We start from the raw sequence: 144,179 nt of genomic DNA, 5'->3' as shown, positions 1-144,179 counted from the left end.
CTAAAGACAAGGGGAAAAGGAAAGCTACAGACAAGAAGGCTTGGGTGGAAAAGAAGCATGGGGTTTTAGACTAGAACATTGCTTAGCTTTAGATTTATTAGATTCTTAATTTTTATTTAAAGTTAATTTATTTCAGCCTTATTTAAATTCCATTAACAATGCAATTTTATTTCATTAATGAAATTTCAGCTTTCAATTAAATTGTTACTTTAAATTTATTTTATTGAAGCAATGAAAAACCGAAAAAAATTAATTTTCGGAAATTTTTCAAGTACGGAAGTCGAAAATTTCCCGAAAAACACCGAAATTCGCCCAGATTTTATGACTGAATTGGCGTCAGTAATTGCATATTAGCGCCAGCTATTGAGGTCTGGCGCCAGGCGCCAATTCCATCGTCTGGCGCTAATGGTTTTTGGCTGGCGCCAGACTCTGTTCTGTGACGCCAGTTGATTTTCCGACTTTTGTTGACTTTTTGTTGATTCTGAAACGCAGAGATGTCGAAAAATAAAGTGGCCGCACCCGTAATGGGTTGCCTACGTATCCTTTCTTAAGGAATCAGGCCGAACGTAGCTCTCTTGAGTGTCCTACTCAAGTAATTATGGGTAGTATTTTTTAAGTTGGTCAAGATTGGTCATGTTTGAGAATTCATTGCCATCCATGTCAGTTAATTTTGCTGCACCACCTGACAAGATTGTTTTGACAATGTAGGGGCCAGACCAATTAGGTCTAAACTTTCCCCTTGGATCTAAAACATTTTTCCTTAACGCTTTTAATACCAAATCTCCTAATTTGATATTTCTTGTCTTGACCTTCTTATTAAAATGTCTAGTCATACGAGTTTGATAGCACTGAGTGTGATGTAGAGCTTCTAGTCGTTTTTTGTCGAGTAGGATCTGTTTTGGGGTTTTCTGATGTCCTGCGGGAGAGTTACAATTCCGAGACTGGAACCGGACGCCTGTACCTGCAAAATAACGGAGACTCCTGGGAGCTCCGCCTCCAACAGTCAAGTTAGTACCTGATTAAGGAGTAATTAATGCTGAAATTAAAGTGATTAGGTCTCTCTAGGTGAGAGTGATTAACGTAGGTAATCTGCTTTGTTAGCGAGATCAGCCGGTTATTACTGTGTGTAATTAATGTGTTTTTTCCGTAATGTTTCTGTTCTTTTTTTCCCTAATGAGGGTTAAGGGAGGTATTTATAACCTTGGAAAACGTGCCCATCCTAGGTTTAGGTAAACCTAGGGCCGATTGGGTTTCCCTCGGAAGTTGGGCCTGGGTGGCCGGTTTCTCCATTAGGCATGGAGTATGCCACATGTCTTGACATAACAGGTCCAAGGTAGACGAATAAGCGCGTGCCACGTGGGAAGCCCTCACTGTTCCAACTGGGGGACACTTGGCAGGACCTGATTGGTCCACGTGGCGGATTCCGATTGGTGGGAGCAAAATCCCCTAATCATTTGCCCCTCAAAGGGGCACATGATTGGTCACGTGTTACCTGTGACAGTTGTCGCACTGTAACGGGCGACAGCCTGCTACAGGTGTCAGTCGGCGAAAGGACGAGAGATTTTCCCGCCCAAATTTTGAATTCTGAAAGTGACCCTTCGCCTTCTCACTTCGCCTATATAAGGGAGAGTTGTCTTGAGTCATTTTCACACTTTGAGAACTTTTTGAGAACATTCGGACCCCTGAACTTGCTCTGACATTTTGGACCTTTTCAGCCTACCGCCTGTTCTGACAAGCCGACTGCACAGGATTTTCAGAACTTCATCAACCGTCACTCGTTCAGGTAACTCAGTTATCTTACTCTTAATTTTCTTTTTATTTTCTGAAATGGCACCACGGAAGCACACGACACGACCTAGGTTAGTGATCAGCCGGTCACCGGGGACAGCTGAATCTAGGACTAGGAGTGCCGCCTGCCCTTTTCCGGACCCATCTTTGCCCTTTATACAAAGTCCGACTGTATCTGTGTCTATGCAGAGCAGGATGGCCAGAACGAAAAAGACAGCTAGGATCTCAAATTCAGACGGCTCCTCCCACAGGGTGCCGCTTAGTGAAACATCTGACCAGGCGCCAGATGTGGAAGTGAAACAAGGCAGCCTGGATGCCGGCAATTCTGTGGGGGGAGTCATAGTGACCCCTTCCCATTTAACAGTTAACAAATCTGCTCCTTTTCAAAGAGAGGAGGCGGGCCCCTCCGGGAAAGGGGAGGAGTCGTCCTCTTCGGACTCGTCGGAGGACGATTCCGAGTCAAGCTCTTCTGGCCATGCTTCTTTGGGTACAGAAGAGAAAAACAGCCGCCTGCAAGAGGCGAGACTTTCTCACGCAGTTGAGAAGGGGGACAATTGGGCGGAGCCATCCGCCTCTTACCGAGAGCTAAATACCCCCTATTACTGCACGATACCTCGGGGCCGAATCACAGCCATGCAAGAGAAAGTGGAGAGCTTTATTGCAAACCACACCATGGGCCCCGACAGTCTAGTGTTTGTGCCGGATCAAGAAGACACAGTCGTCTGGCCGGCTGGTTCCAGTTATGATAGCGCCTGCTTTGGCTGCTACGAGGCGGCCATCAAGGCAGGGCTGCGCTTCCCATTACATCCGGCTGTTCAGCGGATTTTGGATGGGTATGAGTTGGGGTTATGGCAGTTAGCCCCAAACTCCTTGGTCAACGTACTCGGCTATGTGGCCGGGTGCGAACTGCACGGGGTGGAGCCGAGCTTCGAGGCTTTCGCCCATATGAACTATCTCAGCCGGACCCCTAAGACAGGCGGTACCGGCTGGTATCAATTAACAAGCCACAGGGGCTACCTCATGACGAGAGGTAAAGCAAACAAGTGGAAGGACTGGCGGAGCACCTTCCTCATCATTGAGAGTTCAGACATTGAGCTGAACAAGCGCTTCAATAGGTGGAACAGGAATCCGCCTTTTCTTGCAGGCGGCCGTAGCATGCCGCCTGTTCCCCCCAAGGTTAAGAAAGAGATCCTTGATAAAGGACTCTTTAAAGTAGAGTCGAGGGTCGACTCTACTTCAGGGGTACGAGAGCAAGTACCCCTGCACTGCGTCCCGAGCTTCAAGTGGCTCTACGACGAGTAATTTTTGGCCGCCTGTGGCCTCAGCAGTCGGTGCTCAAGAGGTAGTCGGCCTGTCGAATACTCTGTTGTTCCATACATTTCTTGTTATGACTTTTATTAACTTTGTTGTTTGTTTTTGCAGCTGACACCATGAGCAAAATCACCGCCTCCAAGACTGCGGCGGCCATGTTTCGGGCCTCCATCATGCAACAAGCTTCAACCGACTCCCCCAAGAAGGGGGCACCCTTGGTGAGCTCCGAACCTTTCACCCTCTTTTTGGAGTGTTTATGCATATACTGACTTTTTTTCTTCTTTTTTAGACGGGTGCTCCAAGAGCTTCATCTTCTCAACAGCCGGACCCCAAGGCCCGGAAGACGACTGTTGGGAGCTCTCCTGGTTCTGCCAGGAAACAGGTGGCGGCTGAGAAACAGCCGGCCACTTCCTCTAAAACTCCAACTGGGCCGCCTAGAGGTATGAAGTTGTCCTTGTAAATTTTAGACTTGCTCCCTTTTTTACTAGGTCTAATCCGTTTGTTTATGCATGATGCAGCCGGCCCTCAGGAGCCTGACTTGGTAGAGATGGCCAAGTCTATGATCAGGGCAGTTCCTCCAGCTGAAAGGGAGGCGGTCAGGGGTGTCGGCACCCTTGACCTTGACGGGATTGCAGGGGTCCTTGCTGAGGTATACTTAGCATATTTTTGAGTATTTGAGTTTCTGGACGCCTGTTTTATTTTTTGTTTGGAAACTGACGCCTGTTTCTTTGTACTTAGGCCCTGCTCCGAGTGAACGGCCTTCGCAAGCCGCTTGATCGGAAGAACAAATAGGTAAAGGCTGCAAAAGCTATGGCCGCCTCTGACTGTGATAAGGCAATGTTTCAAATTGCCCAAAATGAAGTTCTGACCATTGATATTCTTTATTATCAGGCGCAGGCTACCACCGCTGTTCGGGCTCAGTTAGAGGCGGCCTAGAAGAAGAATGACGAGCTGGAGGCGACCATCACAAATCTTAAGGCCGAGCTGAAACCTCTTCGCCTAAAAATGTACTCTTACGAAGCCATGGAGAAATCCTTGGCCAGCGTAAAAGAACGCCTGGTGAGCCAAGAGAAGAGTCTTACCCAAGAGCTTTCGGAAAAGGCCGAGCAAGAGAAGAAAGAGCTGGTCCGGGAGATGATGGAAGACTCCGCTCAAATCCAGCGCATGACCTGGGGCCGCCTCTTCCCCAGTGCCGACTTTGCCTCTTGGGAAAGAACGTACCGCCAGTGTTCTGATACTTATAATCAAGAGATCCTGGCGGCTGCTGAGGAAGAGGCGTTGGAAGAAGCGTTGGAGGAGGAGGAGCCGGTAGTGGCGCTTGTGCCGCTTGGGGGTAAGGCATCAAAAAAGGATGCAGCTGAAGCCGAGTCCAGCAAGAAGAGTGCTGACCAGGCGGCAACTGCTAATATTGAAGATCTGCCCCCTTCTTAAGCTTTATGTATTCTTTCCACGGCCTGCGTGCCGTTTGCTTTGTATTTACCCGGCCAGGGGGCCGGGGCTTTGAATATTTTGCTGGTTTTTAATGACCGGCTTATTTTTAATGAATTTTTGCTTTGCCTCAAATTTGTCTAAGTATTCCATATTCTAATATCCAATTGTTCACTAGACCGACTGTTTTGCATGGCTGATAGTTGCAGACAGGTACGGTAGTTAGTCACGCCGCCTATGCCCCTGGACGACTGGTTGTCTGTTTCCAGGATAGACGATCAGTCGGCCATTTATCCAATCGGTATTCGAACTATTTTAAAGACTGGATCCTTTTTAAGCAGGCGGTCCTGTCATTTGTAAATTTAACCTAGGAAAGTGGTCTGACCAAGTAAACATGAGTGTTACCTAGTCTCCAAGGAACTGAGTAGTAGAGATAACAAGCGGCGGATACCGGTTGTTTCCCTTTATTCGCTAATGTTGGCTTTTAACTCATAATTTGTTAACCTAGCAGGAGTAGTGGTTGAGAGCCCCTGTTTGTTAAAAACAGGCGGACGACTCATACCTTTTAGGCTCCATACTAAGTTTGAGGGAGTGACTATAAGTTAACATAGGAGTTACTTAGTCTCCGTCACACTCTAGATTGAGTAGTAGAGGTACCAGGCGGCGGAGGCCGGATGATCCCCTTGATTCGCCAATGTTTGTTGGCTATTAACTCAATAGGTTACCTAGTAGGAATAGTGGTTTGAGTGCCCCTGTTTGCCAAAAAACAGGCGGTCTACTCAAACCTTTTAGGTTCCATACCAAATTTGAGGGAGTGACTATGAGTTAACGTTGGAGTTACTCAGTCGCCGTCACTCTTGATTGAGTAGTAGAGGTACCAGGCGGCGGAGGCCGGCTAGACCCCTTGATTCGCCAATGTTTGTTGGCTATTAACTCAAGAGGTACCCCCTGCATTTATCCCAAGTAATACAGGCGGTCATCTGACTCAGATGTCAACTACTACCACTGGTTTGGTTAGTGATAGAGTTATCCTTGTCTCAAAAACGGCTACGTGGTTGCCCTTGGGGACAGTTGTATAGGTGCCGTGTAATTAGTTTATAGAGCAATGTTCCACCCAAAAGGGAGCTGATCTCTGCGACGAATTTCATCCGGAGGGATGCCGCCGGACGCCTGCTATGATGTTGGGACAGGTCGTATTAGTTTTGTAGATTTGATCAGTTGGCTTGGCGCCTGGTCTGATCATTCGGCCTGTGGCCTTGGTAAGTTCTTGGTGAACGTAGGTGCTAAGTAAAAGGAGGGTAGCCGCCTGTTAGGCACAGGGTCGGCCAGGCCCTAATCTTTTTAGCTAAGTATTAGGGGGGTGGCTATGTGTTTGGAACCAGTCGGCCATCTTCTTATGGAGAGTAGCCGACTATATGTCCAGACGACATGCCCCTATTTGCGAGTAAAATACTCAATGGAGAGTAGCCGACTGTAAAGGTACAGACGACATGCCCCTCTGAAGATAGAGTGAAAAACTCAATGGAGAGTAGCCGACTGTAAAGGTACAGACGGCATGCCCCTCTGAAAATAGAGTAAAATACTCAATGGAGAGTAGCCAACTGTAAAGGTACAGACGACATGCCCCTCTTATGTAATAAAAATTAAACATGGAGAGTAGCCGACTATTTGTTAGTAGGCGTGCCCCTCTTAGTACAAAATTGAATAGTTAGTGCACTTTTATTAAGTAGCTCTTGACTATTTACATCATTCAAAAGAAATATTTCTTAAGATTATCTACATTCCAAGTTCGGGGCAACGGTTGTCCGTCTGGTGTTTCCAGACGGTAGGTGCCGTCCCTCACTTCCTCATAGATTCGGTAGGGTCCTTCCCAGTTGGGAGTTAGTTTGCCAGACTCATTAGCCCTACCAACTGCTTCCATTTTTCTAAGTACAAAGTCCCCTACTTTGAGTGGACGCCTGTGTACTTTTTTGTTGTATGATCTAGTCATTCTCAGGCGATAGATTTCATGGCGCAAGACAGCATTGCCCCTCTTTTCAGGAAGTGAGTCTAATGCCAGGCGCATGGCTTCTCAGTTTGCCTCTTCGTCATATAGCATTACTCGAAGAGTCGGCTCGTAGTGTTCTATTGGAAGAACAGCTTCCGCACCATAAGTTAGGAGGAATGGAGTTTCTCCAGTCGCCCCTTTTTCAGTCGTCCTAATGGCCCAGAGAACATGTGGTAGTTCATCCGCCCATAGGCCGCCTGCTCGTTCAATATTTTTCTTGAGACCGTCTGAGATGATTTTATTAAAGGCTTCTACCTGGCCGTTTGCTTGTGGACGGCCGACAGATGCAAAGTAGTTTGCAATTCCTTGGTCACCCAACCAGCTTTTGAGAACAAGCGTCTCAAATTGGGGACCATTATCAAAAACCATAGACATGGGAACCCCGAACCGAGTGATGACATTTTTCCAAATGAATGAAATTACATCTTTTGTCTTGATTCCCTTTACCGCCTCCGCCTCTACCCATTTAGTGAAGTAGTCAACGGCAACAAGTATGTACCTCCTGCCACCTGTAGCAGGCGTATATGGACCCAGAATGTCCATGCCCCACTTTAGCAAACGGTAGTGGGCTGTGAATGGTAGTGAGGTCAGTAGCCGGACGGTGAATTAGTTTGCCAAACCTTTGGCACTTGTCACATTTTTTCACCATCTCCATTGCATCTGCTTCCAAAGTAGGCCAAAAGTAGCCCTGCCGCCTTGCCCTTTGAGCAAGCGTCCTACCGCCTATATGAGAAGCACAGTAACCAGAGTGAAGATCATCTAGTATCTCTCGTCCCTTTTCTGGAGTAACACACTTTAAGAAGGGTTGAAGGTACCCCCTCTTGTGAAGTTCTCCCTTTATCATTTCAAAACAGGTGGCTCGTTTTTTCAGTGCTGCCGCCTGTTGAGTATCATCCGGCAGTGTACCGTTTGTCAGATATGCCCTGATTGAATCCATCCAGGTTGAGCTTCTGTCTAGGATTCCAATAGGGTTTTCCTCGATGCTTCTCTTCTCCATTACTTCCCAAAAAACAGTTCGAGGAGTATCAGAGGAGGCAGATGATGCTAATTTTGACAGTGCATCCGCCTGGTTGTTTTCTGATCTCGGCACTTGGATCAGATGGAAATCCTCAAGGGAGCCGACTGCTTGTCGGACCGCCTGTAAATACTTGATCATGGCCGGATGGGTTGCTTCGTATTCGCCATTGTACTGACTCACTATCAATTGTGAATCGGAACAGGCGTCTATTTTTCTTGCCCCTGTCGCCTTGCACATGCGGATCCCGGCTAGTAAAGCTTCATTGTTTGAAGCTTGAAAACTGAAGAGTAGAGCATACTCGTACCTGTCGCCCTCTGGCGACTGACATATGACGCCTGCTCCACAACCATTTGAAGTAGAGCTTCCGTCCACATATACCTTCCATACTTGGTCTGGAACTTGAGAGTCAGGAGGACGAGTCATCTCTACAATAAAATCAGCAAAGGCTTGCCCCTTCACTGCTTTTCTAGGCTCGAATGTAACTTCGAGGCTCTGTATTTCTATGGCCCATTTGATCATTCGGCCTGACGACTCCATGATGGTAAGTGGCCGCTTGATAGGTTAGTCTGTATACACGACGACTGTATGTGCCAAAAAGTAGGGCTTCAATTTTTTAACAGCCATGAAGAGTGCAAGACCAAATTTCTCCACTAGGGGATACCGTAACTCGGCATTTTTCAGTACGTGACTGACAAAGTAGACCGGGAGCTGACAGCCGTCCCTTTCAGCAAGGAGAACAGCGCTTAACGCATGATCAGAGACGGCCAGGTACATGTAGAGAACCTCTTTGGGCAAAGGGCTGACCAGCCTCGGCAAGGAATGCAAGTGAACTTTTAATTTCTGGAAGGCGGCCTCAGCATCCGGCCCCCATTCAAACCTTGCCTTTTTCTTAATTGCCTGGAAAAAGTATAGGCATTTGTCGCCTGATCGGCTTAGAAATCTTCCCAAGGCCGCCAGACAACCTGTTAACTTCTGAACCTCTCAGATGGTACGAGGCGACTGCATGTCAATGACCGCCTGCACCTTCTCAGGGTTCGCCTCTATTCCTCTCTGATTGATAAGGAATCCGAGAAATTTCCCAGACTCAACTCCAAATACACATTTCTTGGGATTGAGCATGACATGGTGCCGCCTGAGTGTGGCGAAAGTTTCTCGAAGGTCCGATAGATGATCTTTCTGAAGTTTAGTCTTGACAATCATATCATCAATGTATGCCTCGACGTTTCTCCCAATCTGATCAAAGAACACAGTGTTTATCATTCGTTGGAAGGTAGCCGGGGCATTCTTAAGACCAAACGGCATGACCGTGTAACAGTATAACCCCTGATCAGTGACGAAGGCCGTCTTCTCCTGATCTTTCTTCCATAAAGGAATTTGATGGAAACCAGAATAGGCGTCCATAAAACTCATCAAGGCATGGCCGACTGTTGAGTCGACCAGGTTATCAATTTTAGGCAGAGGGTAATTGTCTTTGGGGCACGCCTTGTTTAAGTCTTTGTAGTCTACACACATTTGCCAGGTGCCATTCGGCTTTTTAACAAGCACCACATTTGCAACCCAGTCTGGGAAGTAACATTGCCGAATGAACCCTGCATCAAGTAATTTTTTAACTTCGGCGGCTGCCGCCTGACTTCTTTCTTCGCCATGGTTCCGCTTCTTTTGCCGTACCGGCTTATTTTCGGATCCACGGCCAGTTTATGTACCGCCAGATCAGGACTAATGCCTGGCATTTCATGGACTTCGAATGCAAAGATGTCCTTGTTTTCTTTCAATAGTTTGTGAAAGTTGTCACCAAGGTTTCTTAGAGCAGTCGTCCTAACTTTGACTGTTCGGTCAGGACGTGAGTCGTCTAAGATCAGGTCCGCATGCTCACCAGCCGGCTGAGGGCGGAACTCATCCGGCCGCTCCTCTGCCAATGATTGCTATTTTCTTGCTTTTCTTGCGGCCCCTGTCTGGGATGCCTTTCTCTTTTTGCCGCCTGCTTCTTGAACAGGCGCACTCTCCTTGTCAAGGTCTGTTTTTTTCACCGCTTGACCCAGTAGCCATAACAGTGGGCTTGACATCCGAGAGATAGCACTCTCGGGCCATCCTCTGATCTCCCCTTAGGGAGCCGACTGTTCCAGAATCATGTTGTAGGCCGAGAGTTCCTCTACTACCAGGAACCGGACTACCATGTGTCGTCCTTCCCCTTTTTCGCCCAGGCGGATGGGTAAATCTACTCGTCCCAGTGGGTGGACGACTCCTCCTCCAAACCCTACTAAAGGGTGGGAGGCCGGATGTATGCAATCAGTCTGATATTTTAGTTTCGACAGACATTTTCTACTGATGAGATCTGAGGAGCTTCCGGTATCTATGAGGATTCGGCCAACTCTCTGGTTGGCCACTTTACATTCAATAACGAGAGGGTCGTCATGCGGCCCCCTTACCCCTCCTAGATCTTCTTCAGTGATGACAATCTCAGGAAATGAATATTTGGACGACCGTTCTTGGTGAACGGAATTTACATCTAACCGCCTGATATTGTCTTTGTTGCCCCTAATAGTGGGGCCGCCTCCTGAGAAGCCGCCTGCAATGGTGTAGACGACTGCATCATCTGTATCAGAGCTGTCGGCCTGCTGATGCTTTTTGGTCGACTGCTTTTTTGAGGTAGTGTTCCCCGTAGATTTCTTGACATAAGTGTCAAGATCACCTTGCTCAGTCAGGCGGTCTAGATACCGCATGAGACTGATGCATTCATTGGTGTGATGACCAACATCATCATGATAAGCACATAATTTATCTTGGTTCCGGTTGTTTGCAGAACCTTTCATGGGGACCGGCTTCTCAATTGAGATCCGTCCCTTGATTTCTTTTAGGATAAACTGGTTATCCTTGTTAAACGCATACTTTGGGGAGTATGGTTTGAATTCTTTTGTCTTTTTCTGGGCCGGTTGTTTAGAGGAATCAGCCGCCCAGACCTCTTTTCTTTTCTCATCTTTGTTAGACGACTGTTTCTGTCGTCCTTCTCTTTTGTCGAACCTTTTCCCATCCGACTGTTTTATCGTACAAAGATCAGTCGCCTGTATATAGGCTTCTGCTTCAATCAAGGCCTCTTGAAGAGTCGCCACCCTTTTTCGAACCAAATCAAATTTGAAGGTAGACCCGTCTTTGAGACCTCTGAAAAAGTCAGTATAAGCTACCTCATCCGGTAACCCTTGAATCTGTATTCTCATCAGGTTAAATCGCCTGATGTAAGAACGAAGCCCCTCCTTCTCGCCCTGCTGAATTGTTCCCAAATCAAGGGTCGTTTTCTTCGCAGGGATGTTCATGGCGAAGTTGGAGGAAAATAAGTAAGCAAGCGTCCTGAAGCTATTTACACAACCAGTCGGCAGGTTGCCGAACCATTGTTGTGCGATTCCTTTGAGAGTCGCTGGGAAACACTTGCACCAAGTGGGATCATCCAACCCTTGAAGGTACATCAGGTTGGTGAATGCCATCAGATGGTCTTCTGGGTTAGTAGTGCCGTCATAGGCGCCTACTAGTACATTTTTCACTTTGGCCGGCTGAGCGGCTTCAGTAATTTCCTTGGAGAAGGCCGACGGCTGTTCACCAAGTCTAAGCAACCGTAGCTGCCAGTCCATAGGTTGGACGTTTTTTGCTGCAGGTCCACCAAACGGAGGTGGCTGCAAAAAATACTGTTGTTGCGGCACAAATGGTAAGTTTGGTACCGCCTGATCACTATGAAAGCCGGACTGACGAGAGGTGCCGCCTGACTGACTCTCATGGTACGACTGAGTATGCCTCATCGAGGCATTTCGCAAACTGTCTTGAAAGTTTGAAGTAGAGGCCGACTCTGACAATCGATCACTCTTCTTCTGCTCTAGCAGTAGCCGAGCATCTGTGAATGTTTGCTTCGACCCGTCCGCCTGAATATGACGAACAGGTTTCCTATTTCCTGTAGGATAACGGAATTTTGTGAAATCAAGGGCAGGTGGCTCCCGCTTCCTAGATTTAGGATGAGGAGTCGCCTCTCGCCCTTGAACTGGCTTCCTCTTCAGTGAAGTGGAGGGTTTCTTGGCCGACTGCTCCTTGACTGGAGCAGGCGGCTTCTTGTTGATCAACTCTTGAATCTCTCCCTTGAAGTCCCTCATGAAGGTCATGAGTTCGTTCCTTGTGATGGGAGCAGACCCATCAGTCGGCTGTTGCCGAACAGGCGGTGCGCCTGCTGGCTCGCTTCCTGTTTGAAGATGCTCCCGTTCCCTCCTTTCGGTATGACGGGTACGTCGGGCCCTTAGGGTCCCGTCTGAAGCTGTATGAGCTTCAACTTCAAATTCACTTTCGGTATCATGGTCCGACTGAACTTGAGGGTCGTCTAGGGGACGCCTCTCTTCAGGAGTTGGTACAGACTTGGATGCCATCTCAGAAGTACTCTCCCCACAGACGGCGCCAAATGTTTCGGGGTTTTCTGATGTCCTGCGGGAGAGTTACAATTCCGAGACTGGAACCGGACGCCTGTACCTGCAAAATAACGGAGACTCCTGGGAGCTCCGCCTCCAACGTCAAGTTAGTACCTGATTAAGGAGTAATTAATGCTGAAATTAAAGTGATTAGGTCTTTCTAGGTGAGAGTGATTAACGTAGGTAATCTGCTTTGTTAGCGAGATCAGCCGGTTATTACTGTGTGTAATTAATGTGTTTTTTCCGTAATGTTTCTGTTCTTTTTTTCCCTAATGAGGATTAAGGGAGGTATTTATAACCTTGGAAAACGTGCCCATCCTAGGTTTAGGTAAACCTAGGGCCGATTGGGTTTCCCTCGGAAGTTGGGCATGGGTGGCCGGTTTCTCCATTAGGCATGGAGTATGCCACATGTCTTGACATAACAGGTCCAAGGTAGACGAATAAGCGCGTGCCACGTGGGAAGCCCTGACTGTTCCAACTGGGGGACACTTGGCAGGACCTGATTGGTCCACGTGGCGCATTCCGATTGGTGGGAGCAAAATCCCCTAATCAGGATCAATTCTTCATATCGTGCCCTAGTCCATTCGACTTCATCGAGTTTACTCTCTAGAGCAATATGTAGAGATGGTATTTCTAGTTTGACAGGTTGTACGACATCCATTCCATATACCAAAGAAAATGGTGTATTTCCTGTTGACGTACGGATTGACGTGTGATAACCCCACAATGCAAAGTGAAGTTTGTCAGGCCAATCCTTATAATTTTCTGTCATCTTCTCGATGATAGTCTTTAAATTCTTATTAGCTGCCTCGACTGCTCCGTTTGCTTGAGGTCTATAAGGGGACGAATGATGATGTTGGACACCATATTTATGTAACAATTCTTCACATTCGGCTTGAAAGTGAGTTCCATTGTCACTTATCATTTCATGTGGGACTCCATATCGACAAATGATATTTCTCTCGATAAAAAGTGCTACATGTTTTGCGGTGAGTTTAGCATATGATTGTGCTTCAACCCACTTCGTAAAGTAATCAATTGCTACTAGAACAAATTCATGGCCTCCTGTCCCTGGAGGAGCGATCTTGCCAATTATGTCAATTCCCCATGTAGAGAATGGCCATGGTGATGTGTAGGTGTAGAGCAAAGATGGAAGAACGTGTTGTAAATTGGCGTAAATTTGACACTTAGGGCATCTTTTCACATATTGATGGCAGTCCCTATTCATGATAGTCCAATAATACCCTTCTCGCATTATTTTCAGGACTAACATTTTGCCATTTATATGAGTTCCACATATTCCTTCGTGGACCATTCTCATTATTCTTTGTGCATCCACCTTCCCTACACATAGGAGGGCTCGACCTTTAGGTACCCTTTTATGTAGCTCGTTGTCTATGAGTACATATTGAGAAGCCAAAAGTCTCAAGGCTCGTTTTGCTCTTTTGTCAGCATGAGGAGGGTATTCTCCATTGGTGACATAGTTGAGAATGTCTGTGTACCATGGTTCTTCTTCTTGTTCTTTATCTTCGTCTTGGACTGGGTCGTCGTCTTCTATAGCCTGTATATATGCCGGTTTGTGCCTTTTTTTTTATAGTTAGAGGCATTTGCTCGATATCCGTGGGAATCCTAACCATTGAGGCTAATATTGCCAAGGCATCAGCAAATTGATTTTCTTCTCTAGGTAGATATGTGTATTCCACCTTCTCTAACTGATCGGTAAGAGTTTCCAGATAAGTTTGGTAAGGGGCTAGGCTTTCGCTCCTTACCTTCCACCTTTTAGATATTTGATTGATGATTAGAGAGGAATCTCCGAATATTCTTAAATTCTTTACTCCCAATGCCAGAGATGTTTCAAGGCCTACCACACATGCTTCATATTCAGCAGCATTGTTGGTAACATCGAAATCAAGCTTTATTGAGATTGGGACATGTTCTTCTTTAGGTGATACTAATAGCACTCCGACACCACATCCCTTTTGGTTTGAGGCTCCGTCGAAATACAAGGTCCAAGTATCATCTTCGGTGACCATCAAATCTTCATCTGGAAATTCATTGTCCTGTATTGGTGTCGAGTCTTCTATTGGAAAATCTGCCAGAAAGTCTGACACCACAGATCCTTTAATAGCTTTTTGTGGCATAAACCGCACATCGAACTGGGCTAAGTTGACTATCCATCTTGAAATACGCCCATTGAGTGTTGATTTCTCGAACAAGTATTTGAGTGGATCCAATCGAGATACTACGAAAACGGTATGCACCAACATGTAATGTCTCAACTTAGTCGTGGCCCACACCAAAGCGAGGCACAATTTCTCGAGTGGTGTATAGCGTGTTTCGTATTCGAGCATCTTCTTACTTAAGTAATAGATTGCATTCTCTTTGTTTTCTACCTCTTGTGCTAGCATGGCTCCCATTGTCTCTTTGGTAACCGTCAGATATAACCTAAGAGGTATTCCGGGAAGTGCTGGCGCTAATACGGGAGGATTTGCGAGATAGGCTTTGATCCGGTCAAAGGCTTCTTGACATTCGTCATCCCATATTACTGGTACATTCTTCTTGAGCTTCTTGAAGATTGGTTCGCATATCGTTGTTAGTTTTGATATGAACCTACTTATGTATTGCAACCGGCCAATGAATCCTCGAATCTGTTTCTCAGTCTTGGGCGGTGGCATTGACATGATTGCTTTAATCTTGGTTGGATCTATCTCTATTCCTCTAGAGCTTATGACGTACCCCAAGAGCTTGCCTAAGGTGACTCCAAAAGCACATTTTGATGGACTCAACCTCATATTGTATTTTCTTAGCCTTTCGAAAAATTTCCTTAAGGCTACTTGATGGCCTGGACGGTCCTTTGATTTCACAATCATGTCGTCGACATATACTTCAACTTCTTTGTGCATCATATCATGGAGCAAGGCAGTTGCTGCACGTTGGTAGGTAGCACCTGCGTTTTTCAACCCAAATGGCATTATCGTGTAACAGTAAGTGCCCCATGGTGTGATAAAAGTTGTCTTCTCCATCTCTTCTTCCGCCATGAGAATCTGATTGTACCCTGCGTATCCGTCCATGAATGAGAGAAGCGCGTGATTTGCTGTGTTGTCTACCAGAATTTCGATGTGTGGCAAAGGGAAGTCGTCCTTTGGACTTGCCTTATTTAGATCTCGATAGTCGACACACATCCTTACCCTTTTGTCTTTCTTTGGAACTGGGACGACGTTGGCGACCCATTCGGGGTCTTTGGATACCTTGATGAAACCTGCAGTTATTTGTTTTTGAACTTCTTCTTTTATTTTAAGTGCTACGTCGGGTTTCATTCGACGCAAATTTTGTTTTACAGGTTTCATTCCTGGAATTAATGGTATAGTGTGTTGAGCTATTTCTCTGTTAATGCCTGGCATATCTTCATATGACCAAGCAAATACATCGATAAATTCTTTAAGCAAGTTAATTAAATCGGTTCTTTCTTGTTTATTCAATGTTAGTCCGATTTTAACTTCTCTTTTATGAGTTGAATCATTTGAGATGTCAACTGTTTCAGTCTCTTCAATTACTGGTGTTTTCTTTTCAAGTGTTTCCATTGCTTTAATAAATTCTTTATCTTTTTCATCGTTAGCTAAGAAATGTTCGTCATCTTGGGTTAAGGAAGAACACGAGAAGTAAGGAGAAAGAATATTATTATACTCTGAGATCATTACATCAAAGAGTGATATGTCCTCAGGGACTAGATCACTAACTATCCTAGGAGAAGAAATAGGAAAGGGAGGCGTTATAGCTAAAGACTTAGAAGATTCTATGGGGAAAGACTCTGACTCAGACTCTGACTCTGACTCTGACGATTCTTCAAACATTGGTCCTTGTCTTGTCGTGATTGATATCTTCCTCCCACTCGGAGTGGTCACCTTGATAGTCTTGCGCCACCCTTGCAGTGATCCTTCGACCGGAGTAATTAGCTTTGAAGGGTCGAAGTTTTCGCTTTGTAGGACCGTTTGAATGAGTGAGGAGTTATCTTCCTCATAAACTGGCTAATTCTTTTCTCGCCCAAACAGTAATCCCATGACGTTAAAGTCAAAGCATGGAGGTGCTTTTTCCTTATGGACGGGAGTTGGGATTTCGTCAATGAAGTAGCAATCCAAGAAAATCTCGAATCCTGGTTGTCGTATGCCATTTACAACAAATGGTTCGGGAAATTCATGGCATGGATAGTCCTCTCCTTCTTTTATAAACTGACCATTAAGCGTAAGGGGGTACTGTAGGGAATAGTTTCAAGCCTTTAAAATCCCACTAGCTTGAACCCCACTGTGATCATACACTAAAGTACGGTGGCGTCCAAAAGGGAAGAAGATAGAGCAAAAGAGTCGCCAACAAGTTTTTAAGGAACTTGTAAACCATCACGAGGTGATGGTTACACCCCTTAACGATCCAAGAGATCGTCAACTCCATAAGGTCATGAACCAAATAAGGGTTCGGGGATGAAGGTACAAATCCAACCTAAAAGAGATTGAACCTGCCCTAATAATAGGCCTCTACTTTATTCTGCTCGTATTCATGTGCGCTTTCTGACTAACATACAATCAATAGATTTAACCCTAAACCTGTTTAATCTATGTTGGTTGAATTTAATGCACAAATAAACTATTATTGGCGATCACTTGAATTATAATCACAATTAACCTAACAAGATTATTAATTATCTTATTAAGCGTGATTGCAAATACCAATTCCCTTTAACCTGCATAAAAGGTGATCAAGCAATAACACTATATAATAATATGCATATCAAGCAACATGATAAATAATCATCATCAATCATAATCATAAATGTTAGAAAGAACATAGGAAGCATCATATTCTTAATCATGCTTAATATTAGAAACACCCTAGACATGATACTAGGAATCATAATAATATAAACATGATGTCTACATCATAAAATCAATTAATCAATAAAGTACTTACTTGGATGCCTCGTACCTCTTTCTAATTACAAAATACACACATTAGTAACTTCAAGGAAAATAATAATCAAAGCAATTAAATTAAATAATTGAAATAGAGATTTGGGACCAAACCCTCAGAAATTAAAACCTTTCACGTCTAGGGCGAAGGCAACTTCGAATATGGCTAGGTGTATCAAGATCTTGTGAATGCGGAATTTTGTATGAAAAAGCAAGAAAGAAAGAATGCTAAAAGATTAATGTTATTGAGAATTGATGAAAGAAAGATGATGAGTGAAGAGAATTGGATGAATGATAATTGGTGAATGATGAAGACTTAAGAATAAGGAGAATTGGTGAACGTTGGTAGATGATGAATGATAATTGATGAAAAAAAACGGAGTTTTCGATACGATATTTATAGAGAAAATCATCCAAAAAAGATAATTTATCAAAACAGAGCCTGAAGATCGCAAAACCACCTTGGCGCCAGCCCTGGCTCATTGGCGCCAGGACCAGTGGCTAGCACCAGGCGCCAATGGCTGGCGTCTGGCGCCAATCCTGGTTCCAGGCGCCAAGGCCTGGGGTTGGACGCCAAACCGGCTTTTAACGCGTTTTCGAAATTCTGATAATTTTACCGTATTGGAAGATAAAATAATATAATTTCAGTCGAAAATGCTATTTGATCTAATTAGAACTCTAAAGAATCCTAATTGAATTAAGAATGATAAAACCTTCTAGAATGAACTAGAAGACCGAAACCATTCCTAATTACATTAGGAATGATAAATCATATTAGGCCCTCCCCTAGATCATTGGGCCGTACTTAAAACTCAAACCGGGCCCAGTTTAGTAAATTGGCCATAAATTCCTCAATACTCATCGGAATTGGGCTTATAATATATCGTTGGAAAGGTCTTTGCAAGCCCCATCCAACTACACCACTATTGGACCCATATCATGGACCAACCAAACTGGATCGGCTGTTTTCCTTAAAATAAAGTTTTCAAAAATAGAGAGAAGAGAAGAGAAAAGAAATAAAACTTTCCGCAACACTAGACCTTTCCACACTTTCGTTTCATTCGATTATGATTTGACGTGAAAGACACTCATCACTAGTTTTGGTTTTGGGGAGACACAAATGGGTGTCTACAGGTACTAATCCATTGGAATTGCTTTCTTTTGAATACGAGCGTCCCTACGTGCTTTCAATTTGTCCTGGGCTCGCTTGAGATCTTTCTGAGTCGGTTCGAAACCAAGTCCGAAAGTATCTAACTTAGGGAGGCCAGGTGACTCTATCGATTTTGCTATCCCCTTCTTCTTTCCTAAGGTCATCCCAGGGAAGTGTCCTTGTTTCTTTAGCATAGTGTTGATAATCATGTTGGAATGGGGGTCGTGGCAAAGAGATGTCCTTTCATCCTCTTGGATTAAGGAGACTTCTTCGTTAAAGCCCCATAGATCTTCATCATCTTCATCGTGCTCCACGTTGATGATTGGATTCTCTATTGATTTGATCCTCATTGGCGAAGCATCAATGGTGATGGGGATTCCTCCAACTATGGATTTCACTTGTTGGTGGAGAGATGAAGGGACAACCTTTAGGTCATGGAGCTAAGGGCGTCCTAACAACAGATTTAATGAGGCTTTGATGTCTACCACTTGAAAAGCAGTAGCATGTTCTATTGCTCCTGCCGTCACATTTAGGGTTATTTTGCCAAGAGCTTGACGTCGAGTATTATCGTAAGCTCTTATTCCTTGTGTGGACGGAGTTAAATCCTCATCCTTTATGCTGAGCATCCTCGCAGTCCTAAGTGGACAGACATTAATAGCCGATCCATTGTCTACAAGAGTCATGGGAACATTCATTCTTTTGCAGACTACCGTGAGGTTTAACGCCTTGTAGTGTTTGTCACCTTCCGGGGGTAAGTCTTTATCGGAGAAGGTGATTAGATTAATCGGACTAGGGAGGTCACTCGTGAGGAAGTTAGCTAGTCCCTCAAGAGTGGTGTCAGAATCTATCCCGATTTTGTCCAAGGCATTCATCACAGCTAACCTATGCTCTCGAGATGTTGTCAGAAGCTTCCATACGTTCATCTAAACTTTTGTCTTCTTGAATTGTTTAACGATGTCATTGTCTTCGATGATAGGTATGGGAACTTGTTGTACAGTAGGCATAGGTTGTGTTGAAACGGGAGGTTGTATTCTCCCGGATCTTGTCTATTGATGAATCTTCTTCAGCCCAAATGTCGTCTGTGGTGTATGATACAAAAGGTGAAGGTCCTAATATGTCTTTTAGATAGACATCTTCTTCATCACTGTTCCATACTCCATTAACATTTATGTCCTCTTCTTGTTGAACTTGGACTAATTCTTTTCTATCAATCATTTTCTGCACCAAATCCTTGAACTTGAAGCAGTTTTCTAGGGTGTGTCCTCCTGACTGATGGTATTGACAGTAATATCTATCTGTCCTTTTTAATGATTCAAATGGTCTCGGTTCGAGAGGTTTGACCTTGCCACTCTCGAAGAGCATTTTAAACATTTGTGCATACGGGATCCCAATTGGAGTATAAACTTTATTGCTCTTCTTGGGTCTTTCGGTGACTTGTAAGGGAAAGTATTTTGCCTCATAAGTCGTTTTTACTGGTGTGAATTCTCTCTTAGGTTCTTCATCATATTCCTTGTGAAGTTCATTCAAAATTTTGAGAGTTTCATGTAACAGTTGCGATGTCTCCCTCAGATACAGTGGGAGTATTCGTATCTCTACCTCATTTGTTGGAAGATTATCTTTGACATCGAAAAAGGTCTCTTCTTCTTCCTCTTCGACGTTGGTTGCTTTGACAGGTTTAATGAGAGATGAGGGGTCAACTTCGCTTTCTTCATCGGAGATAGCCAATGTGTGAGCTAGAGGTGCATTGTCAATACTCGGTTTCTTACTGGCAGGGGGCAACGACAGCTTGTTACTTTCAATTAGGTCTTGGATAGCTTCCTTAAGCTTCCAACATCTTTCAGTAGAATGGCCCCTACCTTGATGATATTTGCAATGTGCATTGGGGTTCCAATTAGGCGACCTCTTCTCGACTGGTGGATCTCCAAATGGTCCAATGGGAGTTATAAGACCTTTTGCATTTAGCCGATCAAACGCGGTGTCATAACTCATGCCAATAGGAGTGAAGTTTCTCCTAAACGGTTTCTTTTGTCCTTGATTATTCATGGCGAGGACTTCTCCTAGATTAAAGGCGCTAACATTATTTGAGTGGGCGATTTTGGAAGAAAAAGGATTGTCGTTCCTTTCTAGCCACTATTGGAGTTATTGTTGGCAGCTTTAGATTTAGCCAATTCATCTTCAATATTAATCCCAATATCATAAACAACCTTAAAGGTATGAAGGTTATTTTGATATTTAAGATGTTTTGAATATTTTTCTTGGAGATTTTTAATGAACAATCTCACGGACTCTTTTTCACTTGGTACCTCAATCATTTTAGCTGAGGTTTCTCTCCACTTGTTAAAGAAAGATGTGAAGCCTTCATTCTCCTTCTGTTTGAGGATTTCAAGTTAGTACCTGATTAAGGAGTAATTAATGCTGAAATTAAAGTGATTAGGTCTCTCTAGGTGAGAGTGATTAACGTAGGTAATCTGCTTTGTTAGCGAGATCAGCCGGTTATTACTGTGTGTAATTAATGTGTTTTTTTCCGTAATGTTTCTGTTCTTTTTTTCCCTAATGAGGGTTAAGGGAGGTATTTATAACCTTGGAAAACGTGCCCATCCTAGGTTTAGGTAAACCTAGGGCCGATTGGGTTTCCCTCGGAAGTTGGGCCTGGGTGGCCGGTTTCTCCATTAGGCATGGAGTATGCCACATGTCTTGACATAACAGGTCCAAGGTAGACGAATAAGCGCGTGCCACGTGGGAAGCCCTCACTGTTCCAACTGGGGGACACTTGGCAGGACCTGATTGGTCCACGTGGCGGATTCCGATTGGTGGGAGCAAAATCCCCTAATCATTTGCCCCTCAAAGGGGCACATGATTGGTCACGTGTTACCTGTGACAGTTGTCGCACTGTAACGGGCGACAGCCTGCTACAGGTGTCAGTCGGCGAAAGGACGAGAGATTTTCCCGCCCAAATTTTGAATTCTGAAAGTGACCCTTCGCCTTCTCACTTCGCCTATATAAGGGAGAGTTGTCTTGAGTCATTTTCACACTTTGAGAACTTTTTGAGAACATTCGGACCCCTGAACTTGCTCTGACATTTTGGACCTTTTCAGCCTACCGCCTGTTCTGACAAGCCGACTGCACAGGATTTTCAGAACTTCATCAACCGTCACTCGTTCAGGTAACTCAGTTATCTTACTCTTAATTTTCTTTTTATTTTCTGAAATGGCACCACGGAAGCACACGACACGACCTAGGTTAGTGATCAGCCGGTCACCGGGGACAGCTGAATCTAGGACTAGGAGTGCCGCCTGCCCTTTTCCGGACCCATCTTTGCCCTTTATACAAAGTCCGACTGTATCTGTGTCTATGCAGAGCAGGATGGCCAGAACGAAAAAGACAGCTAGGATCTCAAATTCAGACGGCTCCTCCCACAGGGTGCCGCTTAGTGAAACATCTGACCAGGCGCCAGATGTGGAAGTGAAACAAGGCAGCCTGGATGCCGGCAATTCTGTGGGGGGAGTCATAGTGACCCCTTCCCATTTAACAGTTAACAAATCTGCTCCTTTTCAAAGAGAGGAGGCGGGCCCCTCCGGGAAAGGGGAGGAGTCGTCCTCTTCGGACTCGTCGGAGGACGATTCCGAGTCAAGCTCTTCTGGCCATGCTTCTTTGGGTACAGAAGAGAAAAACAGCCGCCTGCAAGAGGCGAGACTTTCTCACGCAGTTGAGAAGGGGGACAATTGGGCGGAGCCATCCGCCTCTTACCGAGAGCTAAATACCCCCTATTACTGCACGATACCTCGGGGCCGAATCACAGCCATGCAAGAGAAAGTGGAGAGCTTTATTGCAAACCACACCATGGGCCCCGACAGTCTAGTGTTTGTGCCGGATCAAGAAGACACAGTCGTCTGGCCGGCTGGTTCCAGTTATGATAGCGCCTGCTTTGGCTGCTACGAGGCGGCCATCAAGGCAGGGCTGCGCTTCCCATTACATCCGGCTGTTCAGCGGATTTTGGATGGGTATGAGTTGGGGTTATGGCAGTTAGCCCCAAACTCCTTGGTCAACGTACTCGGCTATGTGGCCGGGTGCGAACTGCACGGGGTGGAGCCGAGCTTCGAGGCTTTCGCCCATATGAACTATCTCAGCCGGACCCCTAAGACAGGCGGTACCGGCTGGTATCAATTAACAAGCCACAGGGGCTACCTCATGACGAGAGGTAAAGCAAACAAGTGGAAGGACTGGCGGAGCACCTTCCTCATCATTGAGAGTTCAGACATTGAGCTGAACAAGCGCTTCAATAGGTGGAACAGGAATCCGCCTTTTCTTGCAGGCGGCCGTAGCATGCCGCCTGTTCCCCCCAAGGTTAAGAAAGAGATCCTTGATAAAGGACTCTTTAAAGTAGAGTCGAGGGTCGACTCTACTTCAGGGGTACGAGAGCAAGTACCCCTGCACTGCGTCCCGAGCTTCAAGTGGCTCTACGACGAGTAATTTTTGGCCGCCTGTGGCCTCAGCAGTCGGTGCTCAAGAGGTAGTCGGCCTGTCGAATACTCTGTTGTTCCATACATTTCTTGTTATGACTTTTATTAACTTTGTTGTTTGTTTTTGCAGCTGACACCATGAGCAAAATCACCGCCTCCAAGACTGCGGCGGCCATGTTTCGGGCCTCCATCATGCAACAAGCTTCAACCGACTCCCCCAAGAAGGGGGCACCCTTGGTGAGCTCCGAACCTTTCACCCTCTTTTTGGAGTGTTTATGCATATACTGACTTTTTTTCTTCTTTTTTAGACGGGTGCTCCAAGAGCTTCATCTTCTCAACAGCCGGACCCCAAGGCCCGGAAGACGACTGTTGGGAGCTCTCCTGGTTCTGCCAGGAAACAGGTGGCGGCTGAGAAACAGCCGGCCACTTCCTCTAAAACTCCAACTGGGCCGCCTAGAGGTATGAAGTTGTCCTTGTAAATTTTAGACTTGCTCCCTTTTTTACTAGGTCTAATCCGTTTGTTTATGCATGATGCAGCCGGCCCTCAGGAGCCTGACTTGGTAGAGATGGCCAAGTCTATGATCAGGGCAGTTCCTCCAGCTGAAAGGGAGGCGGTCAGGGGTGTCGGCACCCTTGACCTTGACGGGATTGCAGGGGTCCTTGCTGAGGTATACTTAGCATATTTTTGAGTATTTGAGTTTCTGGACGCCTGTTTTATTTTTTGTTTGGAAACTGACGCCTGTTTCTTTGTACTTAGGCCCTGCTCCGAGTGAACGGCCTTCGCAAGCCGCTTGATCGGAAGAACAAATAGGTAAAGGCTGCAAAAGCTATGGCCGCCTCTGACTGTGATAAGGCAATGTTTCAAATTGCCCAAAATGAAGTTCTGACCATTGATATTCTTTATTATCAGGCGCAGGCTACCACCGCTGTTCGGGCTCAGTTAGAGGCGGCCTAGAAGAAGAATGACGAGCTGGAGGCGACCATCACAAATCTTAAGGCCGAGCTGAAACCTCTTCGCCTAAAAATGTACTCTTACGAAGCCATGGAGAAATCCTTGGCCAGCGTAAAAGAACGCCTGGTGAGCCAAGAGAAGAGTCTTACCCAAGAGCTTTCGGAAAAGGCCGAGCAAGAGAAGAAAGAGCTGGTCCGGGAGATGATGGAAGACTCCGCTCAAATCCAGCGCATGACCTGGGGCCGCCTCTTCCCCAGTGCCGACTTTGCCTCTTGGGAAAGAACGTACCGCCAGTGTTCTGATACTTATAATCAAGAGATCCTGGCGGCTGCTGAGGAAGAGGCGTTGGAAGAAGCGTTGGAGGAGGAGGAGCCGGTAGTGGCGCTTGTGCCGCTTGGGGGTAAGGCATCAAAAAAGGATGCAGCTGAAGCCGAGTCCAGCAAGAAGAGTGCTGACCAGGCGGCAACTGCTAATATTGAAGATCTGCCCCCTTCTTAAGCTTTATGTATTCTTTCCACGGCCTGCGTGCCGTTTGCTTTGTATTTACCCGGCCAGGGGGCCGGGGCTTTGAATATTTTGCTGGTTTTTAATGACCGGCTTATTTTTAATGAATTTTTGCTTTGCCTCAAATTTGTCTAAGTATTCCATATTCTAATATCCAATTGTTCACTAGACCGACTGTTTTGCATGGCTGATAGTTGCAGACAGGTACGGTAGTTAGTCACGCCGCCTATGCCCCTGGACGACTGGTTGTCTGTTTCCAGGATAGACGATCAGTCGGCCATTTATCCAATCGGTATTCGAACTATTTTAAAGACTGGATCCTTTTTAAGCAGGCGGTCCTGTCATTTGTAAATTTAACCTAGGAAAGTGGTCTGACCAAGTAAACATGAGTGTTACCTAGTCTCCAAGGAACTGAGTAGTAGAGATAACAAGCGGCGGGTACCGGTTGTTTCCCTTTATTCGCTAATGTTGGCTTTTAACTCATAATTTGTTAACCTAGCAGGAGTAGTGGTTGAGAGCCCCTGTTTGTTAAAAACAGGCGGACGACTCATACCTTTTAGGCTCCATACTAAGTTTGAGGGAGTGACTATAAGTTAACATAGGAGTTACTTAGTCTCCGTCACACTCTAGATTGAGTAGTAGAGGTACCAGGCGGCGGAGGCCGGATGATCCCCTTGATTCGCCAATGTTTGTTGGCTATTAACTCAATAGGTTACCTAGTAGGAATAGTGGTTTGAGTGCCCCTGTTTGCCAAAAAACAGGCGGTCTACTCAAACCTTTTAGGTTCCATACCAAATTTGAGGGAGTGACTATGAGTTAACGTTGGAGTTACTCAGTCGCCGTCACTCTTGATTGAGTAGTAGAGGTACCAGGCGGCGGAGGCCGGCTAGACCCCTTGATTCGCCAATGTTTGTTGGCTATTAACTCAAGAGGTACCCCCTGCATTTATCCCAAGTAATACAGGCGGTCATCTGACTCAGATGTCAACTACTACCACTGGTTTGGTTAGTGATAGAGTTATCCTTGTCTCAAAAACGGCTACGTGGTTGCCCTTGGGGACAGTTGTATAGGTGCCGTGTAATTAGTTTATAGAGCAATGTTCCACCCAAAAGGGAGCTGATCTCTGCGACGAATTTCATCCGGAGGGATGCCGCCGGACGCCTGCTATGATGTTGGGACAGGTCGTATTAGTTTTGTAGATTTGATCAGTTGGCTTGGCGCCTGGTCTGATCATTCGGCCTGTGGCCTTGGTAAGTTCTTGGTGAACGTAGGTGCTAAGTAAAAGGAGGGTAGCCGCCTGTTAGGCACAGGGTCGGCCAGGCCCTAATCTTTTTAGCTAAGTATTAGGGGGGTGGCTATGTGTTTGGAACCAGTCGGCCATCTTCTTATGGAGAGTAGCCGACTATATGTCCAGACGACATGCCCCTATTTGCGAGTAAAATACTCAATGGAGAGTAGCCGACTGTAAAGGTACAGACGACATGCCCCTCTGAAGATAGAGTGAAAAACTCAATGGAGAGTAGCCGACTGTAAAGGTACAGACGGCATGCCCCTCTGAAAATAGAGTAAAATACTCAATGGAGAGTAGCCAACTGTAAAGGTACAGACGACATGCCCCTCTTATGTAATAAAAATTAAACATGGAGAGTAGCCGACTATTTGTTAGTAGGCGTGCCCCTCTTAGTACAAAATTGAATAGTTAGTGCACTTTTATTAAGTAGCTCTTGACTATTTACATCATTCAAAAGAAATATTTCTTAAGATTATCTACATTCCAAGTTCGGGGCAACGGTTGTCCGTCTGGTGTTTCCAGACGGTAGGTGCCGTCCCTCACTTCCTCATAGATTCGGTAGGGTCCTTCCCAGTTGGGAGTTAGTTTGCCAGACTCATTAGCCCTACCAACTGCTTCCATTTTTCTAAGTACAAAGTCCCCTACTTTGAGTGGACGCCTGTGTACTTTTTTGTTGTATGATCTAGTCATTCTCAGGCGATAGATTTCATGGCGCAAGACAGCATTGCCCCTCTTTTCAGGAAGTGAGTCTAATGCCAGGCGCATGGCTTCTCAGTTTGCCTCTTCGTCATATAGCATTACTCGAAGAGTCGGCTCGTAGTGTTCTATTGGAAGAACAGCTTCCGCACCATAAGTTAGGAGGAATGGAGTTTCTCCAGTCGCCCCTTTTTCAGTCGTCCTAATGGCCCAGAGAACATGTGGTAGTTCATCCGCCCATAGGCCGCCTGCTCGTTCAATATTTTTCTTGAGACCGTCTGAGATGATTTTATTAAAGGCTTCTACCTGGCCGTTTGCTTGTGGACGGCCGACAGATGCAAAGTAGTTTGCAATTCCTTGGTCACCCAACCAGCTTTTGAGAACAGGCGTCTCAAATTGGGGACCATTATCAAAAACCATAGACATGGGAACCCCGAACCGAGTGATGACATTTTTCCAAATGAATGAAATTACATCTTTTGTCTTGATTCCCTTTACCGCCTCCGCCTCTACCCATTTAGTGAAGTAGTCAACGGCAACAAGTATGTACCTCCTGCCACCTGTAGCAGGCGTATATGGACCCAGAATGTCCATGCCCCACTTTAGCAAACGGTAGTGGGCTGTGAATGGTAGTGAGGTCAGTAGCCGGACGGTGAATTAGTTTGCCAAACCTTTGGCACTTGTCACATTTTTTCACCATCTCCATTGCATCTGCTTCCAAAGTAGGCCAAAAGTAGCCCTGCCGCCTTGCCCTTTGAGCAAGCGTCCTACCGCCTATATGAGAAGCACAGTAACCAGAGTGAAGATCATCTAGTATCTCTCGTCCCTTTTCTGGAGTAACACACTTTAAGAAGGGTTGAAGGTACCCCCTCTTGTGAAGTTCTCCCTTTATCATTTCAAAACAGGTGGCTCGTTTTTTCAGTGCTGCCGCCTGTTGAGTATCATCCGGCAGTGTACCGTTTGTCAGATATGCCCTGATTGAATCCATCCAGGTTGAGCTTCTGTCTAGGATTCCAATAGGGTTTTCCTCGATGCTTCTCTTCTCCATTACTTCCCAAAAAACAGTTCGAGGAGTATCAGAGGAGGCAGATGATGCTAATTTTGACAGTGCATCCGCCTGGTTGTTTTCTGATCTCGGCACTTGGATCAGATGGAAATCCTCAAGGGAGCCGACTGCTTGTCGGACCGCCTGTAAATACTTGATCATGGCCGGATGGGTTGCTTCGTATTCGCCATTGTACTGACTCACTATCAATTGTGAATCGGAACAGGCGTCTATTTTTCTTGCCCCTGTCGCCTTGCACATGCGGATCCCGGCTAGTAAAGCTTCATTGTTTGAAGCTTGAAAACTGAAGAGTAGAGCATACTCGTACCTGTCGCCCTCTGGCGACTGACATATGACGCCTGCTCCACAACCATTTGAAGTAGAGCTTCCGTCCACATATACCTTCCATACTTGGTCTGGAACTTGAGAGTCAGGAGGACGAGTCATCTCTACAATAAAATCAGCAAAGGCTTGCCCCTTCACTGCTTTTCTAGGCTCGAATGTAACTTCGAGGCTCTGTATTTCTATGGCCCATTTGATCATTCGGCCTGACGACTCCATGATGGTAAGTGGCCGCTTGATAGGTTAGTCTGTATACACGACGACTGTATGTGCCAAAAAGTAGGGCTTCAATTTTTTAACAGCCATGAAGAGTGCAAGACCAAATTTCTCCACTAGGGGATACCGTAACTCGGCATTTTTCAGTACGTGACTGACAAAGTAGACCGGGAGCTGACAGCCGTCCCTTTCAGCAAGGAGAACAGCGCTTAACGCATGATCAGAGACGGCCAGGTACATGTAGAGAACCTCTTTGGGCAAAGGGCTGACCAGCCTCGGCAAGGAATGCAAGTGAACTTTTAATTTCTGGAAGGCGGCCTCAGCATCCGGCCCCCATTCAAACCTTGCCTTTTTCTTAATTGCCTGGAAAAAGTATAGGCATTTGTCGCCTGATCGGCTTAGAAATCTTCCCAAGGCCGCCAGACAACCTGTTAACTTCTGAACCTCTCAGATGGTACGAGGCGACTGCATGTCAATGACCGCTTGCACCTTCTCAGGGTTCGCCTCTATTCCTCTCTGATTGATAAGGAATCCGAGAAATTTCCCAGACTCAACTCCAAATACACATTTCTTGGGATTGAGCATGACATGGTGCCGCCTGAGTGTGGCGAAAGTTTCTCGAAGGTCCGATAGATGATCTTTCTGAAGTTTAGTCTTGACAATCATATCATCAATGTATGCCTCGACGTTTCTCCCAATCTGATCAAAGAACACAGTGTTTATCATTCGTTGGAAGGTAGCCGGGGCATTCTTAAGACCAAACGGCATGACCGTGTAACAGTATAACCCCTGATCAGTGACGAAGGCCGTCTTCTCCTGATCTTTCTTCCATAAAGGAATTTGATGGAAACCAGAATAGGCGTCCATAAAACTCATCAAGGCATGGCCGACTGTTGAGTCGACCAGGTTATCAATTTTAGGCAGAGGGTAATTGTCTTTGGGGCACGCCTTGTTTAAGTCTTTGTAGTCTACACACATTTGCCAGGTGCCATTCGGCTTTTTAACAAGCACCACATTTGCAACCCAGTCTGGGAAGTAACATTGCCGAATGAACCCTGCATCAAGTAATTTTTTAACTTCGGCGGCTGCCGCCTGACTTCTTTCTTCGCCATGGTTCCGCTTCTTTTGCCGTACCGGCTTATTTTCGGATCCACGGCCAGTTTATGTACCGCCAGATCAGGACTAATGCCTGGCATTTCATGGACTTCGAATGCAAAGATGTCCTTGTTTTCTTTCAATAGTTTGTGAAAGTTGTCACCAAGGTTTCTTAGAGCAGTCGTCCTAACTTTGACTGTTCGGTCAGGACGTGAGTCGTCTAAGATCAGGTCCGCATGCTCACCAGCCGGCTGAGGGCGGAACTCATCCGGCCGCTCCTCTGCCAATGATTGCTATTTTCTTGCTTTTCTTGCGGCCCCTGTCTGGGATGCCTTTCTCTTTTTGCCGCCTGCTTCTTGAACAGGCGCACTCTCCTTGTCAAGGTCTGTTTTTTTCACCGCTTGACCCAGTAGCCATAACAGTGGGCTTGACATCCGAGAGATAGCACTCTCGGGCCATCCTCTGATCTCCCCTTAGGGAGCCGACTGTTCCAGAATCATGTTGTAGGCCGAGAGTTCCTCTACTACCAGGAACCGGACTACCATGTGTCGTCCTTCCCCTTTTTCGCCCAGGCGGATGGGTAAATCTACTCGTCCCAGTGGGTGGACGACTCCTCCTCCAAACCCTACTAAAGGGTGGGAGGCCGGATGTATGCAATCAGTCTGATATTTTAGTTTCGACAGACATTTTCTACTGATGAGATCTGAGGAGCTTCCGGTATCTATGAGGATTCGGCCAACTCTCTGGTTGGCCACTTTACATTCAATAACGAGAGGGTCGTCATGCGGCCCCCTTACCCCTCCTAGATCTTCTTCAGTGATGACAATCTCAGGAAATGAATATTTGGACGACCGTTCTTGGTGAACGGAATTTACATCTAACCGCCTGATATTGTCTTTGTTGCCCCTAATAGTGGGGCCGCCTCCTGAGAAGCCGCCTGCAATGGTGTAGACGACTGCATCATCTGTATCAGAGCTGTCGGCCTGCTGATGCTTTTTGGTCGACTGCTTTTTTGAGGTAGTGTTCCCCGTAGATTTCTTGACATAAGTGTCAAGATCACCTTGCTCAGTCAGGCGGTCTAGATACCGCATGAGACTGATGCAGTCATTGGTGTGATGACCAACATCATCATGATAAGCACATAATTTATCTTGGTTCCGGTTGTTTGCAGAACCTTTCATGGGGACCGGCTTCTCAATTGAGATCCGTCCCTTGATTTCTTTTAGGATAAACTGGTTATCCTTGTTAAACGCATACTTTGGGGAGTATGGTTTGAATTCTTTTGTCTTTTTCTGGGCCGGTTGTTTAGAGGAATCAGCCGCCCAGACCTCTTTTCTTTTCTCATCTTTGTTAGACGACTGTTTCTGTCGTCCTTCTCTTTTGTCGAACCTTTTCCCATCCGACTGTTTTATCGTACAAAGATCAGTCGCCTGTATATAGGCTTCTGCTTCAATCAAGGCCTCTTGAAGAGTCGCCACCCTTTTTCGAACCAAATCAAATTTGAAGGTAGACCCGTCTTTGAGACCTCTGAAAAAGTCAGTATAAGCTACCTCATCCGGTAACCCTTGAATCTGTATTCTCATCAGGTTAAATCGCCTGATGTAAGAACGAAGCCCCTCCTTCTCGCCCTGCTGAATTGTTCCCAAATCAAGGGTCGTTTTCTTCGCAGGGATGTTCATGGCGAAGTTGGAGGAAAATAAGTAAGCAAGCGTCCTGAAGCTATTTACACAACCAGTCGGCAGGTTGCCGAACCATTGTTGTGCGATTCCTTTGAGAGTCGCTGGGAAACACTTGCACCAAGTGGGATCATCCAACCCTTGAAGGTACATCAGGTTGGTGAATGCCATCAGATGGTCTTCTGGGTTAGTAGTGCCGTCATAGGCGCCTACTAGTACATTTTTCACTTTGGCCGGCTGAGCGGCTTCAGTAATTTCCTTGGAGAAGGCCGACGGCTGTTCACCAAGTCTAAGCAACCGTAGCTGCCAGTCCATAGGTTGGACGTTTTTTGCTGCAGGTCCACCAAACGGAGGTGGCTGCAAAAAATACTGTTGTTGCGGCACAAATGGTAAGTTTGGTACCGCCTGATCACTATGAAAGCCGGACTGACGAGAGGTGCCGCCTGACTGACTCTCATGGTACGACTGAGTATGCCTCATCGAGGCATTTCGCAAACTGTCTTGAAAGTTTGAAGTAGAGGCCGACTCTGACAATCGATCACTCTTCTTCTGCTCTAGCAGTAGCCGAGCATCTGTGAATGTTTGCTTCGACCCGTCCGCCTGAATATGACGAACAGGTTTCCTATTTCCTGTAGGATAACGGAATTTTGTGAAATCAAGGGCAGGTGGCTCCCGCTTCCTAGATTTAGGATGAGGAGTCGCCTCTCGCCCTTGAACTGGCTTCCTCTTCAGTGAAGTGGAGGGTTTCTTGGCCGACTGCTCCTTGACTGGAGCAGGCGGCTTCTTGTTGATCAACTCTTGAATCTCTCCCTTGAAGTCCCTCATGAAGGTCATGAGTTCGTTCCTTGTGATGGGAGCAGACCCATCAGTCGGCTGTTGCCGAACAGGCGGTGCGCCTGCTGGCTCGCTTCCTGTTTGAAGATGCTCCCGTTCCCTCCTTTCGGTATGACGGGTACGTCGGGCCCTTAGGGTCCCGTCTGAAGCTGTATGAGCTTCAACTTCAAATTCACTTTCGGTATCATGGTCCGACTGAACTTGAGGGTCGTCTAGGGGACGCCTCTCTTCAGGAGTTGGTACAGACTTGGATGCCATCTCAGAAGTACTCTCCCCACAGACGGCGCCAAATGTTTCGGGGTTTTCTGATGTCCTGCGGGAGAGTTACAATTCCGAGACTGGAACCGGACGCCTGTACCTGCAAAATAACGGAGACTCCTGGGAGCTCCGCCTCCAACGTCAAGTTAGTACCTGATTAAGGAGTAATTAATGCTGAAATTAAAGTGATTAGGTCTTTCTAGGTGAGAGTGATTAACGTAGGTAATCTGCTTTGTTAGCGAGATCAGCCGGTTATTACTGTGTGTAATTAATGTGTTTTTTCCGTAATGTTTCTGTTCTTTTTTTCCCTAATGAGGATTAAGGGAGGTATTTATAACCTTGGAAAACGTGCCCATCCTAGGTTTAGGTAAACCTAGGGCCGATTGGGTTTCCCTCGGAAGTTGGGCATGGGTGGCCGGTTTCTCCATTAGGCATGGAGTATGCCACATGTCTTGACATAACAGGTCCAAGGTAGACGAATAAGCGCGTGCCACGTGGGAAGCCCTGACTGTTCCAACTGGGGGACACTTGGCAGGACCTGATTGGTCCACGTGGCGCATTCCGATTGGTGGGAGCAAAATCCCCTAATCAGGATCAATTCTTCATATCGTGCCCTAGTCCATTCGACTTCATCGAGTTTACTCTCTAGAGCAATATGTAGAGATGGTATTTCTAGTTTGACAGGTTGTACGACATCCATTCCATATACCAAAGAAAATGGTGTATTTCCTGTTGACGTACGGATTGACGTGCGATAACCCCACAATGCAAAGTGAAGTTTGTCAGGCCAATCCTTATAATTTTCTGTCATCTTCTCGATGATAGTCTTTAAATTCTTATTAGCTGCCTCGACTGCTCCGTTTGCTTGAGGTCTATAAGGGGACGAATGATGATGTTGGACACCATATTTATGTAACAATTCTTCACATTCGGCTTGAAAGTGAGTTCCATTGTCACTTATCATTTCATGTGGGACTCCATATCGACAAATGATATTTCTCTCGATAAAAAGTGCTACATGTTTTGCGGTGAGTTTAGCATATGATTGTGCTTCAACCCACTTCGTAAAGTAATCAATTGCTACTAGAACAAATTCATGGCCTCCTGTCCCTGGAGGAGCGATCTTGCCAATTATGTCAATTCCCCATGTAGAGAATGGCCATGGTGATGTGTAGGTGTAGAGCAAAGATGGAAGAACGTGTTGTAAATTGGCGTAAATTTGACACTTAGGGCATCTTTTCACATATTGATGGCAGTCCCTATTCATGATAGTCCAATAATACCCTTCTCGCATTATTTTCAGGACTAACATTTTGCCATTTATATGAGTTCCACATATTCCTTCGTGGACCATTCTCATTATTCTTTGTGCATCCACCTTCCCTACACATAGGAGGGCTCGACCTTTAGGTACCCTTTTATGTAGCTCGTTGTCTATGAGTACATATTGAGAAGCCAAAAGTCTCAAGGCTCGTTTTGCTCTTTTGTCAGCATGAGGAGGGTATTCTCCATTGGTGACATAGTTGAGAATGTCTGTGTACCATGGTTCTTCTTCTTGTTCTTTATCTTCGTCTTGGACTGGGTCGTCGTCTTCTATAGCCTGTATATATGCCGGTTTGTGCCTTTTTTTTTATAGTTAGAGGCATTTGCTCGATATCCGTGGGAATCCTAACCATTGAGGCTAATATTGCCAAGGCATCAGCAAATTGATTTTCTTCTCTAGGTAGATATGTGTATTCCACCTTCTCTAACTGATCGGTAAGAGTTTCCAGATAAGTTTGGTAAGGGGCTAGGCTTTCGCTCCTTACCTTCCACCTTTTAGATATTTGATTGATGATTAGAGAGGAATCTCCGAATATTCTTAAATTCTTTACTCCCAATGCCAGAGATGTTTCAAGGCCTACCACACATGCTTCATATTCAGCAGCATTGTTGGTAACATCGAAATCAAGCTTTATTGAGATTGGGACATGTTCTTCTTTAGGTGATACTAATAGCACTCCGACACCACATCCCTTTTGGTTTGAGGCTCCGTCGAAATACAAGGTCCAAGTATCATCTTCGGTGACCATCAAATCTTCATCTGGAAATTCATTGTCCTGTATTGGTGTCGAGTCTTCTATTGGAAAATCTGCCAGAAAGTCTGACACCACAGATCCTTTAATAGCTTTTTGTGGCATAAACCGCACATCGAACTGGGCTAAGTTGACTATCCATCTTGAAATACGCCCATTGAGTGTTGATTTCTCGAACAAGTATTTGAGTGGATCCAATCGAGATACTACGAAAACGGTATGCACCAACATGTAATGTCTCAACTTAGTCGTGGCCCACACCAAAGCGAGGCACAATTTCTCGAGTGGTGTATAGCGTGTTTCGTATTCGAGCATCTTCTTACTTAAGTAATAGATTGCATTCTCTTTGTTTTCTACCTCTTGTGCTAGCATGGCTCCCATTGTCTCTTTGGTAACCGTCAGATATAACCTAAGAGGTATTCCGGGAAGTGCTGGCGCTAATACGGGAGGATTTGCGAGATAGGCTTTGATCCGGTCAAAGGCTTCTTGACATTCGTCATCCCATATTACTGGTACATTCTTCTTGAGCTTCTTGAAGATTGGTTCGCATATCGTTGTTAGTTTTGATATGAACCTACTTATGTATTGCAACCGGCCAATGAATCCTCGAATCTGTTTCTCAGTCTTGGGAGGTGGCATTGACATGATTGCTTTAATCTTGGTTGGATCTATCTCTATTCCTCTAGAGCTTATGACGTACCCCAAGAGCTTGCCTAAGGTGACTCCAAAAGCACATTTTGATGGACTCAACCTCATATTGTATTTTCTTAGCCTTTCGAAAAATTTCCTTAAGGCTACTTGATGGCCTGGACGGTCCTTTGATTTCACAATCATGTCGTCGACATATACTTCAACTTCTTTGTGCATCATATCATGGAGCAAGGCAGTTGCTGCACGTTGGTAGGTAGCACCTGCGTTTTTCAACCCAAATGGCATTATCGTGTAACAGTAAGTGCCCCATGGTGTGATAAAAGTTGTCTTCTCCATCTCTTCTTCCGCCATGAGAATCTGATTGTACCCTGCGTATCCGTCCATGAATGAGAGAAGCGCGTGATTTGCTGTGTTGTCTACCAGAATTTCGATGTGTGGCAAAGGGAAGTCGTCCTTTGGACTTGCCTTATTTAGATCTCGATAGTCGACACACATCCTTACCCTTTTGTCTTTCTTTGGAACTGGGACGACGTTGGCGACCCATTCGGGGTCTTTGGATACCTTGATGAAACCTGCAGTTATTTGTTTTTGAACTTCTTCTTTTATTTTAAGTGCTACGTCGGGTTTCATTCGACGCAAATTTTGTTTTACAGGTTTCATTCCTGGAATTAATGGTATAGTGTGTTGAGCTATTTCTCTGTTAATGCCTGGCATATCTTCATATGACCAAGCAAATACATCGATAAATTCTTTAAGCAAGTTAATTAAATCGGTTCTTTCTTGTTTATTCAATGTTAGTCCGATTTTAACTTCTCTTTTATGAGTTGAATCATTTGAGATGTCAACTGTTTCAGTCTCTTCAATTACTGGTGTTTTCTTTTCAAGTGTTTCCATTGCTTTAATAAATTCTTTATCTTTTTCATCGTTAGCTAAGAAATGTTCGTCATCTTGGGTTAAGGAAGAACACGAGAAGTAAGGAGAAAGAATATTATTATACTCTGAGATCATTACATCAAAGAGTGATATGTCCTCAGGGACTAGATCACTAACTATCCTAGGAGAAGAAATAGGAAAGGGAGGCGTTATAGCTAAAGACTTAGAAGATTCTATGGGGAAAGACTCTGACTCAGACTCTGACTCTGACTCTGACGATTCTTCAAACATTGGTCCTTGTCTTGTCGTGATTGATATCTTCCTCCCACTCGGAGTGGTCACCTTGATAGTCTTGCGCCACCCTTGCAGTGATCCTTCGACCGGAGTAATTAGCTTTGAAGGGTCGAAGTTTTCGCTTTGTAGGACCGTTTGAATGAGTGAGGAGTTATCTTCCTCATAAACTGGCTAATTCTTTTCTCGCCCAAACAGTAATCCCATGACGTTAAAGTCAAAGCATGGAGGTGCTTTTTCCTTATGGACGGGAGTTGGGATTTCGTCAATGAAGTAGCAATCCAAGAAAATCTCGAATCCTGGTTGTCGTATGCCATTTACAACAAATGGTTCGGGAAATTCATGGCATGGATAGTCCTCTCCTTCTTTTATAAACTGACCATTAAGCGTAAGGGGGTACTGTAGGGAATAGTTTCAAGCCTTTAAAATCCCACTAGCTTGAACCCCACTGTGATCATACACTAAAGTACGGTGGCGTCCAAAAGGGAAGAAGATAGAGCAAAAGAGTCGCCAACAAGTTTTTAAGGAACTTGTAAACCATCACGAGGTGATGGTTACACCCCTTAACGATCCAAGAGATCGTCAACTCCATAAGGTCATGAACCAAATAAGGGTTCGGGGATGAAGGTACAAATCCAACCTAAAAGAGATTGAACCTGCCCTAATAATAGGCCTCTACTTTATTCTGCTCGTATTCATGTGCGCTTTCTGACTAACATACAATCAATAGATTTAACCCTAAACCTGTTTAATCTATGTTGGTTGAATTTAATGCACAAATAAACTATTATTGGCGATCACTTGAATTATAATCACAATTAACCTAACAAGATTATTAATTATCTTATTAAGCGTGATTGCAAATACCAATTCCCTTTAACCTGCATAAAAGGTGATCAAGCAATAACACTATATAATAATATGCATATCAAGCAACATGATAAATAATCATCATCAATCATAATCATAAATGTTAGAAAGAACATAGGAAGCATCATATTCTTAATCATGCTTAATATTAGAAACACCCTAGACATGATACTAGGAATCATAATAATATAAACATGATGTCTACATCATAAAATCAATTAATCAATAAAGTACTTACTTGGATGCCTCGTACCTCTTTCTAATTACAAAATACACACATTAGTAACTTCAAGGAAAATAATAATCAAAGCAATTAAATTAAATAATTGAAATAGAGATTTGGGACCAAACCCTCAGAAATTAAAACCTTTCACGTCTAGGGCGAAGGCAACTTCGAATATGGCTAGGTGTATCAAGATCTTGTGAATGCGGAATTTTGTATGAAAAAGCAAGAAAGAAAGAATGCTAAAAGATTAATGTTATTGAGAATTGATGAAAGAAAGATGATGAGTGAAGAGAATTGGATGAATGATAATTGGTGAATGATGAAGACTTAAGAATAAGGAGAATTGGTGAACGTTGGTAGATGATGAATGATAATTGATGAAAAAAACGGAGTTTTCGATACGATATTTATAGAGAAAATCATCCAAAAAAGATAATTTATCAAAACAGAGCCTGAAGATCGCAAAACCACCTTGGCGCCAGCCCTGGCTCATTGGCGCCAGGACCAGTGGCTAGCACCAGGCGCCAATGGCTGGCGTCTGGCGCCAATCCTGGTTCCAGGCGCCAAGGCCTGGGGTTGGACGCCAAACCGGCTTTTAACGCGTTTTCGAAATTCTGATAATTTTACCGTATTGGAAGATAAAATAATATAATTTCAGTCGAAAATGCTATTTGATCTAATTAGAACTCTAAAGAATCCTAATTGAATTAAGAATGATAAAACCTTCTAGAATGAACTAGAAGACCGAAACCATTCCTAATTACATTAGGAATGATAAATCATATTAGGCCCTCCCCTAGATCATTGGGCCGTACTTAAAACTCAAACCGGGCCCAGTTTAGTAAATTGGCCATAAATTCCTCAATACTCATCGGAATTGGGCTTATAATATATCGTTGGAAAGGTCTTTGCAAGCCCCATCCAACTACACCACTATTGGACCCATATCATGGACCAACCAAACTGGATCGGCTGTTTTCCTTAAAATAAAGTTTTCAAAAATAGAGAGAAGAGAAGAGAAAAGAAATAAAACTTTCCGCAACACTAGACCTTTCCACACTTTCGTTTCATTCGATTATGATTTGACGTGAAAGACACTCATCACTAGTTTTGGTTTTGGGGAGACACAAATGGGTGTCTACAGGTACTAATCCATTGGAATTGCTTTCTTTTGAATACGAGCGTCCCTACGTGCTTTCAATTTGTCCTGGGCTCGCTTGAGATCTTTCTGAGTCGGTTCGAAACCAAGTCCGAAAGTATCTAACTTAGGGAGGCCAGGTGACTCTATCGATTTTGCTATCCCCTTCTTCTTTCCTAAGGTCATCCCAGGGAAGTGTCCTTGTTTCTTTAGCATAGTGTTGATAATCATATTGGAATGGGGGTCGTGGCAAAGAGATGTCCTTTCATCCTCTTGGATTAAGGAGACTTCTTCGTTAAAGCCCCATAGATCTTCATCATCTTCATCGTGCTCCACGTTGATGATTGGATTCTCTATTGATTTGATCCTCATTGGCGAAGCATCAATGGTGATGGGGATTCCTCCAACTATGGATTTCACTTGTTGGTGGAGAGATGAAGGGACAACCTTTAGGTCATGGAGCTAAGGGCGTCCTAACAACAGATTTAATGAGGCTTTGATGTCTACCACTTGAAAAGCAGTAGCATGTTCTATTGCTCCTGCCGTCACATTTAGGGTTATTTTGCCAAGAGCTTGACGTCGAGTATTATCGTAAGCTCTTATTCCTTGTGTGGACGGAGTTAAATCCTCATCCTTTATGCTGAGCATCCTCGCAGTCCTAAGTGGACAGACATTAATAGCCGATCCATTGTCTACAAGAGTCATGGGAACATTCATTCTTTTGCAGACTACCGTGAGGTTTAACGCCTTGTAGTGTTTGTCACCTTCCGGGGGTAAGTCTTTATCGGAGAAGGTGATTAGATTAATCGGACTAGGGAGGTCACTCGTGAGGAAGTTAGCTAGTCCCTCAAGAGTGGTGTCAGAATCTATCCCGATTTTGTCCAAGGCATTCATCACAGCTAACCTATGCTCTCGAGATGTTGTCAGAAGCTTCCATACGTTCATCTAAACTTTTGTCTTCTTGAATTGTTTAACGATGTCATTGTCTTCGATGATAGGTATGGGAACTTGTTGTACAGTAGGCATAGGTTGTGTTGAAACGGGAGGTTGTATTCTCCCGGATCTTGTCTATTGATGAATCTTCTTCAGCCCAAATGTCGTCTGTGGTGTATGATACAAAAGGTGAAGGTCCTAATATGTCTTTTAGATAGACATCTTCTTCATCACTGTTCCATACTCCATTAACATTTATGTCCTCTTCTTGTTGAACTTGGACTAATTCTTTTCTATCAATCATTTTCTGCACCAAATCCTTGAACTTGAAGCAGTTTTCTAGGGTGTGTCCTCCTGACTGATGGTATTGACAGTAATATCTATCTGTCCTTTTTAATGATTCAAATGGTCTCGGTTCGAGAGGTTTGACCTTGCCACTCTCGAAGAGCATTTTAAACATTTGTGCATACGGGATCCCAATTGGAGTATAAACTTTATTGCTCTTCTTGGGTCTTTCGGTGACTTGTAAGGGAAAGTATTTTGCCTCATAAGTCGTTTTTACTGGTGTGAATTCTCTCTTAGGTTCTTCATCATATTCCTTGTGAAGTTCATTCAAAATTTTGAGAGTTTCATGTAACAGTTGCGATGTCTCCCTCAGATACAGTGGGAGTATTCGTATCTCTACCTCATTTGTTGGAAGATTATCTTTGACATCGAAAAAGGTCTCTTCTTCTTCCTCTTCGACGTTGGTTGCTTTGACAGGTTTAATGAGAGATGAGGGGTCAACTTCGCTTTCTTCATCGGAGATAGCCAATGTGTGAGCTAGAGGTGCATTGTCAATACTCGGTTTCTTACTGGCAGGGGGCAACGACAGCTTGTTACTTTCAATTAGGTCTTGGATAGCTTCCTTAAGCTTCCAACATCTTTCAGTAGAATGGCCCCTACCTTGATGATATTTGCAATGTGCATTGGGGTTCCAATTAGGCGACCTCTTCTCGACTGGTGGATCTCCAAATGGTCCAATGGGAGTTATAAGACCTTTTGCATTTAGCCGATCAAACGCGGTGTCATAACTCATGCCAATAGGAGTGAAGTTTCTCCTAAACGGTTTCTTTTGTCCTTGATTATTCATGGCGAGGACTTCTCCTAGATTAAAGGCGCTAACATTATTTGAGTGGGCGATTTTGGAAGAAAAAGGATTGTCGTTCCTTTCTAGCCACTATTGGAGTTATTGTTGGCAGCTTTAGATTTAGCCAATTCATCTTCAATATTAATCCCAATATCATAAACAACCTTAAAGGTATGAAGGTTATTTTGATATTTAAGATGTTTTGAATATTTTTCTTGGAGATTTTTAATGAACAATCTCACGGACTCTTTTTCACTTGGTACCTCAATCATTTTAGCTGAGGTTTCTCTCCACTTGTTAAAGAAAGATGTGAAGCCTTCATTCTCCTTCTGTTTGAGGATTTCAAGTTCTCTATGGTCAGTTTCGACTTGAACATTGCACTTGTACCTATCGACGAAAGCGTTTTCTATGGATTCCTAGGTAGAGGTCTTTTCTTTTTCAAGAGAAAAGAACCATTGTTGGCAAACGGTCTCGAGAGATAGCGAGAACAGAGAAGGGAAAATTTTCTTATCGATACCCTTGATACTAATTATTGTTTCAAATGCCCTTAGATGGAAGTAGGGGTTGTCGATTGCCCTAAACTTTGGGATGTCGTTGGCACTGAACTTCTGCGGAAGAAGATCCTTATCCACCGAGACCCCTTGGGATGTGAGTTCTTGAAACTTGTAGTCGCTGGACAACTTTCTTAGGCTTTCTTGCATGAGGTCCATTTGTTGTTGCTTTGCGGGATCCTCGATCTTAAGTGCGAGAAGCTTTAGTGTCTAAGTTACAGTAGCCAGTTGGTTCTTGAGATCGTTAACTTCTTCCTGAGTTGCCATTATAACTCTTGCTTTCCTCTTGCGAGCTATAGGTTTGTTGAAAAGTTGGACTTGTACGAAGAGGTTATCTTTGATTAATCGTCCTTCCTTTCTTGACCACACGCTGTAAATTAAGCCAGTTTGCGTTTTAATTACTTGACTCGAATCAGTTTGACTTTATGGCTTTTATTTAAAAAAGTATACATATTTTTAGGGAGCAATAATGTACATGTGTTTAGGGAACTTAAGTACTATTATTTATTGGAGGATTAATATCCGACTTACCCCCCTAAAAAAATGACGAAAAATGACGCGCGCACACAAGACTCCCTTAATCATGGTCAAGACATGTGTATTGGTGTGTGTATTGATTGTAAGTGACATGCTTGGACTCTTGTGTAAGACCATGGGACTTAGTGCCTAAACTCGAATATTAATTCAATTAAGCATTATTGCCAGCAAAATTAACCGAATTAAACAGGAAACTGATTAATTAGACATTAGGTGATGACTCGACAAATAATCTGAACTGTCGGCCAAGCGACAGGACTGGCGTCACAATATGGTGGTTGGCGCCAGACTTTTTAGTAAATGTCTGGCGCTACACACCATACAGTGGCGCTACAGCCCAGATTTTGGCACCAATATTGGAGCCTCGGTCTGGGACTGTTTTCGATATTATTAGTAAACTGGGGTATGCCTAAAGTCGTACTAGGTCAAATCCGATTAAAAGAAGAAAAAAAAACTTTAATGACTCGAATTAATTAATTAATTAATTAGGCAAAGTTCTTTAAGTCATTAATTATAATCTCAACACAAATCAACAAACGGTTAGGAGGAGCATAGAATATATATGCACAACAAATAATGCACAATTAGGCAAGTAGGCACAATATGATGCAATGAGTTCGCAACCTAACCATGGCTCTAGTTCTCTAAAGTTCGGGATATGGTTTAGTCAAATAGGGTCCATGGTTAATTGTCCAGATGCACCGCGTAGAAGCCTAACTGTGAAGGGTTAACGCGTGTGGATAGAACACCCCGAGTTTTTTTTTTTTAGAAAAAACTCGCTTCCATGGTTTGGTGAATTCAACCTCTCAGATGTACCCTTTGTTGCCAGGAGCGTTCAATCGGGTAGATAGAGCATGAATTCGCAGAGGGTTATGTCCATATGTAGAACACATATGGGTTTCAGAAAAGTGAGAAAAAATTCAATCAGGAAGTAGGATCGAGCAAACAATACGAAAAACCGGTCGAAATTAGAACGCATATTTCTGGCTCGGTATTGGGGGAAATTGGCGCCAGCAAACAGAGACTGGAGCCAACTTTTAACTGTAGCGCCTGGCGCTAATACTGGCGTCTGGCGCTACGGCTAAAAGTTTGGCGCCAAGCTCTGGCCCCTGACGCTACTTCCCACATGCCTCAGCAGCTTTTTGTGCTCAATAAAATCATCCAGTTTCGCGCGGTGTTATTTCAGTCCTAGTTGTGAAAGACATTTCTCAAATTTCCTACGTGTAAAAATCCTATGTTTTTTACTCATTACGGATGGTCTTTCCAATGAGAACCTTTTTATGCATATGGCAATAATGTTAATCAAAATTACGCACATGAAATACTTAGAACTTTTCGAGTTTCATCCACTCATTCTAAATCATTGCCGAAACAAATTCAGGAATTAAAATAGAAATCCTCCCCAGCAGAGTCGCCAAAAATTGTAGGAAATAATTTCAAGCCCTTAAAAATCCCACTAGCTTGAACCCCACTGTGATCATACACTAAAGTACGGTGGCGTCCAAAAGGGAAGAAGATAGAGCAAAAGAGTCGCTAACAAGTTTTTAAGGAACTTGTAAACCGTCCATAGGATGAAGGTTACACCCCTTAACGATCCAAGAGATCGCCAACTCCATAAGGTCGTGAACAAAATAAGGGTCCGGGGATGATGGTACAAATCAAACCTAAAAGAGATTGAACATGTCCTAATAATAGGCCTCTACTTTATTCTGATCGTATTTATGTGCGCTTTCTGACTAACATACAATCAATAGGATTAACCCTAAACCTGTTTAATCTATGTTGGTTGAATTTAATGCACAAGTAAACTATTATCGGCGATCACTTGAATTATAATCACAATTAACCTAACAAGATTATTAATTATCTTATTAAGCGTGGTTGCAAGTACCAATTCCCTTTAAACATGCAATAAAAGGTGATCAAGCAATAATATGCATAATATATACCAAGCAACATAATAAATAATCAACATCATTAATAATAATATCAATCATAATCATAATAATCATAAATATTAGGGAGAATATAGGAAGCATCATACTTTTAATCATACTTAATATTAAAGATACCCTAGACATGATACTAGGAATCAAAATAACAATCTAAGCATGATATCTACATCATAAATCAATTAAAGTACTTACTTGGATGCCTCGTACCTCTTTCTAATAACAAAATACACGCATTAGTAATTTCAAGGAAAATAATAATCAAAACAATTAAATTAAATAATTTAAATAGAGATTTGGGACCAAACCCTTAGAAATTAAAACCTTTCACGTCTAGGGCGAAGGCAACTTCGAATATGGCTAGGTGTATCAAGATCTTGTGAATGCGTAATTTTGTATTAAAAAGTAAAGTATTAAAGAAAGAATGAATGAATGATGTAGATGATGAATGAAGAGAGTTGATGAATAATTGATGAATAATTTTGTGAATGAAGAGAGTTGATTATTGGTAATTGATAGATGTAGATGATAGTTGAATTAATGAATGGTAATTGGTCATGAAAACGGAGTTTTAAATACGATATTTATAGAGAAAATCAGCCAAAAAAGATAATTTATCAAAACATAGTCTGAAGACCACAAAATCACCTTGGCGCCAGCCCTGGCTCATTGGCGCCAGGACCAGTGGCTAGCGTCTGGCGCCAATCCTGGTTCCAGGCACCAAGGCCTGGGGTTGGACGCCAAATTGGATTTCAACGCGTTTTCGAAAATCTGATAAATTTCCCGTACTGGAAGATAAAATAATATAATTTCAGTCGAAAATGCTATTTGATCTAATTAAAACTCTGAAGAATCCTAATTGAATTAAGAATGATAAAACCTTCTAGAATGTTCTAGAAGACTAAAACCATTCCTAATTACATTAGGCCCTCCCCTAGATCATTGGGCCGTACTTAAAACTCAAACCGGGCCCAGTTTAGTAAATTGGCCATAACTTCCTCAATATTCATCGGAATTGGGCTTATAATATATCGTTGGAAAGGTCTTTGCAAGCCCCATCCAACTACACCACTATTGGACCCATATCATGGACCAACCAAACTGTATTGGCTGTTTTCTTAAAATAAAGTTTTCAAAAACAGAGAGAAGAGAAAAGAATTAAAACTTTCCGCAACACCAGACCTTTCCACACTTTCGTTTCATTCTATTATGATTCGACGCGAAAGGTACTCATCACCGGGTTTGGTTTTGGGGAGACACAAATGGGTGTCTACACCCTCCTACCCGATTCCCGTTGAATCACCCAGCAAGTATCCCCTCCTATGACATTAACCCAGTTAAGGCTACCTAGATAGGGTAGGTCCATAAGAGTTGGGCCGGCTACCTTACCATCTTCGTTAGGGACAAAGCTAAGGTGTTTGACCGCTATATGTGTAACTAGGCCACCAAAGTAAATGGGTACCCTAGACCTACCCGCCTCGGCCGCATTGGCCACCCGTTGGAAGTGGGTGGCCATTTTGTAGATTATATTGAGCTTTTCACTCCTAGGGACCATGTATGACCCTAGTAATTCAAGCTCATCCCGCCTGACATTGGCAAGTTCATGCCTACCAAAAATGGTAAGGCCAACAAACCGTAGTTGACACGGGATGTTGTATCCAATTTTAATTCCAATGGTTCCGTACAAATTGTATTTAAACCTTTCCTAAAACACGAATTAAAACTAAACTAATCAGACCCTAGGAAAAACACGCGCCCGATCGGGCGAAGGGCCGCCCGATCGGGCCCGCCTTTTTGCTAGCACACTCTTCTCAGCAGCACCGCCCGATCGTGCTAAGCCTCGCACGATCGGGCGCGCCTTGGGCCACACATCCTTGGCTTGCTGCGCATCTTGCCCGATCGAGCTAAGCTTGCCCGATCGGGCCCTTGTGGCTCCTCGAGGCTTTGGACTTCCGATTGGGCTCGACTCCTCGGCCCAATCCGGATCTCCTCTTCGGGTCTTGAATACTCGGTCCAAACCTCGGTATTCCAAATACCGAGCCCTTAATCACCGGCTCGATGGCTCTAGCCGGCCTTGGGCTTCAACGACGGTCGTGCTCCTCCAATGCTCGTAGTTGCTTCATAAAAATCCCGGGAAAATGCTCCAAAGGTGCAATTCCCTACAAAACTCAACCAAAACTACGAAAACACTAGAAAACACATATTAGTAATAGAAGTGGCTCTAAAGAGCCAAAAACACTACTAATTATGACCAAGGGACGGGGGTAAAATACAATATAAAATGGACACATCAGATGGTATTTAGTAAAGGAGGGAAAATGGATCCCTCCCTCCCCCTCCCCTTCCCCCAACGTATTATCCAAACAAGGAAGTTTGTCTCCCTCCCTTCCTTTCCTTCCATTTTTTGTTATCCAAACATAGCCTTAAAAACTTGTCTGGAAAGTGAAATATACTCCTATTTTCTAAACAGATTTTTTTATTAATTTGGATTTATATCACTTTTAATCACATAATCGATCAAACAAACGAGGACATGACAAATCCTTTAACTCCATACGTTTCTTTCTCTCTTTTTTGTTTGCTATTGGTGTAGGGTAATTGAATACAACATTTTACTAGGTCATGAGTACTTCCTCTTTTTTTTTGCATTATTTGAATCCTTGATATCTTCAACACTGATATGTAAAAATTATAAACATGATGTAAAATAGTATAAATTGATATGAATTTAATAAGATTTTATATGACTATATTTTTGTTTAGTTATAAATCATTTAAGCTAGTCAAAGTAAAAGTGTATCTCATATAATTATGATGAGTCATTTGTTTATAAAACTTTTATATTATCATACAAGTAATTAAGACAATGACATGTTATGTTGTGACTATAAAATTAAGATTTTTTCCAACTTAAATATTTGAACTCTTTCAAATTTCAAATGCATAAATGGGTGTTTACAAGGTTATTTTACGAGTGACAGCTTGAATGAGTTGTAAAAAAAAAACCATACTTTATTAAGTCTGTTTGGATTCTGAGTGAAGCATGATTTGAGTCAGCAATCAAGTGCTAAGTTGGAGTCAGCAAAGGAAAGCATAGTTATCTGAATTACGGTAGCAACCAAATAGCAACAGCGTCGTGTCGCTGCATATGCATGGCATGGGACCATCGTATGTTTTTGACAAATATCTATGTCATCGTCACTCACTCGAACCTTCATCATACACATCACTCTCCCTTGAGTAACTTTAGACATTTAAGTTGTTTATTTAGAAGACGCATTTTCAACACTTTCACGTTTTATGTCAAGTCAGAGATATACACCACCCATTCCCATTCATTCCTCTCGCAAAGTTGTAATCCTGTAATTAATTTCTTAGATAAATTTAATAAACACAAAATAACTTGGTTGTGTATTTATCCACTAGGATATCAACCTATTACTTCTTCTATTCTTAAATAATTACCCTATTTTTAGACGTTATTTTCTTTAAATAAAAATCGACTTTTTCTTAAGAGATTGACTTAAGACTTTCATCCCCTAGCCAAAATCTCTTACCCCCCTCCTAAAACTCCAACATTCTATAATTTTCCTCCCCTTACATAACCTCAAACACTACAAATTCACAAATGTTACCAAGTCTTTTTATCACTCAAAACTCTCACCATAATTTAAGTGTAACAACAGCTATGATTAAGAACCAGGTAAAAGCTTCAGCAGGAGTAGTTAAGTTGAAGGTGGAGAAGAACACTTCAATCATGCCTACACTACTTAAAATGGGCTTCCCCTCACCAGGCCGGCGTTGTTGTTGTTGTTGCTGTGGTAATGCTCTTCTCAAAATTACTAGCAGGAGCAATACTATCAATCATCATCAACCCCATTTAACTAATATGAGTTCAGAGAAAGGAGTTATTAATGAGGAAGGTGGGCAGAATAAGCGGTTTGTGAAGATGATGAGGGAAGCTTGGCCATACTTGGAAGTACATAGGGGTTCTACGTTTGTTGTTGTCGTCTCTGCCTTCATTGTTAGTTCCCCAAATCTCCTCCACTCTATCCTCCAGGTTTCTCTCTTTGTCTTCCCTTTAGTTTATGCTTTGTTATTATTGTGGTTATAATTTGTCCAGTTTTTAATTGTACTATTTGGACTTTAAAACTATTTATGCATTTCTCTCTAAACATCTTTAGTACTTAATTGTTTTATTCTTATTATAATCTTCTTGATTTAAAATTTCGATTATTATATGTGATTTATACGTAAAGAAAATATAATTATATGAAATCATGTTTATTCATCTAGATTTGTACTAGTTTTCACGAGAGTGAATTTATGGACCATGTCATAACGAATAGGATGAAATATTATCATCAGTACATTCAAAATAGACACACTGGTGCAACTTTGAAAATTCGCAGGTTGTAATCTTGTATGATAGATTTAGGGTTTGTTCTGATTGATTGAACTGAAATGACTAAACTAAACTAAACTAAACTGAATTTATTGGAGCCGAACTGAACTTAATTGAACTGAATATTTGTTGAAACCCATTGTATCCCACTTGTGAGTGTCCCACATTGGAGAAAGAGGAGAGGCGGTTCCACTTTATAAGGTAGAGGAATTACTCCTACTATTGCCAATTGGTTTTAGTATGGAAGCTCCAAAGCCTTGTTTGTGGACCAAACTCTCCTCCTCCTTGTTCGGGTTGCCCAGACCCGTTTCATATTGTTTCGAAATTTAACAATATTTTATGAGAGAAGGAAATTAAAAAATGAACTGAACTTAACTTATTGAACTGAAAATAATCTGAAGAGAACATACCCTTTTTCATATGCTCACATTTTTAGAATGCTTTTCGGATTGGTAGTGTTTCGGGGTTTTCTGATGTCCTGCGGGAGAGTTACAATTCCGAGACTGGAACCGGACGCCTGTACCTGCAAAATAACGGAGACTCCTGAGAGCTCCGCCTCCAACGGTCAAGTTAGTACCTGATTAAGGAGTAATTAATACAGAAATTAAAGTAATAAGGTCTCTCTAGGTGAGAGTATTTAATGTAGGTAATCTGCTTTGCTAGCGAGATCAGCCGGTTATTAGTGTGTTCCGTAATGTATTCGGTCCCTCGATTAATGAGGATTAATCGAGTATTTATAGCCTTGGGAAGCGTGCAACTCTCTAGGTTTAAGGTAAACCTAGGGCCGATCGGGCTTCTAGACTGAAATGGGCCTTGATGGCCGGTTGTCCCATTTGGCATGGGTGGACACGTGGCGTGTCTTAAGTGGTCCATGGAGGACGCGTGGCGGAACCTGGTTGGTCCACTTGTCAAACGGTGCTTGGTGGATAAAAATCCCCTAATCATTTGCCCCTCACAGGTGGCACGCGACTGGTCACGTGTCGCCTGTGACAGGCGTCGCACGGTGACAGGCGACGGCCCGTTACAGGTGTCACCTTGCAGACGGCCGGGAGACTCTCCCGCCCAAATTTGAATTCGGAGGCGACCCTTCGCCTTCTCATTTTGCCTATAAAAGGAAGTGCTGACTTCGGTCATTTTCACATTTGAGAATTTTTGCGAGAACATTCGGACCCCTGAACTTGCTCTGACATTTTCGGACTTTTTCTGCCTACCGCCTGTTCTGACAAGCCGACTGACCCGAACTTTCAGGACTTCATCAACTGTCATCCGTTCAGGTAACTCAGTTCTCTTACTCTTAATTTTCTTTTATTTTTTGAAATGGCACCATGGAAGCACACGACACGCCCTAAGTTAGTGATCAGCCGGTCACCGGGGACGGCTGAATCTAGGACTAGGAGTGCCGCCTGCCCTTTTCTGGACCCATCTTTGCCCTTTATACAAAGTCCGACTGAATCTGTGTCTATGCAGAACGTGATGGCCAGAACAAAAAAGACTGCTAGAATATCAAACTCAGACGGCTCCTCCCAAAGGGTACTCCTTAGCGAAACATCTGACCAGGCGCCAGATGTGGAACGAGGCGACTGTCGAGCTGACAGTTCTGAGAGAGGGACCAAGGTGTTCCCTTCTCATCTAACCGTGGACATGTCCAATTTACCTTCTGCTCCTTCTAAGGGAGAGGAGGCGGGCCCCTCTAGGAGAGGGGAGGAGTCGTCCTCTTCGGACTCGTCAGGGGACGAGTCCGATTCCAGCTCTTCTGACCACAGTTCTTCTGACTCAGAAGAAAAACATAACCGCCTACGAGAGGCGAGAAGTTCCCATGCAGTGGAGAATGGGGATAATTGGGCAGAGCCGTCCGCCTCTTACAGAGAGGAAAACACCCCCTACTACTGCAGGGTGCCCCGGGGCCGGATCGCAACCATGCGAGACAACGTGGCGAGCTTTATTGCTAACCACAAAATGAGCCCGGAGTATTTACTGTTTGTGCCGGATCCAGAAGATACTGTCGTCTGGCCGGCTGGTACCAGCTATGGTGACGGCTGTTTTGGCTGCTATGTGGCGGCCATCAAAGCTGGTCTGCGCTTCCCATTACATCCGGCTGTTCAGCGGATTTTAGATGGGTATGATCTGGGGTTATGGCAGTTAGCCCCCAACTCTTGGGTAAACGTACTCGGCTATGTGGCCGGGTGCGAACTGAACGGGGTGGAGCCAAGTTTTGAGGCTTTCGCCCACATGAACTATCTCAGCCGGACCCCTAAGTCGGGAGGTACCGGCTGGTATCAACTAACAAGCCACAGGGGTTACCTCATGACGAGAGGTAAGGCAAACAAATGGAAGGATTGGCGGAACACCTTCCTTATTATCGAGAGTTCAGACACGGAGCTGAACAAACGATTTAACAAGTGGAACAGGGATCCGCCTCTTCTTGCAGGCGGCCGCAGCATGCCGCCTGTTCCCCCAAAGGCTAAAAGAGAGATCCTAGACAAAGGACTCTTCAAAGTAGAGACTAGGGTGAACTCTACTTCAGGGGTACGAGAGCAAGTACCCCTACACTGCGTCCCGAGCTTCAAGTGGCTCTATGATGAGTACTTCTTGGCCGCCTGTGGCCTCGGCAGTCGGTGCTCTAGAGGTAGCCGGCCTGACGAATACTCTGTTTTCTCACGCCTTGTTTACTTGGGATTTTTACTAACTTTGCTGTTTATTTCTTTCAGCCGACGCCATGAGTAAAATAACAGCATCTAAGACTGCGGCGGCCATGCTGCGGGTTTCTCTAATGAAGCAGTCGTACGCCGACTCCCCCAGCAAGGAGGCACCCTTGGTAGGCTTTGAAAACTTCCCCTTTAAGTTGTATTATGCATATACTAACTCTTTTTGTTTTCAGTCTGGCACTCCAAGGGCTTCTTCCTCGCAACAGCCGGACCCCAAGGCCCGGAGAACGACTGTTGCAAGCTCTCCTGGGTCTTCCAGGAAAACAGTGGCGGCTGAGAAGCAGCCGGCCACTTCTTCAAAAACCCAGGCGGGGCCGCCTAGATGTATGGACACTTGCTTGTAAAAACTCACTCTTGCTTCCTTCTTGATTAGGTCTAACTTGTTTTTCCTTCTGCTTAATGCAGCCGGCCCCCAGGGACTTGACTTGGTTGAGGTAGCCAAGTCAATGGTTAAAGTAGTTCCTCCCTCTGACAGGGAGGCGGTCAAGGGTGCCGGCACCCTTGACCTCGATGGAATTTCGGGGATCCTAGCTGAGGTATACCCTTTTGAAGTTCCAGGACGCCTGTTAACCCTTATGATTGGAAACTGACGCCTGTTTTTCTTTGTACTTAGGCCCTGCTCCGAGTCAACAGCCTTCGCAAGCCGATTGATCGGAAAAACAAAGAGGTAAAGGCCGCACAGGCTATGGCCGCCTCCAGCTGTGATAAAGCAATGTTTCAAATTGCCCAAAATGAAGTACTGACCATTGATCTTCTTTATTATCAGGCGCAGGCGACCGCCGCTGTTCGGGCTCAGCTAGAGGCGGCCCAAAAGAAGGTTGACGAGCTGGAGGGGACCGTCACCAAACTTAAGGCCGAGCTGAAGCCCCTTCGTCAGAAAATGCACTCTTACGAAGCCATGGAGAAATCTTTGGCTAACGTAAAAGAACGCCTGGTGAACCAGGAGAAGAGTCTTACCCAAGAGCTCTCGGACAAGGCCGAGCAAGAAAAACAAGAGCTCGTCCGGGAGATGGTGGAAGACTCCGCCCAAATCCAACGCATGACCTGGGAACGACTGTTCCCCAGTGCCGACTTTGCCTCATGGGAAAGAACGTACCGCCAGTGTTCGGAAATATATAATCAACAGATCCTGGCGGCTGCTGAAGAAGAGGCGATGGACGTTGCGTTGGAGGAGGAAGAGCCGGTTGTGGCGCTTGTGCCACTTGGGGGTAAGGCATCAAAAGATGATGCAGCTAAGGCCGAGTCCAGCAAGAAGAGTGCTGACCAGGCGGCTGCTGCTGATACTGAACTGCCCCCTTCTTAAGCTTTAAGTATATTTTTTCTTTTCACGGCCTGCGTGCCGTTTGCTTTGTAATTACCCGGCCAGGGGGCCGGGGTTTTGAATATTCTGCTGGTCTTTTATGGCCGGCTCATTTTAATCAAATTTTTTGTTTTTGTTCAAATTTGTCCAAGTATTTGAAATTTGCTCACTAGACAGACTGTTGTGTATGGCCGAACGTTAAGACAGGTACAAATAGTAAGTATGCCGCCTATGCCCCTGGACGACTGGTTGTCTGTTTCCAGGATAGATGATCAGTCGGCCATTTAATCAATCGGTATTCGAACTCTTTATTCAATTTGACCAAGTAAATAGAATTACCAAGTAGCCAAGGAATTTAAGTAGGAAAACAAGCGGCGGGTACCGGTTGTTTCCCTTTATTGCCAATGTTGGCCTCTAATTTGTTATTTGTTAACCTAGCAAGAGTATTGGTTGAGAGCCTTTGTTTATAAAAACAAGTGGACGACTCGTACCTTTTAGGCTCAGTACTAAGTTTGAGTGACTATTAAGTTAACATAGGAGTTACTTAGTCTTCGTCACAATCTTGATTGAGTAGTAAAGGTATCAGGCGGCGTAGGCCGGCTAGACCCCTTGATTTACCAATGTTTGTTGGCTATTTACTCAATAGGTTATCCAGTAGGAATAGGGGTTCGAGTGCCCTTGTTTGTATAAAACAGGCGGACGACTCAAACTTTTTAGGTTCCATACCAAATTTGAAGGAGTGACTATGAGTTAACTTTGGAGTTACTCAGTCGCCGTCACTTTTGTTTGAGAAGTAGAGGTACCAGGCGGCGTAGGCCGGCTAGACCCCTTTATTCGCCAATGTTTGTTGGCTATTAACTCAATAGGTTATCCAGTAGGAATAGGGGTTCGAGTGCCCTTGTTTGTATAAAACAGGCGGACGACTCAAACTTTTTAGGTTCCATACCAAATTTGAAGGAGTGACTATGAGTTAACTTTGGAGTTACTCAGTCGCCGTCACTTTTGTTTGAGAAGTAGAGGTACCAGGCGGCGTAGGCCGGCTAGACCCCTTGATTCGCCAATGTTTGTTGGCTATTATCTCAATAGGTACCCCCTGCATTTATCCCAAGTAATACAGGCGGTCATCTGACTCAGATGTCAACTGCTACCACTGGTTTGGTTAGTGATAGAGTTATCCTTGTCTCAAAAACGGCTACGTGGTTGCCCTTTGGGACAGTCGTATAGGTGCCGTGTAATTAGTTTATAGAACAATGTTCCACCCAAAAGGGAGCTGCTCTCTGCGACGAATTTCATCCGAATGGATGCCGCCGGACGCCTGCTATAATGTTGGGACAGGTCGGATTAGTTTTTAAAAGTTAGATCAGTTGACTAGGCGCCTGGTCTGATCATTCGGCCGGTGGCCTTGGTAAGTTCTTGGTGAACGTAGGTGCTAAGTCAAAGAAGGGTAGCCGCCTGTTAGGCACAGGGTCGGCCAGGCCCTAATCTTTTTAGCTAAGTATTGTGAGTAAAAAACTCAATGGAGAGTAGCCGACTGTAAAGGTACAGACGGCATGCCCCTCTGAAGATAGAGTGAAAAAACTCAATGGAGAGTAGCCGACTGTAAAGGTACAGACGGCATGCCCCTCTGAAGATAGAGTGAAAAAACTCAATGGAGAGTAGCCGACTGTAAAGGTACAGACGGCATGCCCCTCGTAATACAAAATTGAATAGTAAGTGCCAACTTTATTAAGTGGCTCTTTACTTTACATCATTCAAAAGAAATATTTCTTAAGGTTATCTACATTCCAAGTTCGAGGCAACGGTTGTCCGTCTGGTGTTTCCAGACGGTAGGTACCGTCCCTGACTTCCGCATAGATTCGGTAGGGTCCTTCCCAGTTGGGAGTTAGTTTGCCAGACTCGTTAGCCCTACCAACTGCTTCCATTTTTCTAAGTACAAAGTCCCCTACTTTGAGTGGACGCCTGTGCACTTTCTTGTTGTATGATCTAGTCATTCTCAGGCGGTAGATTTCATGGCGCAAAACAGCATTGCCCCTCTTTTCAGGAAGTGAGTCTAATGCCAGGCGCATAGCTTCCCAGTTTGCCTCTTCGTCATATAGCATTACTCGAAGAGTCGGCTCGTAGTGTTCTATTGGAAGAACAGCTTCTGCACCATAAGTTAGGAGGAATGGAGTTTCTCCAGTCGCCCCTTTTTCAGTCGTCCTAATGGCCCAAAGAACATGTGGTAGTTCATCTGCCCATAGGCCGCCTGCTCGTTCAATTTTTTTCTTGAGACCGTCTGAGATGATTTTATTAAAGGCTTCTACCTGGCCGTTTGCTTGTGGACGGCCGACAGATGCAAAGTAATGTCCAATTCCTTGGTCTCCCAACCAGCTTTTGAGAACAGGCGTCTCAAATTGGGGACCATTATCAAAAACCATAGACATGGGAACCCCGAACCGAGTGATGACGTTTTTCCAAATGAATGAAATTACATCTTTCGTCTTGATTCCCTTTACAGCCTCCGCCTCTACCCATTTAGTGAAGTAGTCAACGGCAACAAGTATATACCTTCTGCCGCCTGTAGCAGGCGTATATGGACCCAGAATGTCCATGCCCCACTTAGCAAACGGTAGTGGGCTGTGAATGGTAGTGAGGTCAGTAGCCGGACGGTGAATTAATTTGCCAAACCTTTGGCACTTGTCACATTTTTTCACCATCTCCATTGCATCTGCTTCCAAAGTAGGCCAAAAGTAGCCCTGCCGCCTTGCCCTTTGAGCAAGCATCCTACCACCTATATGGGAAGCACAGAAACCAGAGTGAAGATCATCTAGTATCTCTCGTCCCTTTTCAGGAGTAACACACTTTAAGAAAGGTTGAAGGTGCCCCCTCTTGTGCAGTTCCCCCTGTATCATTTCAAAACAGGAGGCTCGTTTTTTCAGTGATGCCGCCTGTTGAGGATCATCCGGCAGTGTACCGTTTGTCAGATATGTCCTGATTGAATCCATCCAGGTTGAGCTTCTGTCTAGAATTCCAATAGGATTTTCCTCGATGCTTCTCTTCTCCATTACTTCCCAAAACACAGTTCGAGGAGTATCGGAGGAGGCGGATGATGCTAATTTCGAGAGTGCATCTGCCTGGTTGTTTTCTGATCTCGGTACTTGGATCAGATGGAAATCCTCAAGGGAGCCGACTGCTTGTCGGACCGCCTGTAAATATTTGATCATGGCCGGATGTGTTGCTTCGTATTCGCCATTGTACTGACTCACTATCAGTTGTGAATCAGAACAGGCGTCTATTTTCCTTGCCCCGGCCGCCTTACACATGCGGATCCCGGCTAGTAAAGCTTCATATTCTGCCTCATTGTTTGAAGCCTGGAAACTGAAGCGTAGAGCATACTCGAACCTGTCGCCCTCTGGAGATTGACATACGACGCCTGCTCCACAACCGTTTGAAGTAGAGCTTCCGTCCACATATACCTTCCAGACTTGTTCTGGAACTTGAGAGTCAGGAGGACGAGTCATCTCTACAATAAAGTCAGCAAAGGCTTGCCCCTTCACTGCTTTTCTAGGCTCGAAAGTAACTTCGAGACTCTGCATTTCTATGGCCCATTTGATCATTCGTCCGGAGGACTCCATGGTGGTAAGGGGCCGCTTGATCGGTTGGTCGGTATACACGACGACTGTATGTGCCAGAAAGTAGGGCTTCAATTTTTTAACAGCCATGAAGAGTGCAAGACCAAATTTCTCCACTAGGGGATACCTCAACTCGGCATTTTTCAGTACGTGACTGACAAAGTAGACCGGAAGTTGACAGCCGTCCCTTTCAGCAAGGAGCACCGCGCTTAACGCATGATCAGAGACGGCCAGGTACATGTAGAGATTTTCTTTGGGCAAAGGGCTGACCAGCCTCGGCAAGGAATGCAAGTGAACCTTTAATTTCTGGAAGGCGGCCTCAGCATCCGGCCCCCATTCAAACCTTGCCTTTTTCTTAATTGCCTGGAAAAAGTATAGGCATTTGTCGCCTGATCGGCTTAGAAATCTTCCCAAGGCCGCCAGACAACCTGTTAACTTCTGAACCTCTCGGACGGTACGAGGCGACTGCATGTCAATGACCGCCTGTACCTTCTCAGGGTTCGCCTCTATTCCTCTCTGGTTGATAAGGAATCCGAGAAATTTCCCAGACTCAACTCCAAATACACATTTCTTGGGATTGAGCATGACATGGTGCCGCCTGAGTGTGGCGAAAGTTTCTCGGAGGTCCGTCAGATGATCTTTCTGAAGTTTAGTCTTAACAATCATATCATCAATGTATGCCTCGACGTTTCTCCCAATCTGATCAAAGAACACTGTGTTTATCATTCGTTGGAATGTAGCCGGGGCATTCTTAAGACCAAACGGCATGACCGTATAGCAGTATAATCCCTGATCAGTGACGAAGGCCGTCTTCTCCTGATCTTTCTTCCACAAAGGAATTTGATGAAAACCAGAATAGGCGTCCATAAAACTCATCAAGGCATGGCCGGCTGTTGAGTCGACCAGGTTATCAATTTTTGGCAGAGGGTAACTGTCTTTGGGGCACGCCTTGTTCAAGTCTGTGTAGTCTACACACATTCGCCAGGTGCCATTCGGCTTTTTAACAAGTACCACATTTGCAACCCAATCTGGGAAGTAACATTGCCGAATGAACCCTGCATCAAGTAATTTTTTGACTTCGGCGGCGGCCGCCTGACCTCTTTCTTCACCATGGTTCCGCTTCTTTTGCCGTACCGGCTTCTTTTTCGGATCCACAGCGAGTTTGTGTACTGCCAGATCAGGACTAATGCCTGGCATTTCATGGACTTCAAATGCAAAGATGTCCTTGTATTCTTTCAACAGGTTGTGAAAGTCATCACCAAGGTTTCTCAGAGCAGTCGTCCCAACTTTGACTGTTCGGTCAGGGCGGGAGTCGTCTAATATCAGGTCCGTATGCTCACCAGCCGGCTGAGGGCGGAACTCATCCGGCCGGTCCTCTGCCAATGATTGCTATTTTCTTGCCTTTCTGGCGGACTCTGTCTGGGACGCCTTTCTTTTTCTGTCGCCTGTTTCTTGAACAGGCGCACTTTCCTTGACATTGTCAAGGTCTGTTTTTTCTCCACTTGACCCAGTGGCCTTAGCAGTGGGTTTGACATCCGAGAGATAGCACTCTCGGGCCATCCTCTGATCTCCCCTTAGGGAGCCGACTGTTCCATTGTCCCTTTCAAACTTAAGCAGCATAAGTGACGGGATTATAACAGCCTTGGCACTATTCAGGGTTGGGCGACCCAGAATCATGTTGTAGGCAGAGAGTTCCTCTACAACTAGGAATCGGACTACCATGTGTCGTCCTTCCCCTTTTTCGCCCAGGCGGACGGGTAGATCAACTCGTCCCAGTGGGTGGACGACTCCTCCTCCAAACCCTATTAAAGGGTGGGAGGCCGGATGTATGCAGTCCGTCTGATATTTCAGTTTTGACAGACATTTGCTGCTGATGAGATCTGAAGAGCTCCCAGTATCTATGAGGACTCGACCAACTCTCTGGTTGGCCACTTTACACTCAATAACGAGAGGGTCGTCATGCGGCCCCCTTATTCCTCCTAGATCCTCTTCAGTGATGACAATCTCAGGAAATGTATATTTGGACGGTCGTTCTTGGTGAACGGAATTTACATCTAACCGCCTTATATTATCTTTGTTGCCCCTAATAGTGGGGCCGCCTCCTGAGAAGCCGCCTGCAATGGTGTAGACGACTGCATCATCTGTATCGGAACTGTCGGCCTGTTGATTCTTTTTGGCCGACTGCTTTTTTGAGGAAGTATTCCCCGTAGATTTCTTGACATAAGTGTCAAGATCACCTTGATCAGCCAAGCGGTCTAGGTACCGCATGAGACTAATGCAGTCGTTGGTGTGATGACCAATGTCATCATGATAAGCACAGATTTTGTCTTGGTTCCGGTTGCTCGCAGAACCCTTCATGGGGAGCGGTTTCTCAATTGAGAGCCGTCCCTTTATTTCTTTTAGGATAAACTGGTTATCCTTGTTAAACACATACTTTGGGGAGTATGGTTTGAATTCCTTTTTCTTCTTGGCCGGCTGTTTAGAGGAATCAGCCGCCCAGACCCCTTTTCTTTTTTCATCTTTGTTGGACGACTGTTTCTGTCGTCCTTCTCTATTGTCGAACCTCTTCCCGTCCGACTGTTTCATTGTACACAGATCAGTCGCCTGTATATAGGCTTCTGCTTCAATCAAGGCCTCTTGAAGAGTCGCCACCCTTTTTCGAACTAAATCAAATTTGAAGGTAGACCCGTCTTTGAGACCTCTAAAAAAGTCAGTATAAGCTACCTCATCCGGTAACCCTTGAATCTGTATTCTCATCAGGTTGAACCGCCTGATGTAGGAACGAAGCCCCTCCTTTTCACCCTGCTGAATTGTTCCCAAATCAAGGGTCGTTTTCTTCGCAGGGATGTTCATTGCAAAGTTGGAGGCAAATAAGTAAGAAAGCGTCCTGAAACTGTTTACACAACCAGTCGGCAGGTTGCCGAACCATTGCTGTGCAATTCCCTTGAGAGTTGCTGGGAAACACTTGCACCAAGTGGGATCATCCAACCCTTGAAGGTACATCAGGTTGGTGAATGCCATCAGATGGTCTTCCGGGTTAGTAGTGCCATCATAGGCGCCTACTAAAACATTTTTTACTTTGGCCGGCTGAGCGGCTTCAGTAATTTCCTTGGAGAAGGCCGACGGCTGTTCACCAAGTCTAAGCAGCCGTAGCTGCCAGTCCATAGGTTGGACGTTTTTTGCTGCAGGTCCACCAAATGGAGGTGGCTGCATAAAATATTGTTGTTGCGGCACAAATGGCAAATTTGGTACCGCCTGCGCACTATGAAAGCCAGACTGTCGGGAGGTGCCGCCTGACTGACTCTCATGGTACGACTGAGTTGGCCTCATCGAGGCATTTCGCAAACTGTCCTGAAAATTTGAAGTAGAAGCCGACTCTGATAATCGGTCACTCCTCTTCTGCTCTAGCAGGTGCCGAGCATCTGTGAACGTTTGCTTTGACCCGTCCGCCTGAATATGACGAACCGGTTTCCTATTTCCCGTAGGATAACAGAGTTTTGTGAAATCAAGAGCAGACGGCTCCCGCTTCTTAGATTTAGGATGGGGAGTCGCCTCTCGCCCTTGAACTGGCTTCCTCTTCAGTGAAGTGGAAGGTTTTTTGGCCGCCTGCTCTTTGACTGAAGCAGGCGGTTTTTTGTTGATCAACTCTTGGATCTCTCCCTTGAATCCCCTCATGAAGGTCATGAGTTCGTTCCTTGTGATGGGAGCAGACCCATCAGTCGGCTGTTGCCGAGCAAGCGGTGCGCCTGCTGGCTCGCTTCCTGTTTGAAGATACTCCCGTTCCCTTATTTCAGTATGACGGGTACGGCGGGCCCTTAGGGTCCCGTCTGGAGCTGTATGAGTTTCAACTTCAAATTCACTTTCGGTATCATGGTCCGACTGAACTAGAGGGTCGTCTAGGGGACGCCTCTCTTCTGGGGTCGGTACAGACTTGGATGCCATCTCTGAAGTACTCTCCCCACAGACGGCGCCAAATGTTTCGGGGTTTTCTGATGTCCTGCGGGAGAGTTACAATTCCGAGACTGGAACCGGACGCCTGTACCTGCAAAATAACGGAGACTCCTGAGAGCTCCGCCTCCAACGGTCAAGTTAGTACCTGATTAAGGAGTAATTAATACAGAAATTAAAGTAATAAGGTCTCTCTAGGTGAGAGTATTTAATGTAGGTAATCTGCTTTGCTAGCGAGATCAGCCGGTTATTAGTGTGTTCCGTAATGTATTCGGTCCCTCGATTAATGAGGATTAATCGAGTATTTATAGCCTTGGGAAGCGTGCAACTCTCTAGGTTTAAGGTAAACCTAGGGCCGATCGGGCTTCTAGACTGAAATGGGCCTTGATGGCCGGTTGTCCCATTTGGCATGGGTGGACACGTGGCGTGTCTTAAGTGGTCCATGGAGGACGCGTGGCGGAACCTGGTTGGTCCACTTGTCAAACGGTGCTTGGTGGATAAAAATCCCCTAATCAGGTAGTATATTCTAGGGGTGAGCAAAGATCCAGGGTACCCGGTATTGGACCCGGAACCGGTTAGGACCCGCCGGGCCCAGACCCAGAACTGGTCTCACCGGTTCCAGGACCGGGTCTAAAATTTCGGATCCAGTCATAACCGGTTCTGGTTCCAAATCCTAAAATTTTGGACCCGGTACCCACTGGGTACCCGGTTGTATATGATATAGTATGTGGATTGTTTGTATTTTTAAGAAACTAAAGAGTTATGTACAACCCATTTTAATTTCTAAGCCCAATTGCTTATAAAACTCTGAACCCACTATCAAACAAAACCCTAAAACTTCTAGATTTTTCTCTCCGCTCTACTATACCGGTTACCCAACATATATTGTACAAAATATATTTAAAAAAAATATGTTGAACGTAACTAATTAGTAAAATAAAAAAATTAATATTTAATATAATTAAAATAGCTTAATGTATATAAAAATATAAGTATTAAATACTAAAAGTAAAAATACACCAAAAAAAATATTATGATTTGTATTATATTTCAACACTTATATGTATAAGTGGGTACCCGGAATCGAAACCGTTACCCGGTGGAACCAATTCCAATTCCTAAATTTTAGGACTCGGTTGTACCGGTTCCAATTCCGGTTCCAAATATTAGGACCCGGTCCCAACCAATTTCAGGTCCGGATTCTAAACTTTTGACCGGGTACCTGCTTTGCTCACCCCTAGTATATTCTCTTCTCTTATATAATCACACCACATTGAAAATTCTTAACTCTCATGTCACGAATTCCTTAGAAGCGTAATATTTTTTTTAATAAGATAATGAATGTGGGTATGAGTGGGGCGGGTAGGGTACGGGAGAGTACAACCTAAAATACACTCCCACCCATCACTTATGACAAGTATAATTTTATCCCCATCTCTGTCCTATCACCTGTCTAACTTGATTTTCATGTACAGGGATGAATCGGGTCTCCTACTTAAGCTAATGTGTCTTTTAAAAATAGAAATAACAATGAAAGGTGTCGTAGAAAAATAAAAACTTGTTGAGTCAGCTAGACTCATTTTAACATTGACTGCTATATACTACACGTCTACACCCGTTATACATATCATCCCAGTTTGCCCACGGCTCAACCACTTATCTTTCCCTAAACAACAATTTCAAATAAAACGACAATTACGAAAGAAGCGGCGCCGTTGGTAAAACAAAAAAAAATCAGGTTTAGGCATTTTTAGCAGCGCTTAACACGTTCCTTGTTTTTGTTCCTTTCTTCTTCTCCGTCTATATACGATAATCCACCATTAAAACTCTGCAATTAAAATGGCGAATTCTCACATAAACCCTAACTTTATATTCCTCCCTAAAATCAATCCTAAATTAATTCCACCAAACTACCACCACCCTAACTAAGAAGAGACGTTTGACCTTCAACTCCGACAATGGTTCCGTATTCGACACGATTAAGCCTCTTTCCACAGCATCTATCAATGGCGGCGAGAAAGTAGTGAAGTGCAAAGTGTCCAATGACACAGAGTGGGGAGAAGAAGAGGAGGAGAGAGAAAGAGATGGGTTTTTGTCGTTGTCGGCGTCAATGATGAAGGAAGTACAATTTGTACGGTGGTTTCGAGAAGCTTGGCCGTATTTTAGGGCTCATAGAGATGGTACTTTTGTCATTATCATCTCCGGTGAGATTGTTGCTAGTCATTTCTTAGACCCCCTCTTAAAGGCATGTCTTATATATTTCCTTATTTCATTATATACTCATTTTGCTGTTACTAATTTTTTCTACATTTGATTTTGTTGTTGTTTTGCTTATTTCAATTTTATTACTACTATTTTAGGAAATTGTTGCTGAGTTTAATAATTTCTGTATCTATATGGTCCCTTTAAAATGCTTCCTAACATGGTATTAATTTGGGAATGAATGTCAAAATTACGCGCTGTTTGGTGTAAATAATGTTTATTTCGAGTTAATATTTCTATTTTAGTTTTTTTGTCTAACGTCCCGAGCCGTTTGTTAGCTTTTGCCTTTAAATTTAAGAGCGAAACATTCATTTTTACCTAAGTTATATTTTAATGTTTCATACTGATTAATTAATCAACGTTTCATACTAATTAGTTGGAAATACTCCTGAATTGCTTCTTTTATTATAGATTTTGGGCTAAAATTTCCATTTCTATGTGTGTCATATGCGTATGTGTATGTGTATGTGTATGTGTATGTGCATGTGCTAAGAGAGATTTGTATGTGCATGTGCTAAGAGAGATTTGCCTTATTCACTTGATTAGTTCATTTGGTGCTAATAAAACTTGTACTTTTGTTGCAGGACATTTCGTTACTCCATGGATTAGGGATCAAATTTGTGATTGTTCCTGGTACCCATGTGCACATTGATAAGCTTTTAGCAGAGAGAGGTTAGTGAAAATTAATGAGTTTCTCATGTGTATACTCAGAAGTAGCATTTCATACATTTGCTTCATATTTATGGGAGGAAAAACATATGATTGAAATTTCTTTTATCAAGGTATTATTGAGTTTTTATTTCCATTGTGTTAAAATATTATGTACTTCATTGCAAAATACATGTGCTACACTACCTTTGCATAATCCAAAAGATGTACCTCTCAATTATCACAAATTGTGTGAAAAAAGCTATTGATATTACCCTTTATTTTTGCTTGTTGTGCACTAATTATATGTGTTGATTTTGAGAATATACTGTTAGTTTAGGTTAATAATATACTAATTTATTGCCAACAATTGTTTTTATGAGGAGGGTAGAAGTGTAGAACGACTTATGTTCAGCTGTAGTTATTTACCTACTGTCTATCAAGGCTTGAAACAAAATGTCATTGTAGTACTTTAAAACCTCAGATAACTTCTCCGGATTCTTTGCCTTTCACTAGAAAGCAAATAGTGATCTCACCAGTCCTGTGGTGAATATTAATCTGGATTGAAAGTTAGATGACTGTGGACCAATATTCACTGCATGCATCAAGCATGATTTTGAAGCTGTTGTCATGATTGCTGATCTGTTATTTATGGGATGTTTTGAATGTGTTATCTGTGTCTTATCATTTTCTCAGATATTATATTGTGTCAGGTTGTAAGGTATCCTTATAATGTATTTTTGTAGGAAGCAAGGCTCGGTATGTTGGGCCATATAGAATCACAGATTCTGATTCCCTTGAAGCAGCTATGGAAGCAGCTGGAAGAATACGTATAATGATAGAAGCAAAACTTGCTGCTGGACCATCTTTATGTAATATACGCAGACATGGGGAAAATAGCCGATGGCATGATGTTGGTGTAAGTGTTGCAAGTGGAAACTTTTTGGCAGCTAAGGTAAGATATTGACTTATACATGCAATGCACAATTTTATAAAACGTTGTTGAATTATTTACAGATTGCCACTAGATAAACGTTTATTTGTTTATTATGAAGATAAATTTGTATTTTCTCATTTTAGAATGACATGACATGCTTAAGTTTGTATCATATTGAAAGGAAGGTTCCTTGACAGTGTCTATGGTAATGCTACTCCACCCCTTAGAGTTGGTAATCTGGTATTGAATGGTAACATTGGCTGTGGGACTTTCTTTGTAATGTTATATGAAACTTATAACCATCTCCATCATATATTACTACTTATCGAACGTGCCTTAAAATTATTACATTTTAAGTTGTGGTTGCATATTGTAATACTGAAGTTTTAGTAGTTTCACAATTATTTTATTTTAATTTGTTAACTTATTGCAGAGAAGAGGAGTTGTGAAGGGTATTGATTATGAGGCAACTGGAGAAGTCAAGAAAGTAGATGTTGCTCGTATTCGTGAGAGGCTTGATGCAGGGTGCATAGTGCAACTGAGTAATTTGGGTTATTCCAGCTCTGGAGAAGTACTAAATTGCAAGTATGTTGATGAACTTTGGTTTCTGTGTATTTTTGGGTTGTAACCAAGTAATTGATCATTGATGTTTAATTTTCCTTTCCTTTTCTTACAGTACATATGAGGTCGCAACTGCTTGTGCCCTGGCTCTCAATGCCGAGAAACTTATTTGTGTGATTGATGGGCCTATTTTGGATGACTTTGGACATCTTATCCGCTACCTCAGCCTTCATGATGCAGACAAGCTTATTCGTCAACGAGCTAAACAAAGTGAGGTTGCTGCTAATTATGTGGAAGCTGTTAGTCAGGAAGATCTCAAAACTCAGGAGCAGTATCAGCTCACTGATACCATCCCATCTCTGTTGAATGTAAATGGAAATGCAACATTTCAAAATGGTCTTGGTTTTGACAATGGAAATGGGTTATGGTTTGGCGAGCAGGGTTTTGCTATTGGTGGTCAAGAGAGGCTAAGTAGGCTTAATGGTTACCTTTCAGAATTGGCTGCTGCAGCTTTTGTATGCAAAGTAAGTTCTGTTAATATTGGGCAAATTTCTTCTGGTTCCATTAACTTTTTTTAATTTTTAAGCGAGGCTAACCCACGCCACAGCGCCACTTCTAATCCTTTTTTTTTTCTCCTTTTGTTAATTTTTTTGTATGTTGATGTTTTGGTTCTGGAAAGAATTTTTCTGGTGGTTACTTGTTAGGTCTGGTTGATTCATTATTATTCTCATGTCAAGCTTAGGTATATTGTATAACGAATTCCAGAAAGAATAGTGGACTGTCATTAGTGCATCCTCCATATTGACAAGTTGAAGACTAGTTGGAGAGTCAATACTCAATTTACTCTTAACAACTAATCAAATATTATAAGTAGGATGAACTTTGTTATTGGCGTATCCTCAATATCGAAAGAGCTGAAGACTAGCCGAAGAGACACTATCTAAATATCTAGAGAAATAGGCTCTTATTAATCAACTTCGTGGCATTTGTTGTTACTTGTTAGTTTTATAATATTGAACACAATTAATATGTGGTTGACTTTTGCATACTATAGGGCAATATAGTATGAGAGGTACAGTTTAATGGTTTCAGAAATTTATTAGGAGTATGGTTTCATTGATACACTACACAGACATGGTTTTGCATTAAATAATATACCCCATCCATCCACTTAGATTGCCCCATCTCTCTTTCTCTCTCTCTCTCTCAAACACACACACACACATAAGAGTTGGTTCAATTGGGTTGCATGCAGGTTCTTTTTTCTTTTTTGCCCTTTTGTGGTTTCACATTGCAATAGTAGGGAAAACATTCCATAAATGGTATGGAGCAAACTTAATGGGACATCCATTTAGGCATTTACAGAAAGTGTGGCAAACTCAATGGCACATCCATTTATGAAAATGGGAGCAATCTCAGTGGGATGGAGATGGAGTAGTATGTAACTTCGAGATGCCGATTCCCCTGCCCCCAACCACCTGACTAGAAAAAAGTGGTGGAGTATTGTTTAAAGTTTGGTGCATACATTAATTCGCTGTTTAATATGAGTTCATGTGTTTCTCTTGTATGCTGAGGTTTCTGTGATAGACTGACAGCACATGATGCCTGTTCTAATTTTTGTTTTTGGCTTTGGTTGACTTTCTAACATATCCAATGAAAGTGGTAATTGTCTTAGTTATGAAGCTTTCAATTGATTTCTTTATTTGTGTATGTTCTGTGCATCACATGGCAATCATAATATGTATTTTTCTTGCCCTTCCTCATTTTCCTTACAGGGTGGTGTCCAAAGAGTTCATCTATTGGATGGGACGATTGGTGGAGTCCTTTTGTTAGAATTGTTTCAGAGAGATGGTGTGGGGACAATGGTAGCAAGGTATATGCTGTCTTTTTGTTAGGTGCATATATGAGAAGTGTGAGTGTGTTTTTTTTTTTGCTTTGTTAGGGAATAGGGATCTTTCTTTTTCTAATTTTGGGGGTGGGGAGGGGGAGTTTGATAAACGTCATTGAATGCTGTACTAGTTGTCAATTAAATTATTCTGGGGCTGCATTCTTTTTGTTGAGAAAGGCTTTTTCCTATATCGTCCTTTGTTTGTTGAAAATAGTTGTTTGCCTGTTCAGGTTAGCATACCTAAAGAACTATGTCAGGTGTCTGCTGTGACATTTTTTCTTAAGATCATGATAAGATGTATTTTTGGGATCAAAGGACAACATCTATCTTTTTGGTTTTGATATCTGAATAATTTTTGATTTTTTTTTTAAAAATTATTATTGTATTTAAGTATGTGATGAAAAATATATAGAAGCAATGCAAGCATAATTAAAAGTGTAGACGTGTAGTAGTAGTATGATTGAGGATCACAAAAGGCAATCGACTCGCATTTCTATTATACATGGAGAATACACAGTTGCTCATGGTTTTGATGCTTTTTGGGAAAAGCTTTGCATACTAATTTGTAACAGGAGATATGTAGTAGAGCTTCTCTTGGTTATTAACATTCAGATTCTTGAATTAAAATACCTTTTTGTTTTGTTCGTTTTATTTAGTCATTGGCTATTTTCCGAAGAAATTGAGCCTATTGAGTTGTTCCCCAAAATCCTAAGGGCCTGAAACCTAACTGTGATGGTGGAAAGAACTCTAGGCCTCATTTATTTAGGTCACTGTGAGTGCCAGGTATTTTGACACTTCAAGTTTGGACATTATCTGTAGGTCATCCAAACCTCTTTGACCCCTCTCCTTTCATTTTTTTTTTTTTTTTTTTTTTTTTTTTTGCTGAAACTTAAGATGAACAAGTGTGAAATGTAGTCATGGACATCTTTTTCAATATGATCAAATCTTCTCTTTGCAGTGACGTGTATGAGGGAACCCGAATGGCTAGGGAGGCCGACCTTGCTGGAATAAGACAGATACTCCGACCTTTAGAGGAGTCTGGCACTTTAATCCGACGGACTGATGAAGAGGTCTGTTATCTGCATTAATTTTGATTGCTCTAGCTCTTTCTTTTCTCAGGCATTCTCACTACAGATTTACATGTAGCTCCTTTGGCCTCCTACCCTTTGATCTGTGATTAATGTGCACATCTTTGCTTGTTTTATGGATATAGTTACTTGCAGCAATTGAGTCTTTCATTGTTGTGGAAAGAGAAGGTCAGATTATTGCTTGTTCTGCTTTATATCCATTCGTTGAAGATAAATGTGGGGAAGTTGCTGCCATCGCTGTATCTCCAGAATGCCGAGTACAAGGGCAGGGTGATAAGTTACTAGGTATGTCATGTTTATAAGTCATTCATGCGTTTGTAGCAATAATGTTGTCAAACTGCCCATGCACCCTGACTTGTGATAATCTTGGAAGAAAAGTATACTCTTATAAACTTATCCTGGTACAGTAGTACTGCAAATCAAGGTCTGATTTAATGTAAAAGAAGTTGTGTGAGAAAATGAAGATTTTTAATGAAAAGAAAGTGGACGTATTAGTTTTTCCTTAACTGTTTCCTCCCAAAAGTGTATGCTTGTGGATACTTCAGATTAGTCTACTTACTAGTGTAGACTAATTAGCAGTAAATCTACATACATTACACTTGAATATCCTAAACCTTGTCAGCAGAGAGATAGATGGGTGGTGGAAGTGATGATGGCTGGGATGTATGATTAAATAATTTATCCTCTAAATTGATCACATTATTTACTGTTTTTTTTTACCTAGATAATCACTTTTGTTGGTAAACTGCAGATTATATTGAGAAAAAAGCATCGTCCCTTGGATTAGAAATGCTTTTTCTACTAACCACTCGCACTGCAGATTGGTAAGTTCGCCATTATTATTGCCAGGTTCACAATCTATATACATGTTCGTTTGTGTTTGAGGCATGAATACAAAAGGCTAGATTTTGCCATTTTATGAAAAACATTATTTTTTAGGTAGTTGAAAGAAAACTTGGAAACTTCTGTTAATTAATTGGACTAATAGCATTTTATAATTATATTTACTGCAATTTATAGATTCAGAGGAATATTATATGTCCACTACACTAACAATTTGATAATTCCTAACAAGCGTAGATATCTAAAATGTCTACAGAAGGAACTGTTATGCCTCTTTGCTCTGTGGAAAGAATTTTCCATTTTGATGCCAATTTTTCAATCTTTAATCGGTTTCTAATTGAGTAATTGGTTTCCACCTGGAAATTTTTTGAATTTTTGTGTTATCCAATTAGAGATAGCTCAGACTGGCATTTACGTGATTCATATAATATGTTTACCCATTTATCTGTGCGGTAACAATGCTCATGTAAGATCATCACAGGTTTGTAAGACGTGGATTTTCAGAGTGCACCATTGATTTCTTACCGGAAGAAAGAAGGAAAAGGATCAATTTATCCCGCAACTCCAAGTATTACATGAAAAGGCTGGTTCCAGACAAGAGTGGGATAGCTGTTATGTGACCTTAGTAGTTATCTCTAAGTAGTTTAGTTAGTTACACAAGTAGGGCTTGCACTTTCATAGTTAGTGATGCTTTTAAAAATGCAAGTTAGGACTAGCTTCCCGAGAGATAGTACAGGTGCAATTTTGTAGAAGAGGTCAGGTTAATGTAGTCTATCCTGCAGAGTGCAGTTTTTTTTTTTTCTTTGCTGATAATGATAGTATAGGTGCTGCTGCTGATAATGATGATAGTGTGAATAAGTTTATATGTATATGTGAAGATGCTATGTGGTTATACTTGTGCATACAAGGTTTATTATCTCTGTTGAATCGAATAAATCTCAGCTATTGTTTTCAGTTAATAATGCAAATGGTTATCGTGAAAGAATTTTGGTGCAGTAAGTGGTGTACTGTTGTGGTGGTTGTGAAAACGATTTAACAAAACACATAAACTACCTGTTGTTAATTGTTTCATATTACTTCACCATTATTCAAGACTTACATTGACCATTATTTATTTTTACTACTTTCTCTGATTTTGTTGGGGTGCTTAGTGCTTACCAATTTATCATGCACCTTACAATATCTTGAGAGACTATTTGGAGGGTTGGAATCGTCTACTTTGTATTTTAGCTGTCAATAATACAACATTATATGTGGGTTGCAACTCTTACCCTGTCAAAAAAATTTGATATTGAATCTTGAAATCTCTAAAGTTTGTTCAAAAAGCCTTTGTTTTTGGGGGACATATTGGAACCCAACAAGATTATACATTGAAGTGTTACTCCTATTTGGTGACCAAAACTTTCTCATTCATGCCTTGTACCTCCTTTTGTTATCACGCCTTAAGATGTCTTGTGAGTTGTGACGCTTTGGCCAGGCTTAGTAGTGTGATGCTTTGACTTGTGTTGCCTTGCCATCCTAGGCCTTGCAAAGACACTATTTATTTGGTGCATACGCCAAAATTAATTACCTTTATCCCCTTTCCATTAATTTTTTTGAACATTTTTTAAACTAACTAAATTTTCCCATTTATTTTACCAAATTTAAGTCATAATTTTCTCATTTCAATCACCACACCATTGTCCCTCTCTAGAGCTGTCCATTCGGGTAAACGAATTGGGTTTTGGTCAGGTAAGAGTGGGTTGGGTCAACTCGGTCGGGTCAAATTTTCACGCTTTTTGAGAAATTTTGGAGTTGACCCGACCCACTCTTACCGACCCAAACATGACCCGTTTACGCGAATTAACTTTACCCAAAAATTCCAAAATTGAAGTCTAATACTCACGTTTTTTGAGAAATTTTAGATGTTTCGGAATTTGTTGTTGAAAAGTCTTTAAATTTTAAGAAATGCATCTCGGGGTCATATAATGTTATTTGGAACCATATATGATCATTATTTGTTGTTATAAGTGTTCGTGGTAGACTTGAGTTGATGAAATTTGTGCAAGTTGTAAACCGGTAAATTGTTCGTTTAAAGGCAAATTGGATGGTTCCAACCAGCCAATTGGACTCCCGTAGGCCGGAGGGTATTAGGGACCATGGTAAACATTTCGGCAATTTTTATTTCAGATTGAAAAAAAGTCAAAAAAAATTCAAAAATTGAAGGTTAATAATATACACGCTTTTTGAGAAATTTTGATGGTTTCAAAGCCCGATGTCGAAAAGAAATAAGATTTTAGGGGACACTTCTCAGGGTCATATAATGTCGTTTGAAACCATAAATGATCATTATATGTTGTCGTAAATGTTTGTTGTAGGCTTGAGTTAATGAAATCAGTGCAATTTGTAAACCGGTAAATTCGTCATTTAAATGCAAATTGGATGGTTCCACCCACCTAATTGGATTCCCGGAGGGTATTAAGGATCATGGTAATCATTTCGTAAAATTTTATTAACAAGCGAATAAAAGTCAAAAAAATCCAAAATTAAAGGCTATCCACACTTTTTGAAAGATTTTGGAGGTTGCGAGGCCCGGTGTCGAAAATCCTTGAGATTTTAGGGAATACATCTCAGTGTCATATAATGTCGTTTGGAACCATATATGATCACTATATGTTGCCATAAATGTTTGTGGTGGGCTTGAGTTAATGAAATCGTTGCAAGTTTTAAACCGGTAAATTGGCCGTTTATTGGTAAATTGAATGGTTCCACCCAACCTATTCAACTCCAGGAACGTATTAGGGACCATGTTAAATATTTCAGCAATTTTTATTTACGAGCAAAAAGAAGTTAAAAAATTCCAAAATTGAAGGCTAATATCCACGCTTTTTGAGAAATTTTAGAGGTTTCGGGGCCCGGTGTCGAAAAGCCTTAAAATTTTAGAATATAAATCTTGTGGCCATTTAATGTCGTTTGGAACCATATATGATCATTATATGTAGTCATAAATGTTCGTGGAAGGCTTGAGTTAATTTAATCGGAGCAAGTTGTAAACTGGTAAATTGGCCGTTTAAAGACAAATTGGATGGTTTCACCCACCCAATGGGACTCCCGAAGGTTATTAGGGACCATGGTAAACCTTTCGGCAATTTTAATTTTCGAGAGAAAAAAAGTTAAAAAATTCCAAAATTGAAGGCTAATATCCATGCTTTTTGATAAATTTTGGAGGTTTCGAGACCCAATGTCGAAAAGGCTTGAGATTTTAAGGGATACATCTCAGGGTCATAATGTCGTTTTGAACAATATATGATCATTATATGTTGTTATATATGTTCGTGGTAGGACTGAGTTAATGACATCAGTGCAAGTTATAAATCGGTAAATTGGCCCCTTAAAAGCGAATTGGATTGTTCCATCCACCCAATGGGACTCCCGGAGGGTATTAGGGACCATGGTAAACATTTCAGCGATTTTCATTTCCGGGCAAAAAAAAAGTCATAAAATTCCAAAATTAAAGGCTATCCACGCTTTTTTGAGAAATTTTGGAGGTTTTAGGGCTTATTTTCGAAAAGCCTTGAGATTTTAGGGGACACATCTTAGGGGCATTTAATGTCGTTTGGAACCACATATGATCATTATATGTTGTCATAAATGTTCATGGTAGTCTTGAATTAATTAAATCGGTGAGAGTTGTAAATCGGTAAATTGGCCGTTTAAAGGCAAATTGGATGGTTCCACCTACTCAATTGGACTCCCGGAGGTTATTAGGGATTATGGTAAACATTTTCTCTATTTTTATATGCAGCCTAAAAAAGTAAAAAAAAATTCAAAAATTGAAGGCTAGTATCCACGCTTTTGAGAAATTTTGGAGTCTTCAAGGCCCGGTGTCTAAAAGTCGTGAAATTCTACGGAATACATCTCGAGGTCAAATAATGTCGTCGAGAACCATATATGATCATTATTTGTTGTCATAAATATTCATGGTAGGCTTGAGTTAATGAAATCGACGCAAGTTGTAAATCGGTAAATTGGCCATTTAAAGACAAATTGAATGGTTCAACCCAACCAATGGGACTCCCGGAGTTATTAGGGACCATGGTAAACATTTCAACAATTTTTATTTCCGGGCGAAAAAAGTCAAAATTTTCCAAAATTAAAGGCTAATATCCACGCTTTTTAAGAAATTTGGAGATTTCTGGGCCCGATGTCGAAAAGCCTTAAAATTTTAGTAGATAAATCATGGGGTCATTTAATTTCGTTTGGAACCATATATGATTATTATATCTTGTCATAAATGTTCGTGGTAGGCTTGAGTTAGTGAAATCGGCGCAAGTTGTAAACCGGTAAATTGGTCGTTTAAAGTCAAATTGGATGGTTCCACCCACCCAATGGGACTCCCGAAGGTTATTAAGGACCATGGTAAAAATTTGTGCAATTTTTATTTCCGGGCGAAAAAAAGTTAAAAAATTCAAAAAATAGAAGGCTATTATCCAAGCTTTTTGATAAATTTAGGAGGTTTTGGGACCCGATGTCGAAAAGGCTTAAGATTTTAAAGGATACATCTCAGGGTCATATAATGTCTTTTGGAACCATATATGACCATTATATGTTGTCATAAATGTTCGTGGTTGGATTTTATTAATGAAATCGGTGCAAGTTGTTAATTTGTAAATTGGATGGTTCCACCCATCCAATGGGACTCCCGGAGGGTATTAGGGACCATAGTAAACATTTCGTCAATTTTCATTTTCTGGCGAAAAAAAGTTAAAAAATTCCAAAATTGAAGTCTAATATCCACGCTTTTTGAGAAATTTTGGAGGTTTTGGGGCCTAATGTCGAAAAGCCTTGAGATTTTAGAGGATACATCTCAGGGTCATATAATGTCGTTTGGAACCATATATGATCATTATATGTTGTGATAAATGTTTGTGGTAGGCTTGAATTAATTAAATCGGCGGGAGTTGTAAATCGGTAAATTGGTCGTTTAAAGGCAAATTGGATGGTTCCACCTACCCGATTGGAATCTCGGACGTTATTAGGGATCATGGTAAACATTTCGGGTATTTTTATATGCAGGCGAAAAAAGTCAAAAAATTCAAAAATTGAAGTCTATTATCCACGCTTTTTGAGAAATTTTGGAGCCTATGACTCCCGGTGGCTAAAAGTGTTGAAATTCTAGGGAATACATCTCAAGGTCATATAATGTCGTTTGGAACCATATATGATCATTATTTGGTGTCTTTAATATTCGAGGAAGGCTTGAGTTAATGAAATCGGTGCAAGTTGTAAACTGATAAATTGTCGTTTAAAGGCAAATTGGATGGTTCTATCCACCCAATTGGACTCCCAAGAGGTATTAGGGACCATGGTAAATATTTCGACAATTTTTATTTATGGACGAAAAAAAAGTAAAAAAATTCTAAAATTGAAGGCTATCCACGCTTTCTGAGAAATTTTGGAGGCTTTGGGGCCCGGTGTCGAAAAGCCTTAAAATTTTAGAAGATAAATCTTGGAGTCATTTAATGTCGTTTGAAACCATAAGTGATCATTATATGTTGTCATAAATATTCGTGGAAGGCTTGAGTTAATGAAATAGGTGCAAGCTGTAAACCGGTAAATTGGCCGGTTAAAGGCGAATTGGATGATTCCACCCACTCAATGGGACTCCCGAAGGATATTAGGGACCATGGTAAACATTTCGGAAATTTTTTTTCCAGACGAAAAAAGTAAAAAAAAATTCCAAAAGTAAAGCTAATATCCACGCTTTTTGTTAAATTTTGGAGGTTGCAGGACCCGATGTCGAAAAGGCTTGAAATTTTAAGATATACATCTTCGGGTTATATAATGCCATTTGGAACCATATATGATCATTATATGTTGTGATAAATGTTCGTTGTAGGCTTGAATTAATTAAATCGGCGAGAGTTGTAAGTCGGTAAATTGGCCGTTTAAAGACAAATTGGATGGTTCCACCTACCCGATTGGACTTCCGGAGGTTATTAGGGATCATGGTAAATATTTCGGCTATTTTTATATGCATGGGAAAAAAAGTAAAAAAAAAATCAAAAATTGACGGCTAGTATCCATGCTTTTTGAGAAATTTTGGTGTATTCGAGGTCTGGTGTTTAAAAGTCTTGAAATTCTAAGGAATACATCTCGAGGTATATAATGTCGTTTCGAACCATATATGATCATTATTTGTTGTCTTAAATATTCGTAGAAGATTTGAGTTAATGAAACCAGTGCAAGTTGTAAACCGATAAATTGTCGTTTAAAGGCAAATTGGATGGTTCTATCCACCCAATTGGAATCCCAAGGGGTGTTAGGGACCATGGTAAACATTTCGGCAATTTTTATTTTTGGACGAAAAAAAATAAAAAATTCTAAAATTGAAGGCTAATATCCACGCTTTCTGAGAAATTTTGGAGGCTTCGGAGCCCGGTGTCGAAAAGCCTTAAAATTTTAGAAGATAAATCTTGGAGTCATTTAATGTCATTTGAAACCATATTTAATCATTATATGTTGTCATAAATATTCGTAGTATGGTTAATTTAATGAAATAGGTGCAAATTGTAAACCGATAAATTGGCCGTTTAAAGGCGAATTGGATGATTCCACCCACCCAATGAGACTGCCGGAGGGTATTTGGGACCATGGTAAACATTTCAGATTTTTTTTTCCGGACAGAAAAAAGTCAAAAAATTCAAAAATTGAATGCTAATATTCACGCTTTTTGTTAAATTTTGGAGGTTCCGGGACCCGGTGTCGAAAAGGCTTAAGATTTTAAGGGAGAAACATTGGGGTCATATAATGTCGTTTGGAACCATATATGATCATTTTATGTTATCATAAATGTTCGTGGTTGAATTTTATTAATGAAATCGGTGCAAGTTGTAAATTGGTAAATTGGCCGTTTAAAATCAAATTGGATGGTTCCACCCCCCCAATGGGACTCCCGGAGGGTATTAGGGACCATAGTAAACATTTCGGAAATTTTCATTTTCGGACGAAAAAAAGTCAAAAAATTCCAAAATTGAAGTCTAATGTGAGTAATATCCACGCTTTTTGAGAAATTTTGGAGGTTTCGGGGCCTATAGTCGAAAACCCTTGAGATATTAGAGAATACATTTCAAGGTCATATAATGCCGTTTGGAACCATATATGATCATTATATGTTGTCATAATTGTTTGTGGTAGGCTTGAATTAATTAAATCGGCGAAAGTTGTAAATCGGCAAATTGGTCGTTTAAAGGAAAATTGGATAGTTCCATCTACCCGATTGGACTCCCGGAGGTTATTAGGTATTATGGCATATATTTAGGGTATTTTTATATGCAGGCGAAAAAAAGTCAAAAAATTCAAAAATTGAAGTCTATTATCCACGCTTTTTGAGAAATTTTGGAGCCTTCGACGCCCGGTGGATAAATGTCTTAAATTTCTAGGGAATACATCTTGAGGTCATATAATGTCGTTTGGAACCATATATGATCATTATTTGTTGTCTTAAATATTCGTGGAAGGCTTGAGTTAATGAAATCGCTGCAAGTTGTAAACAGATAAATTGTCGTTTAAAGGCAAATTGGATAGTTCTATCTTCCCAATTGGACTCCTAAGGGGTATTAGGGACCATGGTATACATTTCGGCAATTTTTATTTTTAGACGAAAAAAAGTAGAAAAATTCAAAAATTGAAAGCTAATATCCACGGCTTCAAAGAAATTTTGGAGCCTTCGGGGCCCGATGTCGAAAAGCCTTAAAATTTTAGAAGATAAATCTTGGAGTCATTTAATGTCGTTTGAAACCCTATGTGATCATTATATGTTGTCATAAATATTCGTGGTAAGCTTTATTTAATGAAATAGGTGCAAGTTGTAAACCGGTAAATTGGCCGTTTAAAAGCGAATTGGATGATTCCACCCACCCAATGGGACTCCCGGAGGGTATTAGGGACCATATTAAACATTTCAGAAATTTTTTTTCTGGACTAAAAAAAGTCAAAAAAATTCAAAAATTCAAGGCTAATTATCCACGCTTTTTTTTATAAATTTTGGAGGTTCCGGGACCCGGTGTCGAAAAGACTTGATATTTAAAGGGAGACATCTCAGGGTCATATAATGTCCTTTGGAATCATATAAGACCATTATATGTTGTCATAAATGTTCGTGGTTGGATTTTATTAATGAAATCAGTGCAAATTGTTAATTTGTAAATTGGTCGTTTAAAGGCAAATTGGATAGTTCCACCCACCCAATGGGACTCCCGGAGGGTATTAGTGACCATAGTAAACATTTCATCAATTTTCATTTTCGGGAGAAAAAAAGTCAAAAAATTCCAAAATTGAAGTCTAATACCACGCTTTTTGAGAAATTTTGGAGGTTTCGGGGCCTAATATCAAAAAGCCTTGAGATTTTAGACGATACATCTTAGGGTCATATAATGCCGTTTGGAACCATATATGATCATTATATGTTGTCATAAATGTTCGTGGTAGGCTTGAGTTAATGAAATAGGTGCAAGTTGTAAACCGGTAAATTGGCCGGTTAAAGGAGAATTGGATGATTCCACCCACGCAAAGGGACTCACAAAGGGTATTAAAGAACATGGTAAACATTTCGGAATTTTTTTTTCCGGACGAAAAAAAGTCCAAAAAAAATTCCAAAAGTAAAGGCTAATATCCACGCTTTTTATAAAATTTTGGAGGTTACGGGACTTGGTGTCGAAATGGGTTGAGATTTAAAGGGAGAAAGCTAGGGGTCATATAATGTCGTTTCGAACCATATAGGATCATTTTATGTTGTCATAAATGTTTGTGGTTGGATTTTTTAATGAAATCGGTGCAAGTTGTAAATTGGTAAATTGGCCGTTTAAAAGCAAATTGGATGGTTCTACCCTCCCAATGGGACTCCCGGAGGGTATTAGGGACCATAGTAAACATTTCGGCAATTTTCATTTTCGGGCGAAAAAAGTCAAAAAAATCCAAAATTGAAGTCTAATATCCACGCTTTTTGAGAAAATTTTGGAGGTTTCGGGGCCTATTGTCGAAAACCTTGATATTTAAGGGGATACATCTCCGCGTCATATAATGCCGTTTGGAACCATATATGATCATTATATGTTGTGATAAATGTTCGTGGTAGGCTTGAATTAATTAAATCGGCGAGAGTTGTAAATCGGTAAATTGGCCGTTTAAAGACAAATTGGATGGTTCCACCTACCCGATTGGACTCCCGGAGGTTATTAGGGATTACAGTAAGCATTTCGGCTATTTTTATATGCAGACGAAAAAAAGTCAAAAAATTCAAAAATTGAAGGCTATTATACACGCTTTTTGAGAAATTTTGGAGCCTTCGACACCCGGTGGCTAAAAGTCTTTAAATTCTATAGAATACATCTCGAGGTCATATAATGTTGCTTGGAACCATATATGATTATTATTTGTTGTCTTAAATATTCGTGGAAGGTTTGAGTTAATGAAATCGGTGCAAGTTGTAAACCGATAAATTGTCGTTTAAAGGCAAATTGGATGGTTCTATCCAACCAATTGGACTCCCAAGGGGTATTAGGGACCATGGTAAACATTTCGACAATTTTTATTTTTGGACGAAAAAAAGTAAAAAAATTCTAAGATTTAAGGCTAATATCCACGCTTTCTATGACATTTTGGAGGCTTCCTGACCCGGTGTCGAAAAGCCTTAAAATTTTAGAAGATAAATCTTGGAGTCATTTAATGTCGTTTGAAACCATATGTGATCATTATATGTTGTCATAAATATTCGTGGTTGGCTTGAGTTAATGAAATAGGTGCAAGTTGTAAACCGGTAAATTGATCGGTTAAAGGTGAATTGGATGATTCCACCCACCCAATGGGATTCCCGGAGGGTATTTGGGACTATGGTAAACATTTTGGAAATTTTTTTTCCAGACGAAAAAAAAGTTAATAAAATTCCAAAAGTGAAGGCTAATATCCACGCTTTTTTTTAAATTTTGGAGTTTTCGAGACTTGGTGTCGAAAAGGCTTGAGATTTTAAGGGATACATCTCGGGTTCATATAATGTTGTTTGGAACCATATACGATCATTTTATGTTGTCATAAATGTTCGTGGTTGGATTTTATTAATGAAATCGGTGCAAGTTGTAAATTGGTAAATTGGCTGTTTAAAGGCAAATTGGATGGTTCCACCCACCCGATAGGACTCCCGGAGGGTATTAGGGACCATAGTAAAAATTTCGGAAATTTTCATTTTTGGGCGAAAAAAGTCAAAAAATTCCAAAATTGAAGTCTAATATCCACGATTTTTGAGAAATTTTGGAGGTCTCGGGGCCTATTGTCGAAAAGGCTTGAGATTTTAGGGGATACATCTCATGGTCATATAATGCCGATTGGAACCATATATGATCATTATATGTTGTCATAAATGTTCTTGGTAGGCTTGAATTAATTAAATCGACGAGAGTTGTAAATCGGTAAATTGGCCGTTTAAAGGCAAATTGGATGGTTCCACCTACTCGATTGGACTCCCGGAGGCTATTAGGGATCATGGTAAACATTTCGGCTATTTTTATATACAGGCGAAAAAAAAGTCAAAAAATTCAAAAATTGAAGGCTATTATCCACGCTTTTTGAGAAATTTTGGAGCCTTCGACGCCCGGTGGCTAAAAGTCTTTAAATTCTATAGAATACATCTCGAGGTCATATAATGTTGTTTGGAACCATATATGATCAATATTTGTTGTCTTAAATATTCGTGGAAGGTTTGAGTTAATGAAATCGGTGCAAGTTGTAAACCGATAAATTGTCGTTTAAAGGCAAATTGGATGGTTCTATCCAACCAATTGGACTCCCAAGGGGTATTAGGGACCATGGTAAACATTTCGACAATTTTTATTTTTGGACGAAAAAAAGTAAAAAAATTCTAAGATTTAAGGCTAATATCCACGCTTTCTATGACATTTTGGAGGCTTCCTGACCCGGTGTCGAAAAGCCTTAAAATTTTAGAAGATAAATTTTGGAGTCATTTAATGTCGTTTGAAACCATATGTGATCATTATATGTTGTCATAAATATTCGTGGTGGGTTGGAGTTAATGAAATAGGTGCAAGTTGTAAACCGGTAAATTGGCCGTTTAAAGGCGAATTAGATGATTCCACCCACCCAATGAGACTCCCTTAGGGTATTAGGGACCATGACAAACATTTCGGAATTTTTTTCCCGGACGGTAAAAAGTCCAAAAATTCCAAAATTGAAGTCTAGTATCCACGCTTTTTGTTAAATTTTGGAGGTTCCGGGACCTGGTGTCGAAAAGATTTAAGATTTAAAGGGAGACATCTCGAGGTCATATAATGTCGTTTGAACCATATATGATCATTATATGTTGTCATAAATTTTCGTGGTTGGATTTTATTAATGAAATCGGTGCAAGTTGTAAATTGGTAAATTGGCCGTTTAAAGGCAAATTGGAAGGTTCCACCCACCCAATGGGAATCCCGGAGGGTATTAGGGACCATAGTAAACATTTCGGCAATTTTCATTTCCGGGTGAAAAAAATTCAAAAAATTCCGAAATTGCGCTTTTTGAGAAATTTTGGAGGTTTCGGGGCCTATTGTCAAAAATCCTTGAGATTCTAGGGGATGCATCTCAGGGTCATATAATGCCGTTTGGAACCATATATGATTATTATATGTTGTCATAAATGTTCGTGGTAGGCTTGAATTAATTAAATCGATGAGAGTTGTAAATCGGTAAATTGGTCATTTAAAGGCAAATTGGATGGTTCCACCTACGCAATTGGACTCCCGGAGGGTTATTAGGGATCATGGTAAACATTTCGGCTATTTTTATATGCATGGGGAAAAAAAGTAAAAAAAAAAAAATCAAAAATTGACGGCTAGTATCCATGCTTTTTGAGAAATTTTGGTGTATTCGAGGTCTGGTGTTTAAAAGTCTTGAAATTCTAGGGAATAAATCCCGAGGTCATATAATGTCATTTTGAACCATATATGATCATTATTTGTTGCCATAAATTTTCGTGGTTGGCTAGAATTAATGAAATCGGTGCTAGTTGTAAATAGATAAATTGGTTTTATAAAGGCAAATTGGATGGTTCAATACACCTAATTGGACTCCCGCGGGGTATTAGGGTCCATGGTAAACATTTTGGAAATTTTTATTTTCGGACGGAAAAAAGTCAAAAAATTCCAAAATTGAAGGCTAATTATCCACGCTTTTTGAGAAATTCTGGAGGTTTCAGAGTCCGGTGTCGAAAAGCCTTAAAATTTTATAAGATAAGTCTTGGGGTCATTTAATGTCGTTGGGAACCATACGTGATCATTATATGTTGTCATAAATGTTCGTGGTATGCTTGAATTATTGAAATCGGTGCAAGTTATAAACCGGGAAATTGACCGTTTAAAGGCAAATTTGATGGTTCCACCCAACCAATTGGACTCTCGAAGGTTATTAGGGATCATGGTAAATATTTTTCGGCAATTTTAATTTTCGAACGAAAAAAAGTCAAAAAAATCCCAAAATTGAAGGCTAATATTCACGCTTTTTGATAAATTTTGTAGGTTTCGGGACCCGGTGTCGAAAAGGCTTGAGATTTTAAGGGAGACATCTCGGGGTCATATTATGTCGTTTGGAACCATATATGATCATTATATATTGTCATAAATGTTCGTGGTAGGAATGACTTAATGAAATCGGTGCAAGTTGTAAATCAGTAAAATGACCGTTTAAAGGCAAATTGGATGGTTCCACCCACCCAATGGGACTCCCGGAGGGTATTAGGGACCATGGTAAACATTTTGGCAATTTTTATTTCCGGGCGAAAAAAGTCAAAAAATTCCAAAATTGAAGTCTAATATCCACGTTTTTTGGAAATTTGGGAGGTTTCGGGGCCTATTGTTGAAAAGCCTTGCGATTTTAGGGGATAAATCTCAAGGTCATATAATGCCGTTTGGAACAGTATATGATCATTATATTCTATCATAAATGTTCGTGGTAGGCTTGAATTAATTAAATCGGTGATAGTTGTAAATCGGTAAATTGACCGTTTAAAGGCAAATGGGATGGTTCCACCTACCCAATTGGACTCCCGGAGATTATTAGGAATCATGGTAAACATTTCGGTTATTTATATATGCAGACAAAAAAAAGTGTAAAAAATTCAAAAATTGAAGGCTAGTATCCACGCTTTTTGATAAATTTTGGAGGTTTTGGGACCCGGTGTCAATAAGACTTGAGATTTTAAGGGGTACATCTCGGGGTAATATTATGTCGTTTGGAACCATATATGATCATTATATGTTATCATAAATGTTCGTGGTAGGATTGAGTAATTGAAATCAATAAATTAGCCCTTTGAAGTCAAATTGGATGGTTCCCACCCAATTGGACTCCCAGAGGGTATTAGGGAACATGGTATATATTTCGGCAGTATTTATTTTCGGGCGAAAATAAGTCAAAAAATTCAAAAATTGAAGATTATTATCCACACTTTTTGTAAAATTTTGGAGGTTTCGGTGCTTGGTGTCGAAAAGTCATATAATGTCGTTTGGAACCATATTTGATCATTATTTGTTGTCATAAATGTTTGTAGTGGGCTTGACTTAATTAAATCGGTGCAAGTTGTAAACCGGTAAATTGGCCGTTTAAAGGCAAATAGGATGGTTCCACCCACCCGATTGGACTCCCAGAGGGTATTAGAGACCAGGGTATTAGGTTAGGTCAGGTTGGATTTGGGTCACCATTTTTTCGGGTTTAGATGATTCAGTTAATAATCGGATTTGAGTCGGTATTTTGGGTCGAGTCAACTTTTAATAGCTCTATCCCTCTCTTAAAATTTATAAACTCTATTACCTTACTTGTATTTCACTTAATAGCATTTACTTCCTTTAATTTACTTCCCAATTCCAAATTGGAAAATCAAACGGGTAGGAGAGTGTATTTCGTAAATTGGTAAACATGTGGGATGATGATGATGATGATGATGATAATAATAATAATAATAATAATAATAATAATAATAATAATAATAATAATAATAATAATAATAATAATAATAATAATAATAAATTAGTTAATCAATTATCTTCAAAAAAAAAAAAAAAAAAAAAAAAAAAAAACAATCAATCAGTATATCCAATACAACACTGATACTCCAACTAGAGCTCAAGAAGGAACTAGTTCCATACTTTTTCCTGATTTATCTTCCAAGATTGCAATATTTCATCTGCTGAAGGTAATCGTGGATGATCTATATCGCTGGCTTTAGAATCCCAATCATCAAATGTTAACATTTCTTCGAAGGTATCTTGGCTATGCGATTGCACATGTAAAAAAACCCTCACCTAAACAGGCAATTTTATCAGAGGCCACATCAACAAAGCTAGATGACTTGCTGCTCAAGCTGGCTTTGTCATCTTCATCAGAACCATCACCAGAACTAACAGCATGAAGCTCATTCATACCGGGCTTTCCATAACTAGATTGACCAACTGTTATTTTATCTTGGTAGAAGTCATCATTAAGCAGTTTTTGGTGTCCACCAGTATAGTATGCAATTCTTCCATTGACACAGGTGCCCTTGGCAGCATATGAATCACTACAAGAGGTGCTCTCAGCTGGTGCTGACCCACATATAGAATGCAAAGCTTTCACCAGTTCTGAGGCCGTGGATTCACTCGACAAATTACATTCACTAAGTGTAGTGGATAATTTTTTAAGGTGTTCATCACTGATCCTATCCTTATTCTTTCTAAAGAGATCAGTCCAGTCTTTCTCATTTATTTGAAATGGAGCATGAGCCATTGAATTGACAAGTCTGGCAGCTTTTTCGTAATCATCCTGCAAAATTGCTTGGCAGACCATTTCAGAGAATAGCATTGGATGTGGGATTTTTCCAGCTTCCAAAGTTGTTTCAAAGGCATGTTCCAATAAATGCCACTGCACAAGGAATAAAAATGTTCAATAATGATAAATTTTTTTGCACAATGAAACTATCAAAATAAAGACTGCATTAGAATTCTTGAATTAATTCCATTGCTTTACCTTGCCTGCTTTTGATGCTTCGACAAGCAGTACTGCATGTTTTTCCTGATCAAACTGGTATCCTGAAAAGCACATTTCCTTGTAAACATACTCAAAGTACTCCCACTGATGTGCATAAACTGATGCTTCAAGCACTGCTCCATATGTATAGAAATCTGGGATTAGAGGAGTGTCACCATCACCCAGAAAAGCTTTGTATCCAGCTTTGACTTTCTCAACTAACTCCTTAACCTCTAAGAACATATCATTACGCCCATAGACCTTTAACATAGCATTTACAGTTCCAATGTTTGGAGGACAATGATCTAGCATTTGCTCAAATATAGATATGCAATCATCAACATATCCACCATCCATAGAAGACATAATCATGCCAGTGAAAGTCACGGCCAATGGTTTTGTAAGACGCAGTTTTTTCAACTTCTCAATCTGCCAATGAATTCAGAAAATAAAAAAACCTTTCAAGAAAAGGATAAAGTGCGATAAAAGTTCCATATTCATATCACACCAAAAACAAGCAATCTAGATCCATGTTGCTTACCTCCATCACTGCTTCTTGCCACCTTCCTTTGTTGCAAAGGCAGCACGCTAGTTCATAGTACACGCTGGCAGATCCCTTTATCCCCCTTTGTTCCATGTCCCTGACTATACGCACAGCTTCATCAACTTTACCTTCGTTCCAGAATGTTCTGACAAGAACTAACATAAAACTCAAAAGTAAGCCAATAATGCAAGGCAAAGTAAGGACAAGGCAAAGTAGCTAGGGGCCTAGGGTAACATAAGGTCCATGGGAAACACCATGACCACTTTCATTCTAAACCCGGGAAAAATTAAAAATATAAAGCCAAAATTAAAGGCCATAACACACAAAATTGAAGCAATTTAGGAGGTTACTGGTCCTGGTATAATAAAATCTCAAGATAATAGGGGATTCATTCCAAGGTTATATAATGTCTTTTGTTACTGTATATGATCATTATACAATGTCATAAAGGCAAAGATGATGGTTCCACCCACCCAAATAGACCCCCGAAGTGAATTTGGATCTATGGGTATCATCTCGACAATGTTTTTACGGATCCAAAGAAGTAAAAAATTGTCCGAAATTGAGGCTATAATCCACAATTTCGAGCAAATTTAGATTTTTTTTTTACAAAAATGAACGAAATGTGTGGGTTGCTCATTGAGGTTATATAAGTTAGTGTTGAAGAACAAGACACCTACAAAGATGTCTACACAACCCAAAGAATGAGTTTAATTTGATTCAATCATTTTAGGAGAGAGAAAGCTAGCTAAATTATTGGTTAAAGATGGACCCAAATAGTATCTGGGGTAACATGAATTTCATTGGAAACACCATGACCACTTTCCTTTTCGAACTTGAAAAAGTAAAAAATTATCAAAAATTGAAGGCTATAATACACGAAATCGAAGCAATTTTGGAGGTTACAGGTCCCGATGTCAAAAAATCTTGAGATAATAGGGGATACATTTCAAGGTTATATAATATCATTTGTTACCATATATGATCATTACATGTTGTCATAAATTCTCATGATGGCCTTTGAGTTAAAGATAAAGGCATAAGATGTTGATGTCTATAATTGACAATTTAAGGCTAAGTGGATAGTTACCCCCACCCATACGGACCACCAGAATGTATTTGGGTCTATGGGTATCATCTCAACAAATTTTTTTTCATGGGTCCAAAAAAGTCAAAAATTGTCCAAAATTAAAGGCTATAATCCATGATTTCGAGCTAATTTTAGATTTTTTTTCCAAAAATAAACGAAATGTATGACGTGCCCCTAGAGGTTATATAAGTCAATTTGGAATCATGAGACACCTATAAAGATGTCTATAAAGCCATAAGAATAAATTTAGTTTGATCCAATCAAATTAGGAGAGTGAAAACTAGCTAAATTATTGGTTAAAAGACAATAAGAAGGAACTAAATAGTTTCCTAGGGTAAAATAGGGTCGATGGGAAACACCATGACCTCATTCCTTCCAACCCCAAAAAAAAAGCCAAAATTGAAGGCCGTAAAACACAAAATTAAAGCAATTTAAAAGATAACTAGTCCTTCTATCAAAACATCTCGAGATTATAGGGGAAACATCCCAAGGTTATATAATGTCGTTTGTTATTGTATATGACCATTATATATTGTCATAAATGTCAATTGTGGCCTTTGAGTAAATGAAAAATGTGTAAGATGTTGATGTCTCTAATTGACAATTAAAGGCAAAGCAAATGGTTCCACCTACCCAAATCGACCATCATTGTGTATTTGGGTCTAAGAGTATCATCTCGACAATTTTTTTTATAGGTCTAAAAAATTCCAAAATTGAAGGCTATTATCCACACTTTCGTGCGAATTTCAGAATTTTTTCGAGAAATGAACGGAATGTGTTGGGTGCCAATGAGGTTATATAAATTAGTTTGGAACCATATGAAACCTACAAAGATCTATATAGCCCCCAAGAATGAGTTTAGTTTGATCAAATCATATTAGGAAAGTGAAAACTAGCAAAATTATTGGTTAAAAGGCAATTAGATGGACCAAATAGTATCCCGCGGTAACATAGGTTTCATGGGAAACACCATGACCTCTTTCCTTTTCGAACATGGAAAAGTAAAAAAAATATCCAAAATTGAAGGCTATGATACACGAAATTGAAGCAATTTTGGAGGCTACAGGTCCAGGTGTCAAAAAATCTTGAGATAATTGGGGAAACATTTCAAGGTTATATAACGTCATTTGTTAACATATATGATCATTACATGTTGTCATAAATTCCCATAGTGGCATTTGAGTTAGTTAAAGGCATAAGATGATGTCTATAATTGACAATTTAAGGCTAAGTGGATTGTTTTTCCCACCCATATGGACCAGAGGAGTGTATTTGGGCCTATGGTTTTCATCTCAATTTTTTTTTTGGTCCAATAAAGTAAAAAATTGTCCAAAATTGAGGGCTATAACCCATGATTTCGAGCTAATTTTATATTTTTTTTCCAAAAAAAAAAAGGAATGTATGGGGTGTCCCTAGAGGTTATATAAATTAATTTTGAATCATGAGACACCAATAAAGATGTCTATAAAGCCATAAGAATAAATTTAGTTTGATTCAATCATATTAGGATAGTGAAAACTAGCTAAATTATTGGTTAAAAGGCAATAAGAAGGAACTAAATAGTTTCCTAAGGTAACATAAGGTCCATGGGAAACACCATGACCTCTTTCATTCAAAACCCGTAAAAAAAAAAAAAAGAAATTAGCCAAAATTGAAGGCCATAACACACAAAATTAAAGCAATTTAGGAGGTTATTGGTCCTACTATCAAAACATCAAGAGATTATAGGGGAAACATCCCAAGGTTATATAATGTCGTTTGTTACTGTATATGATCATTATATGTTGTCATAAATGTTAAAGTGCCCTTCAGTTAATGAAAAAGGCGTGAGATGTTGATGTCTTTAATTGACAATTAAAGGCAAAGTCAATGGTTCCACCTACCAAAATAAACCTTCGTTGTGTATTTGGGTCTATGAGTATCACCTCGACAATTTTTTTTTCGGATTCAAAAAAGTAAAAAATTGAAGGCTATAATCCACAATTTCGTGCGAATTTAGTTTTTTTTTTTTTCCAAAAAATGAACGGAATGTGTTGGGTGCCCCTTAAGGTTATTTAAATTAGTTTGGAACCACACGAAACCTACAAAGATCTATATAGCCCCAAGAATGAGTTTAGTTTGATTCAATCATATTAGGAAAGAGAAAGGTAGTTAAATTATTGGACAAAATGCAATAAGATGGACCAAATAGTATCCCGCGGTAACATAGGTTTCATGGGAAACATCATGACCTCTTTCCTTTTTGAACTTGGAAAAGTAAAAAAATTATCCAAAATTGAAGGCTATAATACACAAAATCGAAGCAATTTTGGAGGCTATAGGTCCCGGAGTCAAAATATCTTTAGGGGATACAATTCAAGTTTATATAATGTCATTTGTTAACATATATGATCATTACATGTTGTCATAAATTCCCATGGTGGCCTTTGAGTGAAAGATAAAGGCATAAGATGTTGATGTCCATAATTGACTATTAAAGGCTAAGTGGATTGTTTCCCCCACCCATATGGACCACCAGAGTGTATTTGGGTCTATGGGTATCATCTCAACCATTTTTTTGTCATGGGTCCAAAAGAGTTGAAAATTGTCCATAATTGAAGGCTATTATTCATGATTTCGAGCTAATTTTAGATTTTTTTTACAAAAAGAAATGGAATGTATAGGGTGTCCCTAAAGGTTATATAAGTTAATTTGCAATCATATGACACTTAAAAAGATGTCTATAAAGCGATAAGAATAAATTTAGTTTGATTCATTCATATTAGGAGAGTGAAAACTAGCTAAATTATTGGAAAGGCAATAAGATGAAACTAAATAGTTTCCTAGGGTTACATAGGGTCAATAAGAAACACCATGACCTCTTTTCTTCCAAACCCGAAAAAAAAAATAGACAAAATTGAAGGCTATAATACACGAAATCGAAGCAATTTTGGAGGCTACAGATCCCGGTGTCAAAAAATCTTGAGATAAGAGGGAATACATTTTAAAGTTATATAATGTCATTTGTTACCATATATGATCATTACATGTGGTCATAAATTCCCATGGTGGCCTTTGAGTAAATGATAAAGGCATAACATGTTGATGTCTATAATTGACGATTTAAGGCTAAGTGGATTGTTTTCCCCACCCATATGGACCACCGAAGTGTATTTGGGTCTATGAGTATCATCTCAAGGTTTTTTTTTTCATGGATCCAAAAGAGTAAAAAATTGTCCAAAATTGAAGGCTATAATCCATGATTTCGAGCTAATTTTAGATTTTTTTCCAAAAAGAAACGGAATGCAGGGGGTGTCACTAGAGGTTATATAAGTTAATTTGGAATCATAAGACACCTATAAAGATGTCTATAAAGCCATAAGAATAAATTTAGTTTGATTCAATCATATTAGGAGAGTGAAAACTAGCTAAATTATTGGTTAAAAGGCAATAGAAGGAACTAAATAGTTTCCTAGGGTAACATAGGGTCCATGGGAAACACCATGACCTCTTTCCTTCCAAACCCTCAGAAAAAAATAAAAATTAGCCAAAATTGAAGGCCATAACACACAAAATTATAACAATTTAGGAGGTTATAGGGAAAACATCGCAAGGTTATATAATGTTGTTTGTTACTGTATATGATCATTATATGTCGTCATAAATGTCTAAGTGGCCTTGAGTTAAGGAAAAAGGCGTAAAATATTGATGTTTCTAATGGACAATTAAAGGCAAAGTAGATGGTTTCACCTACCCAAATAGACCTTCGTTGTGTATTTGGGCCTATGAGTATCATCTCCATAATTTTTTTTTTCAGGTCCAAAAAAGTCCAAAATTTAAGCCTAATCAACGATTTCGTGCGAATTTTAGATTTTTTTTACAAAAATAAACGGAATGTGTTGGGTGCCCCTTGAGATTATATAAATTAGTTTGGATTCTTTGGAACCATACTAAACCTACAAAGATCTATATAGCCCCAAGAATGAGTTTAGTTTGATTCAATCATATTAGGAAAGAGAAAGGTAGTTAAATCATTGGTCAAAAGGCAATAAGATGGACGAAATAGTATCCCGCAGTAACATAGGTTTCATGGGAAGCACCATGACCTCTTTCCTTTTTGAACTTGGAAAGGTAAAAAACTATCCAAAATTGAAAGCTATAGTACACAAAATCGAAGCAATTTGGAGGCTACAAGTTCCGGTGTCAAAAAATCTTGAGATAATAGGGGATACATTTCAAGGTTATATAATGTCATTTGTTACCATACATGATCATTAAATGTTGTCATAAAGTCCTATGGTGGCCTTTGAGTAAATGATAAAGGCATAAGATGTTGATGTCCATAATTGACTATTAAAGGCTAAGTGGATTGTTTCCCCCACCCATATGGACCACTAGAGTGTATTTGGGTCTATGGGTATCATCTCAACGATTTTTCTTTTCATGGGCCCAAAAAAGTAAAAAATTGTCTAAAATTGAAGGCTATAATCCATGATTTCGAGCTAATTTTAGATTTTTTTTCCAAAAAGAAACGGAATTTATAGGGTGTCCCTAGAGGTTATATAAGTTAATTTGGAATCATAAGACACTTATAAAGATGTCTATAAAGCCATAAGAACAAATTTAGTTTGATTCATTCATATTAGTGAAAACTAGCTAAATTATTGGTTAAAAGGCAATAAGATGAAACAAAATAGTTTCCTAGGGTAACATAAGGTCAATGGGAAACACCATGACCACTTTCCTTCCAAACCCGAAAAAAAAAATTTAGACAAAATTGAAGGCTATAACGCACAAAATAAAAGCAATTTAGATGGTTCCTGGTCAATACTATAAAAAAATCTAGAGATTATATGGGAAACATTCCAAGGTTATATAAATGTAGTTTGTTACTGTATATGATCATTATATGTTGTCATAAATGTCAATGGTGGCCCTACGTTAATGAAAAAGGCGTAAGATGGTTATGTCTCTAATTGATAATTAAAGGAAAAGTAGATGGTTCCACCTACCCAAATAGACCCTCGTTGTGTATTTGGGTCTATGAGTGTCATCTCCACAATTTTTTTACGGGTCCAAAAAAGTCCAAAATTAAAGGCTATAATCTACGATTTTGTACGAATTTTTTATTTTTTTCCAAAAATGAACAGAATGTGTAGGGTGCCCCTTAAGGTTATATAAATTAGTTTGGAACCATACTAAACCAACAAAGATCTATATAGCCCCAAAAATGAGTTTAGTTTGATTCAATCATATTAGGAAAGAGAAAGTTAGTTAAATTATTGGTCAAAAGGCAATAAGATGGACAAAATAGTATCCCGCGGTAACATAGGTTTCATGGGAAACACCATGACCTCTTTCCTTTTTGAACTTGGAAAAGTAAAAAAAAAATCCAAAATTGAAGGCTATAATACACAAAATCGAAGCAATTTTGGAGGCTATAGGACCCGGTGTCAAAATATCTTCAGATAATAGGGGATACATTTCAAGTTTATATAATGTCATTTGTTACCATATATGATCATTACATGTTGTCAAAAATTCCCTTGGTGGCCTTTGAGTAAATGATAAAGGCATAAGATGTTGATGTCCATAATTGACTATAAAAGGCTAAGTGGATTGTTTCCCTCACCCATATGGAACACTAGAATGTATTTGGATTTATGGATATCATCTCAACGATTATTTTTTTTCATGGGTCCAAAAGAGTAAAAAATTGTCCATAATTGAAGACTATAATCCATGATTTCGAGCTAATTTTAGATTTTTTTTACAAAAAGAAACGAAATGTATAGGGTATCCCTAGAGGTTATATAAGTTAATTTGGAATCATAAGACACTTATAAAGATGTCTATAAAGCCATAAGAATAAATTTAGTTTGATTCATTCATATTAGGAGAGTGAAAACTAGCTAAATTATTGGAAAGGCAATAAGATGAAACTAAATAGTTTCCTAGGGTAACATAGGGGTCAATAGGAAACACCATGACCTCTTTCCTTCCAAACCCAAAAAAAAAAAAAAAAAAAAAAAAAAAAAAAAAAAAGACAGAATTGAAGGCCATAACGCACAAAATTAAAGAAATTTAGAAGGCTACTGGTCATACTATCAAAGAATCTAAAGATTATATGGGAAACATCCGAAGGTTATATAAATTTCGTTTGTTACTGTACATGATCATGATAAGTTGTCATAAATGTCAATGGTGGCCCTAAGTTAATGAAACAGGCTAAGTGGATAGTTTCCCCCACCCATACGGACCACCAGAATGTATTTGGGTCTGTGTATCATCTCAACAAATTTTTTTTCATGGGTCCAAAGAAGTAAAAAATTGTCCAAAATTAAAGGCTATAATCCATGATTTCGAGCTAATTTTAGATTTTTTTTCCAAAAATAAACGGAATGTATGGGGTGCCCGTAGAGGTTATATAAGTTAATTTGGAATCATAAGACATCTATAAAGATGTCTATAAAGCCATAAGAATAAATTTAGTTTGATTCAATCATATTTGGAAAGTGAAAACTAGCTAAATTATTGGTTAAAAGCAACGTTACATGGGACGGGATTCGATTCGAAACGTGGTACGGAAACGAATACGCGGAACGCTACCCGTGGTGAATCCGGTACAATTGGGTACGAAATAAGTAAATTAATAAATAAATTATATAGGTGGTTTTTATTGATATATTTTTATATCTAGGTGAGTGGATTGCTAAAAAAAAGCAAATAAAATAAAAAGCCCAAGTTGTTTATTTAAAAAAAGCCCAAGTTGTTGTTAGACAGATATAGGTTTAAGGCCTTTTAAGCTTTTTACCAATTAAAACAAAACCCTAGCCGCCACCCTTAGTGTGCACATATATATATATATATATATATTTTTTTTTTTTTTTTTATATATTATATATATATATATATATATATATATAAAATGTTACTGCTAGGTAAATCAGGAGAGAGGAGGGAGAAAAAAAGTCAAAAACTTCAAAAATTAAATAAGTAAATACACGTGAAAGAAGAAAGAGAGAGAAAACTGCATTGAAAATGTCAGGAAACAAGCCATTAAAGGTTGCAGAGGAAGAACAACCGTGTTTGCTCAGCCACAACTAGGAATCGCCACCTTCAGCGTTCTGGTTCGCGACCACCAGCGACCCAGGTCGCGTTTGTTCCGCGTTCCGGTTCGCACGAATCAGATCGCGATTCGTGGCTCCGTACCACGAACCTTGTAACGTTGGTTAAAAGGCAATAAGATGGAACAAAAAAGTTTCCTAGTGTAACATAGGGTCCATGGGAAACACCATGACCTCTTTCCTTCCAAACCCGAAAAAGAAAAAATAGCCAAATTTGAAGGCCATAACACACAAAATCAAAGCAATTTAGGAGGTTACTGGTCCTACTATCAAAAAATCTCGAGATAATAGGGGAATCATCCAAGGTTATATAAATGTCGTTTGTTACTGTGTATGATCATTATATGTTGTCATAAATGTCAATGCTGGCCTTGAGTTAATGAAAAAGGCGTAAGATGTTGATGTCTCTAATTGACAATTAAAGGCAAAGCAAATGGTTCCACCTACCCAAATAGACCCTCATTAAGTATTTGGGTCAATGAGTATCATCTCGACAATTTTTTTTATGGGTCAAAAAATGTCCAAAATTGAAGGCTATATAATCCACAATTTTGTACAAATTTAGATTTTTTCTAGAAATGAACGTAATGTGTTAGGTGCCCCTTGAGGTTATATAATTAGTTTGGAACCATACAAAACCTACAAAGATCAATATAGCCCAAAGAATAAGTTTAGTTTGATTCAATCATATTAGTAAAGTGAAAGCTAGTTAAATTATTGGTCAAAAGGCAATATAATGGACCAAATAGTATCCCGCGGTAACATAGGTTTCATGGGAAACACCATGACCTCTTTCATTTTCGAACTTGGAAAAGTAAAAAACTATCAAAAATTGAAGGCTATATAATACACGAAATCGAAGCAATTTTAGAGGCTACAGGTGTCAAAAAATCTTTAGATAATAGGGGATACATTTCAAGGTTATATAATGTCATTTGCTATCATATAAGATCATTACAAGTTGTCATAAATTCCTATGGCGGCTTTTGAGTTAATGATAAAGGCATAAGATGTTGATGTCTATAATTGACAATTTAAGGCTAAGTGGATAGTTTCCACCACCCATATGGACCACCGGAGTGTATTTAGGTCTATGGGTATCATTTCAACATTTTTTTTATGGGTCCAAAAAAGTCAAAAATTGTCCAAAATTGAAGACTATAATCCATGATTTCGAGCTAATTTTAGATTTTTTTTTCCAAAAATAAACGAAATGTATGGGGTGCCCCTAGAGGTTATATAAGTTAATCTGGAATCATGAGACACCTATAAAGATGTCTATAAAACCATAAGAATAAATTTAGTTTGATTCAATCAAATTAGGAGAGTGAAAACTAGCTAAATTATTGGTTAAAAGGCAATAAGAAGGAACTAAATAGTTTCCTAGGGTAAATGGGAAACACCATGACCTCATTCCTTCCAACATAAAAAAAAAAAAAAAAAAAAAAAAAAAAAAAAAAAAAAAAAAACCAAAATTGAAGGCCATAACACACAAAATTAAAGCAATTTAAAAGGTTACAAGTCCTTCTATCAAAACACCTCGCGATTATATCCCAAGGTTATATAATGTCGTTTGTCACTGTATATGATCATTATATGTTGTCATAAATGTCAATTGTAAATGAAAAATATGTAAGATGTTGATGTCTCTAATTAACAATTAAAGGATGGTTCTACCTACCCAAATAGACCCTCGTTGTGTATTTGGGTCTATGAGTATCATCTCGACAAATTTTTTTTATGGGTACAAAAAAAAACAAAATTGAAGGCTATTATCCACGATTTCGTGTGAATTTCAGATTTTTTTCGAGAAACCAACGGAATTTGTTAGGTGCCCCTTGAGGTTAAAAAATTAGTTTGGAACCATACGAAACCTACAAAGATCTATATAGCCCCAAGAATGAGTTTAGTTTCATTCAATCATATTAGGAAAGTGAAAGGTAGTTAAAATATTGGTCAAAAGGCAATTAGATGGACCAAATAGTATCCCGCGGTAACATAGGTTTCATGGGAAACACCATGACCTCTTTCCTTTTCGATTTTGGAAAAGTAAAAAATTACCCATAATTGAAAGGCTATGATACACGAAATCAAAGCAATTTTGGAGACTAAAGGTAACGGTGTCAAAAAATCTTAGAGATAATTGGGGATACATTTCAAGGTTATATAATATCATTTGTTAACATATATGATCATTACATGTCATAAATTCCCATGGTGGCCTTTAAGTTAATGTTAAAGGCATAAGATGTTGATGTCTATAATTGACAATTTAAGGGTAAGTGGATTGTTCTCCTCACCCATATGGACCAGAGGAGTGTATTTGGGTCTATGGTTATCATATCAACAAATTTTTTTCAGTCCAAAAAAGTAAAAAATTGTCACAAATTGAAGGCTACAACCCATCATTTCGAGCTAATTTTAGATTTTTTTTTCCAAAAATAAACGGAATGTATGGGGTGCCCCTAGAGGTTATATAAGTTAATTTTGAATCATGAGACACCTATAAAGATATCTATAAAGCCGAAAGAATAAATTTAGTTTGATTTAATCATATTAGGATAGTGAAAACTAGCTAAATTATGGGTTAAAAGGCAATAAAAAGGAACTAAATAGTTTCCTAAGGTAACATAAGGTCCATGGGAAACACCGTGACCTCTTTCCTTTAAAACCCGTAAAAAAAAAAAAAAAAAAAAAAAAAAAAAAAAAAAAAAGAAATTAGCCAAAATTGAAGGCCATAACAAAAAAAAATTAAAGCAATTTAGGAGGTTACTGGTCCTACTATCAAAACATCCGGAGATTATAGGGGAAACATCCAAGGTTATATAATGTCGTTTGTTACTGTTTATGATCATTATATGTTGTCATAAATGTCAAAGTGCCATTGAGTTAATGAAAAAGGTGTGAGATGTTGATGTCTCTAATTGACAATTAAAGGCAAAGTCGATGGTTCCACCTACCAAAATAGACCTTCGTTGTGTATTTGGGTCTTTAAGTATCATCTCGACAATTTTTTTTCGGGTTCAAAAAAGTACAAAATTGAAGGCAAAAATCAATGATTTCGTGCAAATTAAGATTTTTTTTTTTTCAAAAAAATGAACGGAATGTGTTGGGTACCCCTTAAGGTAATTTAAATTAGTTTGGAACTATACAAAACCTACAAAGATCTATATAGCCCCAAGAATGAGTTTAGTTTGATTCAATCATATTAGGAAAGAAAAAGGTAGTTAAATTATTGGTCAAAATGCAATAAGATGGACCAAATAGTATCTCGCGGTAACATAGGTTTCATGGGAAACACCATGACATCTTTCCTTTTTGAACTTGGAAAAGTAAAAAAAATTATCCAAAATTAAAAGCTATAATACATAAAATCGAAGTAATTTTGGAGACTATAGGTCCCGGTGTCAAAATATCTTCAGGGGATACATTTCAAGTTTATATAATGTCATTTGTTACCATATATGATCATTACATGTTGTCATAAATTCCGATGGTGGCCTTTGAGTAAAAGATAAAGGAATAAGATGTTGATGTCCATAATTGACTATTAAAGGCTAACTGGATTGTTTCCCCCACCCATATGGACCACTAAAGTGTATTTGAGTCTATGGGTATCATCTCAACGATTTTTTTATCATGGGTCCAAAAGAGTTAAAAATTGTCCATAATTGAAGACTATAATCCATGATTTCGACCTAATTTTAGATTTTTTTTACAAAAAGAAATGGAATGTATATGGTGTCCCTAGAGGTTATATAAGTTAATTTGGAATCATAAGACACTTATAAAGATGTCTATAAAGCCATAAGAATAAATTTAATTAAATTCAATCATATAGGAGAGTGAAAACTAACTAAATTATTGGTTAAAAGGCAATAAGATGAAACTAAATAGTTTCCTAAGGTAACATAGGGTCAATGGGAAACACTATGACCTCTTTTCTTCCAAACCCGAAAAAAAATAGACAAAATTGAAGGATTTAATACACGAAAACGAAGCAATTTTGGAGGCTACAATACCGGTGTCAAAAAATCTTTAGATTATAGGGAATACATTGTAAAGTTATATAATGTCATTTGTTACCATATATGATCATTACATGTTGTCATAAATTCCCATGGTGGCCTTTGAGTAAATGATAAAGGCATAACATGTTGATGTCTATAAGTGACGAATTAAGGCTAAGTGGATTGTTTTCCCAACCCATATGGACCACTGAAGTGTATTTGGGTTTATGGGTGTCATCTCAACGATTTTTTTTATGGATCCAAAAAAGTATAAAATTGTCGAAATTGAAGGCTATAATCCATGATTTCGAGCTAATTTTCGATTTTTTTTCCAAAAAGAAACGGAATGCAGGGGGTGTCACTAGAGGTTATATAAGTTAATTTGGAATCATAAGAAACCTATAAAGATGTCTATAAAGCCATAAGAATAAATTTAGTTTGATTCAATCATATTAGGATAGTGAAAACTAGCTAAATTATTGGTTAAAAGGCAATAAAAGGAACTAAATAGTTTCCTAGGGTAACACAGGGTCCATGGGAAACACCATGACCTCTTTCCTTCCAAACCCTGAGAAAAAAAAAAAAAAAAAAAAGCCAAAATTGAAGGCCATAACACACAAAATTAATGTAATTTAGGAGGTTGCTGGTCCTACTGTCAAAACATCTCGAGATTATAGGGAACACATACCAAGGTTATATAATGTCGTTTGTTACTGTATATGATCATTATATGTCGTCATAAATGTTAAAGTGGCCCTAAGTTAATGAAAAAGGCGTAAAATGTTGATGTCTCTAATGGACAATTAAAGGCAAAGTAGATGGTTCACCTACCCAAATAGACCTTCGTTGTGTATTTGGGTCTATGAGTATCATCTCCACAATTTTTTTTTCAGGTCCCAAAAAGTCCAAAATTGAAGCCTATAATCCACGATTTCGTGCGAATTTTAGATTTTTTTTACAAAAATGAACGGAATGTTTTGGGTGCCCCTTGAGGTTATATAAATTAGTTTGGAACCATACTAAACCTGCAAAGATCTATATAGCCCCTAGAACGAGTTTAGTTTGATTCAATCATATTAGGAAAGAGAAAGGTAGTTAAATTATTGGTCAAAAAGGCAATAAGATGGACCAAATAGTATCCCGTGGTAACATAGGTTTCATGGGAAACACCATGACCTCTTTCCTTTTTGAACTTAGAAAGGTAAAAAACTATCCAAAATTGAAGGCTATAATACACAAAATCGAAGCAATTTAGGAGGATACACGTCCCGGTGTCAAACAATCTTGAGATAATAGGGGATACATTTCAAGGTTATATAATGTCATTTGTTACCATATATGATCATTACACGTTGTCATAAATTCCCACGGTGGCCTTTGAGTAAATGATAAAGGCATAAGATGTTGATGTCCATAATTGACTATTAAAGGCTAAGTGGATTGTTTCTCCCACCCATATGGACCACCGGAGTGTATTTGGGTCTATGGGTATCATCTCAATGAATTTTTTTTTTTCATGGGTCCAAAAAATTCAAAAATTGTCTAAAATTTAAAGGCTATAATCCATGATTTCGAGCTAATTTTAGATTTTTTTTCCAAAAAGAAACGGAATGTATAGGTTACATAAGTTAATTTGGATCATAAGACACTTATAAAGATGTCTATAAAGCCACAAGAATAATCTAGTTTGATTCATTCATATTAGGAAAGTGAAAACTAGCTAAATTATTGGTTAAAAGGCAATAAGATGAAACTCAATAGTTTCCTAGGGTAACATAAGGTCAATAGGAAACACCATGACCACTTTCCTTCCAAACCCGAAAAAAAAAATTTGGACAAAATTGAAGGCCATAACGCACAAAATTAAAGCAATTTAGATGGTTACTGGTCACACTATCAAAAAAATCTAGAGAATATATGGGAAACATTCCAAGGTTATATAAATGTCGTTTGTTACTGAGTACATGATCATTATATGTTGTCATAAATGTCAATGGCCCTAAGTTAATGAAAAAGGCGTAAGATGGTTATGTCTCTAATTGACAATTAAAGGAAAAGTAGATGGTTCCACCTACCCAAATAGACCCTCGTTGTGTATTTGGGTCTATGAGTGTCATCTCGACAATTTTTTTACGGGTCCAAAAAAATCCAAAATTGAAGGCTATAATCTAAGATTTTGTACGAATTTTTTATTTTCTTTTCCAAAAATGAACAGAATGTGTAGGGTGCCCCTAAAGGTTATATAAATTAGTTTGGAACCATACTAAACCTACAAAGATCTATATAGCCCCAAGAATGAGTTTAGTTTGATTCAATCATATTAGGAAAGAGAAAGGTAGTTAAATTATTAGTCAAAAGGCAATAAGATGGACCAAATAGTATCCCGCACTAACACAGGTTTCATGGGAAACACCATGACCTCTTTCCTTTTTGAACTTGGAAAAGTAAAAAAATTAACCAAAATTGAAGGCTATAATACACAAAATCGAACCAATTTTGGAGGCTATAAGTCCCGATGTCAAAATATCTTCAGATAATAGGAAATACATTTCAAGTTTATATAATGTCATTTGTTACCATATATGATCATTACATGTTGTCAAAAATTCCCTCGGTGGCCTTTGAGTAAATGATAAAGGCATAAGATGTTGATGTCCATAATTGACTATTAAAGGCTAAGTGGATTGTTTCCCCCACCCATATGGACCACTAGAGTGTATTTGGGTCTATGGATAACATCTCAACGATTTTCTTTTTCATGGGTCCAAAAGAGTCAAAAATTGTCCATAATTGAAGACTATAATCCATGATTTCGAGCTAATTTTAGATTTTTTTTTACAAAAAGAAATGGAATGTATAGGGTGTCCCTAGAGGTTATATAAGTTAATTTGGAATCATAAGACACTTAAAAAGATGTCTATAAAGCAAAAATTGAAAGCCATAAGACACGAAATTGAAGCAATTTAGGAGGTCACTGTCTTTCTATCAAAAAATCTCGAGATAATAGATGACACATTCCTAAGGTTATATAATGTCGATAGTTACCGTACATGATCATTATACGATGTCGTAAATGTCAATGGTGGCCTTGAGTTAATGAAAAAGGCGTAATAAGTTGATGTCACTAATTGACAATTAAATGCAAAGTAAATGGTTCCACCCACCCAAATAAACCCCCGTAGTGCATTTTGGCCTATGGGTACCATCACGACAATTTTTTTTTACTCCAAAAAAGTCCAAAATTGAAGGCTATAATCCACGATTTGGAGCGAATTTTAGATTTTTTTCTAAAAATAAACGGAATGTGTGGGGTGCTCCTTAAGGTTATATAAGTTAGGTTGGAACCATAAGATACCTACAAATATGTCTATATAGCCCCAAGAATGAGTTTAAGTTGATTCAATCATACTAAGAGAGTGAAAGCTAGCTAAATTATTGGTTAAAAGGCAATAAGATATACCCAAATAGTTTCCTGGGGTAACATAGGGTCCACAAAAAACACCATGACCTTTTTTCCTTTTTTGACCCGGAAAAGTAAAATATTATCCAAAATTAAAGGCTACAATACACGAAATCGAAGCAATTTTGGAGGTAATGGGTCCCAGTGTCAAAAAATCTTCAAAAAAATAGGGGATACATCCCAAGGCTATATAATAAAGGTTGTTACCTTATATGATCCTAACATGTCGTCATAAATGTCCAAGGTGGCCTTTGAGTTAACGAAAAAGGCGTAAGATGTTGAAGTCACTAATTGACAATTTTAGGCAGAGTGGAAGGTTCCACCCACCAAAATGGACCCCCGAAGTGTATTTAGGCATATGGGGCTATGGGTATCATCTCGACAATTTTTTTAATGGGTCCAAATAAGTAAAAAATCGTCTTAGATTTGTTTTTTCCAAAAATTAACGGAATGTGCGGGGTACCCCTGGAGGTTATATAAGTTAGTTTGGAAGCATAAGACACCTATAATGATGTATATAGAGCCCTAAAAATGAGTTTAGTTTGATACAATCATATTAGGAGAGTGAATACGAGCTAAATTATTGGTTAATAGAGAATAAGAATATAAGATGGACCCAAATAGTTTCCTAAGGTAACATAAGGTTTATGGTAACACCATAACCTTTTTCCTCCCAAACATGGAAAAATAAAATTAAAAAAAAAATAGCCAAAATTGAAGGCTATAACACACAAAATTGAAGCAATTTAGGAGGTTATGAGTCCTGGTGTTAGAAAAGATGATAGAGGATTCATCCAAAGGTAATATAATGTCATTTGTTACAGTATATAATCATTACATGTTGTCATAAATGTCAATGGTGGCCTTAAGTTAAAGCAAAAGGCATAAGATGTAGATGTCTCTAATGACAATTTTATGCAAAGTAAATGGTTCCACCCACCCAAATAGATCCCCGTAGTGTATTTTGGCATATGAATATCATCTCGACAATTTGTTTACAGGTAAAAAAAAGTCCAAAATTGAAGGCTATAATCCACGATTTGGAGCGAATTTTAGATTTATTTTTTCTGAAAATGAACGGAATGTGTGGGGGTGCCCCTTGAGGTTATACAAGTTAGTTTGGAATACGACACCTACAAATATGTCTATATAGCCACAAGAATGAGTTTTAAGTTGACTCAAATCACTCAATCATATTAAGAGAGTGAAAGTTAGCTAAATTATTGGTTAAAAGGCAATAAGACAGACCAAAATAGTTTCTTGGGGTAACATAGGGTCTATAGGAAACACCATGACCTCTTTCCTTTTCAGACCTAGAAAAGTAAAAAATTATCCAAAATTAAAGGTTATAATACACGAAATCGAAGCAATATTAGAGGTTTAGGTCCCGATGTCAAAAAATCCCGAGATAATAGGGGATACATCCCAAGGCTATATAATATCGTTCATTACCGTGTATGATCATTACATGTTATCATATATGTCCATGGTGGCCTTTAGTTAATGAAAAAGGCGTAACATGTTGATGTCTCTAATTGACAATTAAATGCAAAGTGGATGGTTCACTCACCCAAATGGACCACCTAGGTGTATGTATTTGGTTCTATGGGTATAATCTCGACAATGAGTTTTGCAGGTCCAAAAAAGTCAAAAATTGTCTGAAATTGAAGGCTTTAAGCCCATAATCCACTATTTCGAGCTAATTTTAGATTATTTTTTTCCAAAAAAGAACGGAATACATGGGGTGCCCCTTTAGGTTATATAAGTTAGTTTGGAACCATAAGACACCAATAAAGATGTCTATAGAACTCTAAGAATGAGTTTAGTTTAATTTCATCATATTAGGAGAATGAAGACTAGCTAAATTATTGGTTAAAAGGCAATAACATAAACCCAAATGGTTTCCTAGGGTATCATAGGGTCCATGGGAAACACCATGACATCTTTCCTTCGAAACCCTAGAAAATAAAAAAATAAAAAAAAATAGCCTAAATTGAAGGCCATAACACACGAAATTGAAGCAACTTAAGAGGCTACTTGTTTAAAAAAATCTCGAGATAATATGAGACACATCCCAAGGTTATATAATATCGTTTGTTACCGTATATGATCATTATATGTTATCATAAATGTCAATGGTGGCCTTGAGTTAATGAAAAAGCATAAGATGTTGATGCCTCTAATTAACAATTAAAGGCAAAGTAGATGGATCCACCTACCTAAATAGACCCCCGTATTGTATTTGGGTATATGGGTATCATCTCGAACAATTTTTTTTACATGACCAAAAAAATCGAAAATTGTTCAAAATTGAAGGCTATAATCCACGATTTCGAGCGAATTTTAGATTTTCTTCCAAAAATGAACAGAATGTGTGGGGTGCCTATTGAGGTTATTTAAGTTGGTTTGGAACCATAAGACACCTACAAATATGTCTATTTAACCCCAAGAATGAGTTTAATTTGATTCAATCATATTAAGAGAGTGAAAGTGAGCTAAATTATTAGTTAAAAGGCAATAAGATGGACCCAAATTGTTTCCAAGGGTAACATAGGGTCCATGGGAAATACCATGACCTCTTTCCTTTCTGGATCCGAAAAAGTAAAAATTATCCAAAATTGAAGACTATAAAACACGAAATCGAAGCAATTTTGGAGGTTTGGGTCCCGGTGTCAAAAAATCTTGAGATTATTGGGGATACATCAAGGTTGTATAATGTCGTTTGTTACCGTATAAGATCATTACATGTTATCATGAATGTCCATGGTGGCCATGAGTTAATGAAAGAGGCGTAACTTTTTAATGTCTCTAATTGACAATTAAAGGCAAAGTGGATGGTTCCACCCACCCAAATGGACCCCCCCGGAGTGTATTTAGGTCTATGGGAATTATATTGGCAAATTTTCTTTTCAGGTCCTAAAAAGTCGACTATTGTTGAAAATTGAAGGCTATACAGGCATACAACCTATACTCCGCGATTTTAGGCCAAATTTTGGAATTTTTTCCAATAATGAACTCATATGCGTGGGGTGACCTTTCGTGGTCATATAATCTAATTTGGAACCATAAGACACCTGTAAAGATGTCTATACAACCCAAAGAATGAGTTTAGTTTGATTCAATTACATTTAGCGAAGCAAAATCATTGGTTGAAAGGCAATAAGATGGACCCAAATAGGCTCCCATGGTACTCAAAATTTGATCTCTAACCATCTTAGAATTAAAAAAAACTCAAAACTTGAATATTTTTTATTATATAGACTATAATACACATGGAACAATTTAGGGAATTTTCCGAAACAAAGGTAAATGTGGAGGATGTATCATAGGACCAGAAATCTTGGTTTGGAATAATTAAGGACCCATAGAGGTAAAGGAGAAAAGACCAATAGTAGGCATGTTTGAAAACCGACAAATTAGGGTTTGTTTGGCATTGTTGTGGTTTCTGTTTTTTGGTTTTTTGTTGTATAAAAGTATATGATATATGTTACATAATGAATCAAAAATTATTATAACTTATTAAAATCATAATTATTTTGAAAACTGACAACAAAAAAGTGGAAACACATTTTTCTTGTTTCCTGTTTTTGGTTTTTAGTTTTAAAATAAAAAAAAAAAAAAAACAGGAAACTAAAAACCAAAAATGATGCCAAACAAGCCCTTAGATAGTTAAGAAAGAAGAAATATAGAAGATTCAAACTAATGGTCATTTGGGGTTTCAAGGGGTCTATGGGAATTATCTCAACCTCTAACCTTTTGACTTTTTGAGTGCAAAGAGCAATTTAAAGAAAATTTCCCGAAATTCCAGGAACATAATAAGATGTGATAGATATATTTTGCTATCATAAATATTGGTTTTGAACAATTATGGACTAACGAGGGAAAGTTGTATAGGCCTTTGGGAAGCCTATTCTAAACTGGCTATATTAATTGTTCATAACAAAGGTAGATGGTTCCAACATTCCAAATGACTAGCATCTCAACCTCCAACCCTTATAAGACCTCTTGGCTCTTGCTCAAGGGATCCCACGGGTAGCATTAAAAAAAAGTTCCAATAATGAAAGTTGTTATACATTATTTTGAAACAGTTTAGGTAAAATTTTCAATAATTTAGGTAAGGGTGGGGAATATTTTCAACATTCCACATTATGGGTTTGAATTTTGGAATCATAATGGACCATAGAGGTAAAGTAAAAAAGATCTAGGGGAGACGTGTTCTAAAACCAACAAAGTTGAAAGTTAAAAAAGAAAAATAAATAAATCCAACCATCTAAGTCGGGGTCCCAAGGTAGCATCTTGACCTTCTACCTTGTTTGAAAAAGTTAAGTGTTTAGGAAGGCACATGAGTAGATGTGGGAATTTCGAGCAATTTTGGAAAACTAAAGTAGATGGGCATAAACATTGGTTTGGAACCATAATGTAATGTAAGAAAGACCAACGGGAGGTGTGTTAAAAAATGACTAAATTGATGATAATGACATAAAGTAAACAGTTTTCCTAAAAAAAGAAAAGTAAACCGTTTAACCATTCAAATATGACCTCCCGGATTTTCACAGGGCTCATGAGAAACATATTGACCACCAACAAAAACAAATTTCCGGAAAGTCAAAAATATTGTAATTATGAAGGCTAATACACAATTTTGGAGCAAACCATTTTTTATTACACATTTTTTTTATTTTTTATTTTATTTTTTTTAATTAATTAGGCATTAGTAGGAGCGACAGAGGCATGTCTAAAAACATGCTAAATTGTTAGTTAAGAAGCAAAAAATATGTTTCCAACAATGCAACTACACAATTGGCATCCTAGGGTCCCATGGTGTCCATTAAAAGCATCCCAATCTCCAACCTTCATAATTCAAAATGTTCCAACTATGAATGTGGGGGATGTCTGCCGGGGCCATAAATATTATTTTGGATCAATAAAGGACTGGAGAGGGAGAGGTCAAGCAACATACCTTTGTAAGTAAGAGCATTTGGAGACTTGCCATTTTTTGTCATTTTCTGAAACAGCTCGTAAACTAGGTCATACTTTGAAGAGTGTAGCATCACCTAGCAAAGAGACATCAGCAAAGCTTGAGCAACGTAATTTGACAATAACGAAGCATAAACAAGATACAAAGAAACAAGAAGAGAGTTCTATACCTCCATTGCAAGTCCATACGTAGCACTATTGGCTTTTAGACCAGACTTCCTCAATTGCTCAAAGACCCATGAGACCCCTTTCCAATGATGGGAAGTGACACAAGAATTCAGTACCTACAATTATTACATTATTTTAAATTGGCATACAACACAAACAGAATATTTCAGTGGACAACAAACAGTGACCCTCTTACAGAATTGAATACTACTATATCAGGTTGAAGGGTGGGATCCCAGCTCTTGGAACGCATATTCTTAATATTTTTAGAATTCTTCTCCTTCAGGCGCTCTATAATGCTCATCAGCTCCCTCACCATTCCGGCTTGGCCAAGAGTAACAGCTATACTATGGTAAGCAGCCATGTCTGGATAGATGTGGAAATCCCCCTATGGCACTTAAATTGAAGATCTCATCGAATTACGATAAAAAATTTGAAATGATTCTTAAGAACTGTCAAGTAATAATTTTAAATATTCTCATTACACGCATTTGCTCGAAGATTCGGAGAGCATCATGTGGTTTTCTTGCCTTCCCAAGAACTGCAAGAAGCTTGGTGTACACAAACCTTTGACACAGGCGAAAGAAGAACAAAAGTATAGCTTAGAACTTAGAAATCCCAAAGTCAATGACTCATATTCTATCATTTAGCTCGTCATTAACTGTACTATATCTTGAATATATACTTAATGGAAATACAAGCAAAAAAATTCACCATAAATAACCACTAAACAATTCATCAAAAACCCCAAGAATGAAAACAAATCACATAATATACCTGCTTTTGAAATGTTTATGCTCATTTCTGCTATATACCCATCCCACAACCTCAATGGCCTGCCTCCAACATCCCCGGTCGCCGAGCCGGCCAAGAAGCTTAAGCAACTGATCTTCAGTAAACTGCAGCCGTGACTGTTTCATCATCCTTGTAAACTTCCAATCCTTCATTGTTATCTCACGAGCACTAAGCCTACACCACCAATTCATTAGCCAAATTACAGAACTATAAAACAAACAAATTCATAAACCCTGATTAGAATTGAGAGTTTCACCTATTAACAAGGATTTTAATAGCTTCAGCTTCAGAAACTCGACGTTGAGCAAATGTCCCACTTAAATTATCACCCTCAATCATACCCTCTTCCAATTCAACGTCATCATCCAAAAATGAAGACAAATCTTCAACCCTTCTCTCTTCAAAAATCAAACCCAATTCCCTTAAATGCTCAAACTTCAATTTCCCACCAAAATTCGATTCTCTTTCTTCATACCCACTTGCCAATTCCCTTAATTTTTCTCTCTCCAAAGATTCCCATGGCTTTCCCACCAAATTCGAGCTCTGGGATTTTGAATTAATGGCTTTGTTAAAATTTCTATATTCCTGGGAAATGGTTTCGAAGTAAGCTTCATGAGATAAAGTTTCTTTCTGGGATTGAGAGAGGGGTTCGTCAGGGGATTGAGAAGCAAGACGATTGGATTTGCGGAGGGATTTTTGGCGGTGTTTTTTGCGGAGGGTGTGGATGATTTTAGGGGTTGGCTGAACTCCTTTTTTGAGAAGTCTTTGTTTGATTTGTTCGGTTAGTGGGTCGACGAAATTACAGCTTGGAAGGGCCGGAGATCCGGCGAAAACCTCCATTGGTGATGAATTTTGGATGAGGAGTTCAAAAGAGTGGCACGTATCAAGGGGTTTTGGGGAGGTTTTGTGATTTTATCTAAAAAGACTGTCGATATGAAACACGTAATTAGTCCATTTCTACCAGACTCGTCAAAAATTGACTTAATAACCGAACATCTAATCCAATTAACATGATCTTTAAAAAAAAGGTCGAATTATTACTGAATCAAATCATTAACACATTTTTGTACATAAGAGAAATTAACATAAACAAAAGACTTAGCTAAATTGCCTATATCAACATTAACTTAATGAAAACTAATCTTAGAGAAGTGAATAAATTGTTTATCATAACCAAACAAAAATGAAATTCGAATTTATAATATCGAGTTAATCCAACCCTAATTAAAATCGTTAAAAATTATATTCAATTCTGGCTTATATTATTATTGTTATTACAATTAATAAATTGTTGTGTTATGGACTTATGGTATCAATCATTTTGTTATATTTACATCAATTATTTTTCTCTTCTTAAAAACATGTCCAAATAAATACTCGTATGTTTGTTGAGATTTGGACATCAAAGAAATATAACAAAATAAATATTTGCATATAAATTGTCATTAAAAATTTAAAATTGTTTTTTCCTTTCACCGTTATTTCAACTACATTTTATATGTTAGCTAAAAAAAGTATAAAAAGAAGCCAAAGAATTGCTAAAAACTTCATTTAAAACTTTCCGAAGACCAATCCACTTCAATGCTACAATTCTACAAATTCTTTTGTTAGGTTTTTGGAATTCGATGTCCTGGCAAAATCCAAGTTTTAGTACTCAACGTTTATCTTGCTCCATCGGAATAATTCTCCAAGGCAAGAAGATCTTGTTCCGTTCATTGTCACCGGGATATCAAAGTTTCATTTATCCGCAAGCCTTTTAGAGTAGGGTTAATAGAGAATTTAAAAGGTACAAAGTATATCATTGAAAATTTCCAAATATGTTACTTTTGGTCAGTGGTGTTCCTCTTTTATGGTAAACGCCAGTTGTATTGATACGTACCAAAACAAGTCACAGCAGATTAGAACTTTGCAGGAGAGGCAATAAAAATTCAACAATGAGCATTTTTGTTGGGAGAAGAGTGAAAAATTTTCAACTGAATTAAATGTTCCTGTCAATGAATGTACAACCAAGCAAATAACATAGGAATCAGATTAAAACCACATACTTACACCCGAGGTATGCCCATCCACTAGGTTACACCCCGGAGCTGACTAGCAAGTAAGCCAAAAGAGTTGCACAATCCAACAAGCTTACTTCATCATCCTCCGGGTTCCAAGAATCTTCGTCATGATGTTATACAGATGTGGCAGTACCACATTTTTATTATACATATATACTGAGGCATAGTCCTCATTTGCAACCAAACAAAAACAAGGTAGGATGCATACCAATGGGTCCATAAAGTTCTATTCCTATTCTTCCTAATTTCCTATTCCATAGAATGATTAGGTACAGATCCAAAACAAGGTACGAATTAAAGCATAGTATGAACCAAAATCAATTTGAAAACAGCCTATACCAAATCCAAACTGACACGAACAACCTGATAGAATAACCTACCAAAGGAAGATACAAGCATAAGCACGCATTTCTACAAACTTCCTAAAAATCAGCCACGTTTCTCATGCAGTGAACTCTGCAGCAAGATGACAGATGAAAGAGACAGACAGGAAAACACGCCAGAAATCCTCTCATTCATAAACAAACCCTGATTTACACCCACTATAAAGCTATATATAAGGGATATCGACACAGCCATGTCAAAGTTCAATAATTTCACTAATAAACAAGGTTTAATAAAAACTTCAACACAAGAATATGGAGGATAAGCCTTCTATTTAGCTCTTCGATTTAGAGTGCTTCACAAGCCAGTCAATAACTGCATCAATGTTTGTTGAGTTCTTGCAGGAGATCATAAAACAGCATACCTCTCTATCTGTAATTGACTTGAGCTCCCTGCACAAGAAATTTTTTTAAGCGCCGATACATTGATCTCAAAAAAATTTACACTACAGGTTACTCATACAAGACTAAAAAAAACATGTACACGAACCATTCAAGTACATTAGAGAAAAGTCTAGTTAGTGCGAAGTACAGAAAAAAGGACTAACATTTGTTCCATAAAATCTTCTTTTGAGATAGCTCCAGGCTTGTCTGTTTTGTTTCCAAGCACCAGGAGAGGGATGCCACTCAATGAAGTTTTGCTTAGCAGATCATGAAGTTCACTTCTTGATATGCCTAAGTTATCATGGTCAGCAGCATCAACAACGTAACTGCAACAGATATAGATTCACCCATTATCAAGAAAATAATGAAAATCATAATTTCAAGAATCCAACAAGGAGCTCAATTCGCAGCTTAGAATGGAGAGTAATAAAACAAAAAAAGACAGGACATGACGGTAAAACTAAATCTAATCCTGTTACTGTAAATTATATAATCAGCAAAATTAACAACTGGTTCATGCAGATGTATGCATAACACAAGACAGTCAGAAGGAGAAGCACACATGAAGATATACTCGTGATATAAGTCATATAACTAATACATACAGAAATGGTAGGACACAAACAATTTGGAAGGAAGACTAGGAGGATAGCAGCAAAGGAATACTGAATCTAGCTAGAACTAAGGAGTTAGGACTCCAAGGATGCTTTGAAAATCTTCAAAACGGTTGGTTTGTTGGCATATATCATGGACAATATCATCAGATCCACAGTCTGAATATTAGTACAACATAATGCATTATTGCACCTAAGATAACTAGATGACCCCATCTAGTTGTTTAGGGTTCTAAGGACCAATATAACCTTGTCTTCGTAAAGATTAAACACCTAATCAGTCCAACAAGGAATCATAACTACAAATTTTGAGCATTCCAAACTTGATCACATATTAGGGTTCACTGCTCCCTAGCTTCACGACATTTCAAAGTACAATAGAACATTAAGCAAACCTAGTGATGAAAGGCCAAGCAGAGAAATCAAAGCACATAATCCAGAAGAAACAACAGAGCAATATATAAAAAGAGAGGAAAAAGAAAAGGGCTCATACACAATAGCGGAGACAGCACGGCAGTATCTCTCCCACATACTACGAAACCTTGGTTGACCTCCAATATCCCACAACTTTATTGTAACATTCCCTTTGGTAACCTTCTTCATATTGAAACCAACCTGGCAATCAAATCCAAACAAGAAGATTTTTATAATTGCATCTTTTTCACATCTTCCTTTATACAGAAACAGAAAATAACATAGAAGAATCAAGAGATGAATTGGAGAATAGAATTTTAAGGCAATAAAACCCTTACAGTTGGGATCATATCTTCACTATATCCTCCAGTTGCCACAACGTTAACAAGAGAGGTCTTTCCTGCATTCTGAAGTCCAATCAAAGACAGCTCCATTTCCTGCTTGAAAAAAAGGCTACAAGAAGATATGGGAGAAAAATAAGGTAAGTTCGTAATTAAAAAGGAATGCAAATGAAAAAGAAAAAAAAAATACTTGTATAAGCCATCGCAATTAATGTCATAAACTCATAATAATGATATGATAAAGACGAAAAGATTAAAATTGCATACGTTAGAAAGAATCATAGGAGTATTTACCATACTAAACAGATTATCTACAGACAATTTGAGCCAGCGCATTGACAAATTAGTACATGGTTTTCCACAGTAGCAGTTGAACAAAAAATAACACATACCGAAGCATGGGAAATAAAAGACTGACTGTATTTGTAAAAACCCTAGTTATAATCTCAGTAGAGATCATTAAAAAAAAAAAAACAAAGTATAAAGTGGAGCAGATGTTGCAAGATGGAATTATTCCCATCACGACAGCAGAAAAAGATTATTTCCAAACGAAAACCAACAAAAACCAACATAATCGAAAACTTTTCCTATACTTATAGTTAGTATGAGACTATAAGGTGTCATATCTAGAGCTTTACAAATCAGCCAAAAAAACCTTTTACAGTGGAATCACCTCAAGATTGAAATGTTAGCTCAGTGTTTGGGTTAACCCCAATTTGTTTTTGATATTCTCACTTCGAGTAAAAAGGAAGGCAAATCAGAAAAACACTTAGGGGGCATTTGGTTAGTGTAATTTTTGGATTGGAAACATATTCGAATAAACCGATACCGTTATCGTGTATCTGGTTTGAGGCATGGTAACAATTACCCCTCATTTGTTACCTCTCAAAAACTTGGGGTAACAAATACCCTTACCCTCCTCTTAACAAATACCCCCCCCCTCTCTTATTTGTTTCCTTTCCACTCCGAATCCAAAAAAAAAAGCCATTAAAAATAATATTGTAACGTATGATGGACTTGCTTATAACAATGATTGACATAGAAATTAATGAAATCTACAGAAAGATCACAGGATTTCTTGCCATACTAAAAGTACCTATGTTAGCAAGGACCATAAAAGTACTTGGCTACTTGCCATAATAAATAGAGAATCGGAAGGAAATTCTCTTTTAAGCTGCAGATCACGGAGAATTGACATACTAGTACTATAAAACAGGTGATTTTCCAGAGGAATAGTTGAACAAATCAACATGTTAATGAGTCTATATATAATATATATTGCAAAGGTTGCAAAGCTTGTAAACTATTCTCATCTTGACAATAAAAGAAGACAGTTATTTCAACACAAACACAATCAAAGTAGTCGAATATTCTTCGTGTTAGTATGAATATCTAGAGCTTTACAAACCAAACAAACAAAACGTTTTCTAGGGGAACTATCTCACAGTTTGAATTTTTGCAGGTTTAGTATCATTTAAATTCAAATCAATTATTAAAAATAATACCTAAAAACCTAATTAGAAAATTCCGACAATATAATAGAAGCTTTCATTTTACTACCAGGAATTATTCTCCAACAGAAAGACTAATACTTGCAATTCGAAAGGCAAAAGTAAGTTCATACTCAAAAGGAATGCAAATGTAAAAAAAAAAAAAAATACTATAACAAGCAATCAAAAACAACTCCATAATGAATGAAGGTTCGCTTATAACATACATTTAATACAGAAAAACAAAATAACACAAGTCATCCTTGAAACAAAGTGCATGTAGGTTACACAACTAAAATCGCCTACGTTGGCATTATGGCAAGGATCATACAAGCACTTGCCATACTAATTAGATCATCTAAAACCAATTCGAGCACAGCGAATTGACAAACTAGTACCGACAGACATGGTGATCATGAAAAGGACAATGCGCACATGATTATACATAATAGTAGTTGAACAAACACAGCACATAAATGATACAGCAGCATGGGGCATAAGAGGCAGTACACAATCATACATTGATAAAATAAACCCTAGATATATACTCTTTTGTGATTATTAAAAACAATAAAAACAAAGTATGATTGTGTAGCAGATGATGCAAAGCTTGTAATTATTCTCAATTCACCAACACCAAAAGACAAAAAACATTATTTCAATTATATTAAATTTTAATAAAATCAATTCCATAAAACTTCTCAAAAATATCAATTTCATTAAAATCATAGCATCAAGTATCAAAACAAATGAAAAACATATAATCAGTTGCTGCGATGTGTGTAGGCCTTAAAAAATCATGCAAAAACAACATTTTGTAGTGGAATTACCTCAAATTTTGTATTTTGACCGCGATTCTTCCAGTTCAGTTTCATAAAAATCATTAATTATCCATCAATTATATGTCATTTAAATTCGAATTGATTAACCAAAACAATCACCTAAAACCTAATTTAAAAACTGACAATTCAAAGTGAAAATTTCAATCCGCTACCAGAAATTAATCTCTAAAATTCAAAATTCAGACCATTTCACCAAATTCTGGTGAAAATAAAACACTAAAATGAAATCGAAATTGAGCACAAATGAAAAAAAAAAAAAAAAACAAGAAAACAGAAAAAGAAGATGAAAAAGTAGGAGAGAGAAACAAACCTTCGAAGCCAATTAAGAAAAGCTTCCCAGATACCCATGGCTAGGGAAGAAGAAAGTTAGAGAGAGAAAGAAGAGAGAGAGATCTACGAGGATATACTCTCACACAAACTCTCTCTCACTCGCTCTTTCTTTTCTTTTGACCTTGAAATGAAATTGAAAAAAACAAAAAAAGAAATTTCACAATTTATATTAAATTATTTTTATTAGAGAATATAGGTGGAGAGATATTAGTGGGTAAAGTGGGGCAGTAATTAATTTATCTATTTTAATAAAAAAGTGTGGGCCCATGCTATGATTTGGGGTTCAAATTACACGGACCCGTATTATACGTGCTTTGCATTTGTGGACCAATCATACAGGGTGTCATTTAAATGTTACTCGCTGTTTTGTTGCGTGAAATTCACGCTCGTTGTTTTGGTTGGGTTGAAAGTGATACGCGTCGTTTAAGAGAGTGGAGTTATATAGCGGCGTGACCGGCGTCCACATGTCTGACAGAGTTTGCTTATCTGGCAGTAAGTGTTAGTATTAGCTTAGTCGGCTTCCAGAAGAATCTTCTATTTTTCTTCTAATGGGCTATGATCTGGTCTTGTTGGGCTTTTAAAGGAAATTTAATTAAAACTGTCTAGCCCGGAAATTTTCTTCTGCCAGCCCATCCAAAATACTCGGGCTTTTTCATACGGGCCTCATGCTGATCAACTTTGCTAATGCAGTTTTAGCATTATACCTTTTACTTTCTCCGTTTTTATTTAGACCGTGTTCTATTCACCTGATTTTTATTTATGTTAAATTAACTGAACTCATTACACCTTATTAAAATTAATTATAGTTGTTTCCTCTAAAAAAAATTAATTATAGCTGTAATTTTTACATTGATAACTCAATTAGTTTAAACTTATTACATCTTAAATAATTGAAAATGAGGTGAACACAACATGTCTGTGGCACACATTTAAACAAGATAAGGGACTAAGTAAAAGAGTAAATTAACTGAGATAATTTTGCCACCTATTAGAAGATGGTGTTAACTTATTTTGATATTAATTTAATATGTCCATTTACATTTTTTTATCACCTTATCTAATAGCATGTCTATAAAGTGTGTTACATATGAAGTATATAAATACATAAAAAACTATAGAATTATATACCGCAATTTGTGACCTTATCTAATGTTGAGTAGGTAAATGTCAGTGCTTCAATTGGATCTTAAATTTAATCAAACAAATAATGATTGGTTGATTGGTCTTTAACTCTTGAAATTATAGTTATTTTGTTTTATGGTTTTCACCACAATTCAACAAAGTGAAAGAAAACTAGAAAAGTAGCATGCTATCCTCATTTGGTGGAGATGCTAAGGAGTGAAAACAAATACCCATAAAAGTGATCAAAGTCGACCAAAATAAAAGCCTTTCTTAGAGGAGAGCAAAAGTTAATAACTAGTAAGAAAAGAAGCCGCCACAAACTAAACGCATCCATATATATTATCACAGTATCACTATAATTTTGCCACAAGCATAAATTTAATGAAGCTGACCTCAAACCTCCATCTGATAATACTCTATCTGTTTCAAATTATGTGCAACATTTGACTCTTTAACTTAAAACTTTATAATTGTTTCATCTAAAAAGTCTCAAGGGTAAATAATGAAGATGATCCCAAATTTTTTCTTTTCTCTTGGATACCATTACCACCACAAAGAATTAACCAAATAAGACTAATTAATAAATGGTGATTAAGGGGGAAGAGGGGGTTTAATATGATTCGTTACTGACCCCATAATTTATACCTCTCTTGAGAAACCCTTCCTTCCCCAAAACCAGGGTCACAAGCTATTCTTACCTGACTAAGCAAGTTACACTCTGAATCTCCCTTACTCTCCTCTTTCCTTTTTCTCTCATCGATTTCTCATGACAATTCACAAACTAAACCTCTTTTCATCATCACTTGATTTCAGACAACTACTCTCCAACAATACACGGGGAGTTTACCTTTTCATTTATGTCAAATGTCCAAATCCAAATTAACCCATCACCATAATCATCAAATTAATCCTTTCATCACTTTCTTCTCTCTTTTCTTGCTCTCTTCTTCCATTCTTTCCTCCAATCTCCCCTTCGCTTTCCTTCATCATTGTCAGATTCTAACATTCATAGGCGTGATCCATTGCAGCATTTTGAGTTCTATCATGGAGGTTACAATCTTCAAAGCAAACATTACTGGGCTGTAAGTTTTTAAGTTTCTTTTCTTTTGTTCTAATTCTTTATAATCCCCTGTTTTAAGTTGTGTTAACAATGATACTCTGTTTTTCAGTCGGCTGTTTTTACGGGAGTTCATGGGTATGCAATGGCGGGAGTGTGGATGTTATGTGGATTAGGATTTGGGATTTTCTTGATTATCAAGAACTATTATTGGAGCAGCAATAATCAATTTTCTTCGGTTAATCAATCAAAATATTCGAAATTTTCATATTATTTGGTGTTCTTCCTGCTGCTATTTTTCACGCTCCTTGCCATGTAAGTGCTTCAATTTTCAATGCTACATTATTTTGTGATTTATTAAATGCATGATATTCGGAAATCATCGCTAGTGTCACCGTCTTATACTAGTGAGTAACTAAAAATTGGATTGTTTTAGGAGTATGTAACTAACTAAAAACAAAGGACTGTGACGTACACGTAACACGTATAGTCTCTCCGTTTTTTTAGTTGTTCCATTTTTCTTATCAAGTGGCTTTATATCGTAAAAGGGTTGTTTTTGTCCGTCTCTATCTCTTATTCTTTACTGTTAAAGTTTGTCTCAATTTTTCTCTTAGTTGTTAGCTTATCATACGGAATTAATCGTGATAAACCATCTTTGTCGCACGAGGCTATCACCCTTAATTGTAAATCGTTCACAAGGTCACTAGTAAATAACCAAGGCTTGTCTGTACGTAAAACACATACGTATAACACTATAGTATTTTGGGAATTTTAATGGTTTGTACATGTGCATTTGAATTTAGAGTTTGTACACATTAAGTACCAAATAAAGGTGCATATGATTTAAGTATGTTGCGCTAATATTCTCATTGTTGCCTTGACAATAATGAAGGATTGCCACAGGATTCGTGATAGCAGAAAACCAGAAAAGTCTTCATACAACAAAGAAACTGAAAGAAACAATTCTAGGGGCAGGCAATGAGGCACGCAGAACAATTCACAAAATAAACAAAGTAATGACCAACATAAAAGCCCTCCTAACTCCATATGATCAAGAAACTTGCATTCTATTAGACGCCACAAGTCTACAACTCGGAAATGAATCTCACAACATCAAAAAATTTATCCAAAAGAACGAACATTCCATTGATCAAGCTACTTGGGCTCTGTAAGTATTACATTAACTTATTGGGTAATTTGATCAATCTCACTTAGATGGTATATTGTACTACTTCCTCCGTTCTTTATTACTTGACCCGCTTTGACTTTTACACTATTCACTACCCCTTCTTTGACCGTCTTTTGTGAATAATATGTAAGAAAAAATATATTCATGTATGATTTTTTGGATTCGTCTCAATAAGTACTATCATAATATATAATTTTTATAATTTTTACTTATGGAGAATTTAAGTTATTAATCGTTAAAGTTTTGCATTGACAAACGTGATAAAAGAAACAGGTCAAGTAAAAAAGAACAGAGGAAGTATTAATTTGTATTATATATATATACGCATTATCTAAATGTCTTTCTAACAGCACTTTATCTGATTTATCCTCTACTTGTCCTTTATACTTAGGTACATAACAAACCTTGTAGTTGTGACCGTTAACTTGTTATTTTTGGTTGCTAGTGTAGGTGAGGTTTTCTCCTTCATTTTTTGTATTTCTTCCTTTTGATTACTGCTCGTGTTGTTTGATATACTAAAGATAATTCTTGTTTTAATACAGTTTTGATCTTGTTACACTGGCACCCAAGATTCTTCATGTAAGTATTAGCTTGTAAACCGAACTTGATATCAATTTGATATATTCATATATATATTAAGCTGATCAATGTTATTTTTCATTGGCAGTCTTATATTCTTTTGCTGGATATTAACAATGGCATGTTGGTTTTTGACTGGCATAGATTTCTTTTTTCACAAGTGAGTATAATAAGCTCGTGACATACTTTAATTTTCTAGTACTTTCACTTTGATTAATGTCATCAATTTATTATGTAAACTTTGAGTTTTGTTGTTCGTTGTTTCCACCATCATTGTGTTAATATTGCAGTTTTGCAGAAGATACGTGCACAGCACTTGAAGATTTCAAAGACAACCCTGTGAATAGCAGCTTAAGCTCATTACTGCCTTGTGCAAACGCGTTAAAATCACAAACTGTCATCACCGTACTTGGCCAAACTGTCCATGATATTATACGCCTAATGTTAACACAGTCTATTGTTGCGATATAGTAGTCATTTGGTTAGACGTATGTACAATAATGTATCAATTTTTCAGCTTGATTGTTATAAAATACGAAGTAATGTACATTGTAATATGAAAATGCAGTTGAATCTAAACATGAAAATAATGCCCAAGGAGCTTGGATTAGATGAATTGCATTATGAAAATGCTTTTGGAGATAGGAAAATTTGTGATCCTTTTGCTGGTCCACCTGATTACAAGTATCTAGCTGGTAAATGCCCCAAGCATGCCATTCCAATTCGCGAATTACCTGGTGTAAGTAAACTAATTAAAATCTGTTCTTATCTAATTTTGGAGTATAATTCAACAAGTATGGAGTTATAATAATTGATGTGAACTCCATTTAAATTTTCATGCAGATTCTTGCTAAATTTACGTGTGACAATGAGTTATCATCCTTGGAGTCGTGTAAAGGCAAGGGGAAATTTCTTCCGAAACCAACTTATTTGATGGCATATGCTTACATTCGATCAATTGAATACTTGACTAATGTTTATCCTGATTTGGAGAACCTTATTCATTGTTCATTTGTCAAAGATCGGATATCCGATGCGGTCATGCACCAATGCAAGCCATTTAAGGTCTCTACATATGGTTTATGGATTTCGATACTCTGTCTTTCAATAAGCATGGTGATTTTGGTGTTGTTTCGGGTGAAAACAATGGGACCTTGTCGAAGGTCCGATGAAGTGGAGAAGACTGGATTCGGTCCAAGTGATGTTGGGCCGAAGGTTTCCTGCACAGTAAACACACGTAAACTAGCCTCGGGGGTGTTGCCGAGGAAGGCCCCTCCGATGCTAAAGTCAATACAGTGTGTAGAAAGAGAACACTATGCAAGAGAATTAATTGCTTGAGGCTTTTTTGAATGAATGTACAAATGTAATATTGATGGCTTTTATACCTTTGCATGTATGGAGAAGTTGGGCCTTAGCCCAATTGACTTGCCTTGAACACTGATCTTTGACTTTAGCACAGTTGGAGAGTTGAACCTTGACCTTGGGCTTTTAATTGGATCATTTAATGACTAGGCCCAATTGGACTAAATTGGACCCAAACAACTTGCCCCCCAGACCCGATTTGGAAGGATGACGGGTCGGGTTTGATTTAATCAGAAAAGGAGGGAAGTGAATGATTTAATTAATCCAAAAAATTTGAATTTAAACCGTAATTAAACCGTAATTAATGAGATAACAACAGTTAAGGCGAATAATTGTGGAAGTTGGACGGATAATGGGCGGTTTAATCGCAAGGTCGTGTGTTTAACGGTTACTTAGTGGGGTATTTAAGAGAAATTGAAACGCGGACTCCCCGTATTCCCATTTCTGGAGATATAGCTAGAGGCGCGTCATCTCTCCTCACTTATTCACCAACACAAACCCAGAATTCTCGAGAGAACCCAAGAACCCGCATCAAAACTTCGCAAATTCCCCGAGCATTAAGCTTAGAAACTGAGACTCGTCACTACCAATTCGTAAATCGACAACTTTCGCTTCAGATTAAGGTAAATTCCTTTGATTTTAGTTTATTTTTCTTCGAATTTGAACTTCTTCCCCTTTTTCGACTTTTTTCTTCGAAATTCATCAATGGTGAGAGGAGTTAGAGGTAGAGCCCGTGCTCCAAGAAGAGCAAGGCCAATTCCCGATCCCAGGAACAGGATTGGGACCTGGAATGGACAAAGAGCAGAGTCTGACCCTGCTGAACGGATTAGGGCGACTCCCATTTCTTCGGCTCCTCCTCAGAGAACGGAGGGGTCGAGCGCTTCTGGGCGGGACGATGAAGTTCCCGCTGTCCTTTGGGATATCCTTCCCGGGTTTTCGGAGTGGGAGGATGCCGAAGTAGCTTCGGCCATGATAAAGAACCGCCCCTACCCATGGTGGGTGGAGAATGCTGAACAGTATTGGTTTGCCGAACAACTCGAGTTGCATTACGGCATCCTTGAAGCTGATGGGTATTGGTGCCGAATGCCTGTGGCATCCGATAGAATTCATCGTCCACCCCCGGGGTATGTGGGGGTGTACACAAGACAACTTCAGTATGGGCTGAGGTTCCCTTTGGACGTATTCGTCCGAGACTTGCTGATCCATTATAACATTTCCTTATGTCAGCTAACTCCCATTAGCATCCGAAGGGTGATGACATACTTATGGGTCTGCAAGTTCTTCAGGTATGTGACGAACCTGCACTGCTTCAAAAAGCTCCATCGGCTAGTGCCAAATATTCAAAGTGGGCACGGAAGTCACGGTTCTGGGTGGTACCGGATCGAGTCTCGGCCCCAGTACCTAACCATGTGGCCGAACGACTCTTCAGACAAGGACTGAAGAGGTCAATGGATTTGTGTTAGAGCACCCACGGACCCGAGCCACCCTTGCGTCTTCAGCGCTCCCCGGTATCTTGCTGAGCCTGATCCCGACATGGGAAGTTTAGGTCCCCTTGAAGATAACGGCCCAGATCCGAACCTTAATCAACAGAACATCTTCGGCAAGCTGCCGAACCGGGGGGGCAGCGGCCGAATGTAGCATATCCCGGAGACTTGGCTCCCCGATACGCATTATGTTTTCCAAGAGAACATGCTAGCAGCTGTCGGCCTCAGCCGAAAGTTTAAGGATGGTAAGCTTCTTTGGCTGGGGCCGAGGCCTTCTAATTATCTCTTTTCCTCTTTCGCTTCGCTCTTTTATGCTGTGTCAACCTAACTGAACTGACCTTTTCCCTCTTCTTTTTCAGAGCGGGACGAGACCAACGTCGGCATTAACTACGCTCGTCTTGGCGTCAACCGAGAACGAGTTGTAACGGATCGGGCCCCCTATATCACTGAACCGAGGCATAGGGAAGTTCATCTAGACTCTTCCCACTTCCAAATTGAGGTTGTTGCTCTGTATCAGAGGCAGAAGCCTTGGTGGAAGAAGAGAGATCCCTGGTTTCAGCTGTTAGACGAAGAAGCTGAAGCTGCCCGTACGGCCGAAGAGGTTGCACGGGTTATCGAAGCTTGTGAAGGAGGAGAAGGGTCCTCCAGGGCTGCTGAAGAAGAAGCTGCAGCTAGGGCAGCTGAAGAAGACGAGGCTTTGCTGAAGAACTCGGTGAGCTTTTAGACTTAGTTTTGTCTGTTTCTGTTTTTTTTTTTTTTTTATTTGTACTCACATTCTTCCTCCCCCCTGTCTTTTACAGTCCGAAGAGAGTAATAGACATAGAGAAGGGAAAGCCCCTGTTCGTCCCGAAGACCAGATACAAGAAGAGTCTTCAGACTCAGACATGGACGAGCAGCCGCTTCAGAAAAGGCGCCGAAGAATGGCCATCATCGGCCCGCATGACTTTCAGCGGAGGCCGATGACCATCGGCGTCGAAATAAGGGAACCCGAGGAAGGCAATGGATCGCCGAGGGTTCCCCGGCCACCACCTCAATCACCTCCAAAGACCCCTCCGCCACCTCCCGAGATGGAGGTGGATCAGAAAACTCCCGAACCTAAGGGAGGGGTCCAAGAGGAAGTTCAAGAGAGTGCTGCTGAGCACAGGAATGAGGATGCCGTGATGCCCAGTGCTGAGGGTTTCACGGCAGACATTGCAAGAGAGGTTGAGGCCTTCGTCCTCACACCTGAAGAAGAAGAAGTCATAATAATTGACTCTTCTGAGAAGAAGGGGGATGCCGAGCCATCCAAGATTAAAGAAGCTCCATCGTCATCCTTCCCTTCCTTCCAGACGCTGCAGTATGGAGAAATGGGTTTCTCGGCCCCTCGAATTCCAATCCCAGATCACATCTGGGACCTCATATGGGGTCAAAACCGAGAAGGTGTTGCAGCCTACTTTGGCGATTTTGCTGGGATGTCCGAAGTAGATAGGGCAAGAATCTGGTCGCTGATGGCCACTGCTGGGATGGGCGAATCCAGCAGATCAGTTCCAGACCCAGCCAGGTCTAACCAACTACTAATGATGCAGGTGATTCTCCTTGCCTTTATCTCTTTTTCAATTCAGCTCTTCAATTCAGTTTCAATTATTATTATTATTTATTTTATGTTGACTTGTGCTCCTGTTTCAGTTCGTGCACAATCAGACTCTCACTGTAGAGCTGATAGATACCCTACAAGATAGGGTGGACGCTGCCGAGCACGACAAAAAGGTAGCTGAGGAGGAGTTAAAGCTTGCTAAGCTGAAGCAAGCAGCAGCTGAAGAGAAGCAGCATAAGGGTGAAGAGTATGAGAAAAGAGCTGTTGAAGCCCTTAAAACCTTCTGCGATGCTATGGAAAAGGAAGCTTTTCCCCCACTGATGGAAGGGGAAAAATTCCTCCAAGAGCACATGGGAGTGGACATCTCCAAATTCAAGGATACCATTGAGAGCCGAATCCAGGAAGGAGCTGCTGCACAAGCTGAAGTGCAGCAAAAGCTGGAAGCTCTTGAAGCCAGTAGAATGGCTGCTGAAGAGATGCTCCAAGTAGATAGGGCAAGAATCTGGTCCAACTCTCAGAGGCTGCTGCTGCTGCTGAAGCTCAGAGAGCTAAGCTCCAAGAAACTGAGGATCAGCTGATGGCCAAAAAGGAAGAAGTGGCCCAGGCTCAGACAGAGGCTTCCCAAGTTCAGCAGGAGCTGAATGAGCTAAAAGGTTCCTCCTCCAAGCTCGGCGATGAGCTGAAGAAATCCAAGGAAGACTTGGAGGAGACAAAGAAGAAGTTGGCTGATGCTGAGGCTCTACTCAAAGTCCGTGTCTATACCCAAGAAGAGTATGAAATGGGTTTCAGAAACGGGTTCAGAGTGTGCCGAAGAGTCTGCTTACATGCTGAGCCGAAGTTGGGCTGGTCCAAATGTGCTGAATGGGTCCAGGATCCCGAAGACCCTCATATGAAATATGCAACTCCAATCAAAGCTGAAATCCTTAAGGCTGAGGAAGCCGAAGAAGAAGCTGAAAGAATGGAGTTGGAGGCTGAACAGAGGGAAAGGGAGGCTCGGCAGAGTGCAAAGCCTGCTTCTTCTGCTGCTGGGGCTGAGACCACCATGGGGCCCAACAATGCTGATCAGTCTGATCCTCGGGCTGAAGCATAGGAACTCGGGCAGTCGTCTTCAGAATCTTGCGGTTCATCATGCGCTCAACTTTAGACTTGCCGCTTTCTGAATTTTTGCCTTGTTTGTTTTTTGCTTCAGCTTGCCTTGTCGTACAAACAGTTTATTTTTTGCTTCTGTACGTATTTCGGCAGCTGTTATTTTCTGCTTGTGGGCGGCTGCCGATATAGTTTTTTTTTAACTTATTTGAACTTGTAGCTCAATTTCTGAGCGTGAATTATTAATTTGACGTCCCTTTCTGCAACTGCTTTGTCTTTGAATGCTTTACTGTTTCTTTAATTCTGCTGAACATAAACTTGCACTGGTAGTGCCTCTTGCCCCCCCAGAAATTGAAGTATGACTTCAGCTGAATAGACAATTTCTTTATTTCTTAAAAATGGGTATCCGAAACACAGGTCCAACTGAAGGCAATGCTTCAGATAATGGCTTTCTGGGATACAAGGCTCAGTTAAGGCAATATCCCAGACTTGTCCATGTACTCATGCCTTTGGAGAACAAACTTACTGAAGCTTGACTTCAGCTGAAAGACCAGAGTTCTTTAAAAAGAAGAGTTTGTCAGCAATCTGAAACCTAGTTACCCGAAGGCGAAGTTTGCAGACGAGGCTGAATAAACAATTTCCAACAGTTGTTGTTATCCTTGATTTTCTGTCTATCTTTAAAAAATGGATATCCGAAACACAGGGCCAACTGAAGGCAATGTTTCGGATAATGGCTTTCTGGAATACAAGGCTCAGTTAAGGCAATATTCCAGAATTGTCCATGGACTCATGCCTTTGGAGAACAAGTCTTACTAAAGTTTGACTTCAGCTGAAAGACCAGTGTTCTTTAAAAAGACGAGTTTTGTCAGCAATCTGAAACCCAGTTACCCGAAGGCAAAGGTTTCAGACGAGGCTGAATAAAAAACCCTTAAAGAGTAGATAGAACCAAGAAAACTTTGAAAGGATAAAAAGTTGCAAATATTTATATAAATGGTGGCTCCAAGACCTTTCATTAATTCAAAATGTACTTACAAAGATTGTTCTGCCCCCGAAGGGTTTACATATGATATTTTTTCAGTACATCAGCGTTCCAGTGATTTTTCAACTCAGTTCCATCTAACTGCCGAAGTCGGTATGTCCCTGGCTGAAGCTCATCACAGATTTCATAGGGCCCTTCCCATGCAGCTGAGAGTTTCCCATGGATTCGGCCTTTCTGAACTGCAGCAGCATTCCGAAGGACAAGGTCTCCAATTTTAAGAGGCCTTGCATGGACCCTTCGGTTGTAAAATTTGCTGATTCTCTGCTTATAAGCAGCCATTCTGTTTCGGGCTGAGTCTCTTACTTCGTCGAGGAAATCGAGAGATTCCCTCATCAGTCGCTCATTCTCAGCCGAGAAGTGGTGCACTCGTAGGCTCTCAGATCCAATTTCCACTGGAAGAACGGCTTCGGCACCATACACTAGTTCAAAAGGTGAATAGCCCGTTGCCTCTTTTTCAGTTGTCCGAAGGGACCAAAGGGTTCCAGGGAGCTCCTCTAGCCACTTGGACTTTTGATCTTCCACCCTCTTTTTGAGGGCATTTAGGATCTGTTTATTTGCAGCTTCGGCTTGTCCGTTACTTTGCGGGTGGCATACCGCTGAATATGCCAGTTTGATGCCGAACTGATCTGTATACCGCTTCAGTGGTAAGTTATCAAATTGCCTCCCATGATCGAAGACAAATACTCTCGGGATGCCGAAACGAGTAATGATATTCTGCCAGATAAACTTTCTGACAGTTTGCTCTGTAATGTTCGAGGCTGCTTCGGCCTCGATCCACTTATTGAAATAGTCAACACCAACTATCAGCCATTTTTTCTGGTACACAGCCTCTGGAAATGGTCCTAGTATATCCAGTCCCCATTGGGCAAACGGGAGTGGATTAAGGATTGGCTGAAGATCCCTTGCTGGCTGGTGGATAACTGGAGCGTATTTTTGACATTTTTTGCATTTCCGGACCAGCTCCTTAGCATCTGCGATCATGGTGGGCCAGTAATATCCATCCCTCAATGCCTTGTGAGCTAAGGTCCTTCCCCCAATATGGTTCCCACAGATGCCGAGGTGAATCTCCCGTAGGATATAATCTGCATCTGTTGGTCCCACGCATTTCAGCAATGGGGCTGAGAAGGACTTTTTCAGAAGTTCCCCCCTGAAGACAATGAACCTTGAGCTGGTTCTCTTCATCTTGGAGGCCAAAGCTTTATCTTCGGGAGTTTCTCCCCGAAGCTTGAAAGCTAGGATGGGGCCATCCAACTAGGCTCTGGGTCGGCGCAACACACTTCAGGTGCTTCGTCGACACTTCTCTCTCGACGCACTTCTACATATACAGATCTGTTCAGCTCGGTAAGAGATGAACTGGCAAGTTTGGAGAGTGCATCGGCTTGAGTATTCTGACCCCTTGGGATCAGCTGAACCTCAAAAGTTTTCAGCTTTGCAATGACTGATTTGATCTTGGCAAGATAAGCTATCATGGAGGGCTCTTTGGCCTCGTAGCTGCCGCTGATCTGATATGCAACTAGCTGAGAGTCTGTTTTCAGGAAGACATGATCGGCTTCCAGGGAGATGCACAATTCTAGGCCAGCGATCGCTGCCTCATATTCGGCTTCGTTGTTCGAGGCCTTAAAAGAAAATTTCAGTGCGTACTCGAAGGATTTGCCTTCAGGAGAAGTTATCACTACTCCTGCCCCCGAACCATTTTCGGTGGAAGATCCATCCGTAAACACGGTCCAGACTTTCTTTTCATTGTCTAGCGCTTCTTGGTATGAGCATTCGGCCAAGAAATCCGCTAGAGCTTGAGCCTTAATGGCAGCCCTCAGACGGTAGCTGATGCTGAATTCAGTGAGCTCAAAAGCCCACTTGGCTAGCCTACCAGATTTTTCAACTTTGCCGAGAACTTTTTCCAACGGCTGATCAGTTAAGACCACTATCTGATGACAATCAAAATAGGGCCTCAGCTTCCGAGCAGCTACTACTACCGCAAAAGCGACTTTCTCGAGTAGAGGGTAGCGAGTCTCGGCATCCGTCAGTGTATGACTGACAAAATAGATCGGTTGCTGACTTTTGCTTTCTTCCTTCAGCAGTACTGCACTAATGGTGGATGGGCTAACGGCCACATACAGGTACAAAGTTTCTCCTTCTGCTGGGCTAGCCAGCGTCGGGAGTTGAGCCAGATGCTCCCGAAGCTGTTCAAAGGCTTCTTTTTGCTCTTTCTCCCAAACGAGCTCTTTTGTTTTCGGGAGTTTCAGGGCTTTGAAGAAAGGTAACCCCTTATCCGAAGCTCTGGAAATGAACCTCGAAAGGGCTTCCATTCTTCCGGTGAGCCGCTGAACATCCTGCTTTGTTTTCGGCTCAGGAAGGTCGAGCGCTGCTTTGACTTTGGAGGGATTGGCATCAATCCCCCTCTTGCTGAATATGAACCCAAGGAATTTCCCTGACTTCACGCCGAAGACACACTTCTTCGGATTCAGCTTCATTTGATGCTTTCTTAAGGTGGCGAAAGTTTCAGCCAGGTCTTTAACATGGTCTTCAGATTTTTTGCTCTTGACGATCGAATCGTCGACGTAGACTTCCATGTTTCGGCCCTTTTGGTCGGCGAAAACTTGATCCACCAGCCTTTGATAGGTTGCCCCCGCATTTTTCAATCCGAAGGGCATCATTTTGTAATTGTACACCCCAGCGTTCGTGACGAATGCCGTCTTTGCCCGATCGTCGGGGTGCATGGAGATCTGATGATACCCCGAGAATGCGTCCATGAAACTAAGCAAGGCATGGCCACTTGTCGAATTGACTAGCTGATCGATCCTCGGCAAGGGATAGAAATCCTTCGGACAAGCCTTATTTAGGTCCGTGAAGTCAACGCACATCCTCCAGGTACCAGTGGCCTTCTGAACCATTACCACATTTGCCAGCCATTCTGGATATTGGCAGGGCTCGATGAAGCTTGCCTCCAGCAACTTTTTGACCTCGGCTGCGATGTCTCGGTTCTTATTAGCGGAGTAATTCCGCTTCTTTTGCTTAATTGGTCGACACGTTGTGTCAACATTAAGCTTATGGGAGACGAGGTCTGGACTTATCCCGGGCATATCAGCTGCCGAGAAAGCAAACACATCTCTGTTGTCCCGAAGGAGCTGAATAAGTTCACAACGGGTGATCGGATCAAGGTCCATCCCGATTGTTACACATTTCTCAACGTCTCTTTCGGTCAACTGAACTTTTTCAGTCTGTTGGTCCATATCCATTGCTAATGGACTGGACTCTTCAGAATCTGGTCTGCTGCCTATGTCAGCAGGTGTCCCAGTCTTTTTGTTCTTCGGCTGGCTCTCTGAATCTTTCGGTTCAGCTGAAGAGCTAGCCTTTTCCCTTTCGGGCCCTTTTTCTCTGGGTACAGATCCTTGGGCCGAAGCACTTAGGCCTTTCGGCTTTTTTGTGCTTGGCTCTCTTTCTTTTTCTTTCTCCTCCTCATCCTTGTCATCATCTGGGCGACTACTGGATGGCTTGAGGTAGTTGCACCTTCGGGCGTCCTTTTGGTTGCCCTGTATCCTTTCGGGGAAGCCAGCGTCTGAGACGTAAATCATCAGCTGATGATAAGTTGAGACGACCCCTTGGATCTCATGAATTATGGGTCTCCCCAAAATCACGTTGTACACTGAAGGAGCGTCAATGACCAAAAATTCAATCATGACATTCCTGGCTGCCTCATCACAGCCGATGGTGACAGGAAGGGTCACCTTCCCATCTGGATAAGTTGAAGCCCCGTTGAACCCGGATACCAGGTAGGGTACCGGCGTAAGGTGCTTGGGCTTCAGCTTGATTTGATTGTAGGCCTTTCGGAACAGAATGTTTGCTCCGCTGCCACCGTCAACAAGGACCTTACTGACGTCGTGGTTGGCCACCGTGGCGATGATCACCAACGGATCCTCGTGAGGGAACGTAACCCCCCGACAGCCGGCGGCTGTGAACGTCATGTTCGGCACCGGCGACTGGGGAGGCTGAATGTCAGCGTTGTTCACCTGGTGAGTCAGAGCCCTAAGGTGTCGCTTGTGTTCCCTCCGAGAGCATATTCCTCCCGAGATAACATTGATCGGAGAGAATTTTCCCTCTGGCTTTTTACTGTTCTTCCGGGGGAAGTCGAGATCTTGCCGAGAGTCCTTTGCCGACTTCTCGGACTCCTTTTTCTCGCGGTGATCCGCGATGTATTTTTTCAAGTACCCCTTCCGGACCATGTCCTCTATCTGGTCCTTCAGTTGGATACACTCCTCAGTGTTATGTCCCGGAGATTCGTGGAACTCGCACCACTGATTTTTATTTTTTCGCTGATACCACTCTGGGAGTGGTCTCGGCTTTCGGTAACTCTGCTCCTCCTTCGTCACGCTGTAAATTTTGGCGCGTGGAAGAGAGAGCGGAGTGTAGGACTCGTATCTGCCTGTGTATGAGGCGGATTTTTCCTTCTTTGGGTCGCTGACCGAAGATTGCTCCAAGGCCTTTGCTTTTCCCTTTGCCCTATGGCCTTGGCCTTCAGACAAGGGTGTTTGTTTTTGCTTCCCTCCCTCAGATTGAGGTTGGGTTTTTGTTTTGTTCCACTCTTCGGCTCGGATGAACTTATCCGAGGCATTCAGAGCTTCCTCCAAGGTCTGCGGGGTATGCATGACCATGAAGTCTAGGAATTTCCCGGGCTGAAGGCCATTCTGCATTGCAAAAACGGCTAGCCCCTGGTCCAGCTGAGAGACGCTGGATGACTCGTTGCTGAAACGGGTCAGATAGTCTCGGAGGCTTTCGGTCTCCCCCTGTTGCAGACCCATGAGTTCTGCAGTAGTCTTCTCTCGGCGGTTTGCCGTGGAAAACTTGCTCCTAAATTTGGAGGACAGATCATCCCACCCTGTTATAGAGCCTTACTTTACTCCCTTGGAGATCCACGCTTGCGCGACCCCCTTGAGAGTGGTTGGGAAATATTTGCACCAAGTCGCTTCGGATCTGGGGCAAAGATGCATATGAGTCTCATACGAGGCAACGTGGTCCTTCGGATCCGAAGTCCCATCATATGTGATGTGCGACGGTATTTTAACCGTGGGCACGTGCTCTTCCAGTATCCATTGCTCGAATGGCGAACTGGCGGGTAGCATAACGGCCTTGCCCTTGTTCCTGGCCGAAGGGACCGCGCTCCGCCCTCTTAGAGAGGTAGGAGTGGTTTTCGTCCCTGGCTGGGAAGTCTGGGCCTCGGCCGCAGGGAACGAGAGGCGACTGTGCACGCTCGGTTCCTTGCCGCCGAGTCGGTCGAGGACGCTTCGGCGAACAGTCTCAGGTTGTTCTCGGTGAATAGATTCTGGCCGAGAAGCTGAGCTGCTGCTCTTATGCGTTTCTGGTCGGGAGGTTGAGGATCCTCTGAAGAATTAAGGGTTCTTTTTCCTCTCTTTTTCAGTTTTCCAGGTATCCTCTTCCCACTCTTCCAATTCCCGGAAGGAAGGAAGTTTCCCACCATCCTGGTCTAGCTTCCTCCGCTGATGTCGGGTATGCGGAGGAGTTCGATCACGAGGTGGCGGCACATTTTGTGCCCTCATTGCCTCCATGAGCACTGCCAGCGCTCTTGCCACCTCCTCCGAGCTGGGCCCCGTCAGAGGGGTCCTCGGCTGAGTATTGGAATGAGAGCGGACGATTGATGGTTGGCTTTGGGGCATTGAATGTGTCCTATAATCGACTGACCCCTGCTAGACCGAGAGTGACTCGGCCTATGATGAGAGTTATGAATTACGGGAGAAAGGGAATCCTCCATGTATGATCCTCCCCCCGAGCTGGCACCCTTGGGAGAGTTCCGGTCCGAGGAGGGTGATGGTGTAGGGGTTTTAGGCTTTTCGCCTGCTTCTTGACGGAGGCTTTTGCTCTTGCGGTTCTTAGCCATTGCTACTAAGATAATTGCAAGATGATCTTGGTTAGAAATTTGGCTTAAAGATTTTTGAAAGTCTTCCCCGCAGACGGCGCCAAATTGTTTCGGGTGAAAACAATGGGACCTTGTCGAAGGTCCGATGAAGTGGAGAAGACTGGATTCGGTCTAAGTGATGTTGGGCGGAAGGTTTCCTGCACAGTAAACACACGTAAACTAGCCTCGGGGGTGTTGCTGAGGAAGGCCCCTCCGATGCTAAAGTCAGTACAGTGTGTAGAAAGAGAACACTATGCAAGAGAATTAATTGCTTGAGGCTTTTTTGAATGAATGTACAAATGTAATATTGATGGCTTTTATACCTTTGCATATATGGAGAAGTTGGGCCTTAGCCCAATTGACTTGCCTTGAGGACTGATCTTTGACTTTAGCACAGTTGGAGAGTTGAACCTTGACCTTGGGCTTTTAATTGGATCATTTAATGACTAGGCCCAATTGGACTAAATTGGACCCAAACAGGTGTTACTTTGGGTGGCTAAAGTTTACCAAGGTCACAGAAGAAGCTTCTCAAAGTGTTCCATCATACCAAGATATCAAGAACCCTAAAGGGTTAGCCAAACATTTGAACATAAACATACACTAATACACATTGCATAAGATTAGGCACTTTTTTTTTTATTAATTGATTTATTTTATTTATATATTGAGTTATATTCTTCAATAAACTTCTTGTAAACTTGTAAAAAAACATGTATACAATGAAAAATAAGGATCGGAGAAGAGTACAGGAAGAGGGGATAATGGCAAATGTACATATGTAGCTTCGGATACTTAACAAAGTCGAGCAAATTGTTTGAGATTATCCTTTATTTTATTTTATGTCCACCATTGTTGTATAACAAAACTTAACATTATGTGATCTTCATTAACATGATTATTTAATGGATAACTTGTTCTCATTGACTAAACTGAACTGAACTGAACTGAACTGAAATGAATATTTTATAAGAGAAGGAAATTAGGAGCTGAACTGAACTGAATTTTAACGTATGAGAACAGACCCTAAGAAATGTACCCAAAAACAGCCCAATGTCGAGATGTAGCGGACAGGCCGGACACCACTACACAGCAACTTAACTAAATGTAAGACATGTATTCTGGTAGACATTTATTCTACTTCTCGTACTAATTTTCAATAAAGTAATTCAAGTCATCATAGTGGGGTAATTATGTCATTAAAATTCCAAACTATGGCTTGCCATTCATTAAATTGATAACAATATTACGGAATATTAATTAAGTACGGAGAGATATTAAAACGAGATTTTGAATACATAGAAATGGTCTATTTTACTATTCTAGTGCAACTTCTCACTTGCCAATATCAAAGATCACTTGCCAATTTGCACTATTTATCTATTGAATCAATTTACGTATTTAATTTCTTTATCAAAACTATGATCCCTATTTGGAGAGATCATACATTGTAGGATACTCCATCTTCCTCACACATATTTGGAGAGATCGATGTTATGATGATGTTTTCCATTTGATTCATTTACCATATGATTCATTACTCTGTACATTACTATTGTATTATGTACCTCATTTTTGAACTTAATGCGTCTCCCAATGGTATGAACAGTGTACTACGTTATATCAATATGTATTTCCTACAAGTATATCTGTATTTAATTTTATTATAAAATTTAGTAAATTTAATAAATTGTCATCAACATCAATAAAAAATTATAATTGCCATGTTAATTAGTGTAATATGAACCGATAACAGTACAGAATAGAAAAAGATGTTGAAGGCAATGCCAGGTTGCCAAGGTACCATTGGATTGGATAAAGAATTATTGTCATTATCTAATTAAAGTGATAACATTTCTCAGCCAAAAATAAAATAAAAAATTATACAAGTATAAAAACTCTATCTAGTACGGACTACTTCATATCCTAGTAACACGTCTCAACGACTACAAAACTACTCCATAGTTAGTTGTCAACATAAATATAGTTGATGAAGTACATGTCAATAATAATAATATATCACTAATTAAGTATCATTAATTAAAAATGTGGACGACCAATAGCTGACTGCCTTACATCCATGTGACCAAGGCAGGAAAACATAATGCAAGTTACCAGGAAGAAATTACTGCTAGTAAATCTGTACTGTATATTTTATCAAATTTCAAATAGCAACAAATTTCTGGAAGGGCTAAGGAGTATCTGGTTCAAATTTCACTAACATTGAGGTTGATACGTATTTCTAAGACAATGTGAAAGCTTAGGGGTTGTTCTCTTACGTTGAAATTCAGTTCGGTTCAGTTCAGCTCCTAATTTCCTTCTCTTATAAAATATTCATTTCAGTTCAGTTCGGTTCAGTTCAGCTAAGTTCAGTCAATAAGAACAGGGCCTAAATCTCGTACATATGTACGTCTTTCTAAACAATAATATGAATTGATTGATACAAACTAGACTCGATCCAACTCATAACGAGATCAGCTTGGAAATGAAAGTTAATCGTATTTACTTAATATAAATACTTTAATTTACTTTTATTCTATAACTAGGTTAAACCCCCGTGCAAATGCACGGTTGTTGAATAATTATGATAATAATATAATTATATAAAAATTAATGAATCGATTCATCGGGTATTAAAGTGCGTGAAATATATTAAAACAATTAAAACATGTGAGAGAAAATATTTATAGTTATAATGTGCAAGTTGATATTTTAGGAAGTTTATTTTAGTTTTTATATATATATAAAAAAAGGTCATAATCTAAATGCAATCTTTATTTTTATATAATAACGATTTTATTTAAAAAGTAATTTTGGCGGGAATTTTTTTAATAATATGTTGCCAAGTGTTCCTACATATTCGCTTTTAGTAGTATGTAATTGATACCACATCAATACAAATAGTAATCTGATCAACTAGTTTATAAGTTATCTGATCTTATTAACATCCTAACTTAAATCATGAAAAATATCATATATTTTGTACTCGATTATGTAAAGATTTTGATGACAAATAGGATAAATTATCTTTTCCCAATGCTCTCATTAAATTTTAATCTCATCATTCACATAGAATAAAAAATTAGCAATCAAATTACACTAAACTTCCTCAAATTTAACCCAAACCCAAAAGTTGGAGTTGAAAAAAAGTGAAGAGGCAGGGGTAATAAATAAATTGAAAACCCTTGAAGCGGAAGAGAAAGAAAAAAGAAGAGTATAGACTGTTTTCTTTTTCTGGGTTTAAAGTCATAATCAATCATCATACTATACCTGGATTATTAGATCCACCATTACTATTTTGACAACTTAACCTCTCCTCCTCTTTTTCTTCTTCTTCTCACCCTCTTTATTTTCTTTTTATTCTTCACTAACCAACTTAATCTATTTTTCTAAACTAAAGTTAATCCAGAATTTTTTTCAAGGGTGACAAAAAAAATAAAGAAAAAGAAATTACTGGAGGTTAGTATCAATTTGAGCCAAGAAATTATGTAAAAATTGAAAATTTTTGAAGATTTGAAGAACCCCATGTCTGCAAATTCTGCTTCATCCAGTGCTCGATTGATGTCTGGTAATTGGTTTGACTTTATTCTCTTGCTCTTAATCATATCTGTTAATTTCCCTGCTTTTTTTTAATTACATTGATTAATTTGTTTAAATGTAATTTCATGAGAATTATTTTTGTGGGGTTTAAGCTTATTAATTGAACATATTGATGGAGTTCTGAGCTGGGTTTCTTTAATTGGTCAATGTTCCCATCTATATCTGTACTTTACTAAATTTGTTGTATGATTTAATAATTTCACCTTTCAAGATTGGTTTATATTAGGGAATTATGGATAATGTGGTTGATTTAGAAATAATTGATGATTTGGCTGTATATTTTATCATAATGTGATGGATTTACTGACTAGATCAATGATCAATGCCAGTTGCTGATCATTTATTGTAAGCTTCAATCCTGTGAGCTCATCAATTCGTCACACTTTTCTTGTTTGGTGTGTTGTGCCCACTATAACAAAGAACTTTATCTTCATCTAGTAAAGAGCAGCAATAAATTCGGAATTGTTATGTTGATTGTCAAAATGTAGGAATGAGTGAGATTCCACTGATCAGGTTGATTAACTGAACTTGAAAGTTAGATTGAGTAAAAGAATTACAGCTTCGAAATTATCGAGGGGAAGATGAGAATTAGATTTGTTTGTCTTTTTGCTATGGTTAGGAGGATATGAAATGCATTTGGTGTTTCTTGTGCTATTTTTCATGTCCAATGCTGATGTTTTCGCATTGAGAAACAAATCTCTAGAATTTCAAAATTTGTTTAGTGTCATGATTGTTATGTTAGAAAACAGAAATCACTTGTATTCACTTTCATTTATGCTATAATAGAACACTGTGGTAGTGACCTGCTCTTGCATCTGCATCTGCATAGGTTGTATTTTCTTAACTGCAGTATTATCTTCGGGATAATATGGAAGGAAAATTGAGGATGAGGAACAAATACAAGAAACCAACCACTTTGCGTTGCAGTGCAGGGAACAGATGTTCATTACCTGTTGCAGTGGTTAGTGTGGTTGTGTGCCTATTTCTACTGCAGCTTTACACTCTTCTTCCCCAAAAGGATGCCTTTAAATTGGATACACGTATACTCACTGGTAAAAGTTTCCGTGAGCTTGAAGAAGTTGATGAGGAGAACATCCAAGTGCCCCCTCCAAGAAAACGTTCTCCACGTGCTATTAAACGGAAACCCAAGAAGCCTACTACAATTATTGAAGAGTTCCTTGACGAGACGTCTCAAATGCGGCATGTTTTCTTTCCTGACATAAAAACTGCAATTGATCCAAACAAGGGGAATGACAGCTTCTACTATCACCCTGGAAGAATATGGTTAGACACAGAAGGAAATCCTATCCAAGCTCATGGTGGTGGCATTCTGTATGATGATAGATCAGAGACATACTATTGGTATGGGGAGTACAAGGATGGACCAACATATCATGCCCACAAGAAAGGAGCAGCACGAGTAAGTTTTTATTTATGGGAATGTTCTTTTGTATGCATTAGCTTGTAAAATTTAATTAATTTGAGGCGGAAAACTGTTGAAGAAACATGGAGTAATGATTAGAGAAGGTTATTGTGAGATTTGCAATGTAGCAGACCTAACATGATAATAGTCCATAGTGAGAGCATAATGCCAAGATGAGATAAAGGAAGACAAAGGTTAGAGAGGAATGGAGATTGAGTGAACCAAGGACTTTCTATATTATTTCTGTACACCCAGGCATGTCAAATTCATGAGCGTTACTACAATATCTTCATAGAAACTTTAGTTCAACCATCAAGAAAGCTTGTTATTCATGTGGGACTGCTTTTACTGGAGTTTGTAATCACATGATATAAGGTGGTTCATGTCTTTGAAGTGATGGATTTCTCTTATGACTTCACGATCCAAGTGTTCTGGACCAAATAGGTTCCTGCTATATGTTCCAGTCTTGTGTGAACTTAAGTTCAAAATAAGTATCTAGTTTGAGTCGCGTGTATCTCAGTATTGAAAACAGGAAAGCAGTTATTGCCCTATCAAATTTGCTACTTTGATTCTCTTTGATCCATATGTTAATAGGTCACTGTATTTTGTAGATTCTAAAAAAATCTGAGGTGAAGATACTTTGTTGGTAGTAGCTGTATGTCTAGTTGTCCACCCAATTGAGGGTGTTGTTCTAATATATCGTATATGCTTTTCATTGGAGACCCCCCCTTAGTTTTCTTGCAACCATATAGGCACTTACTTCCTCCTTTATCTCTTGAGTCTTGACCCTTTAATTATTGCAGAAAATAACCGTGAAAATTTGCGGCTCTCAACTTCATACTCCTCCATGGCTATTTAAACAGTGTCATGTGCACTGACTATCTCCAGTCTTGCTCTCAACCTGCACAAATAACTTCCAACACCTCTCTTCCCTATAAGCAACTTGAACATTCATTGGGGTGCTAATTTGGGAATAAGTATAACCTATCATCTTAAAAGGAATAGAGGACCATTTTTCGGTGGGGTGAAGGGGGAAGGAGCACTAGTTCTTGATGTTACAAAGGCAAAGTTATCTGGTCATACTGTTAATGGAGAATGAATGGAAGTCAGGATTAGGTGTTGCTTCAGACAAATGAGATAGGTTTGATTTGGTTAAGTTTTAGGGCTCGCTATTTAGCTATTAGTATAGTGCCTTAAGAATAATTTTTGCTGTTGGTTTCTTGTGCATACTAAGTTTTCGATTCAGATTAGATCATAGGAAAGTGAAAATGGAATTGGCAATTTCAGAAAAACTGGGAAACAAGGAAATGATCGCTCCACTTATCTCATTTTCAGTAGCCTTGCAAGGATAATAAGGGCTGATTGGAGTTTCAGAAAATTTGAATTGGTTGTGAAACCCTTTGCTGCACTCATCACAGCTCTAGCTCAGTAAGCTCACTGTTACATGATCACCTAAATTATTCTTCTGTTAATTGGAGAATGTTGGACAACTGGAGTCAAACACTCTTTGTATTCTACTGGGGTGTCAACTAATTGCATCAGTTGAGAATGGCAAGATTATCTGGTTCCTAATTAAGCACTTTTAGTTTGGGATCTTTAGATGTTTGGAAATTATATAGGTTTCTGCTGAGTTTTCAATGTTGGAATGCTGCATTAGTCATGGAACACTGCCTGTGGAAGATATCGTGGCTCTGGCCCCTGAGGAGTTTTGAAGTCCCCCACCACGCACCCTCTGTTTTTGGTTAACACCAGGTGTTACTCACCGTAAAATCACCTCTTTTCCTGTATATTTTTTATCTATTTACGCTCCAGTCACTCCTCTGAATATGGTGGTGAGGCTACGGAATGCAGCTTTTGGCTAATAGCTGATACAAGTATGACATTTGGCTACAGAATCACCTCTGTTCCTGCTTCCTGGAACTGCTTGTGCTCTGGTGGATATATCAGGAGTTCAAATTCAGTGGCTGCCTGTTTTAGGCTTTGGCGTATCTTGTGTGAAATTTACTGCGTGTTATCATACAAAGATTTAAAATTTATGTAAAGTTTCAATTTTTTGGCACTTCTAGCATACTCCCTGCCATTCTTGGTTGGCTTCCAAGTATTATAAAGTCTGATTTGTTATTATTTTTTTTATTTTTCAGGTTGATATAATAGGAGTTGGTTGCTACTCGTCCAAGGATTTGTGGACTTGGAAAAATGAAGGGATTGTGCTTGCAGCTGAAGAAAATGACGAGACTCATGATCTTCACAAATCCAACGTGCTTGAGAGACCAAAAGTTTTGTACAATGAGAACACAGGAAAGTACGTTATGTGGATGCATATAGATGATACAAATTATACAAAAGCCCATGTGGGTGTGGCTGTCAGTGACTGTCCGAATGGTCCATTTGAGTACCTATATAGCAAAAACCCTCATGGCTTTGACAGCAGAGATATGACGGTCTTCAGGGATGATGATGGTGTTGCATATCTCATCTATTCTTCTGTTGAAAATAGTGAACTCCATGTCAGTCCACTTACTAAGGATTATCTTGATGTTTCAAACATTGTGAGTCCAGTTCTCATTGGCCACCACCGTGAAGCCCCGGCTTTATTCAAGCACCAGGGCACTTACTACATGATCACGTCGGGCTGCACAGGTTGGGCTCCAAACGAAGCATTGGCTCATGCATCTGATTCCATTATGGGCCCTTGGGAGACTATGGGAAATCCATGTTTAGGAGGGAACAAAATATTTAGGGAAACAACTTTTTTCGCTCAGAGCACATTTGTCCTACCCTTGAAGGGGCTTCCAAACTACTACATATTTATGGCTGATAGATGGAACCCGGCTGATTTGAGGGACTCAAGATATGTATGGCTTCCTCTGAAGGTTGCAGGACCAGTGGACCAGCCTCTCGATTATGACTTTGGGTTCCCATTATGGCCCCGAGTGTCGATTTTCTGGCACAAGAGATGGAGACTTCCTTTCAGATTGAGTGGTTAGATTCTGTTGCCTGTATCATATTCTACACGAGGTAATTAAATTGGCCAATTCTTTGTTTCAATTTCTCTCGTTGCTCATATGTAAGTTGTAACAGTATCATTTTTTCTTACAGTTTACACGATTTTACACTTAGATTGGTAGCAATAAAACTAGTGTCCTAGTGTTTATATCAATTGAGAGAAACAGAATACGTATTGATCTATAGAGGATCAAATGACATGTTTGAGGTTTTCCTATATCGAATCGGCATTTACACTTGATTGCTGATATTTGCCATTGTGGTTGACATGTACCATCAAAATCAGAAAAAGGTTTACTCAGATCAATTCAATCTTTTGTTGGGATGTTAACTCAAAAATTGTCAAATCATCTTTGTCATCCATGTACGACAATAGACCCTATACAACTATGAAAGCATCTTCACTCTTTAGACATCTTCCTTCTCCTAAAGGAGAGCCAACGACTAAAGCCTACGTCATTTTTTTTTCTAAAAAGTAAAAATAGAAAGAAAAAATAAAGTTGCTCCTTACCCTTTTTTTTTTTCTTTTTTTTTTCATTATACGATGTAATTTTTTATTTTTTATGTTGTTCTACCCGGTTCACCCTTTGGGCTAATTCGGATTCGGGGATCAGTTCTGGGTGGTTAGGTTCCAGTCCCCTACCGATTGTTGTTGAGGGGGATTGAACACGAGTCCTCCTTACCAAGTGTAGTCTCAATCACTACTACACTAACAACCAATTGGTACGATGTAAATTATTTTTAATGAATGAAAACATATTTTTTAGGTAAATCATATTTACAAATTAGTTTTTAATCACCAAAGTCAAATATTTGGGTCTACACATTTGCGGATCTATATTCGGAGGCCCGATATTGGGCTGAGTAGGCGAACCCAACAAGTCCATTTCATTGATATCATTGCATCATGACAACTACTGAGGCCTCTTTTAGTGTGGTGCTAATTGCTAAGTCAATTCCCATTTTTTGCCTTTTTAACTTAACTTGTATTTTATGTTATCACTTTCACCGTTTTTGACCACAATGAGTGTGATTATTATTGTTTAATTGGACGGGCAATTGGGCCACGTGCTCTTTAGAAACCAGTAGGCCAATTTTAAGTGGTGTTAGCTTAGATAAGTTTAAGAAAAATGAATTGAGATTGATTGTCAGTTTAAAATGAGTAATGATTTATGTAGCCCTTAGGAGTATGTAAAAGCATTAAATATAGTTATTAAAATTGGAATTAAGCTGAGAATTCATGATAAAATTAGGGTCAAATCGGTGTAACTAATGTAATCTTTTCTCATTATTTTATTTTTAGCTTTTTATATATAGCCCTTAGAAGTATGTATATCATTTTTCAAAATATATTTAAATAAATGTACTACCTCCGTTAATGGTTATCTGCACCATTAACAGAGGTAGTATTTAAGATTAGATAAATTTTAAAAAATAAAAATAAAGTGAATATTATACCACCTTCCACACACACACACAAAAAAGAAAATATTGTGGTAAGATTAAAGGAGGTTGGAGAAAAAGAAAAGGGAAGGCCAAAAACAAGGAGAGAGAGTCAAGTCAAAAGATTAGATGTACTCGTACTAGAAGTGGAAACTCTGAAAAGAAGTTCCCACAATCCCACCAGGTTTGGTGGGCCAAAAGTGCCCTTTTTTTATTTAGCTCTTCTGAATCAACCAAAAAGGTTCAATGTATGGGCCCCAAATATTTTCTTGTAAATCTTTTGAAAATTAATCAAGCACTACTATTCTTCTTCACAAATTTTTGGCAAAAATAATTCATGAACAAACAACATCTGCCGGCCCACTATGTGAGCCCATATATCTTATCTCTACTCACTAGCAATGCATAAACCAAATAAAATTCCACATATTTCTTAAAAAAAAAATAATAATAAAAAAGATAATAAAAATTCTACATACAGCTTATATTAGTATATTAATGATCAATCTAGCATTTAAATACTCCATTTTATTTGGATTCTATAATGTGAGAATAATTCAAATTATAACGCCTAAATCCTTAAAGTGCACCATTTGTAAGAGAGGAATTTCAATATGTTATTTTTATGGTCTATCTAACTTATCAATCAAGCTAGCTACTTCGTGTTTCCTCAAAAAAAAAAAAAAAAAAAAGAAAAAAAAAAGAAAAAAAAAGCTAGCTACTTCGTGTAATTTTGATTATAAAATCTTATAAGCTTGTCTATATTACAATATACATTTTCGTGTATCCATTTTACAACGTATTAAATCGTGTTACCAATGTGGCACAATGTCACGTATTAAAACCTTTAAAGTATGAATTTATGATCAAAGTAAAAACAGGCTTTACATTTTTCATTTTCCTCTTTACAGCTAAAAGCATAATAAAAGTAGGTTTGGTATCCTCTTTATAAGTTTATCCCGGCCTTTAATTAGCTGTGATGGATGGCATTTCATTTCCAAGTTTTTGATGGATGTACCAACTCCACTATCTATTTGGATTTATCGTTTTTTCCATGTAACTTAATGTAACCCCAGCTCTTAAGATCAGATGTATGTAAAAAATAGATGTACATAATAATAATAATAATAATAATAATAATAATAATAATAATAATAAATAAATAAATAAAATTAATAAAGTGGGCACAATTTTATTGGATGTTTTTCCCCCTTCTTTCTTTTTCCATCTCCACTTTAGCCATCTGGTGGACTAGTCACATCTAACCCACATGTACCCCAATATTGAACCTTTGTAGGACCCTCTTTCTTCCCTTTAAACTTAGGTCCAAACACCACCACCCCTCTTCCCACCCAAAGCCTTTTCTCACTTAAATTTAAAGCAATCTATATATAAAGTCGTACTCCTTTAGTTTATTACAGTTCTTTCTATTATGACAGTGATTGCCTCGTAAATAAATCAAAACAGAAAGAACGTTTAGAGATATAAAGAGTGTTAAGCTTTGTTATTTATCACTTATGGATTAATGAGGATTTTGTTAGCACTAAGTTAGCATAGATATCTCCAAAATTTAGATAATCATTGCAAGTTGGTGTGATTAGCATAAATATAGGTCAATACTATGTTTTATTTGATGGAGATGGTGGAGCCCAAATGCACATATATATACTTACACCTATAAAGCCATGGAATGAGAAAAATTGTTCTAATTAGCAACTCTACTACTATATGCATGTCTTAGCTTCTCGAATAGGCCCTCCCCTCTCTTTCTCTAACATGGAAAATATGGCTCTCCTATAACTTTGGCAAATTTGGGTTGACATACCAATTATTTGCCTATTGCTTATTGGTGATTGTGCGATTCAAATGGTACAATTATTTGTCCCTCATATACTTTGAATATAAGTTTTGCTATTTACTTTGATTTTGTGTTGTTGCATTTTAAGTCTTTTAACCACTATTACTTACTCTTTAATTTGTACAATTTTTTAAACATCTTTACTCTTAAAATAACAAAACAAAATCTTTTTTTTTTCAAAACCCACTCGGTACATATTAATACGAGTAGATTGATGAATCCATAACAAAAGTAAGAAGAACTCTTAGCATCGATCATATACATATGTAGTTATGTATTTCCCAAGTCTAATGGAAATTATACTAGTATATACCAAAATATGTAATTCAATCTGACTGTAAAATTATTAGACAAATTCTATTGAAAAAAAATTAATCACAATTAAGCGTGATCAAATTGATATTAAAAGTAACCAAATCCAAAGAAAATAAAATCCATGACCCAAATTAAAGATGTTATGATCATGATCATCCATTTTGCAATGTCAAACCCTATCCAAAATCCAAATTGCAACCTAATTTGATCGATAATATCTCAATATGCCTTTTTTTAAAAAAAAAACTTCCTACTTCTTTAACAAAAAAAATAAAAATAAATAAAAATCTCACACCCATAAACCTCATGACAAACATAGAATTGCAAGCACGTGCGAGCGTGCTTCAAACTGCACGATCGCACGTGCCAGCTACAACTAAGGTTTCCATGCACTGGCCCACACGACGGGTTGATCCCTCCAATTCAAGAATATTCCGGCAGTCGGAGACGCCAACGACGAGCACTGTGCCATCGACCACCCTTCTTTATACCTCCTAAGCAAAGCCCTTACATCATCACAAACCTCCTCACTATACGCCACGTGTCCAAACCCTACCCCGCGCATCCTCCCTGTCCACCTAGTGGCATTCTCTCTCCTCTCCGCTGACGTGTCCTCCGGGCAAGCCAACAAATCCACAAGCGCCCTGCCCGCTGCCCGTTCCAACATCAACTTCTCATTACTCGTCCTACCAAAACTCTCCTCTAACGCCTCAAAGTAAACCCTAAACCACCTTAAACACTCCGAAAAACCTCGTACAAACCCCTCTTCTTCCGCCGCAAAATCCGCCTCCTCTTCAACCACCGTAACCACCCTCGGATTCAGCCCCTTAAACGCCGACAACAACCCATCACGGCGGCGTAAACTCAACGTATGTAACGAGTTTACGAGGTTTATCGCTAAAGCCTCGTCCTCCTTAACATCAAGATCAGAAAAATCTAAAGTTGACAAATCACCTACATGATGAATAACCTTAAACTTAAAGGGTACCCCCATTAATCTAGCAAACTTCTCTAATCGAACACCTATTTCTTTCATCACACGTTGTACTCCGACATCGTTGCTATCGAGCACGGTGGTTAGCTTCAAGTGAGGCGTGTCATCCATACGTGTGGCAAGAGCTTCTAGAAGAGTCGGCCATTGAGTACAAAAAGTGTTACTAATGTCTATGATATGGAGTTTAGGTTCACCATCTAGGGCATCAATCAATGCACCGTTACTCGCCACGTGTCCGAATGTAGTCCAAGGACTAACTTCTTGGAACTTAAGTAGCATTTTTCGATTTGTTTCGAACGAGAATGATTTATCCGCGGCAACTCTCATGTTGTTGTAGCATCGATCGCCAGAGTCGGTCATTCGAGTAAAAAGAGCTTGTGTGAAGTAGGATGCTAACTTCTGCTCGACGTCCCCGTATGGGGACCCGAGTTCGTTTAGCATCCATAGTATTTGGTGGAGTCGAGCGGTGTCAGAGTCTGACACCGCTCGAGCTGCCTCCAGTAGAAGGTTATTAGCCCATTTACCTACGTAAAAAGATGGGTCGGATAACAACTCTAGGTTAAGGGTTGTTGTTGTAGTACCACCGCCATGGGTGGTTGGAGGGGTGTTGGTGGTGGTGGGGGTGGAGGTGGTGGTGGTAGTGGTGGAAGGCGAAGCGGAAGGATGATGATACTGATGATGATGATGTTGCTGCTGCTGATAAGGATAAGAAGGATAAAAAGGCGAGGATGATGTATGAGGTTGAGGTTGAGGTTGTTGTTTATTGTGTGAAGAGGAAGAAGAGAAGTCTTCTTCATCCATGAAAAAGTTGAAGCATTCTTCGTCTTGAGGATAGTGTTGTTGATGAAAATGGTAATAGTTGTTACTATTATGGGTAGAATGTTTGGAAGAGATAATAGAGGAAGAACTAGAATTGGAATTATTGAAAGAAGATTGATTATCAGAAGATAATTGTTGTTGTTGTGGTTGTGGGTGTGTTTGTTGGAAACTGACTAGTCTAAACAAAGTATCCATTTTAACCCAACCATCAAGTATGTAATTTGATGATGATGAATAATATGGTATGATATGATGAGGTGATAAAAACAAATGGGTTAAAAATAATAAAAATGAAAAATCAACGCACTCACCCACTTCTAAAACACAACTTAGCTTAGATTGAAACAAAACTACTCGTACAAGTTATTGTGAGTGTGTAAATCGTCAGAAGAGAATATGGGGTGTTGTGGTGGCTTTTTAACTGAGTGGATAGGAAATTAATTCTAACAAAAAAATAAAGAAAATTGTTTTTTTACTTTTTTGAAATAAAGGAGTATCTTGATGTTGGATTTTAGCTCATTCAACATCATTAGTATTTAGTATAGTAAGAGAGAGAATATAAAGGGTATTTTGTGAGAAATGGGAAAAGAGAATCTCTATTTTTTTTTTAATCTCTTTTTTGCTTTTGGTCTAATCGATGAAGAGTATGGGAATGTAAAGGCCTAATGCCTAAAGGGTACTCCGTATTGTTTTTAATTTTGTTTATTGTATTTGTTTAATGATTTATTATTAATTTATATTTGCTATAGGTTGAGGTAAGACTGAACGTGTTCGATCTTTACCTGAATTTTACTTATCTGAACATATTAACGTATAGATTCTTGATATGTTGAATATTTAAGACTATCAAATAGTTACGTCTAAGATTTTTTTTTTTTTCAAATAGAAAAATAAGTGAGGTTGTACTTGGTATAGAATCACATTATTCACATAGAATCTCTCATTAACCATGAAGCATGTTTATTTAAAATCAAGTATCTTGTTATTTTTACTATAATTAGTAAGTTTCAGTTATTAAAGCTTAAACACAAATTTTCAAATATTTAACTATTTTCATGTAAATATATTGTTAGACAGGTAAATCTGTTAAAACTGAGTGAAGAGAAGAGGTGGAACAGCTGTTAAGAAATGGAGTAGTGGGAATTCATCAGTCTGACATTAAAAAAAAAAAAAGTGAAAAAGATTGACAAAATTTCCATATGTTAAGGTGGATTAGCTAGCTAGCTTTAAAAAAAATTCATTTAATTAATTTCCAAATAAATAAACTAAAATAATAATAATATAGGGAAGAAATTAAAAAAAAAAAAAAAAAGGGGGTGAGTGGGAGCAGGCGTGCGAAATGGGGGGGGGGGGGAGTGTTAGAGGAGAGAGAAAATAAAAAAGCTGCCGGCGTGCATGATGATCATCAAACCCACCACCACCAAAAAGGGCACAGCTACTCACATTCTTTGCCTCCCATTCTTCCTCCAATCTCTGCCATTTTCACCTTAGTTTCTCTACTTTTTCTGCTCTTCATTTCACTACTTGTAGTTTTTTTTATCTTTAATCCATTATATTACTATTTTTGCATACCTGATGTTACCTTAAACTAGCCTCACTATATTAATATGCTCGGGAGTTGGAGAATTCCCTTATCTATTACCTTAACTTTATTCTCAAATATAGATCAGTATAGCACTATAGCTGGATTGACAGACTTATTAGAGGTGTTAACTCAGTAGGGTCTTTCACCTTATCTAAAAAATAAATGTTACAGTATTATATTCTCTCTTGATCTAATTTGCTTGTTGCATAGCTATTTGCATCCAAAAGTTGTAAGAAAAAAATGTACTACTTAAATAGCCAAGGTGTAACCTAATTCAATAATTTCCTATGAAGAAAAGAGATCGTAAAATATATTGTACGTAAGATATTTGAAATAGGAAAATGGAGCAAGTAAATTAATACGGAGGAAATAATATAATAAATCAAATATATGTGTGTGCATTATTTTGCCCGAATCTAGAGCATGCTTTAAGCTTTTTTTCCTCTCGCTTTCTTATGATAGATATGATATAGTGTATAGTTTATAGTCCGTAGATTATACACTCCAATGAAACACAATTATAACATTGGACTTGATTTGCTCAACACACATGCAGTCTAAGGTTGCAACCTCATCATAGTTCCACCTTTTCGTAGCAAGATTCTTGAGCTTTTTCTTGCTTATCGATTCCTAATTGTCTTTAATCGTGAAAGTTCTTCTTTGACTATTTCTATCCATCTTTATGTTCCATTTTTTTTTTTTGTAAAACTTTTTACATTTAATGTTAAGTAGATAAGAAAATCGAACTTGTATAGTTGTACGTACATTATAAATTATAAAATTAAATTGTATACTTTTTACTCTGTATATTATTTTTAAAAACTTTCTTGTTTATTAATTTTGTTAGGATTAATGCTTTCAAATGATTATTGGTGTCATTAATTAGAAGCATTATGCAAATTTTTCTTGATCATTGCATTTATCTATATAGGAGATCATATTTGCATAATATGAAAGAAAGAAAACATCAAACTATTAAAATATACGAAGTAGTAATATAGAAAAATCTAAAAGAATATCCAATGTAAATTTAGGATATAGTCTAGAAAATTCTAGTAAGTTTTAATGTCTAGAATGTCTTAGGAATATATATAGTTCTAGAATAATATAGCATTAGATATTATCCCACTTTGTATGAAAATTGTAGAACAATCTAGATTAAGCTATATAACACCTATAAATATGTGATGCATCATAATTTGTAATGAGGAGTCAATATTATTCACCAAATTAAAGTTTGGGTAAGTTAAGAGCTCTCATTGAATATGAGTTGTATAGATGTGAGTAAATTTTCACCAATACAAATTGTTGTACAATTTATGATAAGATTTTCGAAATAAAAAAATGATTTTATGACATTCGGGTTCATTAAATTTCCGCGTGTCGCTCAAACTCTATATCAAACTGTATTGTTAAGTTATATAAAATCGGATATAAGTTTTTTTTTGTTTTGGTTTTGATGCTAATTAAAAAAATGATTAGGGTATAATTGTTAATTTTGAAAATGTTATTATCCATTTCTTTGGATATTTGTGGTTATTGTTTTATTATTGTATACAAGTTAATAAAGGTATGAATGTTAAGATTCAAGAATTGATATATATATATATATAGACAAGATAGAAAACTTAACATTTAAAAGTTTAAATTAAAGATTTTTTTCGGGCAAAACTCAATGATTTGATTAAATACTTACTTGATTTCGTACCAAATAATTTAGTACTCATTTTTTTTGTAATCCATTTTAAGATTCAATAGGATTCTAATACTTGAAATTG

The 144,179-nt window shown here is 39.7% G+C and overlaps 6 protein-coding genes across 11 annotated transcripts; 3 read left to right on the top strand and 3 right to left on the bottom strand.

The window, feature by feature from the left end:
• Positions 1–45,852: 45,852 nt before the first annotated feature.
• Positions 45,853–67,912, top strand: LOC110682443 (probable amino-acid acetyltransferase NAGS2, chloroplastic). Of its 2 annotated transcripts, none has more exons than XM_021858786.1 (10): positions 45,853–46,791; positions 61,547–61,634; positions 62,357–62,565; positions 62,981–63,132; positions 63,224–63,632; positions 64,884–64,981; positions 65,955–66,066; positions 66,210–66,369; positions 66,836–66,908; positions 67,409–67,912. In XM_021858786.1, exons 1-10 carry the CDS (start codon positions 46,360–46,362, stop codon positions 67,545–67,547), a joined length of 1,872 nt encoding a protein of 623 aa, XP_021714478.1. In that variant the 5' UTR covers positions 45,853–46,359; the 3' UTR covers positions 67,548–67,912. The 2 variants fall into 2 exon arrangements, with proteins under 2 accessions (XP_021714478.1, XP_021714479.1); XM_021858787.1 differs by lacking the exon at positions 45,853–46,791 and adding an exon at positions 60,149–60,945.
• Positions 67,913–81,023: 13,111 nt separating this feature from the next.
• On the bottom strand, positions 81,024–105,042 carry LOC110682441 (pentatricopeptide repeat-containing protein At5g67570, chloroplastic-like). Its single transcript, XM_021858784.1, has 9 exons — positions 104,361–105,042; positions 104,087–104,278; positions 103,795–103,876; positions 103,506–103,697; positions 103,312–103,425; positions 103,125–103,218; positions 82,496–82,653; positions 81,955–82,383; positions 81,024–81,849 (listed from the first exon to the last, which is right to left on the bottom strand). Exons 1-9 carry the CDS (start codon positions 104,942–104,944, stop codon positions 81,223–81,225), a joined length of 2,472 nt encoding a protein of 823 aa, XP_021714476.1. The 5' UTR covers positions 104,945–105,042; the 3' UTR covers positions 81,024–81,222.
• Positions 105,043–106,466: 1,424 nt separating this feature from the next.
• LOC110682442 (ADP-ribosylation factor-like protein 8a) lies at positions 106,467–111,100 on the bottom strand. Its single transcript, XM_021858785.1, has 5 exons — positions 110,943–111,100; positions 108,298–108,412; positions 108,039–108,160; positions 107,096–107,257; positions 106,467–106,940 (listed from the first exon to the last, which is right to left on the bottom strand). The coding sequence occupies exons 1-5, from the start codon at positions 110,978–110,980 to the stop codon at positions 106,823–106,825; spliced, it is 555 nt and encodes a 184-aa protein (XP_021714477.1). The 5' UTR covers positions 110,981–111,100; the 3' UTR covers positions 106,467–106,822.
• A 1,617-nt stretch (positions 111,101–112,717) lies between these two features.
• On the top strand, positions 112,718–128,123 carry LOC110682440. 4 transcript variants are annotated; one of them, XM_021858781.1, is made up of 10 exons: positions 112,718–113,166; positions 113,254–113,456; positions 114,034–114,309; positions 114,722–114,780; positions 114,873–114,909; positions 114,998–115,069; positions 115,200–115,397; positions 115,478–115,648; positions 115,753–116,034; positions 127,842–128,123. In XM_021858781.1, exons 2-7 carry the CDS (start codon positions 113,287–113,289, stop codon positions 115,378–115,380), a joined length of 795 nt encoding a protein of 264 aa, XP_021714473.1. In that variant the 5' UTR covers positions 112,718–113,166; positions 113,254–113,286; the 3' UTR covers positions 115,381–115,397; positions 115,478–115,648; positions 115,753–116,034; positions 127,842–128,123. The 4 variants fall into 4 exon arrangements, with proteins under 4 accessions (XP_021714473.1, XP_021714471.1, XP_021714474.1 ...); XM_021858779.1 differs by having other exon boundaries at positions 115,200–115,648; XM_021858782.1 differs by lacking the exons at positions 115,478–115,648; positions 115,753–116,034; positions 127,842–128,123 and having other exon boundaries at positions 115,208–115,315.
• A 2,395-nt stretch (positions 128,124–130,518) lies between these two features.
• Positions 130,519–135,628, top strand: LOC110682439. Of its 2 annotated transcripts, none has more exons than XM_021858778.1 (3): positions 130,519–130,926; positions 131,891–132,378; positions 134,523–135,628. In XM_021858778.1, exons 1-3 carry the CDS (start codon positions 130,884–130,886, stop codon positions 135,366–135,368), a joined length of 1,377 nt encoding a protein of 458 aa, XP_021714470.1. In that variant the 5' UTR covers positions 130,519–130,883; the 3' UTR covers positions 135,369–135,628. The 2 variants fall into 2 exon arrangements, with proteins under 2 accessions (XP_021714470.1, XP_021714469.1); XM_021858777.1 differs by having other exon boundaries at positions 131,788–132,378.
• Positions 135,629–139,020: 3,392 nt separating this feature from the next.
• On the bottom strand, positions 139,021–142,409 carry LOC110682438 (protein SHORT-ROOT-like). Its single transcript, XM_021858776.1, has one exon. It carries the CDS (start codon positions 141,009–141,011, stop codon positions 139,380–139,382), a length of 1,632 nt encoding a protein of 543 aa, XP_021714468.1. The 5' UTR covers positions 141,012–142,409; the 3' UTR covers positions 139,021–139,379.
• Positions 142,410–144,179: the final 1,770 nt, after the last annotated feature.

The sequence above is a fragment of the Chenopodium quinoa genome, unplaced genomic scaffold, assembly GCF_001683475.1.
Source record: "Chenopodium quinoa cultivar QQ74 unplaced genomic scaffold, ASM168347v1, whole genome shotgun sequence".
Classification (NCBI taxonomy): domain Eukaryota; kingdom Viridiplantae; phylum Streptophyta; class Magnoliopsida; order Caryophyllales; family Amaranthaceae; genus Chenopodium; species Chenopodium quinoa.
Note: the sequence above shows the minus strand (reverse complement) of the source record. Positions and strands in the feature narration are given on the sequence as shown.

Coding starts and splice junctions, on each gene's coding strand:
- LOC110682438 (XM_021858776.1), bottom strand. CDS start 141,011: ATGGATACTTTGTTTAGACTAGTCAGTTTCCAACAAACACACCCACAA.
- LOC110682443 (XM_021858786.1), top strand. CDS start 46,360: ATGTTACCAAGTCTTTTTATCACTCAAAACTCTCACCATAATTTAAGT. Junction 63,133..63,223: donor GGAGAAGTACTAAATTGCAA/GTATGTTGATGA, acceptor CTTTTCTTACAG/TACATATGAGGTCGCAACTG. Junction 64,982..65,954: donor GTGGGGACAATGGTAGCAAG/GTATATGCTGTC, acceptor TTCTCTTTGCAG/TGACGTGTATGAGGGAACCC.
- LOC110682440 (XM_021858781.1), top strand. CDS start 113,287: ATGGCGGGAGTGTGGATGTTATGTGGATTAGGATTTGGGATTTTCTTG. Junction 114,781..114,872: donor ATTTTTGGTTGCTAGTGTAG/GTGAGGTTTTCT, acceptor GTTTTAATACAG/TTTTGATCTTGTTACACTGG. Junction 115,070..115,199: donor ATAGATTTCTTTTTTCACAA/GTGAGTATAATA, acceptor TTAATATTGCAG/TTTTGCAGAAGATACGTGCA.
- LOC110682439 (XM_021858777.1), top strand. CDS start 131,827: ATGGAAGGAAAATTGAGGATGAGGAACAAATACAAGAAACCAACCACT. Junction 132,379..134,522: donor ACAAGAAAGGAGCAGCACGA/GTAAGTTTTTAT, acceptor TTTATTTTTCAG/GTTGATATAATAGGAGTTGG.
- LOC110682441 (XM_021858784.1), bottom strand. CDS start 104,944: ATGGAGGTTTTCGCCGGATCTCCGGCCCTTCCAAGCTGTAATTTCGTC. Junction 82,384..82,495: donor GGCAAGAAGCAGTGATGGAG/GTAAGCAACATG, acceptor ATTCATTGGCAG/ATTGAGAAGTTGAAAAAACT. Junction 81,850..81,954: donor AAGCATCAAAAGCAGGCAAG/GTAAAGCAATGG, acceptor TTCCTTGTGCAG/TGGCATTTATTGGAACATGC.
- LOC110682442 (XM_021858785.1), bottom strand. CDS start 110,980: ATGGGTATCTGGGAAGCTTTTCTTAATTGGCTTCGAAG. Junction 108,161..108,297: donor GTGAAGATATGATCCCAACT/GTAAGGGTTTTA, acceptor TTTGATTGCCAG/GTTGGTTTCAATATGAAGAA. Junction 106,941..107,095: donor GAAGATTTTATGGAACAAAT/GTTAGTCCTTTT, acceptor TTTCTTGTGCAG/GGAGCTCAAGTCAATTACAG.